At 49.2% G+C, this 104,125-nt stretch overlaps 1 protein-coding gene across 1 annotated transcript; it reads right to left on the bottom strand.

Annotated features, from left to right (window-relative positions):
* Positions 1-6,795: 6,795 nt before the first annotated feature.
* Positions 6,796-85,139, bottom strand: LOC140193721 (laminin subunit beta-1 variant-like; the record flags this gene model as incomplete). Its single annotated transcript, XM_072250886.1, has 5 exons — positions 85,068-85,139; positions 74,974-75,059; positions 41,743-41,912; positions 7,050-7,185; positions 6,796-6,924 (listed from the first exon to the last, which is right to left on the bottom strand). Coding segments are annotated over exons 2-5 (466 nt in total), but the record flags the coding sequence as incomplete, so codon positions are not given.
* Between the last annotated feature and the right edge of the window lie 18,986 nt (positions 85,140-104,125).

Raw genomic sequence — 104,125 nt, 5'->3', positions numbered from 1 at the left:
ACAAATTTCATGTCATCTAAATTAGTGATAATATACATGATTCTGACTGACTTCGCTCATCTGCAGTCTCTCTTCCTACAGGTCACTACCCATGCTTAATGGTATAGGTCCATGGCTGGAACCCTCTGATAGGTGATAATCTGCCTTTCAGAGGTGTTGCAGCAATAACCTTGCCCTCAAGGTCAGTAAGACCAAAGAACTGATTGTGGTTCAGAAAGGGTAAGATGAGGGAACACATACCAGTCCTCAGACAGGGGTCAGAATTGGAAAGAGTGAGCAATTTTAAGATGCTGGGTGTCAATATCTCTGAGAACCTACCCTGAGTCCAACATACCAATGCAGCTATAAAGAAGGCACACCAGTGACTATATTTCATTAGGAGCCTGAGGAGATTTGGTATGTCAGGACACTTGCAAATTTCTACCATGTACCTTGGAGAGCACTCTGACTGGCTGTGTCCTGTCTGGTGCGGAGGGGCCACTGTGCAGGACGGGGGAAAGCTGCAGAAAGTTGTGAACTCAGTCAGCTCCAGTTTGGGTACTCGCCTCCCTCCTCAGCATCTAGGACATCTTCAGGGAGTGATCTCTCAAAAAGCAATATCCGTCAATAAGGACATCATCACCCAAACACGTCCTCTTCTCATTGCTACCATCAGGGAGGAGACAAACACTCAACGATTCAGGAACAGCTTCTTCCCGTCCGCCATCAGATTTCTGAACAGACACTGGACACATGAACGCTACCTCACCACTTCTTTTTGCACATTATGTTTATATCTTACTGCAGTTTTATTATCAATTATTGTAGCATACTAATTGATAATCACAACAAATTCCATGGCATGTGCCAGTGATATTAAACCTGTGTTGATAAGTGTGTGCCTAACAAAACTTGCTGTGCACTCCCAAGCCAAAAGCCGCGGATGAACCAACAGTACATCATCTGCTGACGGCTAGATCTGTGGCACTTAAGTCTGCTGACCCAGGTCTGTACAAGAAAACCGGGTATAACTTGTGGAGGGCTATTTCAAGAATGAAGAAACAAATCCGAGTGAGGTTGGAGGTGACATCGGATGCAAGACAACTCTGGCAGGGTCTGTAAGGCATTACTTCCTACAAAGCAATAGCATGAATGACAGCGATGCTTCACTACCAGGTGAACTCAACACCTTCTATGCTACTTTGAAAGGGAGAAAATGACTACAGCTGTGAAGATCCCTGCTGAACCTGATAACCCTGTGATCTCTGTCTCAGAAGCCGATGTAAGTCTGTCTTTAAAGAGAGGGAACCCTTGCAAGGTGGAAGGTCCCAATGGAGTACCTGGTAAGGCTCTGAAAACCTGTGCCAACCAACTAGCGGGAGTATTCAAGGACATTTTCAACCTCTCACTGCTATGGGTGGAAGTTCCCACTTGCTTCAAAAAGGCAACAATTCTACCAGTGCCTAAGAAGAATAATGTGGGCTGCCTTAATGACTATCACCAGGTAGCCCTCACATGGACAGTGATGAAATGCTTTGAGAGGTTGGTCATGACTAGACTGAACTCCTGCCTCAGCAAAGATCTGGACCCATTGCAATTTGCCTATCGCCACAATAGGTCAACGGCAGATGCAATCTCAATGGCTCTTCACATGGCCTTAAATCACCTGGACAACATGAACACCTATATCTATGTCAGGATGCTGTTCATTGACTATAGCTCAATGTTAAACACTATCTGTCCCACAGTCCTGATCGTTAAGTTACAGAACCTGGGCCTCTGTACCTCCGTACCTCCTTCTGCAATTGGATCCTTGACTTGCCAACCGGAAGGCCACAATCTATGTGGATTGGTGATAATATCTCCTCCTCGTTGACAATCAACACTGGTGCACCTCAGGGGTGTGTGCTTAGCCCACTGCTCTACTCTCTATATACACATGACTGTGTGGCTAGGCATAGCCCAAATATCATCTACATATTTGCTGATGATACAACCATTGTTGATAGAATCTCAGGTGGTGACGAGAGGGCGTACAGGAGTGAGATATGCCAACTAGTGGAGTGGTGTCGTAGCAACAACCTGGCACTCAATGTCAGTAAGACGAAAGAGCTGATTGTGGACTTCAGGAAGGGTAAGATGAAGGAACACATGCCAATCCTCACAGAGTGATCAGAAGTGGAGAGAGTGAGCAGTTTCAAGTTCCTGGGTGTCAACATCTCTGAGGATCTAACCTAATCCCAATATATTGATGCAGTTATAAAGAAGGCAAGACAGTGGCTATATTTTATTAGGAGTTTTGAAGAGGTTTGGTGTGTCAACAAAAACACTCAGAAGCTTCTATAGATGTACTGTAGAGAGCATTCTGACTGGTATGGCGTTGAGGAAGCCTCTGCACAGGACCGAAAGAAACTACAGAAAGTGGTAAAATTAGGCAACTCCATAGTGGGGTACTGGCCTACAGAGTACCCAAGGCATCTTCAAGGAGCGGAGCCTCAGAAAGGGACGTCCTTTAAAGGACCCCAAGATCCAGGGCATGGTCTCTTCTCATTGTTACCGTCAGGAAGGAGATATGAGTGTCTGAAGGCACGTACTCAGCAATTCAGGAACAGCTTCTTCCCCTCCGCCATACAATTCCTAAGTGGACATTGAACCCATGAACACTACCTCACTCTTTAAAAATATATATTATTTCTGTTTTTGCAATAATTTTAATCTATTCATTATATATATATATAGTTACTTTAACTGGTTTATTTATATACTTATTTCCCTTTCTATGTTATCATGTATTGCATTGAACTGCTGCTGCTAAGTTAACAAATTTCACACCACATGCCGGTGATAATAAACCCGATTCTGATTCTGATTTGATTCTTCTCTTACAACCTCACTCTTTCCCACATTAAGCTCCATTTGACACAACTGCACCACTCACTCAGCGTGTCTACATTCAGAATCAGAATCAGAATCAGGCTCATTCACTGACTTACGTTACAGGGAATTTGTTGTATTGCAGCGGCAGTACAATGCGAAGGTAAATAATTGTGCAAAAGAAGAGTAGCTGGGTGGTGGTGGTCAGGACGAAGGGTTCCAGCCCGAAACATTGACTGATTGTTTCCACGGATGCTGCCCGACCTGCTGAGTTTCTCCAGTGTGTTGTGAGTGTTGCTTTGACCCCAGCATCGGCAGAGTATTTTGCGTTGGTCGTGCAGTGTATCTGCACCGGACTTTGAGGCAAGTGGCCCCAGGTTCAAACGCAGCCGGCTCCTCGCGAGCTTTCCATTTGCGCTGGGTTGAGTGTTGAGCTAGCAACTCAACACTATAAAAAACACACAAGTGCAAAAGAAATGGGAAGGTTGCTGCCGACTGCACCACAGGCACAGAGATGAACAATAACAGGAAAGAGTAATGAGGCAGAGTTCTTGGGTTCATGGACAGAAATTTGATGGCAATGGGGAAGAAACTGTTTCTAACGTGTTGAGTGTGGTTCTTCACTCTCCTGTACCTCCTCCCTGATGTTATTAATGAGAAGAGGGCATATCCTGGGTAATGAGGGCCCTTTATGATTAATGCCATCTTTTTGAGGCATTGCCTTTTGAAGATGTCCTGGATGCTGGGGAGGCTCGTGTCCGTGATGAAGCTGGCTGAGGTTACAACTCTCTGCAGCTTTTTCTGATCCTGTGCACAGGCCTCTCCATGCCAGATGGTGATGGAACCAGTCAGAATGTTCTCCATGGTACATTTGTTGGAATCTTTGGTGACATACCAATGCATCCAAAAGGAGGAGATGGAGATGGAGAATTTGCAGAGAGGAAGATTTTCAGAGCTTGGGACACAGGTGCATTGAAGATAGCAGGAAGGGCAGGTTCCTGACCAAGAAAACAATTCCTCCCACTAGACCTTAACTCACTGCAGACTCTCTTGATGGAAGACCAGGTCCATTTTCAGGTCTAGCTCTTATCACTGAAAACCTTTCTGTACAGCTGGAACTTGGGTGAACCTTAACCAAGATGAACCTAAAGGTTTTCATAGCCGGTGGGGGGGGGGGGGGGGGGTGGTAATGGGGATAAGGTCCCACTGCCTATTGTTACATACCTCAAGGTTGATATTCATTGTTGCCGGTTACGTAACACTATTCAATGCTCCCGATGGTGTGCGTCTCAAATAGCCTCCGACAGCCAAATCCAGCTCCTGGCCTTCATGTGTGGTTTAGCTACTAAGCCCAGTGGAACCATTTCTACTGACAGGAGAAGGGGCAAAGGCAGGTTACTTGAGCTCTGGGAAGGTGGGGCTTGTTAGCTGTGGTTGGCAGCTCATCCAGGAGATGGAAAGCTCTGATCTCTAACCTCTGCTGCCTTGTGACTATACCCACTCACGGGGAAGGATTCAGGAGTAAACCTAAAGGGAAAAATCCAGAGCGGAGTCCCTGAGGCAGCTCTACATTGAGCTCAGTGTTGACTGGCAACTCCTGCGACTCTGCTGGTAACAAACTGTGTCCAATTCTGCTCTTCCTTTGGGTTTATTAGATATGTGGAGAGGGGGAGCTTGGTACATGGGCAACAGTTTGTTCTCTATATCGTACTGTCCAGGCTTATGTATCTATCAGCTGGGGCGCAATGTCCATGGTCAGCTCTGACCGATGGAGACCTTCACTGGACCTGGTGCCTCGCAGACCCAAGGGTTGATCCCCAGTTCCCTCCCACGTTGGGTTTTCCTTGGGGTCTCTGGTTCCCTCCCATGTCAGTCCCAACGATATGAGGTGTCAGTGGATTCAAGGTGAAATACCCCAGTGTGAATGTGAGGGACAGACTCTAGTTGGGAGGGGGGGTCGTAAGTGATGTGTATGTGAGGGACAGAGTCTAGTTGGGGGGTGTGTAAGTGATGGGAATGTGGGGAGAACAAAGCAATGGTAAATGGGTTAGCGTGCACAGTGGCTGAAGGGCCTGTGCCCATCTCTGGAAGATTGGTGAGGGCTGGGTTTTCAGGACAGTGGTAAGAGGTGGAATGAGAAGCATTATAGAAACATAGAAAATAGGTGCAGGAGTAGGCCATTCGGCCCTTTGAGCCTGCACCGCCGTTCAGTATGATCATGGCTGATCATCCAACTCAGAACCCTTTACCAGCCTTCCCTCCATACCCCCTGATCCCTTTAGCCACAAGGGCCATATCTAACTCCCTCTTAAATATAGCCAATGAACTGGCCTCAACTGTTTCCTGTGGCAGAGAATTCCACAGATTCACCACTCTGTGTGAAGAAGTTTTTCCTAATCTCGGTCCTTAAAGGCTTCGCCTTTATCCTCAAACTGTGACCCCTCGTTCTGGACTTCCCCAACATTGGGAACAATCTTCCTGCATCTAGCCTGGCCAATCCCTTTAGGATTTTATACGTTTCAATAAGATCTCCCCTCAATCTTCTAAATTCCAACAAGTATAAGCCTAGTCGATCCAGTCTTTCATCATATGAAAGTCCTGTCAGCCCAGGAATCAACCTGGTGAACCTTCTTTGTACTCCCTCTATGGCAAGAATGTCTTTCCTCAGATTAGGGGACCAAAACTGCACACAATACTCCAGGTGTGGTCTCAGGGGTATCGGGGGAAGTCAGAGGTAGGATTGTTACACAGAGAGTAGTGGGTGTTTGAAATGCTCTGCCGGGGTCATTGTAGAGGCAGATATGCTAGGGACATTTAAGAGACTCTGAGGCAAATGAGTGATAGAAAAATAGAGGCCTGTGTGGGAGGGAAGGATTAGGTTAAAAGGTCAGCACATTGTGGGCCGAATGGCCGGTACTGTTCTACACTCTGTGTGGGTTGAGGGGGATGTTTCAGATCCCAGACTCGGTGCCAGCTTCGCAGGGTTGCCTGGTGAGAGGGGCTCCCTGAACGTGGGCAGACCTCACTGTAAAACACAGTGGTGCTGTGTGGAGGGATGAATCTGTACCAGAGGCCAGTGAGGTCTGCAGAACTCTTCCTGCACGGCTGGGTTGGGCAAGGCTGCCTGCAGTCCTCTCGCACACTGACCCTGGTGGGTCTGATGTCTCCACACCTGCCCTGGCCTACAGGACCTTCCCAGTTACCTCAGCAACCAAAGCATCACCACCTCGCCCACTAGCCTGAAGCCAGGAGCTGTCTGCCCGTGAGGTGCCAATGCTGCTGATGGAAATCATGATGAAAGAAATAGGCCCACTTCCCATCTTCCCCCCTGCCCAGCCCCTCACAAACACAGGCAGCTCTCCCACCCTGGGACAAACCGCCTCCAGGTCTGCAGTCCTCAGCCCTCGACTCTGGGCCTCGCCAATCTGAGAGGGATGTGGGGTGTTACCTCCCGGATCTCGGCCTGAAATTCCTCTGTTTATTCCTCTCCACTGCTGGTGCCTGTCCTGGGGAGTTCCTCCAGCGTTTTGTGTGTGTGTGTTGCTCAAGATGCAGAACCTTGTGTTTGTAAATGTTTAACATCGCAGAGAATCAGAGGTGTGATGTTAAACATTTACGAACACTGGCAACACACACAAATTGCTGGTGAATGCAGCAGGCCAGACAGCATCCATGGGAAGAAGCACAGTCGACGTTTCGGGCTGAGACCTGAAGAGACTGGCGTCCCAGCCGGGCAGAGACTTTCGTCTGTAACTCCCACCAGTTCGCTGGCCAAGGCTCCACAGAGGAGCTTAGGTAGAGCCCAGACAGAGGGGTGTGGTGCTCCACACAAATGGTCTTAGCTCCTCTGACAGGGAGTCCATCTCCCACTGAGCCACTAAATGACCAGAGCACTTTCTCCAATTGACCCTGGCGAGGATGCAGCTGAGAAAACCCACTGACAGCCTCGCATCGCCTGTAGGTCAACAGGGTTGGTGATCGCAAGGAGGACGTCGTCAGCATAGGCCAAGAGGACTATCGTCATCTCCGACTCGCGCAGAACCAGACCTGTCAGTCGCTGCCGAAGAAGAACTAGTTTGGGTGGATCACTTGGGACCACACGGACATGAGAGGGTCTGAGTCACACTGGTACCCACAGGGAGACTCTGGTCCACCACCACCCTGTGCTGGATCCCCTGAGCTGTCCCTGTACTCACCGGTCTCTGACTGCCACCATGTCCTCTCCCCATTCTGGTCGGTCAGGTAGATGACATTCTCCACACGATGGCTGTTTCTGCTCGAAGCCGAATTGTAGGGTCTCCGAGAGTCGCACTGGAAACATTTCTCCAACTCCTGAAATATTCGGGGGACAACTTTACTGTTACCATCTCCCGGAACCCCTCCTTCTTCCTGGTCTGTCAATAAACTCCGGTGGAGAAAGTTTAGAGACAGCACCAGGTTAAAAATCACCCTCTCACATCCTGGCACTGTATTTTTCCCAGAGTCTGGCTGCAGTCCAATTCATTTGTTAACTTAGCAGCAGCAGTACAATACAATACAGTATTCCGCATGGTCAATATTCCTGCATGGTCAATATTCCCGCATGGTCAATATTACCACGTGATCAATAATGTATGAATGTTTGATGGCTCTACGTCTGTCATCATCATCATCATCATCAGGTGCCGTGTCCAGTCTGAGCTTTGACTGCCATGGCCCACACACTCCTGTTTCGGGTCAAGTGGATCAATTCATTGGTATTCATTTCCAGTTCTCTGGCTGTTGTCTCCATCATCATTTGTCTTTGTCTTCCTCTTGCTTTCTTCCCTTCAATCTTTCCCATAATTACCGTGCATTCTAACTCGTCTTTCCTAATCACATGTCCAACGAAGTCACGTTGCCTTTTCATGATCTCATACATTATTTCTTTTTTTGTGTTTGCTCTGTTCATGACATCCTCGTTAGATATTTGTTTTGTCCATGATATTCTTTGTATCCTCCTCAAAAACCACATCTCTGCTGCTACAATTTGTTTCCTCATGTTACTAGATATTGTCCAACATTCTGAGCCATATAACATAACTGGATAAACGTAACATTTCAGTACTCTGAGGCAGGTTGTCATGCCTAGTTTAGTGTTGGTCAGTATATTCTTCATTCTCGTAAAGGTGTCTTTTGCCATCCCTATTCTTCTTTCGATGTCCATGTCGCACCTGCCGTCTGATGTCACCAGCTTCCTAAGAAGCAAAAATTCTGTTTTACTTGTTTTATGTCTTCCCCGTTTATTCTCAGCCTGCAGATAGGATTCTCCTTCTTTTTGGATATCACCATACATTGTCTTTTTGCAATTGATAGATAGACCCATTTTTGCACTTTGTTCAGCAATTATATCAATTAAGTTTTGTAATTCTTCCTCCGTACTTGCAATTAACACAGTGTCATCCGCATATCTGAAATTATTGATGTTTTCACCACCAACTTTGATTCCCAAGATGTCTCTTATTTTTTGTAATATTGTTTCACTGTACACAGTAAATAAATCAGGGGAGAAAACACACCCTTGTCTACGTCTGTACCCACTGGAATTTCGAAGAATGTTGGGAAGGGGATCTCATTGAAACCTTTTAAATATTGAAAGGCCTCAATAGAGCAGATGTGGAGAGGATGTTTCCTCTAGTGGGAGAGTCTAGGACCAGAGGACACAGATAGAGCGGATGTGGAGAGGATGTTTCCTGTAGTGGGGGAGTCTAGGACCAGAGGACACAGATAGAGCGGATGTGGAGAGGATGTTTCCTGTAGTGGAGTTTAAGACCAGAGGACACAGATAGAGTGGATGTGGAGAGGATGTTTCCCATAGTGGAGGAGTCTAGGACCAGAGAGCACAGGCTCAGAATAGAGGGACATCCCTTTAGAACAGAGCTGAGGAGGAATGCCGTTAGCCAAAGGGTGGTGAACCTGTGGAATTCATTGTCACCGATGGCTGTGGAGGCCAAGTCATTGAGTATATTTAAAGCAGTGGTTGATTGGTTCTTGATGAGTCAGGGCATCAAAGTTTACAGAGAGAAGGCATGAGATTGGGGTTGAGAGGGATAATAAATCAGCCATAATCGAATGGTGAAGCAGACTCGATGGGATGAATGGCCTCATCTGCTCACATGTCCAATGGTCTAAACTACAGGAAACACACAGAGGGTCAGGCAGCATCTGTGGAGAGTGAAGTGGAGTTAATGTTTCAGGTCCAAGACTTTGGTCAAGACTGGGAAAGAGAGAAAACAGGTTAGTTTTTGGTGGCAATGAGGGAGGGGGATGGATGAGTAGAACAAAGGGAATATCTCTGTTATGGTGAGACCAACTGGATTGACATGGCCAATAGAGGCAGATGATGCTTCCTCGTCTGTCTTGTGTTACCAATAGTGGGTCAGTGGCACCTGCCCCGTAGGGCTGGGTGCACGATAGAGTGGCAGGCTAGCGTAATCCTTTACAGTGCCTGTGATCAACAATTTCCACCATTGTCTGTAAGAGATTTTATACATTCTCCCCTTGACGATGTGGGCTTTCTCCCACATTCCAAAGATGTACCGGTTACCGTTAGCAAGCTGTATACATGCTAACTGATGCCAGAAACGCGGCCACACTTGTGGGCTGCCCCAGCGCACTCACAGATGGTGGCGGTCGTTGACGCAAACAACACACTTCACTGCATGTTTCAAGGTACATAGGACAATAAAGCTAAGCTTCAAAATCTTTTTAAAAAACAGGTTTTTTCATAAAAAATAGAGCTGCTGGATTCTTGCACTGTCCAACTCAGATATCTCCAGTCTCTCAGCTCCATTTTAAAGGAATGTCCTATTCTGAGTTCCCAGATCCCTTTGTTCTACCACGCTACTGTTCACTAGGTAAGAGCTACCCTGGTTGGTCCTGCTGAAGTGCAATACCTCGCACTTGTCTGCATTAAATTCCACCTGTTATTTTTCACCCTATTTTCCCAGCAGGTCCAGATTTCATTGTAAGCTTTGATAGTCTTCCGCGCTGTCCACTAATCTTGGTGTCATCTGCAAATTTGCTGATCCAGTTAACCACATTATCACCCAGATCATTGATATAGGTGACAAACAACAATGGACCCAGCACTGATCCCTGCGGCACACCACTAGTCACAGGCCTCCAGCCAGAGAGGAAACCATCTATGACCACTCTCTGACTTCTCCCACAGAACCATGTCTAATCCAATTTACTACCTCATCCTCAATGCCAAGCAACTGAATCACTTTGACTGACCTCCCATGTGGGACCTGTCAAAGGCCTTGCTAAAGTCCGTGTAGATAGGTTAGACATGAAGCCATGTGACCATCCCTCATCAATCTATGTCTGTCCAAGTACTCATATATTCTGTCCCTTACAATACCTTCCAATAACTTTCCCACAACTGATGTCAGACTCACCGGCCTATAATTTGCTGGCTTATTTTTAGAGCCTTTCTTAAGCAAAAGAAACATCATTAGTGATCTTCCTGTCCTCTGGCAGCTCAGTAGCAGCTAAGAATGTTTTAACTATCTCTGTTAGGGCCCCAGAATTTCTGCACCTGTCTCCTCAGGATTGTCTTGTCAGGCCCAGGAATTTATCCACCCTAATTTCCTCAAGCCGGCAAACACCACCTCTTCTGTAATCTGTACAGGGTCCACGAGCTTGCTGCTGCTTTGCTCCATTTTGATAAAGACAAAGTTTGAGATAAACTGTGCTATCTCCTCTGTCAAGTTCTGTTTATTTTCCTGAGTTATTTCAGGAATGGGTTTCTCTGGACCAGTTATTGTTTTCCTAGTCGGGGACCTGTACAAACAAGCATGGTGCAGAGACAGCAAACTGATCACACCATTGGCTGCAGCTGACAATGGTGATTACAGTCCGGGTGAAAGATGAGCCCCCTGCTCTGCCCAGCACACTGTGAGCTGTGGGTGACTGACACATACGAGAAACCTGTCCCCTGTCTCATAGAACGTAGAACAGCACAAAACAGGCCCTTCGGCCCAGCATGTTGTGCCGATATTTGAAACTACTTTGAGATCAATCAATTCTAATGATTCCCTCCCATTTTTCTATCATGCATTAGCCATTTCTCCCCGGGAAGAAGTCCCTGCCTGTCCACTCGGTTTATTCGTTATTTCTATATTTTGTTCTGTACAGACATCCCACCCTGCAAAAACTCATTTCAGGGAGGTAGCACCCCCGCCCCCTGCAACCCCATATCCCCACCCCCACCCCCCAGTCGACCTCCAAGGGTGTATGTAATACTTTGTTTAGTGATTTTGTCTAATCTGTAAACCATGTTGGGTATATGCAGAAAATGTGACATTAAAATATGTACTTATATTATATTATCAGGTTTATTCTATTACAACTTTAAGCAAGTCTACAGGGAGTTTGGCCTCATCACGTAGGACATCAATAGAGTAGCTCCTTAGCAGCCAGCCAGCTAGTTTAAATAACGTTAGCTACGCTAATGAACGAATGACACCTGTTAAACTCACCTCAACATGTCTTTTACGTTTTAACCCACCATGGGCAATAGAAAAGTCACTGTTGCAAACAATGCAGCGAGCAACACTGTCATTATTTTTGAGGTCGACTATAAAGCCTGCCCACAGAGAAAACTGATAGGTCTACTTAGCACGAAGAGAGACCAATCAGGATGCTCACTCTCCCTCTCAAAAAAATTGATTTCCGGGATATTGTATATAATTTCCGGGTGTCAGGGAGCCGCTATCAATATGCGGGAGACTCCCAGAACCTCCGGGAGAGGTGGAATGTCTGTCTCGATCACAGCAACAGCCCCTTCCGGCCCAACATGCTCACTCTGCCCAGTTACACCCATGTGACCAACTAACCTACTAACTGTGGGAGGAAACCAGAGCATCCGGAAGAAACCCATGCGGTCACGGGGAGAATGTATAAAACCTTCACAGACAGCGGTGCGAATGTGACGATCTGTGCCCCTTATCATCTTATACACCTCTATCAGCTCCTCTCCCATCCTCCTTCAGTCCGAAGTGAAAATCCCGAGCTCACCTAGCCTTTGCTCATAGGACATGCTCTCTAACCCAGGTAGCAGCCTCAGTGGTCAGCGCCCTCTCTAAAGCTTCCACATCCCTCCTATAATGAGGTGAGCAGAACCGAACCAGGTCACAGCTTCAGAGCCGAGGAGACAAAGGAGTGGAGATGATATAATCAGTCAGAGATTCCCTGGAAAACCCTCTGCCTGCTTGAGGGTGTCTACTTGGGGGATGAGTTCAAGAGCTGTGAGATGATGTTGCAGGTCTACGAAACCCTGGTTAGACCACACTTGGAATACTATGTCCTTCCTATCTGGGTGATCATAGCCTGGGATGGCAACTGCTCTACCTGTGAACACAGAGAGATGTGAACACAGCTCAGCGCATCACAGAAACCATCAAACAGTTGCTCAGAACTCTTCAAGATCAATTCTTGACCTCCCAGTTTACCTCGTTATGACCTTGTGCCTCATTGCCTGCACTGCACTCTCTCTGTCACTGGTACACTTTATTCTGCACTCTCTCTGTAACCGGTACACTTTATTCTGCACTCTCTCTGTAACCGGTACACTTTATTCTGCACTCTCTCTGTAACCGGTACACTTTATTCTACACTCTCTCTGTCACCGGTACACTTTATTCTGCACTCTCTCTGTCACCGGTACACTTTATTCTGCACTCTCTCTGTAACCGGTACACTTTATTCTGCACTCTCTCTGTCACCGGTACACTTTATTCTGCACTCTCTCTGTCACCGGTACACTTTATTCTGCACTCTCTCTGTCACCGGTACACTTTATTCTGCACTCTCTCTGTAACCGGTACACTTTATTCTGCACTCTCTCTGTCACCGGTACACTTTATTCTGCACTCTCTCTGTCACCGGTACACTTTATTCTGCACTCTCTCTGTAACTGGTACACTTTATTCTGCACTCTCTCTGTCACCGGTACACTTTATTCTGCACTCTCTCTGTAACTGGTACACTTTATTCTGCACTCTCTCTGTAAACGGTACACTTTATTCTGCACTCTCTCTGTAACTGGTACACTTTATTCTGCACTCTCTCTGTAACCGGTACACTTTATTCTGCACTCTCTCTGTAACCGGTACACTTTATTCTGCACTCTCTCTGTCACCGGTACACTTTATTCTGTACTCTCTCTGTCACCGGTACACTTTATTCTGCACTCTCTCTGTAACCGGTACACTTTATTCTGCACTCTCTCTGTAACCGGTACACTTTATTCTGCACTCTCTCTGTAACCGGTACACTTTATTCTGCACTCTCTCTGTAACCGGTACACTTTATTCTGCACTCTCTCTGTCACCGGTACACTTTATTCTGCACTCTCTCTGTAACCGGTACACTTTATTCTGCACTCTCTCTGTCACCGGTACACTTTATTCTGCACTCTCTCTGTAACCGGTACACTTTATTCTGCACTCTCTCTGTCACCGGTACACTTTATTCTGCACTCTCTCTGTAAACGGTACACTTTATTCTGCACTCTCTCTGTAAACGGTACACTTTATTCTGCACTCTCTCTGTAACTGGTACACTTTATTCTGCACTCTCTCTGTAAACGGTACACTTTATTCTGCACTCTCTCTGTAACTGGTACACTTTATTCTGCACTCTCTCTGTAACCGGTACACTTTATTCTGCACTCTCTCTGTCACCGGTACACTTTATTCTGCACTCTCTCTGTCACCGGTACACTTTATTCTGCACTCTCTCTGTAACTGGTACACTTTATTCTGCACTCTCTCTGTAAACGGTACACTTTATTCTGCACTCTCTCTGTAACTGGTACACTTTATTCTGCACTCTCTCTGTAACCGGTACACTTTATTCTGCACTCTCTCTGTCACTGGTACACTTTATTCTGCACTCTCTCTGTAACCGGTACACTTTATTCTGCACTCTCTCTGTCACTGGTACACTTTATTCTGTACTCTCTCTGTCACCGGTACACTTTATTCTGCACTCTCTCTGTCACCGGTACACTTTATTCTGCACTCTCTCTGTCACCGGTACACTTTATTCTGCACTCTCTCTGTCACCGGTACACTTTATTCTGCACTCTCTCTGTAACTGGTACACTTTATTCTGCACTCTCTCTGTAAACGGTACACTTTATTCTGCACTCTCTCTGTCACCGGTACACTTTATTCTGCACTCTCTCTGTAACTGGTACACTTTATTCTGCACTCTCTCTGTAAACGGTACACTTTATTCTGCACTCTCTCTGTAACTGGTACACTTTATTCTGCACTCTCTCTGTAACCGGTACACTTTATTCTGCACTCTCTCTGTAACCGGTACACTTTATTCTGCACTCTCTCTGTCACCGGTACACTTTATTCTGTACTCTCTCTGTCACCGGTACACTTTATTCTGCACTCTCTCTGTCACCGGTACACTTTATTCTGCACTCTCTCTGTCACCGGTACACTTTATTCTGCACTCTCTCTGTCACCGGTACACTTTATTCTGCACTCTCTCTGTCACCGGTACACTTTATTCTGCACTCTCTCTGTCACCGGTACACTTTATTCTGCACTCTCTCTGTAACCGGTACACTTTATTCTGCACTCTCTCTGTCACCGGTACACTTTATTCTGCACTCTCTCTGTAACCGGTACACTTTATTCTGCACTCTCTCTGTCACCGGTACACTTTATTCTGCACTCTCTCTGTCACCGGTACACTTTATTCTGCACTCTCTCTGTCACCGGTACACTTTATTCTGCACTCTCTCTGTCACCGGTACACTTTATTCTGCACTCTCTCTGTAACCGGTACACTTTATTCTGCACTCTCTCTGTAACCGGTACACTTTATTCTGCACTCTCTCTGTCACCGGTACACTTTATTCTGCACTCTCTCTGTCACCGGTACACTTTATTCTGCACTCTCTCTGTAACTGGTACACTTTATTCTGCACTCTCTCTGTAAACGGTACACTTTATTCTGCACTCTCTCTGTAACTGGTACACTTTATTCTGCACTCTCTCTGTAACCGGTACACTTTATTCTGCACTCTCTCTGTCACTGGTACACTTTATTCTGCACTCTCTCTGTAACCGGTACACTTTATTCTGCACTCTCTCTGTCACTGGTACACTTTATTCTGTACTCTCTCTGTCACCGGTACACTTTATTCTGCACTCTCTCTGTCACCGGTACACTTTATTCTGCACTCTCTCTGTCACCGGTACACTTTATTCTGCACTCTCTCTGTCACCGGTACACTTTATTCTGCACTCTCTCTGTAACTGGTACACTTTATTCTGCACTCTCTCTGTAAACGGTACACTTTATTCTGCACTCTCTCTGTCACCGGTACACTTTATTCTGCACTCTCTCTGTAACTGGTACACTTTATTCTGCACTCTCTCTGTAAACGGTACACTTTATTCTGCACTCTCTCTGTAACTGGTACACTTTATTCTGCACTCTCTCTGTAACCGGTACACTTTATTCTGCACTCTCTCTGTAACCGGTACACTTTATTCTGCACTCTCTCTGTCACCGGTACACTTTATTCTGTACTCTCTCTGTCACCGGTACACTTTATTCTGCACTCTCTCTGTCACCGGTACACTTTATTCTGCACTCTCTCTGTCACCGGTACACTTTATTCTGCACTCTCTCTGTCACCGGTACACTTTATTCTGCACTCTCTCTGTCACCGGTACACTTTATTCTGCACTCTCTCTGTCACCGGTACACTTTATTCTGCACTCTCTCTGTAACCGGTACACTTTATTCTGCACTCTCTCTGTCACCGGTACACTTTATTCTGCACTCTCTCTGTAACCGGTACACTTTATTCTGCACTCTCTCTGTCACCGGTACACTTTATTCTGCACTCTCTCTGTCACCGGTACACTTTATTCTGCACTCTCTCTGTCACCGGTACACTTTATTCTGCACTCTCTCTGTCACCGGTACACTTTATTCTGCACTCTCTCTGTAACCGGTACACTTTATTCTGCACTCTCTCTGTCACCGGTACACTTTATTCTGCACTCTCTCTGTAACCGGTACACTTTATTCTGCACTCTCTCTGTCACCGGTACACTTTATTCTGCACTCTCTCTGTCACCGGTACACTTTATTCTGCACTCTCTCTGTCACCGGTACACTTTATTCTGCACTCTCTCTGTAACCGGTACACTTTATTCTGCACTCTCTCTGTCACCGGTACACTTTATTCTGCACTCTCTCTGTCACCGGTACACTTTATTCTGCACTCTCTCTGTCACCGGTACACTTTATTCTGCACTCTCTCTGTCACTGGTACACTTTATTCTGCACTCTCTCTGTAACCGGTACACTTTATTCTGCACTCTCTCTGTAACCGGTACACTTTATTCTGCACTCTCTCTGTCACCGGTACACTTTATTCTGCACTCTCTCTGTAACCGGTACACTTTATTCTGCACTCTCTCTGTCACTGGTACACTTTATTCTGTACTCTCTCTGTCACCGGTACACTTTATTCTGCACTCTCTCTGTCACTGGTACACTTTATTCTGCACTCTCTCTGTAACCGGTACACTTTATTCTGCACTCTCTCTGTCACCGGTACACTTTATTCTGCACTCTCTCTGTAAACGGTACACTTTATTCTGCACTCTCTCTGTCACCGGTACACTTTATTCTGCACTCTCTCTGTCACCGGTACACTTTATTCTGCACTCTCTCTGTCACCGGTACACTTTATTCTGCACTCTCTCTGTCACCGGTACACTTTATTCTGCACTCTCTCTGTAACCGGTACACTTTATTCTGCACTCTCTCTGTAACCGGTACACTTTATTCTGCACTCTGTTATTGCTTTACCTTGTTCCACCTCAGTGCACCGGATCTGTATGAACTGTGTGCTGATGAGATTTTCACTGTGCATGTGACAATAATAAACCCTTTTACCACTCGATCCATCTATTTCTGATATTCTTTGCGCATAGGATGTTGGAGTCACTGCTGTTACCCGTACAGAGATTCTGACGAGCCTCCTGTCAGAGCCACAGCGGTCACTTTGTGCGGTCTGGAACATAGCTGGGTGTCTTGCTAATCCATCGCAGGGGTGTAGGTCACCACAGAGCAGGGTGGACACAGAAAGCAGATTCCTTCCCCTCAGGATGTTACTGAATGGAACCGAGTTTCAGACTGTTAGATTCACGGATGGCCTTGCTCCTCATTGTCAGCCTGCACTGCCCTTTCTCTGTAACTGTAACACTTTATTCTGCATTCTGTTGTTGTTCAACCTTGTTAGAGTCATAGAGCATTACAACAATAAAACATGCTCTTTGGCCTATCTATTCGAGCCAAGCTACGGTTCTGCTCAGTCCCATTGACCTACACCCGGACCATTTCCCTCCAAACCCCTCCCATCCATGTACCTGTCCAAACTTCTCTTAAATGTTGCAATCGAACCTGAATCCACCACTTCCACAGGCAGCTCATTCCACACCCATGGCTCCCTCTGAGTGAAGAAGTTCCCCTTAAATATTTCACCTTTCACCCTTAACCCTCCAGCTCTCGTGTCACCCAACATCAGTGGAAAAAGCCCGCTTGCATTTACCCTATCTATACCACCCCCGTCATTTTGTACACCTCCATCAAATCTCCCCTCATTCTCCTATGCTCCAGGGAGTAAAATCCGAACCTATTCAATCTTTCCCTGTAACTCAGTTCCTCAAGTCCCTATAACATCTGCACTCTTTCAATCGTATTGCTATTTTTCCTGTAGATGACCAGAACAGCACACAATACTCCAAATTAGCCTGATTCTGCTCCTATGACCTACGGTCTCAAGTCCCGGCAACATTGCTGTAAATTTTCTCTGTACTTTCTCACTCTTAGTGATATGTTCTACCCCGGTGTTCTGTGGAATGGACTCATCTGAATGGACAGTCAACAAGACAAGCCATCTCAGGCTGTGTGAGAATAATGAACCAGATTACAGAGCAAAATATGACTCGCAAACCTCAAGAGTTCCATCTGAACTTTGTGACATTCAACTGTGATCAGGCCGATTGTTGGCTTGTTCTGACTGCCCACTCCACTAGCACGATCTTCCCAACTCAGCAGGCTTGTCCGAACGCCCCCCTCCTCAGGCACTGAACTCATAGCCTTCCGATAGCTCGCTGTAGCAGGTTCGTTAGAGAATTCCAACCATCTCCCATTGGAATTCCTCAGTCTTGTTTCGATGTAGGCCCTGAAGGCACAGGGTCATAAATCCCTCATACTCTCAGTGGTAAATGCTGAGTGGGCTGACAGATGGCATCAGGACTGCAGGGATGTGACAGATCACCCCAGCCACAGGCACCAGGTCCAGCAAGACACCACACGCTGGAGCCAGGCAGGTGATCCCAGAACAGTCCTGGGGAGTTGCAGAACTGAGGGAGAGGGGACAGTACTGAGGGAGGGTCATACTGTGGGGAGGGGACAGTACTGAGGGGGGAGTCATACTGAGGGAGGGTCACACTGTGGAGGGGGGCAATACTGAGGGAGGGTTACACTATGGGGGGGAGGTCCATTACTCAGGGAGCTGACCGCCACAGTACAACTCTAGAAATTTGCTGGAGTCTTTGGTGAAAGACTAAATCTTCTGAAGCTCCTGATGAGGCTGCTGTGCTGTCTTCTTTGTAACTGCATCAATATGTTGGACCCAGGACAGATCCTCAGAGATGTTGACACCCAGGAACTTGAAACTGCTCACCCTTTCCACTGCTGATCCCTCAACTTCCTCTTCCTGATGTCCATGATCATTTCCTTGACCATGGAGATGTAGATGGTGGAGGGTGGCCTCCTCTGGTTATGTTGATGTGGGCAAGTATGGAGGATGTTGCTGTGAGTAATGAACGGTGTGTCTCCACACATTGACTCTCCTCAAGGCTGTGAGTTTACACCGGGTTTTGCCTCACGTGGCTCAACCATGCAGAATGGTGAAGAATGTCTGTCAGCACAGTCAGTGTTCGGGGACGTATTGAAAAGCCAAGTATTTTGGCAGGCCGTGCAGAAGGAACTAACCAGTGAGACGGGCAGGTTCTGCACCTGCTGGAAAACCAGGTCATTGAACGGATGCTGTGGCCTATTGAAAGCACGATGTCTCTACCTGCAGCACACAGCCCATGAAATCCAGCCTTTGATGTGCAATTCAGAAACCACAGCCCACTGTGAACTCTGTCTGTCAGCAAAGAAGTTCCTTTGTGGATCTGTCGTTCCTGTCAGTGAGGTCGGTGCTGAAGGTGTGTGGGGATGTGCAAATGTCGTCATGCAGCTATTCAGCACGGAAACAGGCACTTCGGCCCAACTGGTCTGTGCTGACCCAGATTCCCTACTAAGCTAGTCCCATTTGCCTGTGTTTGTTCCATATCCCTCAAACCTTTCCTATCCATCTATCTGTTCAAATGTCTTTTAAATGTATAAAAGTTCAAAGTAAAATACATATAAATTACTGTACACTATCTTCAAATTCATTTTCTTGAGGGCATTCACAGAAAAATAAAGAAATACAACAGAATTTACAAAAAGAACATACATACATACTGTACAGGAGCGAGATACATCAGTTAGTTGAGAGGTGTATTAGCAACAACATCAGTAAGACCAAAGAGCTGATTGTGGACATCAGACAAGGGACCAGACACCAGTCCTCACAGAGGGATCAGAAGTGGAGAGAGTGAGCAATTTCAAGTTCCTGGGTGTCGAGATCTCTGAGGATCTAATCTAGGCCCATCATATCGGTGCAGTTACAAAGCAGGCACGACAGCAACTACATTCCATCAGGAGTCTGAGGAGATTTGGGATGTCCCCAAAGACGCTCGCAAATTCCTTCAGCTGTACTGTGGAGAGCATTCTGACCGGCTGCATCACCGTCCGGTGTGGGGGTGGGGGGGGGGGTTTCATCACTGTCCGGTGTGGGGGTGGAGGGGGGGGTTTCATCACCGTCCGGTGTGGGGGTGGGGTGGGGGCTGCATCACCGTCCGGTGTGGGGGTCGGGTGGGGGTTTCAGCACCGTCCGGTGTGGGGGTGGGGTGGGGGCTGCGTCACCGTTCGGTGTGGGGGTGGGGTGGGGGCTGCGTCACCATCTGGTGTGGGGGTGGGGGTGGGGTGGGGGTTGGCCACTGCACAGGATCGAAGTAAGCTTCACCATGGGCTCTAGCCTCCAGAGTATTCAGAACATCTTCAAGGAGCGATGCCACAAAAAGGCAGCATCCTCCATTAAGGACCCCCATCACCCAGGACATGCCCTGTTCTCATTGCTACCATCAGGGAGGAGGTACAGATGCCTGAAGACACATACTCAAAGATTCAGGAACAGCGTCTTCCTCTCTGCCAGCTGATTTCTGAATGGACACTGAACCCAAGAACACTACCTCACTATTAATTTTATTTCTGTTTTTGCACTACTTATTTAATTTCACTCTATATATATATTTACTGTAATTCAGTTTTTATGTATTGCATTGTACCGTTGCCGCAAAGACAGCAAATGCTGGTGGAATTAAACCTGATTCTGGTTCTAATAACCAATGTGCAAAAGAAGACAAATTTTGTCTAAAGTAACACTGAGAACATGACTTGTGGAGTCCTTGACAATGAGTCAGTAGGTTATGGAATCAATTCATTGAGTAATGATGAGTGGCATTATCCACGTCAGTTCAGGAGCCTGTTGGTTGAGGGGTAATAACTGTTCCTGAACCTGGTGGTGTGGGACCTGATGGTTGAGAGGTGATAACTGTTCCTGAACCTGGTGGTGTGGGACCTGATGGGTGAGGGGTAATAACTCTTCCTGAACCTGGTGGTGTGGGACCTGATGGTTGAGGGGTGATAACTGTTCCTGAACCTGGTGGTGTGGGACCTGATGGGTGAGGGGTAATAACTGTTCCTGAACCTGGTGGTGTGGGACCTGATGGTTGAGGGGTGATAACTGTTCCTGAACCTGGTGGTGTGGGACCTGATGCTCCTGTACCTCCTTCCCGATAGCAGCAGTGAGAAAACATCATGACCTGAGTGGTAGGGGTGCTTGATGAGGGATGCTGCTTTCTTGTGGCAGGACTCCCTCACCTCTGCCCCTCAACGCAGGTGCCCCTCAGGGCTGTGTACTAAGTCCCCTCCTTTACTCCCTGTATATCCATGACTGTGTCACCACCCACGGCTCCAATCTGCTAATTAAATTTGCTGACGACACTACACTGATTGGCCTAATCTCAAATAATAATGAGACAGTCTACAGGGAAGAAGTCATCTCTCTGACACAGTGGTGCCAAGAAAACAACCTCGCCCTCAACATCGCAAAAACAAAGCTGGTTGTAGATTACAGGAGGAATGGAGACAGGCTAATTCCTATTAACACATATGGATCTGGGATTGAGAGGGTGAACAGCTTTAAATTCCTCGGCATAAACATCACCGAGGATCTCATGTGGTCTGTACACACAAGCTGTGTAGTAAACAAAGCACAACAGCGCCTCTTTCACCTCAATAGTTGAAGACATTAGGTATGGCCCCGCAAATTTGAAGAACTGTCTACAGAGGCACAATTGAGAGCATCCTGACTGGCTGCGTCACTGCCTGGTATGGGAACTGTACTTCCCTCAATCGCAGGACTCTGCAGAGAGTGGTGCGGACAGCCCAGCGCATCTGTAGGTGTGAACTTCCCATGATTCAGGACATTTACAAAGACAGGTGTGTAAAAAGGGCCCAAAGGATCATTGGGGACCCGAGTCACCCCAACCACAAACTGTTCCAGCTGCTACCATCCGGGAAACGGTACTGCAACTAAAGCCAGGACCAACAGGCTCCGGGACAGCTTCTTCCACCAGGCTATCAGACTGATGAACTCACACTGACACAACTGTATTTCTATGTTATACTGACTGTCCTATTGTACATACTGCTTGTTATAAATTACTATAAATTGCAGATTGCATATTTGAATGGAGACGTAACGTAGAGATTTTTACACTTCATATATTTGAAAGATATAAGTCAATTTAGTTTTGTGATGATATGCTCAGTGGTGGGGAGGGCTTTTACTTGTGATAAACTGGGCTGTGTACACCATCTTCTGTAGACATTTTCTGTTCCTGGGAATTGCTTTCAATATTCCTGCCTCAATCACTTTTCCTGATAACTCGTTCTAAGCACCCACTGCCCTCTGGGAATGAGAATCAACCATAAATGGTGACCCCCCCCCACCTCCGATTTTTACACAGTGACCCTCAGTTCTAGATTCTCCCGAAGGAAACACCCTCTCCACACCCACACAGCAGGGCCCACAAGGACATAAGAGACAGAAGCAAGTACAGGCTACTCGGCCCTAACAAGCTTACTATATCTTGCATCAGGTTGGGCTGATTTTCTACCTCGGCCACACTCCCCTACATGACCCTCTCACCCCTCGGATCCCCTAATTTCCGGACACCGACATTCCTGTGAACTTCATGACTGAGGCTCCAAGCTCTCTTGGGCAAAGGGCAAAAATTCTCCACCCACTGAGTGAAGACATTTCTCCACATCAAACACCAGAGGGCGTAATTTTAAGATGGTTGGAGGAAAGTATATGTGGAATGTCAGAGGGAAGTTTTTTACACAGAGCGTGAGTGTGTGGAATTCCCTGCCGAGGTGATAGACCACACTTAGAGAATTGTTTTTAGTCTGATTGCCTCATTATAGGAAGAATATGAAGCCTTTAGAGAGTGTAGAGAGGAGATTTATGTTGCCTGGATTAGAGGACATATCTCATGAGGATAGGTTGAGTGAGCTGCAGCTTTTCTCTTTGGAGTGAAGGAGGGTGAGAGATGACTCGATAGAGATGTACAAAATGATAAGAGGTATTCTTCCTATAATGAGGTGATCAGAACTGAACATAACATTCCAAAAGTGAGGTCTACTCAGGGTTTATAGAGTTGCAGCGCTACCTCATGGCTACACACAATCTATCAAAGCTGCAATAAGATTTATTACCTAGGTACGTATTTGTGACCACTCACTTTCTTGCAGGCTTTCTCAGAAAAATAAAGAAATACAACAGAGTTTATGAAGATCTATTCATAAATAAAGACTGACAAAGAAACAATGTGCAATCTATCTTCCCTCAAGATCTTTCTAACGCTCCCTCTCTCTCCCAGCCTGTCCACCCTTTTTTCATAAAGTGACCCACCTGGAGAACAATTAATCTAATAAACCACTTTTGGACTGCTTCCAAGGCATAAAAATTCACTTGAGATAAGGAAACAAAGACTTTGCATGAACTCCAGAGGAGAACACACCAATGCCCTATTACAGCTGCATGGACCAACCATTGCTCTGAGCAGGAAATTTTTACACAGCCTGAAAACTGCAAGCCATTTTAATAAAACTTTATATAAAAGAAAATTCCAGCTGTGTGGCAGCAAAGGTTATGCGTACAGGAGCATTTCCGTGTTCCTGCACAGTTTACAGGGAACATGTGCGAAGCAGAACAACAGTCTGGCATGGACTAGATGGGCCAAAGGGCCTGCTCCTGTGCTGTGGTGCTCTGTGACTTTGGGGGTGGGAGGGGATCGGTTGGATTCCCGTGCCAGGTGACGAGCTTTGCCACAATAACTGGATGTCAGCTCCTCACTGCAGGCAGGAACCTAGAGAACAGGAGAAGGGGATGAGGCTGTGATCCCACCACACCTCCCCTCAACACACGAACAACTCCCCCATGGAACTGGCTCACCACCAGTGGTGGCACAATGCCTACAGTGTGCACAGATTACCCCCTGCCACCCCCGGGACAGCAGCAAGGATTGCCAGATAAGGCCGTGGAACGTGACGCGCCTCCCTGCTCATTCCTGCGTGCGCAGGCAGCAGTGTCTCTGCTCGCCTTGTACCCCTGAAACTCGGACCCGGGGGGGTGGGAGCAGACACAGGGAACCAGGACAAGAGCTGCTCCGTATGCTCCTGTTATCCCGCATTCCCAACTCTCCTCATGCACAAGTGCCAGCAAATGGGATTAGAACAGATACTTTACAGCCAGCACAAACATAGAGTCATAGAACACCACGGCACAGGAAAAAGCCTTTCAGCCTATCTAGACCATGCCAATCTGCCTAATCCCACCCGGACCGTATCCCTCTCATCCATGTACTTATCCGAACTTCACTTCAAACCTGCTTCAAACAGTTCGCAGGCAGTACATTCACACTCACACCACCCTTAAATACTTCACCTTTCACCCTTAACCCATGACCTCTAGTTGTAGAGTATGGATCTATTTATTTTAGCACAGATTCCCCTTCGCACTAGTTATTGACTGATAACTTAAGCTCGCACATTGATTTGTAGCTCTTTCTGCAAAGTGAATATACACGTTAACTCTCCCCCGAGTGTGTGCCTTTATTTATTTGACACAGAAACAACAAATCAGCGACAAGTACGTACCTGAACGTCAGCAAACATCACCAACTGCATCGACAGCTACATGACGACAGAAGGACAGCGACAGTGAGAGGACAGAGTGAACCAGTGCAAGAAGGCAGTCACAGATGCTAACACAGGGATGTGTGAGTGACACTGCTCAGTACACAGCAAAGCTAAGGTGAAAATAATGTGATGATGGGCTTTAGTTGGGAAAGTTGATGAATTTGTTCATGCTAATGAGGACTCAGAATCATATATTGAGAGTTGAATTATTTTGTAATGCTAATGATGTGGATGAGGAAAAGAAATTCTCCATATTTCCTAGCTTCAAGGGTGCTAAACTGTACAGTCTCTTATGTAACGTTCAATGAAATTGTTGAAATTTTACAAAATCACTTGAGCCCAAAATCACTAGTAATAGCTGAGAGATTTAGATTTCACGAAAGGAACCAGGCAAAGGATGAAAGCATTGCCGAATACATTGCAAAACTGTGCAAACTTTCCCAATACTCTGTCTTTGGAGATGGACTTTCTGATGCATTAAGGGACAGGCTTGTATGTGGTCTGCATAGTCAAAGCACTCAAACAAGGCTACTGTCAGAAATTGACCTGGCCTTAAAATAGGCATTGACCAATGTCAATGTCAACATCAATGGAGACAGCAGCAAAGGCTGCTACAGAACTACAGAAAAAGATTTTGGAGTATGAAATGCACAAAATGTTCCTGAATGGTGCAAAAAGACAAAAAATTTATCGATGTGGCAAATCCTCCCTTGATGCAAATGACTGTGGCTCACAAGAAAAAAATTTGCAGCAAGTGTCACAGAGAAGGTCACATAGAGAGAATGTGAAAGGCAGACAAAAAGCACAACCCCACAGAGAAAAAGCAGAATGGAAATTTTCAAACACAAAACTAAACAAATGCATAAAGTGACTGAATGTGGAACTGAATCAGACAACACAGAGTCTGATAAAGGTGAATTGTCATGCCTGGAACTGCACAGTATTACTGAAGCAGATTGCAATATAATTATGGATCACAATAGATGTGTCTGGTGTAAAACTGAAGATAGAGCTGGACACAGTGTCAGCTTTATCTGTAATTTCAGAGGCTGACTACAACAGAATATTTTCTAAGCTGCAATTAGAAAAGACCTTGGTGATGCTAAAGATCTATACAGGCAAAAAAGTGTCTCCCAAAGGCAAACAGCAAGTGAATGTGATGTATGAAAGCAAAACACAGCCATTATAGTTTTATATGGTTGAAAGTAGAGGGCCAGTAACTTTCGGACATGAATGGCCGAGAAAAATCCAACTATACTAGCACACAATTAAAGCTCCCAGTGTGACATCAACAGGCAACTTCAGCCCAAATGGTAGCACTAACCAGAGACTGTCACAGCTGCTTAATGCTAATGAGAAGCTGATTGAGAAGGGCTTGGTAAACTCAAATGCATGAAGACCAGAGTTGAACTGGATGAAGCAGCAACACTAAGATCCCATAAAACAGGTCCAGTTCCTTACACACTACATCCTAAAGTGAGTACTAAACTTCTGAGCTTGGAGGTGTCTGGCATTCTCCCCAAGGTTGAGTGGAGCGATTGGGCCATGCCCATTGTCCAGGTAATCAAGAAAAGGAAGGCTGGAGGCATTCATATATGTGGGGACTTCAAGGTGAGCATCATCACTGTGCTGTGTACCCTCCCGAGGACAGAAGACACCTCTTGTGTCATTGACAGGTGGTGAGAGGTTTTCAAAGATTGACTTGTCACAAGCCTGTCTGCAAATGGAGATTGAAGAGTCAAGCAGGAAGGTCCTCACAATCAACACTCAGAAGGGACTGTTCCAGTATAATTGTCTTGTCTCTGGCATCGCATTAGCTCCAGCTGCTAGGGAAAGAGCAATGGGCCAGGTGCTCCAAGATGTCCCAGGAACACAATGTTACCTTGTGACTGGCAAGAATGGTGAAGAGCACCTCCAGAAACTTGGTAACGTGCTTACCAGGCTGAGTGAGAATGGTCTACGTGCAAAGAGAGAGAAATGTGTTTTTCGAGAGTGAAATCTCATATTGTGGGCACATCATTGACAAGCATGGTTTACGTAAGTCACGAAAGAAGACTGAAGCTCTGTTACAGACACCCAAACCGGAGAACGGGTCACACTCCTGCGGTCACTGGCACAGCAGTCGACGTATCAAGCTGTGATGAATCCAGATAGAATGCTTTCTACAGTGGACACAGCTCAGTACATCCGCCCCTCCATGGACTCTGTCTACAGCACGCTGCCTCAGTAAAGCCGTCAGCGCAGTAAAGCCGTCAGCGCAGTAAAGCCGTCAGCTAAGACCGCATCCAAGCCTGAAAGCACGTACCACCAGGCTCAAGGACAGCTTCTATCTTGCTGTTATCAGACTGTTAATGGACCTCTTGTACGAGAAGATGGCCACTTGGTCTCACAATCGGCCTCGTTATGATCTTGCACTTCATTGTCTGCCTGCACTCCCTGTAGATTTTACACTTTATTCTCCATTCTGTTATCGTTTTACCTTGTTCGAACTCAATGCACTGTGTAATGAGCTGATTGTATGAACAGTGCACAAGGCAAATTGTCCGTGGTACTGTGGCACATGTGACAATTATAAACCAATAGCAATGCTGGATGAACTAGCGGGCCTGATGTACAGGGTTGGCTGCCCTGGAACACAAGGGAAGGAGAGTGACCTCGTGGAAGTTTATAAAGCAGTGCGAGTTTTGGATAAAGTGGATGAGCATATTCCTTTCCCCAGGGCTGGGGTGTCCAAAAGTAGAGGGAATATGTACAAGAGGAGGGAGATCTGAGAGGGAACTGCTTTATACAGAGGATAGTGAGTACAGTATCTGGAATGAGGTGCCAGGGGAAGTACCTGAGGTGGGAATGATTGCAACATTGACGAGGCATTTGGATAGGTACATGGAGGGCAAGGGGTTAGAGAGTTATGGGCCAAACGCAGGTAACTGGGACTAACAGTGAGACTGCTCCAGTCAGCAGGGAACATTTGGGCTGAAAGGTCGGTTTCCCTGTTGTAGCTGTCTCTGTCTATCAGAAATGCTGCAGAGTGTGGGTGGGCTGTCACGGTCAGGTTCAGGACAATGAAAGGCACATCCACAACCTCCACTCTCTCCACATTTCACCATTTTCAGATTTCCACAACAAAAAAATCCGATGACCTGAGTTTAACCTGGTGTTTTGTGAACCAGACAAATCACCCGAACATCAGAACATGTTTAATTACAAGGTAGGACAGGAACTGAATGAGAGTATTGTCTGTCACACCCAGAACACGCGAGTTAGACTCCGCAAAGATACTTTTTTTCATCACACACCCACCCGGCCCCCTGGAACCCAGTGAGGGGGTCCACATTGTGTGTGTGTGTGTGTGTGTGTGTGTGTGTGTGTGTGTGTGTGTGTGTGTGTATGTATCTGTGAGAGTTTCTGAGTGTGTGAGTGTGGGGTGTGTGTGTGTGTGTCTGCAAGAGTGCGTGAGTGTGTGTGGGGTGGGTGTGTGTGTGTGTGTGTGTGTGTGTGCACGCGCGCGTGAGTGAGTGTGTGTGTGTGTGTGTGTGGGGTGTGTGTGTGTGTTTGTTTGTTTGTTGGTGTGGGGTGGGGAGAAGGGATCTAATTGAACTTTGCTTCACACCTCTCAGCCCCATCAGAACTGAAGATCCAGCAGTGAGTGTAGACAGACTGGATCCTCCTTGGATCTCTGTGAGCAGTCCTGATCACCCTGTTTTGGAAGAATGTGGAGAAGACGGAGAGGGTGCAGAAGAGGTTCAGTAGGACGCTCACAAAATGCTGGAATGAACTCAGCAGGTCAGGCAACATCCAGGGCTGGGCAGAAGCCAGAATAAGAAGGTAGGGTGAGGAGGGAGGCTGGCAGCTTGTCCTCACGTTGTTATTCTGCAGGTATGCCAGTGCTGCCTGCCTACTGCACTCACACCAGGCTTCAGAGCCTCCACCGGCTGTTCACTCCTCCCTACTCCCTGCGATTGCTGTCCCCTGCACATTCCTGTGCTTCGACAGAACTCACACAGAGCACTCCCCTGCGCTGTCTGAAGCCAAGTCCAACAATTTTCATTTGGACGGCTCTCCCACTGCTCCCCATCCCTGCATTGCCAGCCCACAATCAGAGCTTGCGTTGGGTCCACAATTTACACTTAATCTAACATCTCCCTTTGTTTGCATTCACCTTGAAAGGCCTCAAAGTAAAACTCAAAGTCACTTGGCATCATGTCGTGATCACCCTCCCACAGTCCGGCTGATAATTTACACATACAATGTAAACGGTGAGCGTTGGAGAAACTTTCTCACTGTTACTCGCAGTGAAAGTGAGGACAGATATTGCTCCTCTTGGGCCTCCCCCTCCTGCAGTAGTATCTTTTCATGATATTGACTAGGAGATGCGACTGGCCAAACAATCTCTGTCATTCTTCTCTCTCTCTCTCACACACACACACACACACACACACACACACACACGTTCAATACTACTCAGTCATCAGCTCCCAACAGTCACACACGAAGTCTAACATGGAAATGAGCTGTTGTCTATCACAGAACAGTACAGAGTGAACATTGACAAACTGTTTATAGAACACTACAGGATCTTTGGCCCACAAGCTTGTGCCAACTTCTTAACCTCTTCTAAGGTCAATCTAACCCCTCCCTCCTACATAGTTCTTCATTTTTCTATCATCCATGTGCTTTTCTAAGAGTTTTTTAAATGGCCCAAATGTATCTGCCTCTACCCACCACCCCTGGTAGGGCGTTCCACACACCCACCACTCTCTGCATGAAAATTCTACCTCTGATACACCCCCCCCACCACCACCAATACTTCCCTCCAATCACTTTAAAATTAAGCGCCCTTGTCTCTGGCTGTCCACTCTACCTATGCCTCTTACATCTCTATCAAGTCATCTCTCAGCCTGAGGGTTAGATTGCTTGTGGAGTGGGGTCCGTCATAACTGCTGAACAAGCTGAAAGGGCGGTTAAGGAGGCATATGGTGAGTTGGCCTTCATTAATCAGGGGACTGAGTTCAATGCTACAGCTCTATAAAACTGGCTAGACCACACTTAGAATATTGTGTTCAGTTCTGGTGTCCTCATTAAGGGAAGGGTGTGGAAGCTGTAGAGAGGGTGCAGAGGAGATTTACCAGGATGCTGGATGAGGATAGGCTGAGTGAACTAGGGCTTTAATCTTTGGAGTGAGGAGGATGAGAGTTGACCTGATAGAGGTGTACAAGATGATAAGTGCATAGATAGAATGGCCAGACAGAGACTTTCCCAGGGCAGCAGTAGCCAACACCAGAGGACATCCATTCAAGGTGATTGGGGAAAGTTTGGGTGGGGGGGGGGGGGAATGTCAGAGACAGATTTTCTCCCTACACAGAGAGTGGTGAATGCATGGAACCAATGTTCTCTCTAATTCAGGAGGGAGGAGAAGATGGCGGCGCGATGCAGTGCGCGCGGCCGTTCCGAATGATATCGTATGTGTTAACTAGGGACTGGGCACAATCCTGATTTGATGGAGACAGGCGTGAGAAGCGCAGAGGAACACCTGGAGAAACTTCTGAAATGCCCGCTTTGCTGCCGCTGCTACTGTGCGATCGAGAATCTCCGGAGGGGAAGGCCCCAAATCCTCGGCTTTGCCTATTGCCTGTTGCCGGGGCAGTGGTCGAAGCACTCGGCAGAGATGGTGCTCGGTGCTCGGTGTCGGAGAGCTGGTCAGAGGCTCGGAGTTTTCGGACGGACTCGGAATCGGACTGTGGTCAGATGCTTCCGGGATGCTGCATTGGCAAGTTTGCGGCGCTGGAGGTTCACCGTCTGCGTGAGATGATGGGACTTTCGAGAGACTTTGAGACTTTTTTCCGTGCCCATGATCTGTTCTTTATCAAATTACGGTATTGTTTTGCACTGTTGTAATTATATGTTATAATTATGTGGTTTTTGTCAGTTTTTCAGTCGGTTTGTCATGTGTTTCTGTGATATCATTCTGGAGAAACATTGTATCATTTCTTAATGCATGCATTATTAAACGACAATAAAAGAGGACTGTGTGTCCTCATAATCTAATCTAATCTTATCTAATTTTTTTTTTACCACTGCACGAACCAGGAAATTTTTACACGGCCTGAAAACTGTGCAGAACTTCAGTTTAAATATTAAAATTCTAGCTGCATAGAAACAAAGGCTACTTGTGTGGGCAACACACATCAAAGTTGCTCCACCATCAACTCTGCTTTACAGGACGAGGGAGATGTTCTCCTTTTTTAAAGAAAGGGGCTTCCCTTCCTCCACCATCAACTCTGCTTTATACTTCTCTTCTACATGTGTGGGAACATTTTAGTTACTGTGCAGTCACACACCTGCGGACCTTGGAGGGAACAGTGCATGGAACGTACAGCCAGGGGTGGTGGTAGAGGCAGGTACATTAGGGGCATTTAACAATCTCTTAGACAGACCCTTAAGCATACACTTCCCAACACTGTATTGCATCTTCCACTTCTTTGCCCATTCTCCTAATCTGTCCAAATCCTTCTGCAGACTCTCTGCTTCCTCAACACTACCTGCCCCTCCACCTATCTTCATATTGTCCGTAAACTTGGTCACAAAGCCATTAATTCTGGCATCCAATTTATTGACATGTAATGTGAAGAGAGGAGGTCCCAACACAGCCCCTACGGAACACCACAGACAGTCAGTCAGAAAAGGTTCCCTTTATTCCCAGGTTTTGCCTCCCGCCAGTCAGCCAATCTTCTATCCATTCTAGTATCTTTCCTGTAATACCATGGGCTCTTATCTTGTTAAGCAGCCTCATGCGTGTGGCACCTTGTCAAAGGCCTTCTGAAAATCCAAATAAACGACATCCACTGACTCTCCTTTGTCTATCCTGCCTGTTATTTCCTCAAAGAATTCCAACAGATCTGTCAGGTGAGAGTTCCCCTTAAGGAAACCATGCTGACTATGGCCTATTTTATCATGTGCCTCCAAGTGACCCAAAATATCAGCCTAAGTAATGGACTCCAACATCTTCCCAACCACTGAAGTCAGGCTAACTGGCAGAGTGCAGAGAATATTTATAAGGATGCTGCTGGGTCCGGACGACCTGAGTTATAGGAAAGATTGAATAGGTTAGGATTGTAAACTTTAGAACGTATAAGATTAAGAGGAAATTTGATAAAGGTATTCAAAATTATGAGGGATATAGACAGGGTAAATGCAAGCAGGCTTTTTCCACTGAGGTTGGGTGGGACTACAACCAGAGGTTAAGCGTGAAAGCTGAGAAGTCTAAGGGAACATGAGGGGAAACATCTTCACTTGTGAGAGTGTGGAATGAGCTGCTAGTAAACATTTAAGAGAAGTTTGCATAAGTACATGGATAGTAGGGATATGGAGGGCTATGGATCTGGTGCAGGTTGTTGGGAGTAGGCAGTTGAAATGGTTTCAGCATGGACTAGATGGACCGAAAGCCTGTTTCTGTGCTGGACTTCTCTATCACTCTATGACTAGCCTATAATTTCCTTGCTTTTGTCTTTCTTCCTTCTTAAAGAGTGGAGTGGTATTTTCAATCCAGTCCTCTAGAACTATAATAGAATCTAATGATTCTTGAAAGATCATTACTAATGTACTCTCTTCATTTACCACTTTCAGAACCCTGGGGTGTAGTCCACCTGCTCCAGGTGACTCATCTACCTTCAGACCTTTCAGCTTCCCAACCGACTTCAGTTCATTAATTGCAACTATAATCACCTCTGCCCCCGACACTCTCAAACTTCTGGCATACTACTTGTCTTCCACAGTGAAGAATGACGTCAAATACTTATTCAGTTCCTCCGTCATTTCTTCCTCCCTCTTTACCACATCTCCAGCGTCATTTTCCAATGGTCTGATAGCTACTCTTGCCTGTCTCTTACTTTTTATATATCTGTAAAGATTTTTGGAACCTTCTTTTATATTATTGGCTAGCTTACCTTCATATTTCATCTTTTCCTTCCTTGTGGATTTTTTAATTGCCTTCTGTTGGTAATTAAAAGCTTCCCAGTCCTGAAAATTTCCCACTAATCTTTGCCCTCTTTTGCTTCAATGTTGTCTTTGACTTCCCTTGTCATCCACAGATGCCTCACCCTTCCTTTAGAATACTTCTTAGGGATGTACAGTATCGATCCTGTGCCTTCTGATTGCTCTCAGAATCTCCAGTCATTGCTGCCCTGCTAGTGTCCCCTTCCGATCAACTTTTGCCGGCTCCTCTCTCGTGCCTCTAAAATTCCCCTCGCTCCACTGTAATATTCTACGTTCTGTGCACTGTTCCTTCTAAGCTATGTGGGCGCGTGGCCGCACAGTAGCTGAAATGCTCCCACACACATAGCCTTTGTCGCCGCACAGCTTGAATTTTCTTAACATTTAAACACTTAAAGTGCCCTGCAGTTTTCAGGCAGTGTAAAAATTTCCTGTTTGGAGCAATGCTTGGTCTGTGCAGTGGTAATTTGTTTTAACAGCTGAGAGAACATTAATTCTATCTTCTACATTCTAGGACCTGTTGCTCCAGCAACACTAGATTTGTATTGGTGCTCGATTCATGGAGGTTACTATAAACGCAGCGGCTGCAGAGACAAGTCAGGGTGGCTGAGTTTCCTGAAGTGAGTAACACACCCCTTGACACCCCAGAACATTTCCACTATCTACAAGCCTCACAATTCTCCTCTTGCCTGGAAGCCCCATTCAGCACAGGACCTCCCAGACTCAAAAGAATAGCTCGATTAATGCTCTCTTTATCACCCTAACGCTCGCATGCTCTGCCGTGGAGACATTGTTAGTTCCTTCACTGACAGATTTATTCATAAATAATTTTATCAACACCGAGTTAGACAAAATAAATGCACGAACCACATCATTGTGGAGCACCTCAGGGCTGTCAGGAAGGGAGCAGCTGGTGGTGGAGATAAGGATTTTCTCAGTATCAGAGGCACGTGCTGGTGTCACCCACTCTACTGTGCCTGGACACGCAGTTGGATTTTATCTCCCTCAAGCGCACCCTCTCGTTACGGGTTTCCTCATTGACAGAAAGCACAGAACTACACTCGGAGTACGGGGGAGGGGGAAACGGGGAGGGCGAAATTACAGAGGATGAAATGTGTTAAACGGGAGTATTATAACAGCCAAGTTAAGGGAGAGGGGCAAAACAGAGGGAAAAGCATTTAAGTGACCAGCAAAATCTCAGGCATTCAACCCGTCAGGTTGATGCTGGTCTAACTCCTACGCATAGGACTATGTGTTCCTCCTTCTAACCAGTGGGTCTAATCCCAGCCTCTGGTGGACCGTCACGTTCAGTGGGTTTGAAATCCCCACCAGTACTGTGAGAGCACCTTCACCAAGAATGCAGCAGTTCAAGGAGATCACTCAGCCTCACCTTTTCAGGGGCAGTTAGGGTTGAGCGATAAATGCTGGCTTTATTAACAATGCCTGTACATTGGTGGGGTGTAAATACGTCTCTACCAAAGGAGGTGTAAGACACTCCTTCCCTCCACTAGCCTGCAGGTCATCCTTAGGCAAGGTGTAGCCTCTGCTTGGACCCCGATCAGGGTCATGTGAAGCCATGGAGCAGGTGGTGGATGGTCGTATGAGCAGCTGGTGCATATCACAAGTCCTGGTTATGCGACCACTGACACCAGGCAGACAGCCTCTGAAGAGTATTGATCATGGCTGGGGTCACCAATCTTGGAAAGACACTGCCCAGAAGAAGGAAATGGCAAACCAGTTCTGTGGTAACATTTGCCAAGAACAATCATGGTGATAGAAAGACCAAGATCACCCATGTCATACGACGTGGCTCATAACGATGGTGGTCATGACTGTACCTTATCACAGTCATACAACATGGAAACAGGTGTTTCAGGCCTACTGATCCATGCTGACTACAATATCTTCACTGCTAGTCCCAGTTACCCTCATTTGGTCCATAACCCACCAAACCCCTCTCCTCCGTGTATGTACCGATACAAATGCCTCTGAAATGATGCAATTGTACCCATCTCAAACAACTTCCAGTGGCAGCTCATTCCAGACACACACTATTCTCTGTGTAAAGACGTTCCCTCTCAGGTCTCTTTAAGATCTCTCTCCTCTTGTCTTCTCTACAGACCCTCTATTTTTGGCCTCCCCAACCCTGAAGAAGAGACAGTTTCTGTCCACCATACCCATTTGGTCTCATGCTTCTCTGAGATCATCTCTCACTTCCCTACACTCCTAGGAATAAAGATTCAGCATGGCCGATCTCTCCCTATAACCATGCAGCATTACTGTAAGTCTCTCCTGCACCCTCTGTAGTTTGACAATGTCTTTCCTATATCAGGGTGACCAATACACCAAGCGTGACTTCAATAATGATTTAGATAACACTACCCCTAACCAATGCCCCGGCCTCTAAACTCCATGCGCTGACTGATGAAAGGCAGCGTGCCAAACGTCACCTTCACCACCCTGTCTATCCGTGTGACTGCTTTCAGTGAACTGTGTACTGTACTTTCCAGGTCCCTCTGCCCCACAACACTGGCCAGAGCCCTACCACTCACTGTATAGGACTTACCCAGTCTGCATCGCCCTACACTTATCAAAGTTGACCCATTTACTACTCCTCAGCCTGCATCCCCTACAAATCAAGATTTCTCTGAAAGTCACTGTAACCTGCTTCACTACAAAACATGACCTCTGACTTTAATATCAGCAGCACACCGTGGGGACTGCCAAGTGTTTCTCAATCAACTGATTTTGTGGTGAAATACACTGGAGGCTTTTAAGAGAAGTTTGGAGAGGCACATGGATGGAAGGAAGATGGAGGGATATGGACATGGTGTAGGGTTAGTGTTTGGCCGTTTCTGATTTGATTTTTAGCTTGTTTGGCAAGACACTGTGGGCCAAATGTCCTATTCCTGTGCTGTACTCTTGTATGTCCCTTCAGACATGACTCAGGTTCAGGGATATTGTCGTCTGACTGTACATTAATACACACAAATGAAACAACATTCCCACGGACCACACACTGTGTATACAACTAAATGAAACAACATCCCCCCGGACCACAGTGTACCCACAATACATATACACACCAAATGAAACAACATCCCCCCGGACCACAGTGTACCCACAATACATATACACACCGAACGAAACAACATCCCCCCCAGACCACGGTGTACCCACAATACATATACACACCGAACGAAACAACATCCCCCCGGACCACCGTGTACCCACAATACATATACACACCGAACGAAACAACATCCCCCCGGACCACGGTGTACCCACAATACATATACACACCGAACGAAACAACGTCCCCCCGGACCACAGTGTACCCACAATACATATACACACCGAACGAAACAACGTCCCCCCGGACCACGGTGTACCCACAATACATATACACACCGAACGAAACAACGTCCCCCCGGACCACGGTATACCCACAATACATATACACACCGAACGAAACAACGTCCCCCCGGACCACAGTGTACCCACAATACATATACACTCCGAACGAAACAACATCCCCCCGGACCACAGTGTACCCACAATACATATACACACCGAACGAAACAACATCCCCCCGGACCACAGTGTACCCACAATACATATACACACCGAACGAAACAACATCCCCCCGTACCACAGTGTACCCACAATACATATACACACCGAACGAAACAACATCCCCCCGGACCACAGTGTACCCACAATACATATACACACCGAACGAAACAACGTCCCCCCGGACCACAGTGTACCCACAATACATATACACACCGAACGAAACAACATCCCCCCGGACCACAGTGTACCCACAATACATATACACACCGAACGAAACAATGTCCCCCCAGACCACAGTGTACCCACAATACATATACACACCGAACGAAACAACATCCCCCCGGACCACAGTGTACCCACAATACATATACACACCGAACGAAACAACATCCCCCCCAGACCACGGTGTACCCACAATACATATACACACCGAACGAAACGACGTCCCCCCGGACCACAGTGTACCCACAATACATATACACACCGAACGAAACAACATCCCCCCCAGACCACGGTGTACCCACAATACATATACACACCGAACGAAACAACGTTCCCCCGGACCACAGTGTACCCACAATACATATACACACCGAACGAAACAACATCCCCCCCAGACCACGGTGTACCCACAATACATATACACACCGAACGAAACAACATCCCCCCGGACCACCGTGTACCCACAATACATATACACACCGAACGAAACAACATCCCCCCCAGACCACAGTGTACCCACAATACATATACACACCGAACGAAACAACGTCCCCCCGGACCACGGTGTACCCACAATACATATACACACCGAACGAAACAACATCCCCCCGGACCACAGTGTACCCACAATACATATACACACCGAACGAAACAACATCCCCCCCAGACCACGGTGTACCCACAATACATATACACACCGAACGAAACAACATCCCCCCGGACCACCGTGTACCCACAATACATATACACACCGAACGAAACAACATCCCCCCCAGACCACAGTGTACCCACAATACATATACACACCGAACGAAACAACGTCCCCCCGGACCACGGTGTACCCACAATACATATACACACCGAACGAAACAACGTCCGCCCTGACCACAGTGTACCCACAATACATATACACACCGAACGAAACAACATCCCCCCGGACCACAGTGTACCCACAATACATATACACACCGAACAAAACAACATCCCCCCCAGACCACAGTGTACCCACAATACATATACACACCGAACGAAACAACATCCCCCCGGACCACAGTGTACCCACAATACATATACACACCGAACGAAACAACATCCCCCCGGACCACGGTGTACACACAATACATATACACACCGAACGAAACAACATCCCCCCCAGACCACAGTGTACCCACAATACATATACACACCGAACGAAACAACATCCCCCCCAGACCACAGTGTACCCACAATACATATACACACCGAACGAAACAACATCCCCCCGGACCACGGTGTACCCACAATACATATACACACCGAACGAAACAGTGTCCCCCCGGACCACAGTGTACCCACAATACATATACACACCGAACGAAACAACGTCCCCCCGGACCACGGTGTACCCACAATACATATACACACCGAACGAAACAACGTCTCCCCGGACCACAGTGTACCCACAATACATATACACACCGAACGAAACAACGTCTCCCCGGACCACAGTGTACCCACAATACATATACACACCGAACGAAACAACATCCCCCCGGACCACAGTGTACCCACAATACATATACACTCCGAACGAAACAACATCCCCCCCAGACCACAGTGTACCCACAATACATATACACTCCGAACGAAACAACGTCTCCCCGGACCACAGTGTACCCACAATACATATACACACCGAACGAAACAACATCCCCCCGGACCACAGTGTACCCACAATACATATACACTCCGAACGAAACAACGTCTCCCCGGACCACAGTGTACCCACAATACATATACACACCGAACGAAACAACATCCCCCCGGACCACAGTGTACCCACAATACATATACACACCGAACGAAACAACATCCCCCCGGACCACAGTGTACCCACAATACATATACACTCCGAACGAAACAACATCCCCCCCAGACCACAGTGTACCCACAATACATATACACACCGAACGAAACAACGTCCCCCCGGAACACCGTGTACCCACAATACATATACACACCGAACGAAACAACGTCCCCCCGGACCGCAGTGTACCCACAATACATATACACACCGAACGAAACAACGTCCCCCCGGACCACAGTGTACCCACAATACATATACACTCCGAACGAAACAACGTCCCCCCGGACCACAGTGTACCCACAATATATATGCACACCGAACGAAACAACATCCCCCCCAGACCACAGTGTACCCACAATACATATACACTCCGAACGAAACAACATCCCCCCGGACCACAGTGTACCCACAATACATATACACACCGAACGAAACAACATCCCCCCGGACCACAGTGTACCCACAATACATATACACTCCGAACGAAACAACGTCCTCCCGGACCACAGTGTACCCACAATACATATACACACCGAACAAAACAACGTCCCCCCGGACCACAGTGTACACACAATACATATACACACCGAACGAAACAACGTCCCCCCGGACCACAGTGTACCCACAATACATATACACACCGAACGAAACAACGTCACCCCGGACCACGGTGTACCCACAATACATATACACACCGAACGAAACAACGTCCCCCCCAGACCACAGTGTACACACAATACATATACACACTGAACGAAACAACATCCCCCCGGACCACAGTGTACCCACAATACATATACACACCGAACGAAACAACATCCCCCCGGACCACCGTGTACCCACAATACATATACACACCGAACGAAACAACGTCCCCCCGGACCACGGTGTACCCACAATACATATACACACCGAACGAAACAACATCCCCCCGGACCACAGTGTACACACAATACATATACACACCGAACGAAACAACGTCCTCCCGGACCACAGTGTACCCACAATACATATACGCACCGAACGAAACAACGTCCCCCCCAGACCACAGTGTACCCACAATACATATACACACCGAACGAAACAACATCCCCCCGGACCACAGTGTACCCACAATACATATACACACCAAATGAAACAACATCCCCCCGGACCACAGTGTACCCACAATACATATACACACCGAACGAAACAACATCCCCCCGGACCACGGTGTACCCACAATACATATACACACCGAACGAAACAACTTCCCCCCGGACCACAGTGTACCCACAATACATATGCACACCGAACGAAACAACATCCCCCCCAGACCACAGTGTACCCACAATACATATACACACCGAACGAAACAACATCCCCCCGGACCACAGTGTACCCACAATACATATGCACACCGAACGAAACAACGTCCCCCCCGGACCGCAGTGTACCCACAATACATATACACACCGAACGAAACAACATCCCCCCGGACCACGGTGTACCCACAATACATATACACACCGAACAAAACAACATCCCCCCGGACCACAGTGTACCCACAATAAATATACATTTGTATATGCACAATATGAAACAACTTAGAAACACAGAAAACCTACAGCACAATACACGCCCTTCGGCCCACAAAGCTGTGCCGAACATGTCCCTACCTGAGAAATTACCCAGGTTTACCCATAGCCCTCTATTTTTCTGAGCTCCATGTACCTATCCAGCAGTCTCTTAAAAGACCCTATCGTATCCGCCTCCACAACAGTTGCCGGCAGCGCAGTCCACGCATTCACCAGTCTCTGCGTAAAAAAACTTACCCCTGACATCTCCTCTGTACCTGCTTCCAAGCACCTTAAAACGATGCCCTCTCATGCTAGCCATTTCAGCTCTTGGAAAAAGCCTCTGACTATCCACACGATCAATGCCTCTCAACATCTTATACACCTCTATCAGGTCACCCCTCATCCTCCTTTGCTCCAAGGAGAAAAGGTCGAGTTCACTCAACCTATTCTCATAAGGCATGCTCCCCAATCCAGGCAACATCCTTGTAAATCTCCTCTGCGCCCTTTCTATGATTTCCACATCCTTCCTGTAGTGAGGTGACCAGAACTGAGCACAGTACTCCAAGTGGGGTCTGACCAGGGTCCTATATAGCTGTAACATTACTTCTCAGCTCTTAAACTCAATCCCACAGTTGATGAAGGCCAACGCACTGTATGCCTTCTTAACCACAGAGTCAACCTGCTCAGCAGCTTTGAGTGTCCTGTGGACTCGGACCCCAAGATCCCTCTGATCCTCCACACTGCCAAGAGTCTTACCATTAATATTATGTTTGTATATTCTGCCATCATATTTGACCTACCTAAATGAACCACTTCACACTTATCTGGGTTGAACTCCACCTGCCACTTTTCAGCCCAGTTTTGCATTCTATCAATGTCCTGCTGTAACCTCTGACAGCCCTCCACACTATCCACAACACTCCCAACCTTTGTGTCATCAGCAAATTTACTATCTCATCCCTCCACATCCTCACCCAGGTCATTTATAAAAATCACAAAGAGTAGGGGTCCCAGAACAGATCCCTGAGGCACACCACTGGTCACCGACCTCTATGCAGAATATGACCTGTCTACATCCACTCTTTGCCTTCCGTGGGCAAGCCAATTCTGGATCCACAAAGCAATGTCCCCTTGGATCCCATGCCTCCTTACTTTCTCAATAAGCCCTTCATGGGATACCTTATCAATTGCCTTGTTGAAATCCATATACACCATATACACTGCTCTACCTTCATCAATGTGTTTAGTCACATCTCCAAAACATTCAATCAGGCTCATAATGCATGACCTGCCTTTCACAAAGCCATGCTGACTATTCCTAATTATATTATGTCTCTCCAAATGTTTATAAATCCTGTCTCTCAGGATCTTCTCCATCAACTTACCAACCACTGAAGTAAGACTCACTGGTCTATAATTTCCTGCGCTATCTCTACTCCCTTTCTTGAATAAGGGAACAACATCCGCAACCCTCCAATCCTCCAGAACCTCTCCTGTCCCCATTGATGATGCAAAGATCATCGCCAGAGGCTCAGCAATCTCCTCCCTCACCTCCCACAGTAGCCTGGGGTACATCTCGTTCGGTCCCAATGACTTATCCAACTTGATGCTTTCCAAAAGCTCCAGCACATCCTCTTTCTTAATATCTACATGCTCAAGCTTTTCAGTCTGCTGCAAGTCATCCCTACAATCACCAAGATCCTTTTCCATAGTGAATACTGAAGCAAGTATTCATTAAGTACCTCTGCCATCTCCTCAGGACCATGCTGTACCCACATAACATTTATCACACACAACACATAAAGCAAAATATTAGTATCATTAAGGTGATAAATATAATTCGAATGTGGATGTGAAGTGTGCAGCACTGGTAAACAGTAAACAGCTCGCCGTCCTGGTGACGAGACCTCGGTGGTGGCAGAGTATTCATCAGTCTCACAGCCTGAGAGTAGAAGCTGTTACCCAGTCTGTCTATCTGACACTCCAGACTGCTGATGGTATCTAACTGCCCTCGGATGCAGTGAGGCACTGGATTAAACTGTTTAATAGGTATTTTCTTAAAACTTTTGTTCCTCTTTCTTGACTTGCAAAAGAACCTTGGATGAGAAAATTCGGAATTGAACAGAGCTGAGGGTGGGCCACTGCCCACTGGGGTTGAGCCCCACCCGTGGACGGAGAGGGGAGCCCGGGACGTACCTGGAGGTGGCTGACGATGCAGTACTCAGTGGGTCCCTGCAGACCGCAGGTGGAGTTGGCTGTCAAGTTGTGTGCTCTCCCGATGAGTAGGTTGCCCGTTGCAGGGTAACAGCTGCCCTCTGTACATCCATGAGGCATGGACGGCAGCTCCTGGCCACAGCTGCTCAAAGCTGCAGGGAAGAAGAAAGGTTCAGAGAGCTGCCTGGGGAAAAGGGGACGTCTCACAGCTGGGCTTTTGGACAGTGGGAGGGCCAAAACCCCTCCACGAGTAAGGTTACCAAGACTGTACAGAGTTTGACATGATACCTCATCAGTGCCAATGGCCAGCGTAACTGAACTTAACCACCCTGGTTTGTTCAGCAAACATTATCGATTAGCTTTATTTGACACGTACATTGATATGGATTGTTTTGCGTCAACAACCTACACGGTCGGAGAATGTGCTGGGGGCAGCCCGCAAGTGTCTCCATGGTTCTGACGACAACACTGCATGCCCACAACTTATTAACCCTAACCTGCACGTCTTTGGAATGAGGGAGGAAACTGGAACACCCGGAGGAAATCCATGCGGTCTCAGGGAGAGCACACAAACTCCTTACCAACAGCAGCCGGAATTGAGCCTTGGTCATTGGCGCATTACGCTAACCACTGTGACGCCCAGAAGAAGAGATTCAGGAAGTAGTGGACAGCTCTGGGAAAATATGGCCAGGGTTTCAGACAGAGAGAGGGCCATTAGGTTCCAGAACTGTATAGTAGTGTAGCAGTTACTGTAACATTTTACAGCACCGGTGACCCAGGTAAAATTCCCACTGGTGTCTGTAAGGAGTTTGTACATTCTCCCCATGACTGTGTGGGTTTCCTCTGGGTGCTCCAGTTTCCTGCCACAGTCCAAAGTCGGTCAGGTAGTGTGTTAATTGGTCACGTATGTGTAATTGGGCAGCACAGGCTCAGGATGGAAGGGGCTGTAACTGTGCTGTATCTGCAAGTAAGTTACCAAGTAAATAGATTAGTCAATAATTACTTCCACGAGCAAGGTGACCAACATGTGACTTCACCAATGCCTCATATTATTGAACTTAAACACCTTAGTTTACTGTTCTGTGAGTTTTCCTAGTTATGTCCTGAACCTGTGCACTAGCCTACTGGGGATTGTACCCTGGGACAGATGCCTTCTCATTTTAGATCATTAACCCATAAGACGAAGGAGCAGAATTAGGCCATTCAGCCCATCAAGTCAGCTCCACAATTCCTCATGGCTGATTTATTATCCCTTCCATTCTCATTCTCCTGCCTGCTCCCACTAACATTTGTCACCCTGATTAATCACTCTTATTTTCCTTCTCACATGTCGCATCTTCACACCCAATCACCATTGTCCAGCTCTTTGGCCGCTCACTCAAACCGTCAGTGGCTCTTCATGGAGCAGTGGATCACAGGAATAGGCTTTTTGTCCCACTGTCTCTCTGATGACAGTTTAAGTTGCATGTAGTCCACATCCCTCCACATTTCTGTGCCTGTCTATGCAAATCCTAAATGTTCCTGTCATACTGGCCTCCCACCTCCGCCCTTAGCAATCTGTACCAGGGAGCACAAAAAAATACTTGTCCTAGAAGTCTCTTAAATATTACCCCCTCTTATTTTATCACTTTGAAATTTCAACTGTGAGAAAAAGATTCTAAATGCCAACCTTATCCATGCCTCTAAAATCTTAACAACTTCAATCAGGTCTCCCCTCGGCCTCTGGCATTCCAGAGAAAAACAACTCAAGTTGGTCCAAGCTCTTTGCATAGCTGGTGCCCTCTAAAGCAGACAACACACTTCTTGAGCAGATTTATAAACACAAGAGATTCTGCAGATGCTGGAAATCCAGAGCAACACACACAAAATGCTGGAGGAACTCAGCAGGTCAGGCAACATCTATGGAAGTGAAAAAACAGTCAACATTTCAGGCTGAGATTCTTGAGTCCCCATTGACAGTAATCGTGCTTTTTTTTAACAGAAGTTTATTCACCAACTAAACACTATACAATAAATCAGGGCTTCATAAATTACTTCCAGTTTTAAAGTATTTCTATTTACAACACACACGAGCCCCTGAGGGGTAGACCGTCCTCGGGAATCTCTCATTGTGGCCGTAGACACAAAGTGTGCTCCTTGTCCAAGGACACCCGGGCAAGGAGGTAACCCCAGGAGAGGGGCAGAGCCCCCGACTCCCCACTGGCTAAACCGTGAATGGCATTTCTGGCCGGGCCTAGAATCAGGTTTAACGTCACTGGCATACGGCGTGAAATTTGTGGTTTTGCAGCAGCAGTACATTGCAATACACAATAAACTATACATTACAATTATTAAAATAGATTAAATAACTAGTGTAAAAAGAGAGCTTAAAAAGAGAAAAAAAATAGTGAGACGGTTTATTATCCATTCAGAAGCTGGATGGCAGAGGGGTAAAGAACTGATCCTAAAACACTGAGTGTGTGCCTTCCGGCTCCTGTACCTCTTCCTTGATGGTAGCGATGAGAAGAGGGCATGTCATGGGTGATGGAGATCCTTAATGATAGATGTGGCCGTTTTGAGGCATTGCTTTTTGAAGATGCCCACAGTGCTGGGGAGACTCGTGACCATGATGAACTTCCAAATCTCTGTAGCTTTTTCCGATCTTGTGCATTGGCCCCACCATACCAGACAGTGATTAGAATGCTCTCCATGATACATCTGTAGATCTGTAGATGCCCAGGAGCAATCTGACCAGGAGATACCCTCAGCAGCCCCTGGGAAGGAGGGGAGAGGGAGAGGGGGCCACTCGGGAAAGCTCCCGAGCAGCCCTCTCCGCTCCATACTGGGTAACCATAGATCAGGAACATGCCTCACCTGTGTTATTAACAATAATCTGTTGGGTCAGTTGTCTTGTGAATGTGTTTTTTTTTAACCACCCAACCCTGCAATATGTACCGCACCAACTCATGACGATCAGTTCACCATCCTTCCCCTTGTGCATTGAAGGCCAACATTCCACTGTCCTAATCACTTTCATACTCTCTTTCTGTCTGTTATCTTCCTGAACACCCAGATCCCATAAGAAACCAAGATTTAATCACTTTAGATCTGTCAAGAACTTTCCCAAAAGTGTACTGAACACAATACTCCAGCCGTGGCCTGAACAGTGTGTGATCGATGTCTCTGTACCTGTACTCTCAGTGTCTATGTGTAAGGCCCAGGTCCCAGAAGCTTTTTTAGCCTCAGGTCCTACGACTTCCCAAGATACCAACCACTCCCCCCAGAATATGTTTACTGGATTTAGTGATGGGACTGAGAAGATTACAGTGGAGTTTGCTGGGGTTAGTGGTGATTTCTCCATTCTCTTCATGCACGTTGATCATCTGGGTTTCTTCTCAGTCCCACCACCAACCTACGCAAACTCCATTGTAATCTTCTTTGTCCCACCATCAACCCACGCAAACTTCACCGCAATCTTCCCAGTCCCACCACCAACCCACGCAAACTTCATCGTAATCTTCTTGGTCCACCATCAACCCAAGGAAACTCTACCATAGTCTTCTTTGTCCCAACACCAACCCCAGCAAACTCCACTGTAATCTCAGAATCTGAGGAAATCTGCTGCAGGAACAGAGGCATAGTTTCGACTTAAAATGTTGACAGTCCTTTTCTTCCCACAGATGCTGCTTGACCTGCTAGGTTCTTCCAGCAAGTTCGTGTATCAATCTTTCATCTCTCCTCATCAAAACTTGCAGGTAGAGTCGGTGATGAGGAAGCAAATGCCATGTTAACATTCATTTCAAGAGGTCTAGAATACAAGAGCAGGGATGTGATGCTGAGGCTTTATGAGGCACTGGTGAGGCCTCGCCTTGAGTATTGTGAACAGTTTTGGGCCCCTCATCTTAGGAAAGATGTGCTGGCATTGGAGAGGGTCCAGAGGAGGTTCACAAGGATGATTCCAGGAATGAAAGGGTTATCATACGAGGAACATTTGATGGCTCTGGGTCTGTATTCGCTGGAATTCAGAAGGATGAGGGGGGTTCTCATTGAAACCTTTTGAATGTTGAAAGGCCTAGACAGAGTAGATGTGGAAAGGATGTTTCCCATGGTGGGGGAGTCTAGGACAAGATGGCACAGCCTCAGGATAGAGGATTGTCCATTTAAAACAGAGATGGGGAGAAATTTCTTTAGCCAGAGGGTGGTGAATTTGTGGAATCTGTTGCCACAGGCAGCTGTGGAGACCAGGTCGTTGGGTGTATTTAAGGCGGAGATTGATAGGTTCTTGATTGGACATGGCATCAAAGGTTACGGAGAGAAGGCCAGGAACTGGGAATGAGGAGGAGGAAAAAAAAGGATCAGCCATGATTGCATGGCGGAGCAGACTCGATGGGCCAGATAGCCTAATTCTGCTCCTATGTCTGATGATCTTATGGTCTAAAAGAGAACATTTATTTATCTAACTTCCGGTAATGTCTCCTTCCTCCAGTTTTATTCAATTCCCCATTCTGGTTCCCCTCTTACCCCTTCTCCTCACCTGTCCGTTTCCTCCTTCCCTTTCTCACATGGTCCACTCTCCCCTCCTATCAGATTCATTCTTCTTCAGCCCTTTACCTCTTCCACCAATCACCTCCCAGCTTCTTACTTCATCCCCACCCTCCCTCCTTCTCCCTCACTTCGTCTCACCTATCACTGCCAGCTTCCTTCCTTTCTAGTCCTGGTGAAGGGTCTCGGCCCGAAATGTCAACTGATTATTCCCCATCATGTTCTTTATGGAGGTTCACATAAACCTCATCAAACAATCTTCCCTTGTTCAGCTTCCTGTCAGATCACTGAGAAAACCATTGTCATAAACAATATGCCTTTAAACAAATCCATACTAACGTTGCCTACTGATCACTAGCTCTGCTCCCAATTATTGTTTCTAGACCATCCGTGCCACTGAGGTTAAACAGTTCTGTATTTCCTCAGATTGGAACATAGAACACTACGGCACAATGCAAGCACTTTGACTCACGACCTTGTGTCGACCTTTTAACCTTCCCCTCCTACATAGTCCTCCATGTTTCTTTCATCCACATGTCTGTCTAAAAGTCTCTTAAATGTCCCTAATGTATCTTTCTCTACCATCACACCTGATAGCATGTTGCACACACCCACCACTCTGTGTAAAAAAATCTACCTCTGATATCCCCCAACACTTTCCTCCAATCACCTTAAAATTACGCCCTCTCACATTAGCCCTTTCTCCCTGGGAAAAAGTCTCTGGCCGTCTACTCTATCTGTGCCTCTTGTACACCTCTATCAAATCTCCTCTCATCCTCCTCCTCTCCAAAGAGAAAAGCCCCAGCTCTCTCAACCTATCCTTAAAAGACATGCTGTCTAATCCAGGCAGCATCCTGGTAAATCTCCTCTCCACCTTCTGTGCAGCTCCACATCCTTCCTAGAGTGAAGTGACCAGAACTGAACACAATATTCTGAGTGTGGTGTAACCAGGCAACCCTACAGTTCTTGAACTCAACCCACCGACTCATGAAGACCACCCTATCAACATGAGCAGCAACTCTGAGCAATCTGTGGACTTGGAGCTGCTCCCGTAGTGAGGTCCTGTTTGGCTCAGTATCATCCCTCCCATAGTGTGACACTGTCTCTGTACCGCCCCTCCCTCAGTTCTTTCCTCGAGGTCCTGCATCACTTGTGCCTAAGTGCAATGCCCTGATGAAGGAGCAAGCCGTCAGCAATCTGCTCCTGTTCACGCCCCGTGCCCTCGGAGTCAGTTGCCTACCCTCAGGTGTTATTACTGACCACACTAGAACTGAGCAGCATTAAAGTTAAAGATCAGCACAGAGGCATCCAAACTATTCCAAGTATTTCCCATTTCCACAGTGCACACCTGTGCGCATACACACACAAACAGACAGACACACACACATACAGTCACACACACACGGACCACATACACAGTCACACACACAAACAAACAAACACACCCACACACACACTCACACACACAGACACACACACACACACACACACTCACAGACACACACACACATCCCTACAACCATGAGCTACCTGCATCTGAGCTGTTTGAAGCATTCCCTGTCCTCCCACACCTACAGCTTCCCACTGCTATCCCTGAAGCTGGAGTCCTGGTCAAGCAGTTGATGAGGAAGGGTGGAGAACCTCAGAGAGCAGGGGGTAATTGATCCTGCGACGACAAGGATCATCTTCCATGGCAAAGTCAAAGCAAGCTTTCTATCAAAGGACAGGTACACACAGTGCCCATTCAGGTACCTCTGTACCTAATAAATTGGCCACTGAGTGTACGTTTCCGGTAACTGTTGATCAGTCCTGCACTTCGGCTTGGAGGAATTCTATGCCATTCCTCCTTACAAAACTGCTTCAACTCGGGGATGTCGGTCGGCTGCCTTACATGAACTGCTTGCTTCAGGCCCTTCTACAATACTTCTATAGGATTAAGGTCAGGACTTTGGCTCGACCATTCCAAAGCACAAATTTTCTTCTTTTTAAGCCATTCTGTTGTTGATTTACTCTTGTGTTTCAGATCATTGTTTTGTTGCATCATCCAATTTGTATTAAGCTTCAGGTGACAGACCGCTACCCTGACATTCTCCTGTAAAATGTCTTGATACAGTTTTGAATTCATTGTTCCCTCAACAATTGCAAGCTGCCCAGGCCCTAAAGCAGCCCCAAACCACGATGCTCCTTCCCCCATGCTTCACAGTTGGGGTGAGCTTTTGGTGCTGGTGCACAGTGCCCTTTTCCCTCCAAACATAGTGTGCACTTCTGCTAAAAAGTTCAACTTTTGTCTCATCTGTCCACAGAGCATTGTCCCAGAAGAGATGTAGAACATCCAGGTGGTCTTTTGCAAACTTGAGACGTGCAGCAATGTTTATTTTGGAGAGCAGTGGTTTCCTCCGTGGCGTCCTTCCGTGAACACCATTGATTTTTCTTACAGTGGACACATGAACAGAAACTTTAGCAAGTTCTAGATATTTCTGCAGGTCTTTTGCTGTTATCCTTGGGTTCTTTTCATCTCCTTCAGCATTGCAGGTTGTGCTCTTGGTGTGATCTTTGCAGGATGCCCACTCCTAGGGAGAGTAGCAACAGTACTGAGTTTTCTCCACTTGTAGACAATTTCTCACTGTGGACTGATGAACGATCAAGTCTTTAGAAATGTTTTTGTAGCCTTTTCCAGCTTGATGGATCTTTACAATTCTTCTTCTAAATCCTCTGGAAGTTGTTTTGATCAAGGCATGGTGCACATAAACAGATCTTTCTTGAGAAGAGCAGACTCTGTCAGTAATCTGACGTTGTGTGTCTTCTGTGAAAGAGCAGGGCACCTGTACAACCCACACCTCCAATCTCATCTCATTGACTGCAGCACCTGACTCCAAATAACTTTTATAAAAGGCACTAGCCCAAAAGTTCATATACTTTTTCCAACAAATACATGTAATATTGGATCCTTTTTCTCAATAAATGAATGAATGAGTAGGATGTTTTTTGTGTTATTTATTTAATTGGGTTCTCTTTATCTAGTTTTAGAACGTAGGTAAAGATCTGATCACATTTTAGGTCATGTTTATGCAGAAATAGAGAAAATTTTACAGGGTTCACACAAACTTTCCAGCACCACAGTATATGGTACACAGTATATGGTACTTGACAGGTACTGGGGCTGTGTAGTTTCAGGAGGCAAGGGTTAACTTCAGAGAAACAAGCTGCAGAGACAATGTTTGTATTTCATGGAATTTAGATAACCGAGCTCCAACTGGGGTGTTGAAGATGCTTAAACAATTTTCTGGGCTCGGAATCAAAAGTTATAATAAATGAATTATCATTCAAAAAGAGCAGAAAGATATGAACCAACTCACCTCAAACAAAAATGTAGCCAAATGCCAACCTCAGGTCACCAAAATACTCACTTGAAGAGGTGTTACAATTACTTTACCCAAACAGTAAGGCTGACTAACACCTCCACCCACTGACACCACCCCTCAACAAACCCAACCACCATTACTTTATCACTTCCTGTCAGAGTCACTTTGTGTACAGACACTCCTGTGCCTAGCGTCACTTTATGGACGCACAATCAACATGTGTATACGCTATCTTATGTATTTATATTTATTCTGTTTTTATTATTGCATTCTTTATCTTATTGTCTTTTTTTTGTGCTGTGGTGGATCCAGAGTAACAATTATTTTGATCTCCTTTTCACTTGTGTACTGGAAACGACATTAAACATCTTGAATTTTGAATATCGCAGAAAGCACAAGAGGAATAGAAGAGTTTTGGGAGAATTCCAGAGCCCGAGGCCCAGACACCAGTGCATTAACAGTAGAAAATTCAAAGAGGATTACAGAGATATATTAGCCAGGGTGAAGAAAAAATTCACAAGGACGTTGCCAAGACTGGAGCGCTGAATTTGTAAGAAGAGACTGGACAGGCTGTGACTGCTCTCCCTGGAGTGATGGAAGTTGAGGGTGATCTTACCGAAGTTTATAAAATCATGAGGGGCCTAGATAAGGTGGATAGTCACAGCCTTTCCCCCAGGGTGGGGGGGGGGTCTAAAACTACAGAGCACTGGTTTAAGGTGAGGGGGGAAAGAGGGGCAACTTTTCCAGACAGAGGGTGGGGAGTCTGTAGACGAGCTGCCAAAGGAGATGGTAGAGGTGGGGTGGGGACAATTACCACGTTGAAAATACATTTGGGCGCAATATGAATACGGATCAATACTGAAAATATGTTTTATAGATTCATGTATTATACCGCACAGAAACAGGCCATTCGATCCAATGTAGTGCAAAAAAAACCCACTAGAAGATAAAGAACACAATGTAAGCTCGTCCCATTTGTCCTGCATTTGGTCCCTATCCCTCTAAACCTTTCCTATCCATGCACCTGTCCAAATTCCTTTTAAATGTTGTCTATACCTGCCTCGACCACTTCCCCCGGCAGCTCATTCCCAGCCCACCCAGTCTGTCCTTACAAATGAAACCTGCTGCCCGTAACGTCCTTGAGAAGCTTTCCCGCAGCCTCCCTGCACACTCCTTCCTCTCCACGGCAGCGGCCACGATCCTGAAGCCAGTTCTTTCCAGCGGAGAGTGGAGTTAGAGCAGGGTTGGGGGAGGGCAGTGATGAGCTGGGGGGGGGGGGGTGTCAGAGTCACTTCAGCAAATTTCCACAGATGTACCGCCGGAAGCATTCTAGCTGGCTGTTTCATCGTCTGGAGCCAAGGCACAGGATTAGTAAAAAAAACAAAACATTGGAGGTAGTGTTTATGGGTTCAGGGACCAATCGGAAATCTGCTGGTGGAGGGGAAGAAGCTGTTGCTAAAATGGAGCTGGCTGAATCTACAAACTTCTGCTGTGCCTCAGCTAGGTCCATCATGGGCAAGTAGTCTCCCCACCATGAAGGCCAGCTTCGAAAGCCGATACCTCAGGAAGGCAGCGCCCATCAGTAAGGACCCCCATCACCCAGGACGTGGCCTCTTCTCATTGCTCCCAGCGGGGAGGAGGGGCAGAAAACACTAACGTTTTAGGAAGAACTTTCTCTCCCCCACCGTCAGATTTCTGAGTGGACGGTGAAACCAGTAACTCTACTCCACTACTTCACTCTCTTCTGACACCATTTATTTCTCAGCTATCCTTATTATCATTTATAATCATTGCACTGTACTACTGCCACAAAACAATACATTTTACAACATATATCAGTGATATTAAACTGACTGTGAGGTGGGCTCGGCTTGGCTGGCTGTGGTTGCCGCCCCAGGTTCCGCAGCGCCGTCAATGATTAACAGCAGCGGGCCCTCCTTTAGTCAGAGCAAGGTACGAGTGGCTTGGATCCCAAGCACAGCCGCTCCCCGTCACTCCCCACACCCTCCGCGCTCGCAGCGGGGGGAGCGCTGAGACAAACTCAGGAGTACGTGTTGTATCTGCATCAAACAAATAAAGGCACGTACTCGGGGCACATGCTAGCGTGCAGAGAGAGCAACAGATCAATGAGCATGGGTAAGTTATCAGTCAATAATTAGTGCAAAGGGGAGTCATTGTGCTAAAAGAAATAGATCCATACATTACACTTTTAGATTAATGTAACATAAAACTGCATATAGAACATAGAAATCTACAGCACATTACAGGCCCTTCAGCCCACAATGTTGTGCTGACCATGTAACCTACTCTAGAAGCTGCCTAGAATTTCCCTAGCACATAGCCCTCTATTTTTCTAAGCTCCATGTACCTATTGAAGAGGCTCTTAAAAGACCCCATTGTATCCGCTTCCACCACCAACACTGGCAGAGCATTCCACACACCCACCACTCTCTTTTTGAAAAACTTACCCCTGACGTCCCTCAGTACCTACTTCCAAGCACCTTAAAACCAGCCCATCATGTTAGCCATTTCGGCCCTGGAAAAAGCCTCTGGCTATCCACACAATCAATGCCTCCCATCATCTTATACACCTCTATCAGGTCACCTCTCATCCTCCGTCGCTCCAAGGAGAAAAGGCCAAGTTCACTCAACCTATTCTCATAAGGCATGCTCTCCAATCCAGGCAACATCCTTGTAAATCTCCTCTGCACTCTCTCCATAGTATCTACGTCTTTCCTGTAGTGAGGCGACCAGAATTGAGCACAGTACTCCAAGTAGGGTCTGACCAGGGTCCTATATTGCTGCAACATTACCTCTCAGCTCTTAAACTCAATACCACGACTGATGAAGGCCAATGCACCGTTTGCCTTCTTAACCACAGAGTCAACCTTGAGTGTCCTATGGACCCCAAGATCTCTAAGATCCTCCACACTACCAAGATTTCTTACCATTTATATTATATTCTGTCTTCAAATTGGACCTACCAAAATGAACCACTTCACACTTATCTGGGTTGAACTCCAGCTCCCACTTCTTAGCCCAGTTCTGCATCTTATTGATGTCCTGCTGTAACCTTTGACAACCCTCCAGACTATCCACAACTTCCCCAACCTTTGTGATGTCAGCAAATTTACTAACCCATCCTTCCACTTCTTCGTCCAGGTCATTTATAAAAATCACAAAGCGAGGGGTCCCAGAACAGATCCCTGTGGAACACCGCCGGGTATATGTAAAGAAACAATCAATTTCCCTTTAAAAGACCATGTTGAAATAAACATGCTTTCACAATAACTGTGTTTGCTTGATTTTTTAAAAAAACAGTCCATAACTAACTTCAAAACACTAACGATCCAGTCTCTTGGGTGGTGCTCTGGTTCTTTCAGGATAATACTTCTGGTCCTGTGGAGTGGTAGGTGTCTTGTCTAAGACAACATTCTTTGTTGCCGGTACTGTGTCACGTTGCTGTTGATGACAATGATCATCACTGAAATGCAAGTCCGGTGACTGTAATGTGTCCCTCTTGTTGGACGCAGATGACCTAGGAGTGTTCTTTGGTTGAGCATCCAGTATCTGGTCCACATGATATCTCCATGTCTGATCTCCATCACCCACTGTGTATATCAGTGGTCCAGTTCTCGTAGCTATCCTACCAGGTGTCCACTTATCTTCTTTGTAATCACGTACTAGGACTTACTGTCCAACCTCGAAGCTCCTTGCTGATTTATTTGGCAACTGGCTGAACTGTTTATTTTGCACTTCCCTCCGTAGATCTGGTTTCAGGAGATCTATGCGAGATCTCAGATTCCTGTTCATGAACAGGATTGCAGGTGTTTGATTTGTCATCGCATCAACAGAGCTCTGATACACAAAAAGGAAGCTGTCTACTTTGTGCTGCTGAGAAATGTCCTCCTTGTCCATCACTTTGATGGACTTCTTGAAATTTTGGACAAACCTTTCAGCTAACCCCATCATTGCTGGGTGGTGAGGAGCTGCCTTGATATGTTTGATGCCATTTTTCTTCATTGATGGTCTGAACTCTTCTGATGTGTACTGTGGTCCGTTGTCACTCACAATTTGTTCTGGTAAGCTGTCTCTGGTAAAGATAGTCGTCAGAGAGGAGACAGTCTTTTCTGAGGTGGTTGACTTCATTGGTATGACCTCTGGCCATTTCGAACGAGCATCAACAGCAATCAGAAACAGGGAGCCCATGAATAGCCCAGCAAGGTCTACATGTACTTTCTGCCACGGTGAAGCTGGCCACTCCCACAAGTGCAAAGATATCTGTGGTGATGCAAGTTAAACTTTGTGGCATCATGAACAGCTTTTGGTCAAGTCTTCAATTTACCGGGCTATCTATTACCGGGCACCACAAGTAACTCTGGGCAAGGCTCTTCATCTCGACTGTACCCAGGTGTCCTTCATGCAGGTTCTCTAACACTCTGGTGCGCAGTTTATAGGGAACCACAACACGAGATCCACACCTCAGCGTTCTTTGACATTCAGACAGTCAGTCTCATCTCACTGGGAACTCTGGAATTATAGGGTTTCCGTGTGCTGGCCATCCTTGCATGCTGGTTTCATAGACTTTAGACAACGTCGGGTCATTCCTTGTTTCCCTTTGTATCTTGGAATTTGTTACCAACAACTGGTCCACCAGTGCGGTGTCGAACACTTCTGCTGGGTCACAATATGAAGACTTTCAGTTCTTCAATTGCCAATAGTGGAAGATATGACAAGCCATCAGTGTTGCTATGCTGTTTGGTACCCTTGAACTCGACGTTCATAGAGTTGGGCTCCAAGGAACAGTACCCAACATTGTAACCAGGTAGCAGTCATCACAGAAATTCCCTTCCTGGGATTGAAAATGGACACTCAGGGATGGTGATCTGTCACTAGTGTAAACTTTTCTCCATACAAGTAGTGGTGGAACTTCTTTATTCCCCATACTAGACTTAGGGCCTCTTGGTCAGTCTGTGCATTGTTGCATTCTGCACTCATCAGTGATCTTGAAGCAAATGCAATCGGGCGTTCAGATTCATCTTTCATAATATGTGGCAAAATGGCTCCAATGCCATAAGGGGAGGCATAGTACACCAGTCAGATGGGCAGGGATGGACCATAATGGGCGAGCAGATCAGTGGATGTTATTAGTCTTCTTGTTTCCTTGAATGCTTTTTCACATCTTTCTGACCGTTCCCACTTTGCTCCTGTCTGTAATGGTGTGTTCAATGGATGCAGCACTGTTGCAATGTTTGGGAGAAACCGATGGTAGTAGTTTACAAGACCCAAGTATGAGCTGAGTTGTGACACATTTTCTGGTTTGGGTGACTGTAACACTGCTTCATTCTTGTCTTGTGACTTATGTAAGCCATGCTTGTCAATGACATGTCCACAATATGAGATTTCATTCTTGAAAATCTCACATTTCTCTCTTTGCGTGCAGACCATACTCGCCCAGCCTGGTAAACACTTTACTAGATTTTGGAGGTGCTCTTCATCACTTTTGCCAGTCACGATGATATCTTCAAGGTAACATTGTGTTGCTGGGACATCTTGAAGCACTTGCTCCATTGCTCTTTGCCAAATTGCTGGAGCTGATTCGATACCAAAGACGAGACAATTATACTGGAACAGTCCCTTGTGAGTGTTGATTTTGAGGAATTTCCTGCTTGACTCCTCGATCTCTATTTACAGATAAGCTTGTGACAAGTCAATCTTTGAAAATCTCTCCCCGCCTGCCATAGATGCAAAAATGTCTTCTTTTCATGGCAAGGGACACTGCACAGGACGCAGCACAGGGCTGGTGCTCACTTTGAAGTTCCTGCATATACGAACAGCTCCGGCCTTCCCGTTCATGATCTGCTCACTAGCATTAGCAGCTGTGCCAGTCTCTGGTCAGTGCTACCATTTGGGCTGCCGTTTCCTGTTGATGTCACACTGAGAGCTTTGATTGAGTGCCAGTCTAGTTGGATTTTTCTCAACCATTCATGTCTGAAAAGTGCTGGCCTCCATTTGCCAATACATAAAGTTCTAATGGCTGTGTTCTGCCTTCATACGTCACATTCACTTCCAGTTTGCCTGTGTAAGTCTTCAGCTTCAGCAAGACCTTTTCTAATTGCAGCTTAGAAAACATTTTGTTGTAGTCAGCCTCTGAAATTACAGACAAAGCTGACACTGTGTCCAGCTCCATCTTCAGTTTCACACCAGACACATCTATTGTGATCCATAATTATATTGCAACCTGCTTCAGTAATACTGTGCAGTTCCAGGCATGACAATTCACCTCTGTCAGACTCTGTGTTGTCTGCTTCAGTTCCACATTCAGTCACTTTATGCATTTGTTTAGTTTTGTGTTTGAAAATATTAACTCTGATTTTTCCCTGTGGTTGTGCTTTTTGTCTGCCTTGCACACTCTCTCTATGTGACCTTCTCTGTGACCCCTTCTGCAAATTTTTTCTATGAACCACAGTCATTTGCATCAAGGGAGGATTTTCCACATCGATAAAATTTTTGTCTTTTTCCACCATTCAAGAACATATTGTGCATTTCACACTCCACATATATTTCTGTAGTTCTGACAGAGCCTTTGCAGCTATCTCCATCATGATGAGGAAGAGATCCACTGGACAGCCAAGACAATTTTTCCCAAGGTAGAAATGGCTAATATGATGAGGCATAATTTTAATGAGATTGGAGGAAATTATAGGGTGGATGTCAGAGGTAGGTTTTTACGCAGATTGGTACGCGTGTGGAACGCGCTGCCAGGGTGGTAGTAGGGGCCGATACATTAGATTAGCACATGGATGATAGAAAAATGGAGGCTGTGTAGGAAGGAAGAGTGAGATTAATTTTACAGTAGGTTAAAATGATTGCAAGCACAACACATGTGTTAAAACAGAGCGGAAAAGTTCTATGTTCAGACAGAGGGGGTGGGACTGGAAGAGATGCTGGAAAGAGATGGTGAGGGAGGATTCTGGCAAGGGGACAAGTCAAAGGGATAGTGGGTAAGAGAGGTGGAGAGAAAACCCAACATAACGTGAGGTCACTGAGTGAGGGGAGGGACTGGGGTAGGGGAGTGTGGTCACTGAGTGAGGGAAGGGACTGGGGTAGTGGAGTGTGGACACTGAGTGAGGGGAGGGACTGGGGTAGTGGAGTGTGGTCACTGAGTGGGAGGAGGGACTGGGGTAGTGGAGTGTGGTCACTGAGCGAGGGGAGGAACTGGGGTAGTGGAGTGAGGTCACTGAGTGAGAGGAGGGACTGGGGTAGTGGAGTGTGGTCACTGACTAAGTGGAGGGACTGGGGTAGTGGAGTGTAGTCACTGAGCGAGGGAGGGACTGGGGTAGTGGAGTGTGGTCACTGAGTCACAGGAGGGACTGGGGTAGTTGAGAGTGGTTACTGAGTGGTAGGAGGGACTGGGGTAGTGGAGTGTGGTCACTGAGTTAGGGGAGGGACTGGGGTAGTGGAGTGTGGTCACTGAGTAAGAGGAGGGATTGGGGTAGTGGAGTGGGGTTACTGAATGAGGAGAGGGACAGGGGTAGTGGAGTGTGGTCACTGAGTGAGGGAGGGACTGGGTTAGTGGAGTGTGGTCACTGAGTGGGAGGAGGGACTGGGGTAGTGGAGTGTGGTCACTGACTGAGGGGAGGGACTGGGGTAGTGGAGTGTGGTCACTGAGGGACAGCAGGGACTGGGGTAGAGGAGTGTGGTCACTGAGTGAAGGGAGGGACTGGGGAAGTAGAGTGAGGTCACTGAGTGAGGGGAGGGACTGGGGTAGTGGAGTGGGTCACTGAGTGAGGGGAGGGACTGGGGTAGTGGAGTGAGGTCACTGAGTGAGAGGAGGGACTGGGGTAGTGGAGTGTGGTCACTGACTAAGCGGAGGGACTGGGGTAGTGGAGTGTAGTCACTGAGCGAGGGAGGGACTGGGGTAGTGGAGTGTGGTCACTGAGTCACAGGAGCGACTGGGGTAGTGGAGTGTGGTCACTGAGGGAGAGGAGGGACTGGAGTAGAGGAGTGTGGTCACTGAGTGAGGGGAGGGACTGGGGTAGTGGAGTGAGGTCACCGACTATGGGGACGGACTGAGGTAGAGGAGTTTGGTCACTGAGTGAAGGGAGGGACTGGGGTAGTGGAGTGTGGTCACTGAGTAAGAGGAGGGATTGGGGTAGTGGAGTGGGGTTACTGAATGAGGAGAGGGACTGGGGTAGTTGAGAGTGGTTACTGAGTGGTAGGAGGGACTGGGGTAGTGGAGTGTGGTCACTGAGTGAGGGGAGGGACTGGGGTAGTAGAGTGTGGTCACTGAGTAAGAGGAGGGATTGGGGTAGTGGAGTGGGGTTACTGAATGAGGAGAGGGACAGGGGTAGTGGAGTGCGGTCACTGAGTGAGAGGAGGGACTAGGGTAGTGGAGTGTAGTCACTGAGTGAGGGAGGGACTGGGTTAGTGGAGTGTGGTCACTGAGTGGGAGGAGGGACTGGGGTAGTGGAGTGTGGTCACTGACTGAGGGGAGGGACTGGGGTAGTGGAGTGTGGTCACTGACTGAGGGGAGGGACTGGGGTAGTGGAGTGTGGTCACTGAGGGACAGCAGGGACTGGGGTAGAGGAGTGTGGTCACTGAGTGAAGGGAGGGACTGGGGAAGTAGAGTGAGGTCACTGAGTGAGGGGAGGGACTGGGGTAGTGGAGTGGGTCACTGAGTGAGGGGAGGGACTGGGGTAGTGGAGTGAGGTCACTGAGTGAGAGGAGGGACTGGGGTAGTGGAGTGTGGTCACTGACTAAGCGGAGGGACTGGGGTAGTGGAGTGTAGTCACTGAGCGAGGGAGGGACTGGGGTAGTGGAGTGTGGTCACTGAGTCACAGGAGGGACTGGGGTAGTGGAGTGTGGTCACTGAGTGAGGGGATGGACTGGGGTAGTGGAGTGAGGTCACCGACTATGGGGACGGACTGAGGTAGAGGAGTTTGGTCACTGAGTGAAGGGAGGGACTGGGGTAGTGGAGTGAAGTCACTGAGTGAGGGAGGGACTGGGGTAGTGGAGTGTGGTCACTGAGTGAGGGAGGGACTGGGGTAGTGGAGTGTCGTCACTGAGTGGGAGGAGGGACTGGGTTAGTGGAGTGGGGTTACTGAGTCACAGGAGGGACAGGGGTAGTGGAGTGTGGTCACTGAGGGAGAGGAGAGACTAAGGTAGTGGAGTGTGGTCACTGAGTGAGGGGAGGGACTGGGGTAGAGGAGTGAGGTCACCGAGTATGGGGACGGACTGGGGTAGTGGAGTGTGGTCACTGACTGAGCGGAGGGACTGGGGTAGTGGAGTGTGGTCACTGAGTGAGGGGAGGGACTGGGGTAGCGGATGTGGTCACTCAGTGAGAGGAGGGATTGGGGTACTGGAGTGGGGTTACTGAGTCACAAGAGGGACTGGGGTAGTGGAGTGTGGTCACTGAGTGAGGAGAGGGACTGGGGTAGTGGAGTGAGGTCACGGAGAATGGGGACGGACTGGGATAGTGGAATGAGGTCACAGAGTGAGGGGAGGGACTGAGGTAGAGGAGTGTGGTCACTGCGTGAAGGGAGGGACTGGGGTAGTAGAGAGAAGTCACTGAGTCAGGGGACGGACTGGGGTAATGGAGTGTGGTCACTGAGTGAGGGAGGGACTGGGGTAGTGGGGTGTGGTCACTGAGTGAGGGGAGGGACTGGGGTAGTGGAGTGTGGTCACTGAGTGAGGGAGGGACTGGGGTAGTGGAGTGTGTTCATTGAGTGGGAGGAGGGATTGGGGTAGTGGAGTGTGGTCACTGAGTGAGGGAGGGACTGGGGTAGAGGAGTGTGGTCACTGAGTGAGGGGAGGAACTGGGGTAGTGGAGTGTGGTCACTGACTGAGGGGAGGGACTGGGGTAGTGGAGTGAGGTCACTGAGTGAGGGGAGGGACAGGGGTACTGGAGTGTGGTCACTGAGTGAGGGGAGGGACAGGGGTAGTGGAGTGTGGTCACTGAGTGAGGAGAGGGACTGGGGTAGTGGAGTGTGGTCACTGAGTGAGCGGAGGGACTGGTGTAGTGGAGTGTGTTCATTGAGTGAGGGGAGGGACTGGGGTAGTGGAGTGTGGTCACTGAGTGAGGGAGGGACTGGGGTAGTGGAGTGTGAAACTGAGTGAGGGGTGGGACTGGGGTAGTGGAGTGTGGTCAATGAGTGAGAGGAGAGATTGGGGTAGTGGAGTGGGGTTACTGAGTCACAGGAGGGACTGGGGTAGTGGAGTGTAGTCAGTGAGGGAGAGGAGGGACTGGGGTAGTGGAGTGAGGTCACTGACTATGGGGAGGGACTGGGGTAGTGGAGTGTGGTCACTGAGTGAGGGGAGGGACTGGGGTACTGGAGTGTGGTCACTGAGTGGGAGGAGGGACTGGGGTAGTGGAGTGTGGTCACTGAGTGAGGGAATGGACTGGGATAGTGGAGTGTGGTCACTGAGTGAGGGAAGGGACTGGGATAGTGGAGTGTGGTCACTGAGTGAGGGGAGGGACTGGGGTAGTGGAGTGTGGTCACTGAGTGGGAGGAGGGACTGAGGTAGTGGAGTGTGGTCACTGAGTGAGGGGAGGGACTGGGGTAGTGGAGTGTGGTCACTATGTGAGAGGAGGGATTGGGGTAGTGGAGTGGGGTTACTGAGTCACAGGAGGGACTGGGGTAGTGGAGTGTGGTCACTGAGGGAGAGGTGAGACTGGTGTAGTGGAGTGAGGTCACTGAGTGAGCGGAGGGACTGGGGTAGTGGAGTGACGTCACTGAGTGAGAGGAGGGACTGGGGTAGTGGAGTGTGGTCACTGAGTGAGCGGAGGGACTGGGGTAGTGGAGTGAGGTCACTGACTATGGGGACGGACTGGGGTAGTGGAGTGAGATCACTGAGTGAGGGGAGGGATCGAGGTAGAAGAGTGAAGTCACTGAGTGAGGGGAGGGACTGGGGTAGTGGAGTGTGGTCACTGAGTGAGGGGAGGGACTGGGGTACTGGAGTGTGGTAACTGAGTGAGAGGAGGGACTGGGGTAGTGGTGTGTGATCACTAAATGAGGGAAGGGACTGGGATAGTGGAGTGTGGTCACTGAGGGAGGGGAGGGACTGGGGTACTGCAGTGTGGTCACTGAGTGGGAGGAGGGACTGGGGTAGTGGAGTGTGGTCACTGAGTGAGGGGAGGGACTGGGGTAGTGGAGTGTGGTCACTGTGTGAGAAGAGGGATTGGGGTAGTGGAGTGGGGTTACTGAGTCACAGGAGGGACTGGGGTAGTAGAGAGTGTTCACTGAGTGAGAGGAGGGACTGGGGTAGTGTAGTGAGGTCACTGAGAGAAGGGATGGACTGAGGTAGAGGAGTGTGGACACTGAGTGAGGGGACGGATTGGGGTAGTAGAGTGAAGTCACTGAGTGAGGGGAAGGACTGAGGTAGAGGAGTGTGGTCACTGAGTGAAGGGAGGGACTGGGGTAGTAGAGTGAAGTCACTGAGTGAGGGGAAGGATTGGGGTAGTGGATTGTGCTGACTGAGTGGGAGGAACGACTGGGGTGGTGGAGTGAGTTCACTGAGTGAGAGGAGGGACTGGGGTAGTGGAGTGAGGTCACCGAGTAAGGGGACAGACTGGGGTAGTGAAGTGAGATCACTGAGTAAGGGGAGGGACTGGGGTAGCCGAGTGTGGTCACTGAGTGGGGGAGAACCTGAGGTAGAGGAGTGTGGTCACTGAGTCAGAGGAGGGATTGAGGTAGTGGAGTGGGGTTCCTGACTGGGAGGAGGGGCTGGGGTAGTGGAGTGAGGTCACTGAGTGAGAGGAGGGACTGGGGTAGTGGAGTGTGGTCACTGAGTGGGAGGAGGGACTGGGGTCGTGGAGTGTGGTCACTGAGTGAGGGGAGGGACTGGGGTAGTGTACTGAGGTCACTGAATGAGGGGAGGGACTGGGGTAGTGGAGTGAAGTCACCGAGTAAAAGGACGGACTGGGGTAGTGGAGTGAGGTCACTGAGTGAGGGGAGGGACTGAGGTAGAGGAATGTGGTCACTGAGTGAGGGAGGGACTGGGGTAGTTGAGTGAAGGAGGGACAGGGGTAGTTGAGTGAGGTCACGGGGGGAGGCGAGGGACTGGGGCAGTGGAGAGTGGTCACGGAGTGAGGGGAGGGACTAGGGTAGTGGAGTGAGGTCACTGAGTGAGGGGAGGGACTGGGCTCGTGGAGTGTGGTCACCGAGTGAGGGGAGGGACTGGGGTAGTGGAGTTTTGTCGCTGAGTGAGGGGAACGACTGGGGTAGTGGAGTGTGGTCACTGAGTGAGGGAGGGACTGGGGTAGTTGAGTGAGGGAGGGACAGGGGTAGTTGAGTGAGGTCACGGAGGGAGGCGAGGGACTGGGGTAGTGGAGTGAGGCCACTGAGTGAGGGGAGGGACTGAGGTAGAGGAGTGTGGTCACGGAGGGAGGCGAGGGACTGGGGTAGTGGAGTGAGGCCACTGAGTGAGGGGAGGGACTGAGGTAGAGTGTGGTCACTGAGTGAGAGGAGGGACTGGGGTAGTGTAGTGAGGTCACTGAGTGAGGAGAGGGACTGGGGTAGTGGAGTGGGGTTCCTGACTGGGAGGAGGGGCTGGGGTAGTGGAGTGAGGTCACTGATTGAGAGGAGGGACTGGGGTAGTGGAGTGTGGTCACTGAGTGAGGGAAGAGTCTTGTGTAGTGGAGTGTGGTCACTGAGTGAGGGGAGGGACTGTGGTAGTGTAGTGTGTTCACTGAGTGAGGGGAGGGACTGGGGTCGTGGAGTGTGATCACTGAGTGAGGGGAGGGACTGGGGTAGTGGAGTGTGGTCACTCAGTGAGAGGAGGGACTGGGGTAGTGTAGTGAGGTCACTGAGCGAGGGGAGGGACTGAGGTAGAGGAGTGTGGTCACTGAGTGAGGGAGGGACTGGGGTAGTTGAGTGAGGTCACGGAGGGAGGGGAGGGAATGGGGCAGTGGAGAGTGGTCATCACGGAGTGAGGCGAGGGATTGGGGTAGTGGAGTGTGGTCACTGAGTGAGAGGAGGGACTAGGGTAGTGTAGTGAGGTCACTGAGTGAGGGGAGGGACTGCGGTAGTGGAGTGAGGTCACGGAGTGAGGGGAGGGACAGGGGTAGTGGAGTGTGGTCACTGAGTGAGAGGAGGGACTGGGGTAGTGGAGTGTGGTCACTGAGTGGGAGGAGGGACTGGGGTAGTGGAGTGTGGTCACTGAGTGCATGGAGGGACTGAGGTAGTGGAATGTGGTCACTGTGTGAGGGGAGGGACTGAGGTAGAGGAGTGTGGTCACCGAGTGAGGGAGGGACTGGGGTAGAGGAGTTTGGTCACTGAGTGAAGGGAGGGACTGGGGTAGTGGAGTGTGGTCACCGAGTTAGGGGAGGGACCGGGGTAGTGGAGTGTGGTCACTGAGTGAGGGGAGGGACTGGGGTAGTGGAGTGAGGTGACGGAGTGAGGAGAGGGACTGGGGTAGTGGAGTGTGGTCACTGAGTGAGAGGAGGGACTAGGGTAGTGTAGTGAGGTCACTGAGTGAGGGGAGGGATTGGGGTAGTGGAGTGAGGTGACGGAGTGAGGAGAGGGACTGCGGTAGTGGAGTGAGGTCACTGAGTGAGGAGAGGGACGGGGTAGTGGAGTGTGGTCACTTAGTGAGGGGAGGGACTGCGTTAGTGGAGTGTGGTCACTGAGTGAGGGGAGGGACTGGGCTCGTGGAGTGTGGACACCGAGTGAGGGAGAGACTGGGGTAGTGGAGTGAGGTCACCTAGTGAGGGGAGGGACTGGGGTAGTGGAGTGGGGTTCCTGAGTTGGAGGAGGGACTGGGGTAGTGGAGTGTGGTCACTGAGTGAGGAAAGGGTCTTGTGTAGTGGACTGTGGTCACTGAGTGAGGGGAGGGGCTCGGGTAGTGTAGTGTGTTCACTGAGTGAGGGGAGGGACTGGGGTAGTGGAGTGTGGTCACTCAGTGAGAGGAGGGACTGGGGTAGTGGAGTGAGGTCACTGAGTGAGGGGAGGGACTGAGGTAGAGGAGTGTGGTCACTGAGTGAAGGGAGGGACTGGGGTAGTGGAGTGGGGTTCCTGACTGGGAGGAGGGGCTGGGGTAGTGGAGTGAGGTCACTGAGTGAGAGGAGGGACTGGGGTAGTGGAGTGTGGTCACTGAGTGGGAGGAGGAACTGGGGTCGTGGAGTGTGGTCACTGAGTGAGGGGAGGGACTGGGGTAGTGTACTGAGGTCACTGAATGAGGGGAGGGACTGGGGTAGTGGAGTGAAGTCACCGAGTAAAAGGACGGACTGGGGTAGTGGAGTGAGGTCACTGAGTGAGGGGAGGGACTGAGGTAGAGGAATGTGGTCACTGAGTGAGGGAGGGACTGGGGTAGTTGAGTGAAGGAGGGACAGGGGTAGTTGAGTGAGGTCACGGGGGGAGGCGAGGGACTGGGGCAGTGGAGAGTGGTCACGGAGTGAGGGGAGGGACTAGGGTAGTGGAGTGAGGTCACTGAGTGAGGGGAGGGACTGGGCTCGTGGAGTGTGGTCACCGAGTGAGGGGAGGGACTGGGGTAGTGGAGTTTTGTCGCTGAGTGAGGGGAACGACTGGGGTAGTGGAGTGTGGTCACTGAGTGAGGGAGGGACTGGGGTAGTTGAGTGAGGGAGGGACAGGGGTAGTTGAGTGAGGTCACGGAGGGAGGCGAGGGACTGGGGTAGTGGAGTGAGGCCACTGAGTGAGGGGAGGGACTGAGGTAGAGTGTGGTCACTGAGTGAGAGGAGGGACTGGGGTAGTGTAGTGAGGTCACTGAGTGAGGAGAGGGACTGGGGTAGTGGAGTGGGGTTCCTGACTGGGAGGAGGGGCTGGGGTAGTGGAGTGAGGTCACTGATTGAGAGGAGGGACTGGGGTAGTGGAGTGTGGTCACTGAGTGAGGGAAGAGTCTTGTGTAGTGGAGTGTGGTCACTGAGTGAGGGGAGGGACTGTGGTAGTGTAGTGTGTTCACTGAGTGAGGGGAGGGACTGGGGTCGTGGAGTGTGATCACTGAGTGAGGGGAGGGACTGGGGTAGTGGAGTGTGGTCACTCAGTGAGAGGAGGGACTGGGGTAGTGTAGTGAGGTCACTGAGCGAGGGGAGGGACTGAGGTAGAGGAGTGTGGTCACTGAGTGAGGGAGGGACTGGGGTAGTTGAGTGAGGTCACGGAGGGAGGGGAGGGAATGGGGCAGTGGAGAGTGGTCATCACGGAGTGAGGCGAGGGATTGGGGTAGTGGAGTGTGGTCACTGAGTGAGAGGAGGGACTAGGGTAGTGTAGTGAGGTCACTGAGTGAGGGGAGGGACTGCGGTAGTGGAGTGAGGTCACGGAGTGAGGGGAGGGACAGGGGTAGTGGAGTGTGGTCACTGAGTGAGAGGAGGGACTGGGGTAGTGGAGTGTGGTCACTGAGTGGGAGGAGGGACTGGGGTAGTGGAGTGTGGTTACTGAGTGGGAGGAGGGACTGGGGTAGTGGAGTGTGGTCACTGAGTGCATGGAGGGACTGAGGTAGTGGAATGTGGTCACTGTGTGAGGGGAGGGACTGAGGTAGAGGAGTGTGGTCACCGAGTGAGGGAGGGACTGGAGTAGAGGAGTTTGGTCACTGAGTGAAGGGAGGGACTGGGGTAGTGGAGTGTGGTCACCGAGTTAGGGGAGGGACCGGGGTAGTGGAGTGTGGTCACTGAGTGAGGGGAGGGACTGGGGTAGTGGAGTGAGGTGACGGAGTGAGGAGAGGGACTGGGGTAGTGGAGTGTGGTCACTGAGTGAGAGGAGGGACTAGGGTAGTGTAGTGAGGTCACTGAGTGAGGGGAGGGATTGGGGTAGTGGAGTGTGGTCACTCAGTGAGAGGAGGGACTGGGGTAGTGGAGTGAGGTCACTGAGTGAGGGGAGGGACTGAGGTAGAGGAGTGTGGTCACTGAGTGAAGGGAGGGACTGGGGTAGTGGAGTGGGGTTCCTGACTGGGAGGAGGGGCTGGGGTAGTGGAGTGAGGTCACTGAGTGAGAGGAGGGACTGGGGTAGTGGAGTGTGGTCACTGAGTGGGAGGAGGAACTGGGGTCGTGGAGTGTGGTCACTGAGTGAGGGGAGGGACTGGGGTAGTGTACTGAGGTCACTGAATGAGGGGAGGGACTGGGGTAGTGGAGTGAAGTCACCGAGTAAAAGGACGGACTGGGGTAGTGGAGTGAGGTCACTGAGTGAGGGGAGGGACTGAGGTAGAGGAATGTGGTCACTGAGTGAGGGAGGGACTGGGGTAGTTGAGTGAAGGAGGGACAGGGGTAGTTGAGTGAGGTCACGGGGGAGGCGAGGGACTGGGGCAGTGGAGAGTGGTCACGGAGTGAGGGGAGGGACTAGGGTAGTGGAGTGAGGTCACTGAGTGAGGGGAGGGACTGGGCTCGTGGAGTGTGGTCACCGAGTGAGGGGAGGGACTGGGGTAGTGGAGTTTTGTCGCTGAGTGAGGGGAACGACTGGGGTAGTGGAGTGTGGTCACTGAGTGAGGGAGGGACTGGGGTAGTTGAGTGAGGGAGGGACAGGGGTAGTTGAGTGAGGTCACGGAGGGAGGCGAGGGACTGGGGTAGTGGAGTGAGGCCACTGAGTGAGGGGAGGGACTGAGGTAGTGGAGTGTGGTCACTGAGTGAGAGGAGGGACTGGGGTAGTGTAGTGAGGTCACTGAGTGAGGAGAGGGACTGGGGTAGTGGAGTGGGGTTCCTGACTGGGAGGAGGGGCTGGGGTAGTGGAGTGAGGTCACTGATTGAGAGGAGGGACTGGGGTAGTGGAGTGTGGTCACTGAGTGAGGGAAGAGTCTTGTGTAGTGGAGTGTGGTCACTGAGTGAGGGGAGGGACTGTGGTAGTGTAGTGTGTTCACTGAGTGAGGGGAGGGACTGGGGTCGTGGAGTGTGATCACTGAGTGAGGGGAGGGACTGGGGTAGTGGAGTGTGGTCACTCAGTGAGAGGAGGGACTGGGGTAGTGTAGTGAGGTCACTGAGCGAGGGGAGGGACTGAGGTAGAGGAGTGTGGTCACTGAGTGAGGGAGGGACTGGGGTAGTTGAGTGAGGTCACGGAGGGAGGGGAGGGAATGGGGCAGTGGAGAGTGGTCATCACGGAGTGAGGCGAGGGATTGGGGTAGTGGAGTGTGGTCACTGAGTGAGAGGAGGGACTAGGGTAGTGTAGTGAGGTCACTGAGTGAGGGGAGGGACTGCGGTAGTGGAGTGAGGTCACGGAGTGAGGGGAGGGACAGGGGTAGTGGAGTGTGGTCACTGAGTGAGAGGAGGGACTGGGGTAGTGGAGTGTGGTCACTGAGTGGGAGGAGGGACTGGGGTAGTGGAGTGTGGTCACTGAGTGGGAGGAGGGACTGGGGTAGTGGAGTGTGGTCACTGAGTGCATGGAGGGACTGAGGTAGTGGAATGTGGTCACTGTGTGAGGGGAGGGACTGAGGTAGAGGAGTGTGGTCACCGAGTGAGGGAGGGACTGGGGTAGAGGAGTTTGGTCACTGAGTGAAGGGAGGGACTGGGGTAGTGGAGTGTGGTCACCGAGTTAGGGGAGGGACCGGGGTAGTGGAGTGTGGTCACTGAGTGAGGGGAGGGACTGGGGTAGTGGAGTGAGGTGACGGAGTGAGGAGAGGGACTGGGGTAGTGGAGTGTGGTCACTGAGTGAGAGGAGGGACTAGGGTAGTGTAGTGAGGTCACTGAGTGAGGGGAGGGATTGGGGTAGTGGAGTGAGGTGACGGAGTGAGGAGAGGGACTGCGGTAGTGGAGTGAGGTCACTGAGTGAGGAGAGGGACGGGGTAGTGGAGTGTGGTCACTTAGTGAGGGGAGGGACTGCGTTAGTGGAGTGTGGTCACTGAGTGAGGGGAGGGACTGGGCTCGTGGAGTGTGGACACCGAGTGAGGGAGAGACTGGGGTAGTGGAGTGAGGTCACCTAGTGAGGGGAGGGACTGGGGTAGTGGAGTGGGGTTCCTGAGTTGGAGGAGGGACTGGGGTAGTGGAGTGTGGTCACTGAGTGAGGAAAGGGTCTTGTGTAGTGGACTGTGGTCACTGAGTGAGGGGAGGGGCTCGGGTAGTGTAGTGTGTTCACTGAGTGAGGGGAGGGACTGGGGTAGTGGAGTGTGGTCACTCAGTGAGAGGAGGGACTGGGGTAGTGGAGTGAGGTCACCGAGTGAGGGATGGGACTGAGGTAGAGGAGTGTGGTCACTGAGTGAGTGGAGGGACTGGGGTAGTGGAGTGAGGTCACCGAGTAAAAGGACGGACTGGGGTAGTGGAGTGAGGTCACTGAGTGACGGGAGGGACTGAGGCAGAGTAGTGTGGTCACTGAGTGAGGGAGGGACTGGGGTAGTTGAGTGAGGGAGGGACTGGGGTAGTTGAGTGAGGTCACTGAGTGAGAGGAGGGACTGGGGTAGTGGAGTGTGGTCACGGAGTGAGGCGAGGGATTGGGGTATTGGAGTGTGGTCACTGAGTGAGGGGAGGGACTGGGGTAGTGGAGTGGGGTTACTGAGTCACAGGAGGGACTGCGGTACTGGAGTGTGGTCACTGAGGGAGAGGTGGGACTGGGGTAGAAGAGTGCGGTCACTGACTGAGGGGAAGGACTGGGGTAGTGGAGTGAGGTCACTGACTATGGGGACGGACTGGCGTGGTGGAGTGTGGTCACTGAGTGAGGGAGGGACTGGGGTAGTGCTGTGTGGTCACTGAGTGGGAGGAGGGACTGGGGTAGTGGAGTGTGGTCACTGAGTGCGTGGAGGGACCGGGGTAGTGGAGTGTGGTCAGTGAGTGAGGGGAGGGACTGAGGTAGAGGAATGTGGTCACTGAGTGAGGGGAGGGACTGGGATAGTGGGGTGAGGTCACCAAGTAAGGGGACGGACTGGGGTAGTGGAGTGTTGTCACTGAGTGAGGGGAGGGACTGAGGTAGAGGAGTGTGGTCACTGAGTGAGAGGAAGGACTGGGGTAGTGGAGTGAGGTCACGGAGTGAGGGGAGGGACTGGGGTAGTGGAGTGACGTCACTGAGTGAGGGGAACGACTGGGGTCGTGGAGTGTGGTCACTGATTGAAAGGAGCTACTGGGGTAGTGAATTGAGGTAACTGAGTGAGGGGAGGGACTGGGGTAGTGGAGTGTGGTCACTGAGTGAGGGGTGGGACTGGGGTAGTGCAGTGTGGCCACCGAGTGAGAGTACGGACTGGGGTAGTGGAGTGTGGTCACTGAGTGAGAGGAGGGACTGGGGTAGTGGAGTGAGGTCACTGAGTGAGGAGAGGGACTGGGGTAGTGGAGTGGGGTTCCTGACTGGGAGGAGGGGCTGGGGTAGTGGAGTGTGTTCACTGAGTGAGGGGAGGGACTGGGGTCGTGGAGTGTGGTCACTGAGTGAGGGGAGGGACTGGGGTAGTGGAGTGTGGTCTCTGAGTGAGGGGAGGGACTGGGATAGTGGAGTGTGGTTACCGAGTGAGGGGAGGGACTGAGGTTATGGAGTGTGGCCACCGAGTGAGAATACGGACTGGGGTAGTGGAGTGTGGTCACTGAAGGAGTGGAGGGACTGGGGTAGTGGAGTGTTGTCACTGAGTGAGGTGAGGGACTGGGGTAGTGGAGTGAGGTCACTGAGTGAGAGGAGGGACTGGGGTAGTGGAGTGTGGTCACTGAGTGAGTGAAGGGTCTTGTGTAGTAGAGTGTGGTCACTGAGTAGGGGAGAGACTGGGGTAGTGTAGTGTGTTCACTGAGTGAGGGGAGGGACTGGGGTAGTGGAGTGTGGTCACTGTGTGAGGGGAGGGACTGGGGTAGTGGAGTGTGGTCACTGTGTGAGGGAGGGACTGGGGTAGTTGAGTGAGGTCTCAGAGTGAGGGTAGGGAGTGGGGCAGTGGAGAGTGGTCACAGAGTGAGGCGAGGGATTGGGGTAGTGGAGTGTGGTCACTGAGTGAGAGGAGGGACTAGGGTAGTGGAGTGTGGTCACTGAGTGAGCGAAGGGTCTTGTGTAGTGGAGTGTGGTCACTGAGTAGCGGAGAGACTGGGGTAGTGTAGTGTGTTCACTGAGTGAGGGGAGGGACTGGGGTAGTGTAGTGTGTTCACTGAGTGAGGGGAGGGACTGGGGTAGAGGAGTGTGGTCACTGAGTGAGGGAGGGACTGGGGTAGTTGAGTGAGGTCACGGAGTGAGGGTAGGGAGTGGGGCAGTGGAGAGTGATCACGGAGTGAGGCGAGGGATTGGGGTAGAGGAGTGTGGTCACTGAGTGGGAGGAGGGACTGGGGTAGTGGAGTGTGGTCACTGAGTGAGGGGAGGGACTGGGGTAGTGGTGTGTGGTCACTGAGTGGGAGGAGGGACTGGGGTAGTGGAGTGTGGTCACTGAGTGCGTGGAGGGACTGAGGTAGTGGAATGTGGTCACTGAGTGAGGGGAGGGACTGAGGTAGAGGAGTGTGGTCACCGAGTTAGGGGAGGGACCGGGGTAGTGGAGTGTGGTCACTGAGTGAGGGGAGGGACTGGGGTAGTGGAGTGAGGTGACGGAGTGAGGAGAGGGACTGGGGTAGTGGAGTGTGGTCACTGAGTGAGAGGAGGGACTAGGGTAGTGTAGTGAGGTCACTGAGTGAGGGGAGGGATTGGGGTAGTGGAGTGAGGTGACGGAGTGAGGAGAGGGACTGGGGTAGTGGAGTGAGGTCACTGAGTGAGGAGAGGGACAGGGGTAGTGGAGTGTGGTCACTTAGTGAGGGGAGGGACTGCGTTAGTGGAGTGTGGTCACTGAGTGAGGGGAGGGACTGGGCTCGTGGAGTGTGGACACCGAGTGAGGGAGAGACTGGGGTAGTGGAGTGAGGTCACTGAGTGAGGAAAGGGTCTTGTGTAGTGGACTGTGGTCACTGAGTGAGGGGAGGGGCTCGGGTAGTGTAGTGTGTTCACTGAGTGAGGGGAGGGACTGGGGTAGTGGAGTGTGGTCACTCAGTGAGAGGAGGGACTGGGGTAGTGGAGTGAGGTCACCGAGTGAGGGATGGGACTGAGGTAGAGGAGTGTGGTCACTGAGTGAGTGGAGGGACTGGGGTAGTGGAGTGAGGTCACCGAGTAAAAGGACGGACTGGGGTAGTGGAGTGAGGTCACTGAGTGACGGGAGGGACTGAGGCAGAGTAGTGTGGTCACTGAGTGAGGGAGGGACTGGGGTAGTTGAGTGAGGTCACGGAAGGAGGGGAGGGACTGTGGCAGTGGAGAGTGGTCACGGAGTGAGGCGAGGGATTGGGGTATTGGAGTGTGGTCACTGAGTGAGGGGAGGGACTGGGGTAGTGGAGTGGGGTTACTGAGTCACAGGAGGGACTGCGGTACTGGAGTGTGGTCACTGAGGGAGAGGTGGGACTGGGGTAGAAGAGTGCGGTCACTGACTGAGGGGAAGGACTGGGGTAGTGGAGTGAGGTCACTGACTATGGGGACGGACTGGCGTAGTGGAGTGTGGTCACTGAGTGAGGGAGGGACTGGGGTAGTGCTGTGTGGTCACTGAGTGGGAGGAGGGACTGGGGTAGTGGTGTGTGGTCACTGAGTGGGAGGAGGGACTGGGGTAGTGGAGTGTGGTCACTGAGTGCGTGGAGGGACTGGGATAGTGGAGTGAGGTCACCGAGTAAGGGGACGGACTGGGGTAGTGGAGTGGTGTCACTGAGTGAGGGGAGGGACTGAGGTAGAGGAGTGTGGTCACTGAGTGAGAGGAAGGACTGGGGTAGTGGAGTGAGGTCACGGGAGGGACTGGGGTAGTGGAGTGACGTCACTGAGTGATGGAGGGACTGGGGTAGTGGAGTGTGGTCACTGACCTAGCAGAGGTACTGGGGTAGTGGAGTGTGGTCACTGAGTGGGAGGAGGGACTGGGGTAGTGGAGTGAGGTCACTGAGTGAGGGGAGGGACTGGGGTGGCGGAGTGTGGTCACTGAGTGAGGGGAGGGACTGGGGTGGCGGAGTGTGGTCACTGAGTGAGGTGAGGGACTGGGGTAGTGGAGTGTGGTCACTGAGTGAGCAGAGGGACTGGGGTAGTGGAGTGTGGTCACTGAGTGAGGGGAGGGTCTGGGGTAGTGTAGTGAGGTCACTGAGTGATGGAGGGACTGGGGTGGTGGAGTGTGGTCACTGAGTGAGGGGAGGGACTGGATAATGGGATGCGAGGCATCAGGGAATTGAAATTGGTTAAGAATCACAGTCAAGTTTAATATCATTGACATATGTCGTGAAATTTGTTGTTTTGAGAGCATCAGTAGAATGCAAAATAATAAATGCTATAAACTAAAATTAAACCTTTATACTGTGTAAACATTAAATTCAAGTGTGCAAACAGAGGGACAGAATAGTATTGTTGATGGGTTCATTGTCCGTTCAGAAATCTGATGGCGGAGGGGAGGAAGCTGTTCCTGAATTGGAGCGTGTGTCTTCAGACTCCTGTCCCTCCTCCATGGTGGTAGCAATGAGGAGAGGGCACGTCCTGGCTGATGGGGGTATTTAATGAGGAATGCCAGTTTATTGAGGCATCCCCTTTAGAGGATGCCCTTGCTGCTGGGGAGGCTGGTGCCCACGCAGGAGCTGACTGAGTTTACAACTTTCTGCAGCTTTCCCCCACCCTGTGCAGTGGCTCCTGATTATCACATGCACCGAGACGCACTGAGAAGTTTGTCAAGTAGATTGAGGTCACTCGGGGGGGGGGGGGGGGGGGGAGAGAGAGACAAATCAGAGCAGACTCCAGGAAGTCTCCCCCTCCCCTCCCCACCCCCTGATAGCTCCATGGGATGGTAAACACCCACCCAGGCGTTAACAGCCCATCTGAGAGACAGCGGCTGGGACAATGTCCTTCCCACGCAGTGACAATCCTCATTACCAACATAATCCCAGTCAGGATAGCTCAGGTTTGGCTCCCTGCTCGATTCCCACCCTCCTCTGCTACAGATCTTTGTTCCCTGAACTCTGCCTGCCCTGCTCTGAATCTTTTGTCGGCGTAACCAAGCAACCAGATGGAGACATTCATACATTTGCCGATTCCCATTCACACCAAACTCCACCAGTACCCCCTCCCCTCCCCTGCGAACCGACAGATAATGCAGCACATCCAGGATGTCACTGAACCAGCCCAGCAGGCAGGGATCCTTCCACATTCTGTCTGACATTCGTGCTCAAAACGGGAGCTGAAGTGGAGGCCATCACCTCTCTGGTCTAACACAAGGAGACAGATCACCCCACAAACTGCAGCCGCGTCAGCTGAGTTAACCCTCTCCCAAGTCTCTGCTGAGAGAGGAGTCAGTGGCCAATGGTGAAGGGTGTGGGGAGGGTACTAATCCTGCAGTCCCACACGCCCAGGTTCAAGAACAGTTTCTTCCCTTCAACCACTCAGTCCTTGGTCCAACCAGCACAACTCTAATCACCACAGTTTAGCAACACGAAGAGCACTTTGCACTAAAATTTACTGTTCTGTTCTAATCGTGTTCTTTTGTAAAAGTGATTATTTTTGTTTGTTTATTGAGATACAATGTGGATCAGGGCCCTTCCAGTCCTCGGAGTTTCACCACCCAGCGACCACCGATTTAACCCGAGTCTAATCACCGGACAATTTACAATGACAAATTAACCTACTAACTGGCAACACACATCAACGTTGCTGGTGAACGCAGCAGGCCAGGCAGCATTTCTAGGAAGAAGTAGTGTCGACGTTTCAGGCTGAGACCCTTCGTCAGGATAAGGACTAACGACTAACGAAGGGTCTCGGCCCGAAACGTCGACTGTACCTCTTCCTAGAGATGCTGCCTGGCCTGCTGCATTCACCAGCAACTTTGATGTGCGTTGCTTGAATTTCCAGCATCTGCAGAATTCCTCGTGTTTGCGAACCTACTAACCGTCTTTGGACTGTGGGAGGAAACCGGAGCACCTGGAGGAAACCCAAGCGGTCACAGGGAGAACGTACAGACCCCTTACCAAAGATGCCAGCATTGAAGTCTGAACTCCAGCACCCTGAGCTGTAATAGCATCATGTTAACCACTACGCTAGTGCGCATTACATAGCTTTTCCTTCTGATGCTTTTTATATGATAGCGTGTGCGGTATGGTAGCATAACGGTAAGTGCAGTGACCCAGGTTCAAATCCTGCCACTGTTTGTGTGCTTTTCCTATGTCCACGTAATTCGTCACAAGGGCTGGACTCCACTGATCAGTAACAGGGCTGGGAGTGTGGGCAGAAAGACTGGCCAGTAAAAGCACACACAGCAGTGGGTGACTGGAAACAGACAACACTGTGTCACTGTCATTACCAGCTTCATTACAATCTGTCACAGATTGCACAATCTGCATTACAATCTGTCACAGATTGCACATTCTGCATTACAATCTGTCACAGATTGCACATTCTGCATTACAATCTGTCACAGATTGCACAATCTTCATTACAATCTGTCACAGATTGCACAATCTTCATTACAATCTGTCACAGATTGCACAATCTTCGTTGCAAGCTTCATTACAATCTGTCAAAGAGCATTCATCCACAGAAATCAGACACATTCTTTGTACCAAAGATAAGAATGGAAAACAGATTCAGAATACTAAAAAACACAAGGGTTCAAACCCTGATGATTCACATGCGTTTTGCAAAAATGTTATCAGAACACAAGGATTGAGATTTATGAGGATCACCTTTCCCTCTGAGTTGCATGGGTGCACAGCTGCAGAGTAACAGAAATGCTCCCGTGCACATAGCCTTTGTTGCCACACAGCTGGAATTTTCTTTTATATAATGTTTTATTAAAATGCTGTGCAGTTTTTAGGCCGTGTAAAAATTTCCCGCTCAGAGCAACGGTTGGTGCATGAAGTTGTGAATAAATGAGAGGGAATATTGTTGAGGATTTCATATAGAGAGTTGCTACTATGGAGAGGCCAGGGCAGTGGACAGAGGAGAATGAGGTGCAGGAAATGTTGAGTTGGGAAAGTCTTACTTCACTTAGTAGAGGGGTCAAAACGTAGGGAGTGATGGATTAGAGGAGAAATCAGTGAAAATTGTATTAAATGATAAATGATTCTAGAAATAGGGGCTTAGAAACTAACTCTCTAAAATGATAAATGTGGAGTGCAAGAATTTCTGCAGGGACCAGCTGGCTGGGCACCATGGTTGAGATAGACTAGTCGGGCCAAAGGGGAGTGAAAAGAGAAAGAATCTCAGGTGAGTGTATGAATGATTCAATGAGAACAGCATCCAGGCTGACGAAGGTCAAAGTGCAAGGCAACATTCCTTAAATGAGTCTCATCCTCCCTCAAGTGAGAAGGATTCCACAGATACAAACGGAGGTTTATCAAAATACCTGATAAGCCACTCAGGCAGACAGAGAGAGGCAGAGAGGGACGGAGAGAGAGACACACACACCCCCATACAGGAGTAGAGGGAGAAAGAGAGAGGGAAACGCAGAGGGGTTAGGCAGAGGCACTGAGTACACTTACCGAGCAGGGCTGCGGCTGCCAGTAACCTCATTCTGACTGGACGGACAGGGAAAGATCAACAGGTGATCTGGATCAGCAGAAGTTTCCTGTGTGGGAGGAAAGAAAAGATAAAACACACACTAATTAACTTAAATCTGGTCTAAAAGCTGGTGTCAGTAATGGTGAACGCAAAACTACACAATGTCATAAAGCCCCACTTGGGTCATTATTGGCCTTTGGGGAAGGATGTCTCCCCTCCTCACCCAGCCATGAATCCAGACCATCCAAAGGGGACTTCTTGCCCTGTGAATTTGCCCAACCTGATATCCTGGTCAGGGGCATTTGGGGACGACCAATAACTGCTACCTTCAGCAACAAGCCCTGATCCCATGACTGTCTGCAGGCTGGTCTCCTTCCCAGTCCCCAGCTCCCCAAAAGTGGCACCACAGGTCAATAGGGTGGTAAAGCTCCTTGTTTTCATGGGTCAGGGCGAAGAATATAAAGCTTGGAACTGCAGAAACTAGTGAGGAGGTAACTTCACTCACCCCAACTGGGAAATGTTCCCACAATCAGTGGACTCACCTTCAAGCTCTCTTCCTCTCCTGTTCTCCATGTTGATTGCTTGTTTATTTATTATTATTATTTTTGTATTTGCACTGTTTGTTGGTTTTTGCACTCTGGTTGTTGTCCTGTTGCCTATGGCCTTTTGCTGATTCCATTGCACTTACTGTGAATGGATCGCAGGAGCATAGTCTGTACTAATTTTACTTTGAAACTGAATACACCCGGGCATACCCAGCCCCAGCCTTGCTGGTATCCGATGAAGGTGGTAATATCCACCAACACAGAATGCTACAACACAACCTACTTCAGCTTACGATGCTGTGCTGACTTTTTAACCTGCTCTAAGATCAATCCAACCCTTCCCTCTGAAATAAGCCTCTAGTTTTCTGTCATCCTTGTCCCTAATGTACCTGCCTCTACCTTGCACCATCAAAGGTCCCCACCATCCAGGCCATGCCCTCTCACAGCCACCACCGGGCAGGAGGTACAGAAGCCTGAGGTCCCCAACCACTAGGTTCAGGAACAGCTCTTTATTGAACCAACCAACACAACTCTAATCACTACCTCAGTACAGCAACACTGTGAGCAATTCACACTAAAATGGAAGTTTCCTTCTTTGTGCCTCTCTGTAAAAGTTGTTGAACCCATGTTTAGTTGATTTTTTTTTGTGTGTGACTGCTGCTTACTTGGGGTGCCGCTGTAAGTAACTTTTTCGCTGCAGCTGAGCACACAGGCACGCGTCCACATTACAGTGGGCTCCACCTGGACTTTGCAACTCTACAACACCATACTTGGAGCTCCAGAGAAAACAAACCAAGCCTCATGCACGGCTCCTTGGAGAGGTGGAAGCTCACTACATAAGACATGGGAGCAGAATTAGGCCATTCAGCCCATCAAGTTTTCTCCACCATGCCATCATGGCTGATTCTGTGGAATTCATTGCCACGGGCAGCTATGGGGCTGTGGGTATATTTAAAGTAGAGGTTGACGGATATTTGATTAGTCAGGCAGGGCACAAAGGGGTACAGCGAGAGGGCAGGAGAGAGAAATGGGTCAACCACGATGAAATGGCAGAGCAGACTCAATGGGCCAAATGGCCTCATTCTGGCCCTATGTCTCATGGTCTTATAGTCAGCTATCCGGGGCAACATCGCGGTGAATCTCCCCTGCAGTGTAATCACACCCCTCACACACTTACTTCACCAGCCACAGTACATCCCAAAGTTCAAAGTAAATTTATCAGCAGACTACATATGGGTCACCATACCCTACCCTGAGGTTCATTTTCTTGAGGGTATTCACAGTAGAAAAGAATCAATGACAAACTACACAAAAAGACTGACAAATGACCAGTGTGCAAAAGAATACAAACTGCGCAAATAGAAAAAAAACAAATAAGTAAATAAATAATACTGAGAACATGAGTTGTAGAGTCCTTGAAAGTAAGTCTGTAGGCTGTGGAATCAGTTCAGAGTTGAGGTGAGTGAAGTTATCCACACTGGTTCAGGAGCCTGGTGGTTGAGGGTAATAATTGTTCCTGAACCTGGTGGTGTGGGACCTGATGGTTGAGGGGTAATAACTGTTCCTGAACCTGGTGGTGTGGGACCTGATGGTTGAGGGGTAATAACTGTTCCTGAACCCGGTGGAGTGGGACCCAAGGCTATTTAGTGCACCAGCCATCATTCCCCTCACGTGGTCTCACCTATCACCTTCCAGCTTGTATTCCTTCCCCTCTTTCACCTTCTTATTCTGGAATCTGCCCCACTTCCTCTCCAGTCCTGATGAAGGGTCTCAGCCCTAAACGTCATCTGTTTATTCCCCTCCATGGGTGCTGCCTGACCAGCTGAGTTCCTTCAGCATTTTGTGTGTGTTACTCTGCATTTCCAGCATCTGCAGAATCTCTAGTGATTTTCACCTGCCTATTGACTCTCTGCTGCAGTGGGGTGGGGTGCAGTTTTATCTTCAGATGTTAAGCCAAGCCCCCAGTGCCTTCTCTGCAGGGTGTAAAAGACCCCCGGGGTACATCCTTGAAGAGGAGGGGGTACTTTCTACTCCACTGGACAATGTTTATGCATCATTGGAACTAAACCAGGAGATCCAGTTCGCCTCACATTGCTGTGGGAGCTTGGTGTGTCCAAGCTGGGCTGACAAGTGCCTCCCCTACCACAGGCAACTACGCTTCAGGAACACGAGAGGTTCTGGAAATCCAGAGTAACGCACACGAAATGCTGGAGGAACTCAGCAGGTCAGGCAGCACCTATGGAGAGGAATGGGCAACTGGCGTTTTGGGTTGAGACCTTTCATCGGGACTGGAAAGGAAAGAAGAGGCCTTTAGAAATAGGCAGCCAGTGGAAAGCTGAGCAGTCGTACAACTTGTTAATCAGTAGGTGTCAACGTCCGCAGCAGTGATACGCCATAGAGTCAGAGAATCTCTCAGGAAGCAAACCGGCCCTTGGGCCCAGCTGACCACCTATGAAAACCATTACTTCCCCACGTACGTCCCAGGTCGAGACCCTTCACTTGGATTGGGCTCAGCCTGAAAGGGTCCATTTTCGCCCCCACCCCGACACCCCAATGCTGCCTGACCCACTGGGTTCCTCCAACAGAGCGAATTCTGCAGACACAGGTAGGTGGTCACTGTTGAGATTAGCTGTGCTGCAGTAAGATTTGGAGCAGCTGACGTATAGACTTGAGCTTCAAACTACAACAGGAGGGAGAAACGTGTTTCTTGTCAAACGTAAGGTTTGACAACATTGTTAAAATGCCATCAGGGATTCTGGTTTCATGAACTGTAAAAACAACGCAGTGGATCTAAACGCTTTGGAAGCAGAGACTCACTGCAGGGAGTTTGACTGGCTTCAGTTTCTCACATCGTAAACTGGATCAACGTTTTGTGCTGGGTAGAGAGGCAAATCCAGAGATGTACGGGCTTGCTTTTCACCGAAAGAGATCGCACCGACTGAGAACAGTTCGCGAGGAATTTACTGGAACAGAGACGTGCTAAGCATCAGCAGTAGGCTGGACTCGGAGGGCGGCCTGCCCGTGAGTATCAGATCAGCTGCACCCTCCTCAGTGACCCAGCCTCAGAGTAACAAAGAGCGTGGATACCCCTCCATGGACAAGGGTGACCATGTCCAGATCGGTTCTGGCCTGAACCAGAAGACCATCATAATCATCACCACGTGCGACATCGTATGACGTGGGCGATCAAGGTCCATCCATGACCATGATTGCTCTTGGTAAATTTTTCTACAGAAGTGGTCTGCCATTGCCTTCCTCTGGACAGTACGTTTACAGGATGGGAGACCCCAGCCATTATCAATACCTTCAGAGATTGTCTGCCTGCTGTTAGTGGTCGCATAACCAGGACTTGTGATCTGCACCAGCTGCTCATACAACCATCCACCACCTGATCCCATGGCTTCACATGACCCTGATCCGGGTCTAAGCAGGTGCTACACCTTGCCCAGGGTGATCTACAGGCTAGCGGAGGGAAGGAGCACCTTACCCTTCGGTGGAGACATATCTCCAACCCACCAGCTGGACAAGATCATAAAGATCATAAGACACAGGAGCAGAATTAGGCCATTCAGCCCATCAATTCTGCTCCACCATTCCATCATGGCTGATTTATTATCCCTTTGAACCCCATTCTCCTGCCTTCTCCCCGTATCCCTTCATGCTCTGACTAATCAAGAGCCGCTCAGCCTCTGCTTTGAATATACCCGGTGACGTGACGATGAACTCCACAGATTCACCACTGTCTTACCTGGCTGCCCACTCTGCACAGGCAGGAGCCACAGCTCTAAACGTGTAGCTCCCGTCCTGCTTCCCACTCCCGGCTCACTCCTATACCACCCGCCGGACTGTGGACTGAGGACAGTGGGGGGTGGGGGCTCCAATTCAGTTTGTACAGGACAGAGATACAGTTGCCCACACTGCAGAAAGTGGGAAGATTACACAGCTTTGGGGGGGGAGGGGGGAATGCGGTGAGGGAGCATTGGATCAAAAAGAGGGGTGGGATTTGGGCAAGTAGAGAGCTCTCCTGAAGTATAAATCGGAGGCAGGAAGCATGTTCCCGATGTTGGGGGAATCTTGAATCAGAGGCCACAGTTTAAGAATTAGGGGGAGGCCACTTAGAACGGAGTTGAGGAAAAACTTTTTCACTCAGAGAGTGGTGGGTATATGGAATGCTCTGCCCCAGAAGGCTGTGGAGGCCAAGTCTCTGGATGCTTTCAAAAAAGAGATGGATAGAGCTCTTAAAGATAGTGGAATCAAAGGTTATGGGGATAAGACAGGAACTGGATACTGATTGTGGATGATCAGCCATGATCACAGTGAATGGCAGTGCTGGCTCAAAGGGCCAAATGGCCTACTCCTGCACCTATTGACTGTTGTCTATTGTCTATAAAGGCATACGCATTGAGTGAACAGCATGGTCCTGCAGCAGATAGCACATCGCTTCACAGCTTCAGTGATGGGGGTTCAATCCCCACTTCTGTCTGTGAGGAGTCTGCAGGCTCTCCCTGGGAACGCATGTGTTTCCTCCAGATGCTCCGATTTCCTCCCACATTTCAAAGACGTACGGGTTAGGGTATGCCAGGCTGGCCCTGGAGGTGTAGGGGACACTTGTGGGCTGCCCCCAGCACATCCTTGGACTGTGTTGGTCTTTGACACAAACAACACATTCCACTGGGTGTGTCTCGATGTACAGTTGACACATAGTTAATCTTTCCTTTAGAAAGTTCACATCGGGAGAAGCTGATGTGTTCACTGAGGGTTTCAACCATGAAGGGTCTGGAGCAGAGGAGTGACAGCCTTGTGGGGGTGGGGGAGCATCCAGTCCCACCCCCACCCCCCTGCCTTGGTTTCTGTGTGTCGAAGGAAATGGTTTCTCTCCATCCACCCACCTAATTAAATCCCCTTAATCCTTTTAAACACCTCAGTGGGATTACCCTTCAACCTCCAGACTCAGGAGATTATGAGACGAGACACTTTAACCCTTAGCAGCAGTTCTCCGGTCAGTCTGGGCCACTTCCCTCTCAGGCAGATTCAGTGCCGGACAGGTCCAGTCCTGATTTTGCACAGCAGCATTCCAGTGCCGCGGGGTCAGACCAGACCTCTCCCCGTCGCTAGCTTCCCCACGTGGTAAATCAGGAAATTGGCTCATTGCAGTCACATGCACCAACGTACAGTGACCAACTTCTGCACACAGATGAATTGATTACTCAGTGTACTGAGGCCGAACAAGAGAGAGAAACCATTCAGTTCCTCGGGCTCCATCCTTTACCTCAGCATAACTTTCCTCCAGAAACATCTCCATAGAACACAGGAGCAGAATCAGGCCATTCAGCCCATCGAGTCTGTTCTGCTATTCCTTCTCTGCTGATTTATTATCCCTCTCAACCCCATTCTCCGGCCTTCTCTCTGTAGCCTTTGATGCCCAGACTCAAACTCCACTTTAAATATAACCAATGACTTGGCCTCCACGGTCGTCTGTGGCAATGACTTTCCGGCTACAGAAATTTAGAACAGAGATGAGGAGGAATTTCTTTAGACAGAAGGTGGAGAATCTCTGTTCTAAATGGATGTCTCTCTATTCTGAGGCTGTGCTCTCTGGTCCTAGTCTCCCCCACTACAGGAAACATCCTCTCCATAGCCATTGTCTAAGCCTTCCAATATTCAATATGTTCCAATGAGAAGCCCCTTGTTCTTCTAAACTCCAGTGAGTACAGGTCAACCACTCTTCAAATGGTAACCCTTCCATTCCCAGGAAATTCTCCCTGCACACCCCTTTCTTTGATATGGGGCCCAAAATTGCTCACAACATTCCATGAGCAGCCTGACCAATGCCTCAGTATCACATCCTTGTTCTTACGCTCCAGTCCTGCTAACATGCCTTCCCTATTACTGACTAAACCTGCAAATTAACCTCACCTCCCTAATATCTATTGACCCCTTATCCTGAATGGACTTGGTAGCTGAAGGTGGCGGGGGCGAGGAGAATTCCAAAGTCTCCCCACCCTTGGGGTAAAGAAATTTCTCCAGGATTCTGGCCTGATTAATGAGCCCTTTATTCTGAGACGGTGACCCTGACATCAGACACTGAGCCACAAGAAACCTCGACTACAAAGTAAAATAATTCATTTACTTTTTTATTTTACAGAGTCGGCACAGAAACAGGCCTTTTGGCCCATCGTCTGCACACTGACCCTTTTGCTTATCCACACTGATCACACTTAATCACTTTTGATGTATTCCCTGCTATACTTTCCCTACTGAAATGTTCCGAGACCCTCAAAGGTGGGGATTTCATCTGATTCCACCACCTCTTCTGACAGCACATTCAAAGCTTCATTCGTTTTCAAAGTATGTCTCCACATACAAATCCGAAATGTGTCTTCTCCAGATAGCCATGAAACAAAGAATAAACATGAAAGTCGTTCAGAGACATCATCACTCCTACTGCCCCCCCCCCCGACAAACAAACAAGAGAACGACATCCTGGTCATCGACCCCAAACCCCCTCTCCCTACACAAAACAGAACAAGAACAGTGACCCCTATATCCCCCTCCCCACAAGAATGGCGACCCCAAACCCCCTCTCCGTACACAAAACAGAACAAGAACAGTGACCCCTATAATCCCCCTCCCCACAAGAATGGCGACCCCAAACCCCCTCTCCGTACACAAAACAGAACAAGAACAGTGACCCCAAACACCATCCACTGTACAAAACAGAACAAGAACATTAACCCCCCCCATATCCCCCTCCCCAACAAGAACATCAACCCCAAACCCCTCCCCGCGCACAACAAAATGGAAAGGTTATGCTACGGCAACTGCTCTGCCCGTGACAAGAAACTGCAGAGAGTTACGGACACAGCACATTACAGAAACCAGCTGCCCCTCCAGGGTCACTGTCTACACTCCCCACTGCCTCAGTAAAGCAGCTAGCATCATTAAAGAACCCCCCCTCCAACCCCAGACATTCTCTCTTCTCCCGTCCCCCATCAGCAGAAGATACAAAAGCCTGAAAGCTTGTCCGGCCACCGCTGAAGACTATTGAGCAGTCCCTAGTGTGCTAAGATGATGTGTTGAGCTCAGTCTGCTTTGTTACAGACTGGCACCTTATTGTCCACCTGCACTGCACTCTCTGTGTGACTGTGACACTTCACTCTGCATTCTGCTATTGTTTTCCCCTGTTCCCCCTCAGTGCTGTGTGTAATGACCTGACCTGTATGAACAGTGTGCGAGACAAGCCCCTCACATGTGTCAATAATGACAACAAACATCTCTTATAAACCTGACATCAAACACTTGGCGTAGAACATAACTTAACCTCCCTGGCCCCCATATCCCATTGAAAACTTCCTCCTTTCACCTTAAACCTGCGTACAAGATGATGAAAGGCAGAGATGGAGTGGAAAGCCAGAGACTTTTCCCCAGGGTGGAAATGGCTAATATCAGTAAATGTAATTTTAAGGCAACAGCCACAAAATGCTGGGGGAACTCAGCAGGCCAGGCAGCATCTATGAAAAAGAATAAACAGTCGATGTTTCGGGCCAAAACCTTTCTCCAGGACTGGAAAGGAAGAGTTAATATGTCAGGACAAAGAGGTGGTGGTGTGGGTGAGGGTGGAGGTGACAGGTGCAGCCAGGTGTGTAGGAAAGTTAAAGGGCTGTTCTGACATCTTCCTCCTTCCTTATCAATCCTGACGAAGGGTCTCAGCCTGAAACGTTGACCGAACGTTCCCCTCCATAGACGCTGCCTGACTTGCTGAGTTCCAGCAGCACTCTGCGTGTGTTACTTTGGATTTCCAGCATCTGCAGACTTTCTGGTGTTTATAATTTTAAATTGATTGGAGGGGTGTCAGAGGTAAGTTTTTCTCCACACACAGTGGTGGGTGTGTGGAACGTCCTGCCGGGGTGGTGGGAGAGGCAGATACATCAGGGACATTTCACAGACTCTTAGATTCGTAAGGCCAGTGATGTTGTGGGGATGGAACTGGACTCTCTGACGGTGGTGTCTGAAAAGAGGATGCTGTCCAAGTTGCATACCATCTTGGACAATGTCTCCCATCCACTACATAATGTACTGGGTGGGCACAGGAGTACATTCAGCCAGAGACTCATTCCTCCGAGATGCAACACAGAGCGTCATAGGAATTCATTCCTGCCTGTGGCCATCAAACTTTACAACTCCTCCCTTGGAGAGTCAGACACCCTGAGCCAATCGGCTGGTCCTGGACTTATGTCCTGGCATAATTTACATATTACTATTTAACTATTTATGGTTTTACTAGTATTTAATTATTTATGGTGCAACTATAATGAAAACCAATTTCCCCCAGATCAATAAAGTATGACTATGACTACTATAGGCACGGGGATGATAGAAAACTGGAAGATTGCTTAGGAAGGGTTCGATTGATCTTGCAGTAGGTTAAAAGGTCAGCACAACATTGTGGGCCGAAGGGCCTGTACTGTGCTGTAATGTTCTATAAAGCTGTGTTTTTTGATACTCTCCCCATGGGGAGAAACCCTCCGACTGTTCACCCAAGCACCAGGCACAGAGTGGCGGGGGAACTCGGGGCAGCTCCAGAGGGGATTAGAAAGTTGACGAGTTGGGCTGAGACCCTTCGAAAGGACTGCCCATCCCAATGATATTCTTATCATTTCACTCACCCCTGACTCAGCCAGGAAGAATAAACAGCCCCAGCCTGGACACTCACCCTCCATTGCTAACCCTGGCAGCTTCGCGGTGAATCTCCTCGGCACTCCCTCCCTCCTATCGTGAGCAGGACAGCAGGCTGCTGAGGAGGGTCTCACACCCTCTCTGCAAACCCCCGCCCCCCGTCCACAGGTGTGAAAATCCCCCCCCCACACCCCATCCATCATTCCCCTTCAGGCACCTTCCTGTCCTGACACCCCCGTGGGATCTTCCCGTGCGTATCAGACCCTGCGCCACCTTACTTCAGGATTAGCCAAAGCGGCCACCTAGCGGTCCGGCGATAGGGCCCCCACCCCAGGACTTCGGTTGTTGCCGTTCCCGATTGTTCAAATGCCCCAGGGGTGAGCGCTCCCCACCCTAACTCTGGGGTACAGGGTGGGGGAACATTTACATACCCCCCACCCCTCACCAGGGGCACAGACATCTCTCCCCCTCCAGCACTGCCACTCCCCTTGCGACGTCCTCACCAGCTCTTCCTCTCCCTGGCGCTCCTCCCGGCCATCCCCCCTCCCCGCCCCTCGGACGCACGGCGCTCCCTCACGGCCGCTGCCCCCCTGCGCCCCGGCCGTTGCGGCGCTCCCTCGCGACCTCAGCGGGTGAGTTGTCAGTTCTGTGACCCGAATCCGAAGGAGAAAGCGGCGGCCGAACCTCTGCCTCAGCTGGCGCGGCGAGAGGCCGGGACCGTGCAGACAAAGTTTCTGATGTGGAATCAGAAACAGGAGAAAGCCTGCCGATGCTGGGAATTCTGAAGCGCCCGTCGCTTCTGGAGTAAGTGTCGCGTTCACCTGTCCCGGGACAAAGCGGCACTCGCACCTCACCTGAGCCGTCCCGCAATCGGCTGCCGGCCGTGGGAACCCCTCCCGAGTACTCGGCCTCCGCTGTCGGCGAGGGCGGGGCTCCGCACACCTGTCCCAGCCCTTTCTGCGGAAGTGTAGATTTAGAGAGGGGAGGGGAGGGGAGGGGAGGGAGATCAGGTAGGATTGGTGGGAAGGGAGAAGGGGGAGTAGGAAGGGTTAGTGGGGGTAAAGGGGCGGTGGGGAGGGGGAGGGGGAGGGGGAGGGGGAGGGGGAGGGGGAGGGGGAGGGGGAGGGGGATGAGGAAGGTGGGTGGGGAGAGATGGGGTTAGGAAGGGTTGGTGGAGAGCGGTAGGGTAAAGGGGATTAGGAAGGTTGGGTGGGGAGAGGGAGCAGGTAAATGGGGATTAGGAATGGTTGGTGGGCAGGAGAAGGGGGAATAAGAAGGATTAGTGGGGGTAAAGGGGATTAGCAAGGGTTGGTGGGGAGCGGAGAGCTGGGATCCGCTCTTATTAAAGATCGCGACCTCCAGTAAACCGATTCCCGGGCTCGGAGTTACCCCGCTTCACCGGTGACTTAAACAGACATTGGCCGGAGTTAACGGCAGCCCCAGGGAGTAGTGGGTGCGGGTCTGCGAGAGGGGATCCACATACACTGCCAACAGCCAATCCCACAACGTGAATTATGTTTTTTTAGTCCGACGGCGGCAGACAATCAGAATGCAAATTCACCCAATCCCCCTCTGAGAGCGAGTCTGTTATCCAGTGATCACGGGGCACAGTGAACTCCCGTCCAAGGGAAGGTTTAAACTTCTTCAGGGTAGTTATCGCTGGAATAGACTTCGCAGCGGACTAATGTAATCACCGTCCACACAGAATCTGCAGATGCTGGAAATCCGAGCAACAACACAGAAAATGACACAGGACTCGGCCCGAAATGTCGACTGTACGCTTTTCCGTAGATGCTGCCTGGCCTGCCGAGTTCCTCCAGCATTTTGTGTGTGTGTTGCTCGGATTTCCAGCACCTGCAGGTTTTATATGGATGGTGATGTTACCAGGAAAATGGAATGTGACCGCATTTGAAGCCCACCTGCCCGTGGGGGGGGGGGTGCCGGGACCGCGCACCCGCACACTGCATGGTGTCCTACATTGCCCCGGGGGGAGGGATGAGGGTGCGTGAGGAGAAGGATCTGCACGGGGACGAGTGGAGCGGTCCCGCCGCTCGGGGGTCGTGGAGAGTCCCGCGCTATCCTCGCGGGGACAGAGACGGCGGAGGTGCGGGGTTCCGGCCGTGAGGGCACCGGAGCGAGTGGTTTCCCCCAGGGAGATGCTGCCACCGTGAACACTTCCGTTTATATAAACACCTTTCAATAAATGCGCAAGATCCTAGCCTGTGACGTGACTGGATCAGGGATTTTTAACAAAATTATACGATAGATATCATTATTATTTACAATAGTTGAATATTGTGTTTGTTACATGTCGCGCCAATACGCACAGCAAGCTGCGAATGGCCGCAGGGCAGCACGACAGCGTGGCGGTTAGCACACCGCTTCACCGGACGGGTCACCCGGATTCAATCCCCGCTGTCTGTACGGGGTTTATAGGTTCTCCCTGTAATCGGGAGGATCGTCTGTGTTCCCTCCCTGTTCCTCCCAGTCCAAAGACCTGCTGGTCTGGTTAGTGGGTCGTTGTAAATTGTCCCGTGATTCGGCTGGGATTAAATCGGCGCACGCTCGAAGGCCGATTCCACGCTTTATTTCAATCAGCGGGATCGATAAATGTGTGACGAGTGACGTTGATCCTTGAGTTTTGAAGCTTTGGCTTCAAAGCTACGAGAGAGAGAGTGATAGGTGAACCCAGGTGAGGGGAAGACGGGCAGATTGGGGAGGGGGGAGGGATGAATTGGGATTGATGTGGAGGTGAGAGGTGAAAGAGGCAAGGGGTTGAAGAATATAGAATCTGGGCAGTGCACCATGAAGGTGGAGAACCAGAGGGAGGAGACCCTTGAACCTATCTGGTCCATGTCAACCGTGATGCCCAGCCCTATCCACCCTCCTTTGGCCCATGTTCTCTAAACCTCTGTGGCCTGTACCACATCGTACAGGGATTCCATGCATCTATCACTTTTCAGGACATGTCCTTTTCTCATGACTACCATCAGGGAGAAGGTACAAGAGTCCCAAGACCCACACTCAATGTTTTAGGAACTGTTTCTTCCCCTCTGCAGTCAGATTTCCAAACAGTCCATAAATCCACAAACACTACCTCACTATTTGTCTTTTTCACTGTTTATTTATTTTTGTGACATAGTAATTTTTGACTGTACTGTATTGCTGCCACAAAACTACAAACAACTGGAGATAGAAAATGCATGTCTAAAGGGCAAGGCAACAATAGTTACGGGGCGGGGGGGGGGTGATTGGGAAAATCAGGTTGGTGCTGGATTCCAGAAGGGGGAATTTCTAGAGTGCATATGAGATGTCTTTTAAGAGCAACTCAGGGGTTGAGCCCACTAGGAGATCGGCCAATTCTGAATTTGGTGTTATGCAATGAACCAAGATTAATTAGAGAGTTTAAGGTAAAAGAACACTTAGGGGCATGTGATCATAATATCATCAAATTCATCCTAAAATTTGAGGAGAAGCTGAGGTCAAATGTATCAGTGGAGTAAAGCAAATTACAGAGGCATGAGAGAGGAGCTGCTCAGAATTGATTGGAAAAGAATGATGATGGCAGAATAACAATGGCTGGAATTTCTGGAAGCAATTAGGAAGGCACAGGATATATACATCCCAACGAGGAAGAAGTATTCTAAAGGCATAACAAGAGAAGTCAAAGCCAACATAAAAGCCAAAGAGAGGGCATATAATAGAGCAAAATTTAGTGGGAAGTAAGAGGAATAAGAAGCTTTTAAAAACCATTTGAAGGCAACTAAGAAAGTCATTAAGAAATTAAAGATGTAATGCCAAAGTAAGCTAGCCAATAATATTAAAGAAGATATCAAAAGTTTCTTCAGATACATAAAGTGTAAAAGAGAGGTGAGGGTGGATATCAGACCACTGGATAACGATGTTGGAGAGGTCATAATGGGGGACAACGAAATGGCAAACAAACTGAATAAGTATTTTGCATCAGTCATCACTGTGGGTGACACTAGCAGTATGGTGGGAGTTCCAGGGTCAAGGGGCATGAAGTGTGTGAAGTTATCATTACTAGGGAGAAGGTTCTTGGGAAACTGAAAGGTCTGACGGTAGACAGGTCACCTGGACCAGATGGTGAACACACCAGGGGTTCTGCAAGAGGTAGTTGAAGGGATTGTGAAGGCATTGGTAATGATCTTCCAAGAATCACTAGATTCTGGCATGGTTCTGGAGGACTGGAAAATTGCAAATGTCATTCCACACTTCAAGAAGGGAGAGAGGTAGAAGAAAGGAAATTATAGTTGAGTTAATCTGACCTCAGTGGTTGGGAAGATGTTGGAGTCAATTGTTAAGGATGTGGTCTCAGGGTACTTGGAGGCACATGATAAAATAGGCTGTAGTCAGCATGGTTTCCTCAAGGGAAAATCTTGCCTGACAAATCTGTTGGAATTCTTTGAAGAAATAACAAGCAGGATAGACAAAGGAGAGTCAGTTGAGGTGTACTTGATTTACAGAAGGCCTTTGACAAGGTGCCACACATGAGGTTTCTTAACAAGCTACAAGCCCATGGTATTACAGGATAGATTCTGGCATGGATAAAGCAGTGGCTGATTGGCAGGAAGCAAAGAGTGGGAATAGAGGGAGCCTTTTCTGGTTGGCTGCTGGTGACTAGTGGTGTTTCACAGGGATCTGTGTTGGGACTGATTCTTTTTATGCTATATTTTAATAATTTGGATGATGGAATTGGTGGCTTTGTTGCAAAGTTTACAGACAAAATGAAGAAAGGTGGAAGGGCAGGTAGTTTTGAGGAAGTAGAGAGGCTACAGAAGGACTTAGACAGATTAGGAGAATGAGCAAAGAAATGACAGATGGAACACACAATCGGGAAGTGTATGGTCATGCACTTTGATAGCAGGAATGAAATGGTTGACTATTTTCTAAATAGATAGAAAATACAAAAAAAATCTGAGGTGCAAAGGGAATTGGGAGTCCTTGTGCAGGATTCCCTAAAGGTTAATTTGCCCGTTGAGTTTGCGGTAAGGAAGGCAAATGCAATTTTAGCATTCAATTCAAGAAGACTAGAATATAAATGCAAGGATGTAATGTTGGGATTTTATGAAGCACTGGTGAGGCCTCACTTGGAGTATTGTGAGCAGGTTTGGTCCCCTTATCTTAGAAAGGATGTGCTGAAACTGGAGAGGGTTCAAAGGAGGTTCACAAAAATGATTCCAGGATTGAATGGCTTGTCATCTGAAGAGTGTTTGATGGCTCTGGGCCTATACTCACTGGAATTCAGAAAAGTAAGGGCTGACCTCATTGAAAACCATCAAAGGGTGAAAGGCCTTGATAGACTGGATATGGACAGGATGTTTCCTGTGGTGGGAGTGTCTAAGTTTAGAGGACACAGCCTCAGAATAGAGGGGCATCGTTTTAGAATGGATATGTGGAGGAATTTCTTCAGCCAGAGAGTGGTGGGAACCTGAGGAATTCTTTGCTGGAGATTGAGGTTAAGAGGAAAAACAGATCAGTCATGATAAAATGGCAGAGCAGACTCAAACGGGCAAATGGCCTAATTCTGCTCCTGTATCTTGTGGTCTTATAATATATATGATAAAAATAAGAGGCACCTAATTACTCACTCCAGTCTTTCGGAATCAGAACCAGAATCAGGTTTATTGACACTGGCATATATCATCAAATGTGTTTTTTAATGGCAGCAGTACAAGGAATTTAAATTTCCTAGGGACGGAGGTGGGATTCGAATATTGTACTGAAGGAGATGACCAGGCCTTTGGCTTAATCTTCGAACCGATCACCAGTCACTTTACAGGGAGCGCTGCCTTCTCAGCGACCTCGGTCATGGCGCAGGCCTGCCACCTGGTGCTGGCACTGCAGTATTACACCGAGCACACAGGACAGGAACAGACCACAAAACTAACGACAAAGTTCAGAGTGAATTTATTGTCAATGTACGTACATGTCACCATTTGCAGCCCTGAGATTCGTTTTATTGCGGGCGTTCACGGTAAATAAAAGAAACAATGGGATAATTGAGAAGCCACACACAAAAATGAACAAACTAATGTGCAAAAGATGACAAAGTGTGCAATACAAAAAGAATTGCAAATAATAACAACTAACAAATAAATAAATAATATTGAGAACATGACTTGTAGAGTCCTTGAAAGTGAGTTCATAGGTTGTGGAATCAGTTCAGAGTTGTGGTGAGTGAAGTTATCCACACTGCTTCAGGAACCTGATGGTTGTAGGGTAATAACTGCTCCTGAACCTGGCGGTGTGGGTCCAGAGGCTCCTGTACCTCCTGCCTGATGCTGGCAGTGCAAAGAAAGCATGGCCTAGATGGTGGAGGTCTTTGATGATGGAAGCTGCTTTCCTGCAACAATGCTCTGTGTAGATGGGCTCAGTGGTGGGGAGGCATTTTGCCACGATAGGATTGGGCTGTAACCACTATTTTCTGTAGGCTTATCTGCTGGTGGCATTGCTGTTCCCGATAGGAGAAGGATTAGGCATTCAGACCATCGAGTCTGCTGTGCTATTCCACCATGGCATCTCGCCCCCACTCTCTGCTTTCTCCCTGTAATCTTTGACACCTTTACTGATCGAGAGCCTGATGTGCGGACACTCCTGTACCCGGCATCACATTATGGACATGCAATCAGTCGATGGATAGAACCTATCTTATATATTTTGTGATTTTATTATTATTTTGCTCTTTATCTAATTGTGTTTTTTTTTTGGTGGTGTATTGAATCTGGAGTAATAATTATTTCATTCGCTTTTATACTTGTGGAAAGTGCAAATACAAAGAAAGCACAGCAGCACTTCTATTTCATTAGAAGTTTGCAAAGATTCAGCATGACACCTAAAACTTTGACAAAATGCTATAGATGTGTGGTGCAGAGTTATTGACTGGCTGCATCGTGGCCTGGGCAGAGAATTCCACAGATTCACCACTCTTTGGGAAAAGCAGTTCCTCCTCATCTCCATCCTAAATCTAATCCCCCGAATCTTGATGCTTAGTCCCCTAGTTCTAGTCTCACCTACCAGTGGAAACAACTTTGCTGCCTCTATCTTATCTATCCTTTTCATAATTTTATATGTTTCTATAAGATCTCTCATCCTGCTGAATTCCAGCAAGTACAATCCCAGGTAACTCAATCTCTCCTCGTAGGTTAACCCCATCATCTCTGGAATCAACCTGGTGAACCTCCTCTGCACTGCCTCCAAAGCCAGTATATCCTTCCTCAAGTAAGGAGACCAGAACTGCACACAGTACTCCAGGTGCGGCCTCACCAGTATCCTGTATAGTTACAAAATAACCTCCCTGCTCTTAAATTCAATCCCTCTCGCAATGAAGGCCAACATTCCATTTGCCTTCTTGATAACCTGCTGCACCTGCAAACCAACCTTTTGTGATTCATGCACAAGCACTCCCAAGTCCCTCTGCACAACAGCATGCTGCAATCTTTCACCATTTACATAATAATCTGATCTTCCATTTTCCTTCCAAAGTGGATGATCTCACATTTACCAACATTGTACTCCATCTACCAGACTCTTGCCCACTCACTTACCCTATTTATATCTCTCTGCAGACTCCCTGTATCCTCCACACAATTTGCTTTTCCACTCAATTTAGTGTCATCAGTAAACATAGATACACTACACTTGGTCCCCTCTTCCAGATCGTTAATGTATATTGTGAACAGTTGTGGGCCCAGCACTGACCACTGTGGCACACCGCTCACCACTGATTGTCAAACAGAGAAACACCCATGTATCCCAACTCTCTACTTTCTATTGGTTAACCAATCCTCTATCCATGCTAATACATCACCCCCAACTCCATGCATCCTTATGGATAAGTCTTTGTGTGGGCCCTTATCAAACACCTTCTGGAAATCCAAGTAAATCACACCTATCTGTTCCCCTCTATCCACTGCGCTCATTATATCCTCGAAGAACTCCAGTAAGTTTGTCAAACAGGACCTGCCTTTGCCAAATCCATGCTGCATCTGCCTGATGGATCCATTTCTTTCCAGATGCCTTGTTATTTCTTCTTTAATGATAGCTTGAATCATTTTCCCAACTACAGATGTTAAACTAACTGGCCTATGGTTACCTGCCTTTTGCCTAAATCCATTTTTCAATAGTGGCATGACATTCACCTTCGACCAATCTGATGGGCCCCCAGAGTCCAGAGTATTTTGGTAAATCATCACCAAAGCCTCTACTATAACTTCTGCCATTTCTTTTAGTACCCTGGGATGCATTCCATCAGGATCAGGGGACTTGTCTATTTTCAGGCCCACAAGTTGCTCAGCACTACCTCTTTAGTGTATAAGATCCTCACCTCCCATCACATCCATAATCTCTCTCTTCAGCATGTTAGACATGTCCTCCACTGTGAAGGCCAACATAAAATAGTCATTCAAAGCCTTGGCCATTTCCTCATTACCCAATATCAATTCCCTCTTCTTGTCCTCCAAGGGACATATATTCACCTTAGCCATCCTTTTCTGCTTTATTGTCAGGGCACTGGAGCAGGAATCCAATCACAGACCCAGTACTGTGCACACAGTGATATTAACTGAGTAACAAATCCCAAGGTACAAACAGAGTTGACAACAAAGTTCAGGCAGAGATCAAAACATCCAGAGAAATCCAAAAACCAGAATCAAGAAACAGGCAGAGTTGATATTCAGACAAGCAGAGTACAGATACAAATGCTGGAAAGGCTCAGGAAAACTCACTGGTACAATCTAGTAACAAACAGGTGAGAACACAGGACTGAAATACACTGATAATAAACAGAGAGGCAGATGATAGGTGGAGCACAATGAGACACAGGTGGCAGCAATACAGGTAATAATGAGAAACAGGTGAGAGGTGGAGTACTCAGTAATACACGGGCCGGAGTAGAGCAGGAGCGGGGACAGGAGCACATGGGGCATGAAAACAAACAAGAGCACATGGCAATACAAAACCACAGACTGACAGCTAGGGGGAAGACACACAAAAAGACTGTTCAACTGGGGGTGCTGGCATTTATATAATTATAAAAACTTTTACTATCCGTTTTTATATTTTGTGCTGGTTTATTTTCATAATCTATCTTCCCTTTCTTTATTGCTTGCTTAGTGGTTCTTTGTTGCTTTTTAAAGTTTTCCCAATCTTCCAGTTTCCCACTACTCTTGGTGACTTTGTACACATGAGCTTTTAGTTTGACACCTTCTTTTATTCCCTTAGTTATCCAAGGCTGGCTCTCCCCATCCTTACTGTCCTTGCTTTTAACTGGAAAATACTTTTGTTGAGCACCGTGAAAAATCTCTTTGAAAGTCTTCCACTGTTTCTCAACCGTCCCACCATATAGTCCGTGTTCCCAGTCTATCCTATCCAACTCCTCCCTCATCCTGTTGTATCTCCATTGTTTAGGCATAATACACTGGTTTTAGATTGAACTATTGCACCCTCCATCTGTAAGAGAAACTCACTCATTCTGTGATCACTCTTTCCAAGAGGATCCCTAACTACAAGATCACTAATTTTACTTGTCTTATTGCACAGGACCAGATCTAAGACAGCACATTCCCTCATAGGTTCAGTAACATACTGTTCAAGAAAGCCATCACGGATGCTTTCTATGAAGTCCTCCTCAAGACTGTCTCAACCAACTCGATTCACCCAATCTATGTGCAAGTTAAAGTCCCCCATGATAACGGCTGTTCCATTCTTTCATGCCTCAGATATTTCTGTTTATTGCCTGTGCCACTGTAATGTTATTATTCAGTGGCTGATAGACAACACCCAGCAGTGATTTTTTCCCCTTTACTATTCCTAATCTCTATCGAGATGGATTCAATATTCTTCTCCTTAGATCTTATATCATCTCTATTGCCCTGATCTCACCTTTAATTAAGAGCGCTAATCTACTTCCCTTACCTTCCTGCCTATCCTTCCGTAATACTTGATATCCTTGAGTAACTAATTCCCAATCCTCTCCACCCTGCAACCGTATTTTTGTAATGGCTACTAAATCATAGCCTTTATACTGATTTGTGCCACAAGTTCACTGACCTTGTTTTGAATACTACGGGCATTCAGATGAAGTGTCCTTACACTCATTGTGCTTTTAAAATCTGGTAAACTTTGTCTCTTTTGTACTTGACTTTTCTGCACTCCACCCTTACTTTTCTCATTTTTAACTTTTGCTTTTACTTTATCTTTATCCACACTTTTCTCCTTCACTTTATCCGTACTTCTCCAATCTGTTGACCCCCACCCCCACCCGCTATCTGGTTTAAGGCCCCAGTTATGCAGTTTGCCAGGATCCGGTCCCATCATGGTTCGGGAGCTGCCATCCCCAATATTGGTGCCGGTTTTCCATGAATCCAGAGATCACCACCTTTTTGGTTCCGCTTTTTTAATTTACATGGATGGTAGGGCTATGGTGCCGGTGCAGGTCGATGGGAGTGGGCAGTAAATGGTTCGGAATACACTTGATGGGCCAAAGGGCCTGGTTCTGTGCTGTACTCGATGATGGTGGCCTTCAGGGTGGAGGAGCAGCAGCTTGTATTCAGTCTGGGTTGTCTCCAACCTGATGGCATGAACATTGATTTCCTCTTCCGGTAAAGAAGATCCCTCTCCCTCCCTCTTCTATTCGCCACTCTGTCCTCTTACTTCTTCTCACCTGTCTATCACCTCGCCCTGGTCCCCCCCCCCCTCCCTCCGATGGTCCCTTTCTGCTACTCTGTCCGATTCCTTCTTCTCCAGCCCTTTACCTTTCCTACCGTCCCGGCTTCACCTGTCTCCTTCCAGCTAGACTTTCCCTATCCCCACCTTCTTATTCTGGAATGTTCTCCCTTCCTTTCGAGTCCCGAAGAAGGGTCTCGGCCCGAAACATCAACTATCTATTCATTCCCCATAGATGCTGCCTGACCTGCTGAGTTCCTGCAGCGTTTTGCGTGTCCACAACGTGAAGCGAGAGTGAAGAGGCAAATCGCCCTCGTGGACTGGAGATGCGTCTGAATACTGCAGGCATCTTCCGACCCCGGCAACGTGAAATCGCCGAGCCTAGCAAATCAGGACAGACCGTGTCTTCGCAAAACAGTAATTAGCACAGCGGCAGCACGACCCCGCGCCAGAACTGACAGTGGCTTCTGCTCAGCCCTCAGTTGAAACTCTAATGGAAAAAGCTCATTTAGACATGGAGAAAGTTCGTGTGGAAGCTCTATTTGAGCACGAAGCTGAAAATAACGTAGCAGAGGCTACATGAAGCGGCTGGTGACTAGGCAGTGGTGGTCTGTCGAGAAGGCGACTGTTGGCGTGAGCCCTCTAATGGTTGTACGACAGGGAACCCAGCGGGCAAAGAGACGGAGCCCGCTTCCTGTCAAACCTCACCAACTTTTTACCCCGTCCTCCTCCTGAACCTACAAACTCGGGTTCAGAGTCAAACCCAAAGAAAGATGAACCCTCATTTAGTGTAGAAAGGGAGAAGTGGCCAAGGTCACCCAACAGGGAGTTCACCATGTGATAAGGGCAGACAAGAGCTGAACAGAGTACCAAGGGCACCAGGCTCTCGCCTTTCATCAGAAGCTCAAAGTCAAAGTGAAATTTATTTTCAGTGTACATGCCTGTCACCACATACAGCCCTGCGATTCTTTACCCGCGGGCATGCTCAGCAAATCTATAGAACAGTGACTGTAAACGGAGTCAATGGACAACAATCCGTGCAAATACAGATGTAAATAAATGGCAACAAATGGCGAGAATAGAGTCCTTAAATGAGTGTAGTTATCCCCTTTTGTTCTAGGTTGAGGGGTAGTAACTGTTCCTGAACCTGGTGTTGCGAGTCCTGAAGCTCCTGTACCTTCTTCCTGATGGCAGCAGCGAGAAGAGAGCGTGACCTGGGTGGTGGGGGTCCCTGATGCTGGACGCTGCTTTTCTGCGGCAACGTTTCATGTAGATGTGCTCAACGGTGGGGCGGGCTTTAGCCGTGATGTACTGGGCCGAATCCACCACCTTTTGTAGGACTTTCCGCTCAGAGGCATTGGTGTCCCATACCAGGCCGTAATGCAGCAAGTCAGCACACTTTCCACCACACATCTAGAAGTTTGCCACGGTTTTTAATGACACGCTGAAACTCCGCAGGCTCCTGAGAAAGTCGAGGCGCTGTGTGCTTTCTTCGCAGTAATATTTACATGATGGATCCTCCCCACCTCTGATCCTCCGATGATGACTGGATCCTGGGCCTTTGGTTACCATCTCCTGGTCTATAATGGGTCCCTTGGTCTTATTGTCCTCCGCACACTAGGAGAACATATCTACTATTCCTAACAGATATTTATCCCCCCCCCCCCAACTCCACTGACAGGAATGTGCAGGAAGTGTATCTACAGATTGGCAAATGGCGCCTCCGTGGGTGGCAAATGATCAAATTTAGCAGGTGATCTCGTTGGCAGATTTCGGTCAGCCTGTTCTAGATCACGCTTGTACTGCGCTGATTCTTCACTGCCTCTCAGCTCGGAGCTACACAGCACTTTCCCACAGCCCGCCCGACGGGGTATGAAAGCTCAGCATATCAAAACTTTCACACAGAGCTCCGGCCCTCAACCCGGCCGCACTGGTCCCTGAGCCGGGTTCCTCTGAACCTCATGGCCAAAACTGTCATGTCACTCCAATGTGCTCCTCGCCAACCCAGGTTTGATACTCTTTACGGATGGCTCCTCGTGTGAGCCTAATGCCCATACAATACCGGCAATCTTTGACACATTAGAGGCGGGGGCCCTCCGCAAGCAATGTCCGCACAGGCGGCCGAACTCTTTGCCTTGACACCAGCCTGTCTTCTGGCAGAGGGATGCACAGCACATTAAATATTTATACAGACTGGGGGGGGGGGGTGCATGACTTTGGGTCACTCTGGCCACAAAGTGAGTTTATTACATCCTCGGGAAAGACGATACAAAACGGCCGCTGCTGCTGACAAAGCGATGCGGGAGCAATGCACCCCACCCGCCCCTACTCCCTGTTTGCAGGGTTTGGTCGCTGCCCAGGAAGGGGCCCCGGAGAAGGAGAGTCGGGTATGGAGGGACAAGCAACGCTTCGGGGACTCTGAAGGGGTATAGTGACAATGGCTCGGCGTACCCCAGAAATCTCCTACGTGCCCTCGTTCGGTTAGTGCATGGGGAGGCCATGTAGGAAGGGTGGGGGGGGGGGGATTATACATCAGATACACCCACAATGGTTTGCTCCAGGGCTGACAGTAACGGTGCAGCCTCTTCAACCATCACCGCTGAAGCTGCCCCTGCCCGCAAACATCCTGGCATTCCCCTAACCAGTGGGGGCAGGAGTGTGTGGGTCTTCTTATAGCCCTCCCCCCCCCACCATGTTCCTCGATCAGCCCTCCTTTTCGTCCCCCTACAGCCGGAATGCCTTTCCCTACTCTGGCAGTCCCAGGACAGGATCCAATATCAGGGCGCCCTTCCAGGCCTCATAAGCTTGCTCCATCTCCTCTGTCCACGATATGGTATGGTGTCGGGGGCTGCTTGAGTTATGGTGGTTCGCAGGGCAGCGTCATAGAGCCGACATTCAGGGACCCAATGTCTGTCATGCCCAAAAAGGCCATCATCTGCTTCTGGCTAGCCGGCCTGGGAGCCTGTACGACAGCTGTCAGGCGCTCCGGCCCCTGCGGCGAGTCCCTTGCTGTAGGTGGGTTGCTGTAGACACAACCCAGGTAGGTATGTCACAGATCGGCAGTGCGGCAACTTTGACGGGGACGCTCTGAGGCCTCGAGATGCTAAGAGTTTTAATAAAGTTACAGCAAAGTATCTGCATACTGCACAATCATGCTGCCTCCGGGTAGGAGTAAGCCTGCCTGATCGTCCCGGACAGCCGCTGCATATGTGTTGGGGGTTGCGGTAAGTGCGGCCTGACTAGTGTCTTATAAAGGCTCAGCATTATCTCTTTGCTTTTATATTCAATTTCCCTTGAAATAAATGTCAACATTGCATTTGCCTTCTTTACCACAGACTGAACCTGTACATTAACCTTCTGGGAGTTTTGCACGAGGACTTCCAAGTCCCTCTGCACCTCTGATGTTTGAACCCTCTCCCCATTCTGATAATAGTCCACTCTATTGTTCCTTTCACCAAAATGCATGATCATACATTTCCCAACACTGTATTCCATCTGCTACGTTTTTGCCCATTCTTCTAATTTGTCCAAGTCCTTCTGCATTTGCATTGCTTCCTCAGCATTACCTACCCCTCCAGCTATCTTCATATCATCTGCAAACTTTGCCACAAAGTCATCAATTCCATTATCCAAATCATTGACAAACAGTGTGAAAAGTAGCCGTCCCAATACTGACCCCTGAGGAACACCATTAATCACTGACAGCCAACCAGAAAAGGCCCCCTTCATTCCCACTCGCTGCCTGTCAACCATTCCTCTATCCATGTCAGTATCTTTCCTGTAATGCCATAGGATTTTATCTTGTTAAGCTGCCTCATATGTGGAACCTTATCAAATGCCTTCTAAAAGTCCAAGTACATGACATCCACTGCCTCTCCTTTGTCCAACCTGCTTGTTACTTCCTCGAGGAACTCTAACAGAGTTGTCAGGAAAGATTTCCCTTTACATACTGACTTTGATTTATTTTATGATTAGTCCCCAAGTACCCCAAAACCTCATCCTTAATAATAGACTCCAAAACTTCCAACCACTGAGGTTAGGCAAACTGGCCTATAATTTCCTTTCTTTTGCCTTCCTCCCTTCTTAAAGAGTGGAATGACATTTGCAATTTTCCAGTCCTCTGGGACCATGCCAGAATCAAGTGATTCTTGAAAGATCATGACCTGTGGCACACTGCTTGTGTCTTCCACAATGAAGACAGATGCAAAGTACCCATTAAGTTCATCTGCCAATCATGTGGGGTGAGTTAAGTCCGTAGCCCCTCACCTGGTCACCCTCAAATGAGACTCCAGACCACTCCCCAGCAGGCACTCCAGTTTATCTCCAGACCACCCTCACTCCAGTTTATCTCCAGCCCACCCTCACTCCAGTCTATCTCCAGCCCACCCTCACTCCAGTCTATCCCCAGACCACCCTCACTCCAGTTTATCCCCAGCCCACCCTCACTCCAGTCTATCTCCAGCCCACCCTCACTCCAGTCTATCTCCAGACCACCCTCACTCCAGTCTATCCCCAGCCCACCCTCATTCCAGTCTATCTCCAGCCCACCCTCACTCCAGTCTATCTCCAGCCCACCCTCACTCCAGTCTATCTCCAGCCCACCCTCGCTCCAGTCTATCCCCAGACCACCCTCGCTCCAGTCTATCCCCAGACCACCCTCGCTCCAGTCTATCCCCAGACCACCCTCGCTCCAGTCTATCCCCAGACCACCCTCGCTCCAGTCTATCCCCAGACCACCCTCGCTCCAGTCTATCAGCAGCCCACCCTCGCTCCAGTCTATCCGCAGCCCACCCTCGCTCCAGTCTATCTCCAGACCACCCTCGCTCCAGTCTATCTCCAGACCACCCTCGCTCCAGTCTATCCCCAGACCACCCTCGCTCCAGTCTATCTCCAGCCCACCCTCGCTCCAGTCTATCTCCAGCCCACCCTCACTCCAGTCTATCTCCAGCCCACCCTCACTCCAGATTATCCCCAGCCCACCCTCACTCCAGTCTATCCCCAGACCACCCTCACTCCAGTCTATCCCCAGACCACCCTCACTCCAGTCTATCTCCAGACCACCCTCACTCCAGTCTATCTCCAGACCACCCTCGCTCCAGTCTATCTCCAGACCACCCTCGCTCCAGTCTATCTCCAGCCCACCCTCGCTCCAGTCTATCTCCAGACCACCCTCGCTCCAGTCTATCTCCAGCCCACCCTCGCTCCAGTCTATCTCCAGACCACCCTCGCTCCAGTCTATCTCCAGACCACCCTCGCTCCAGTCTATCTCCAGCCCACCCTCGCTCCAGTCTATCTCCAGACCACCCTCGCTCCAGTCTATCTCCAGCCCACCCTCGCTCCAGTCTATCTCCAGACCACCCTCACTCCAGTCTATCTCCAGCCCACCCTCGCTCCAGTCTATCTCCAGCCCACCCTCGCTCCAGTCTATCCCCAGACCACCCTCGCTCCAGTCTATCTCCAGCCCACCCTCACTCCAGATTATCCCCAGCCCACCCTCACTCCAGTTTATCCCCAGACCACCCTCACTCCAGTCTATCCCCAGACCACCCTCACTCCAGTCTATCTCCAGACCACCCTCGCTCCAGTCTATCCCCAGACCACCCTCGCTCCAGTCTATCCCCAGACCACCCTCGCTCCAGTTTATCCCCAGACCACCCTCACTCCAGTCTATCTCCAGCCCACCCTCACTCCAGTCTATCTCCAGACCACCCTCACTCCAGTCTATCTCCAGACCACCCTCACTCCAGTCTATCTCCAGACCACCCTCACTCCAGTCTATCCCCAGACCACCCTCACTCCAGTCTATCTCCAGACCACCCTCGCTCCAGTCTATCCCCAGACCACCCTCGCTCCAGTCTATCCCCAGACCACCCTCGCTCCAGTTTATCCCCAGACCACCCTCACTCCAGTCTATCTCCAGCCCACCCTCACTCCAGTCTATCTCCAGACCACCCTCACTCCAGTCTATCTCCAGACCACCCTCACTCCAGTCTATCCCCAGACCACCCTCACTCCAGTTTATCCCCAGACCACCCACCATCACACACTACAGCTTATCTCCAGAAGCACTGACTGGGATGAAGCCGGTGATGAAAGCTTATTGCAGCGAGAGGCTCGTCGGCTAACACAAAGACCCTGAAACACGCCGGTGTTACCCACTCCCAAGCCAGGAAAACTGGATGTGGTGGTTTGTACAGGACTTGAGGGCTATAAATCAGATAGTACAGCCCATTTCACCCGTAGTGTCGGACGCCTGTGTGATATTGACCTCTGTCCCGTCAGAGGGTTGCTGGTACGCTGTAATTGACTTGTGTTCAGCTCTCTTTGTCATAGTCCGGTCTGTGAAGTCTGTGTTCTGGTTCACGGTCCGGTCCATGGTTCCTTGTTCCGAGGTTTTTGGTTTTCCCCAGTTTCTGTTGTGAGCACATGTTTCTCGTTTTGGGGCTGAGACATAAATACCTCTGCAAACAGGGGATTCCCTGCTGGACTGTCCTGTTCCCCTCCTTGACTTTCCCCCCTCGCCTGACTCTCTGTCTTCTTACCTAGCCTGGATACCCCGCCTGTATCGCTGAAGTTTTACCCCCAGAACAAGACTGGAGCCTTGTTAGGTCAAGATAAGAAACTGTCTTTTGTTGTGCAGAATTGTGTCTCTGTGTCCACACCTTCGCTAGGTGGGTCTGGCCGTTTGCCACCACCTTGTGTTGAGATCCCTCTTTTCATGTTCAGTGTTCTGTGTATGAGTCCTGGCCCTACGTCCTGTTCCCAAGGAGGGGTCCTGGCTCTGTGTTCCATGCTCCCGTCTCTCCTAGTCCAAAGTTCCATGCTCCCGAAGTCCCTCGTCCAGTCCATGCCTAGTCCAGTTCTATCTGAGTCCTGTCCATGTGCCTTTACCTGTCCTTGTATCTCACTCTATCCAAGCGTTCCACACCCGAGCCATGTCCAGTCCTGTAGCCTTGTCTTGTCCTTGCCTAGTTCTGGAGTCCGAGCCTGCGTCAAGTCCCAGGTTCTGGGTCCTTGCCCAGTCTCCAGCTCGGAGTCTATACCCAAGCCTCGACGGACCCAGGACCCAAGACCCAAGACCCCAGCCTGCAGCCTCAAGACCCTAGCCTCCAGTCCTGCAGTCATGTCATGTCCATGCCTGGTTCTGAGGCCCGAGCCCGAGGCAAGGTTCTGGGTCCTTGTCCAGTCTCTAGCTCGGGGTCCAAGCCCTAGTCTGCGTTCTTGTCCCTGCTCTTTGTCTGTATCCTGTCACATCCCTACTCTAGTCAAGTCCTGTTCTTTGTACTTCAGTGTCTGTGTCTTGCATTTGGGTCCACCATCAACATTCCATTGTGACACTCTTCTCCATACCCCTGCACGAAGACGGTCAGTACCTGTTCGCCTCTACCTATAATGGACAGCAGTACACACAGACAAGGTTACCTCAGGGCTACAATATTGTCAACAGTATTGGGCCCCATATCTCAGAAAGGATGTGTTGTCATTGGACTGAGTCCAGAGGAGGTCCATGAGGATGATTCCCGGAATGAAGGGGTTAACATATGAGGAGCGTTTGGCAGCTTTGGGTCTGTATTCACTGGAATTTAGAAGAATGCGGGGGTGGGGTGGGGATCTCATTGAAACCTGCTGAATGTTGAAAGGACTAGATAGGGTGGATGTGGAGAGGATGTTTTCTATGGTGGGGGTATCCAGAACTAGAGGTCACAGCCTCAAAATTGAGGGGTGATCATTTAGAACAGAGGTAAGGAGGATTTTTTTTTATAGCCAGAGAGTAGTAAATCTGTGGAATACTTTGTGGTGGAGGCCTAGTCTGTGGGTATATTTAAGGCGGAGTTGGCCGTTTCCTGATCGATCAGGGCATCAAAGGATAAGGCGAGAAGGCAGGTGTATTGGGATCCGGGATCAGCCATGACAGAACGGCGGAATAGACTCGATGGGCTGAATGGCCTAATCCTGCTCCTACGTCTCATGGTCTTATGGTCCTATGATTGTTACGTTGTGCCCACAACACAGGGTCCACTTGACGAATGTCCGTTGATGGTCGGTGGGGGGGGGGGAGTTAGGGTTCCGCCTGTGAAACTCACATCCTACTTGTGATAGAGGTAATATTATCGCCCTTCTGGTTCTCCAACACCCGCCTCAGCATGGGTCCCAGGTCTTTGATTTAAATGGGCGTTTAACTGCCAACGATGGGGTATCGAGTATTGCACCCCCCCCCCCGAGAATATCCCCCGCTGTCTGGGTTGTAAATTAACTTCCATGGCTATACCCTCTGGTCCAAAGACCTCTGGTCCCTCTCCGATAGGGAAATTAGCTCTTTCTGTCCCTCATAACGATGCGTGCGAGATCTATCGTCATCATTGGAGTGCGGGTCTGTCAGTGCAGGCGGTTACTATTTTGCATGTGCCAATTAAACCATCCAGAAATCCCCCATCATCTGCATGCTGCCATTGCCGTGGACATTTCCAAGTATCTTTCAAGAGTTCCCAGCTATAAAGAGCTGATGTGTAGTCTGTTTTTTGTTTTTGCTGGGGGCATTATAATGCGAAGCTCAGACAGTCTATTTCGGGGATCTCAAGATACAAGACCTTGGGGTGCAATGGCCAACGGCATTTAATTTACAGAAGGCCTGGCGCCCAAGCAAATTAACAGGCTATTACAAATGTCTCATTAATCCAATTGTCCCCTCCTTTATTGCAACCGGCTTGGACAGGGGATCTATCATAGGAACTCCGGCTATTCCTCCGGTCTTAATACTTTAATGACCTCTTGGTAACGCCACGGAAGGATGCACGGACGATGCCGTAGCAGCGGAGTCGATCAGGACCCTAACCATCTGGGTCTCTAACAGGGGTCGTCTAGGGGGTTTTCTGAATGCCTGATCATTGCTGACTGCATCGCCCATCCTCCGCGGTCCCCCTATAAGGTCCCAACGGGATTTCGCACGGAAAACGGATCCTGCCCTCTGAAGGTCTCCCCGTCCCTCGTTCCGGGGCCCTCTTGCCTCAGTCCTTCATCCTTACTACGGCATTCCCTAGTCCAGCGTCCTTTCCTACCGCATTTCCGACATACAGCCCGACCCCTGTCCCGGCGCTCACGCGTCCCATTCACGTACCGGCCTTTCTCTCCCTGGTTCTTAAATATCCCGTTTCTATCCATGTTGATCAAGGAGGTAACGTTGACTTTATTAACTTTGCCTCCAACTTTCACCCTGCCCTCAAGTTTA

Source organism: Mobula birostris, unplaced genomic scaffold (assembly GCF_030028105.1).
Source record: "Mobula birostris isolate sMobBir1 unplaced genomic scaffold, sMobBir1.hap1 scaffold_747, whole genome shotgun sequence".
NCBI classification, from domain to species: domain Eukaryota; kingdom Metazoa; phylum Chordata; class Chondrichthyes; order Myliobatiformes; family Myliobatidae; genus Mobula; species Mobula birostris.
The sequence above is the reverse complement of the archived record's forward strand: the minus strand, read 5'-3'. Positions and strand labels throughout refer to the sequence as shown.